Genomic DNA, 144,179 nt, shown 5'->3' with positions numbered 1-144,179 from the left:
TAATGAAAGGGCAAACTTATCAGGGGGTAGGTCAAGGTTTCTGACAATGCAGATTTGATTCAAAGGATCCTAGGCTGCAGAGAATTTTGTTTGAAGAAAAATACATTGTATGCCTGGCCAGCCCCATAAACTATGAGCTCTCGAATGTCTCCCAGAGATGACGGTGGCCATCTGAGCCCATAGATTTTCTCAGGTGAGAATGGCCAAGTCCCACAGAGTGGCATCTCTTTAAACTTTCAAAACATCTGGAGAGCCAGGTGCACACCTGTGATCCCAGCAGCTTGGAAGGCTTGAGGCAAGAGGACTGAAATTTCAAAGCCAGCCTCAGCCACTTAACCAGGCTCTAAGCAACTTAGCCAGACAGTTTTAAAATAAAAAAATAAAAAGGGCTGGGGATATGGCTCGGTGGTTAAGCACCCCTGGGTTCAATCCCTGGCACAAAAACATTAAATAAATAAAAATAGTATTTAGGTAGCAAAAAGCTTCACCGACCATGTGAAGAAGAGACCCAGGTATTTATATCTACTGCAGAGGAAGCTCCTATTTTTTCTATTCTGCCCTTGTAGCACTGACACTCTTCTGCATTTCCTTTTCATCTCCCTTGATCCACTCATTCCTGGATTTAGAGCAATGCCTGTGTAGAGCTGGAAGGGCCCGGGTTCCAGGCTCTGAAGCTGAGCAGCACCCGAAGAGAAAAGACAGAGGAGGGAGGACTAATAGAGCTCAAGCTCTGAACACCCCCATCTTCCTCCCTGTTTCCATGGGGACACCTGCATTCCCTGTCCCCTTTAGCACTTCCTCAATTTCTTTAAGGAGGCAGAGAAGAAGAAAAGAGCAAAGGGAAAAGGTAAGATCCAAGATCGTTTTCTATAATCCTTCCAAACTCAAGTGCTTAGTGAAATCTTAAAGGCAAACAAGCATTATTAGTGCTATTTTTATAAGAAAGTTTCTGATTTGGGGTCGAACATTGGTGATTGACAGGAACATCTTCAAATATAAGCACCTATATCCTACCACACAATTTCAACCATTTTCATACACTGTGATAATCTGATTTCTTCCATCCCCATTCTTGTAAAGTGAATTTATTTATCTATTTCTTTTTGCTGGAATATTTGGAAGCAAATTCAAAATATCACATCCCCTTTCCCATAATATTCAGTATGTGTTTACAGAAGGGCACATTCACTTTTTCCATAGTCACATTGCTATCATTATAATAAACAAAATCAAGAATAATTCCTTCATGTCATATAATATGTTTTGAGGCTCCACCTGATTTGTCTGAGTTCATTGGTCCAAAGGAGGGAGCCAGGACAGTTCTCTCTGATTCCTTAATTTCGGTCTCTCATCCCTGCACACCTTTCCCCCAGCTTTACCCACCTCCTGACACTGGAGACTCCAGGGTCTCTTTTCTGGGATGGCTCCCACCTTCTCACTTCCTTAAGAGCAGAGCAACTCAGAGGAGTGGTGTGTGTGTGTGTGTGTGTGTGTGTGTGTGTGTGTGTGTGTGTATAGAAATACAGCGGTTTGTGTTTAATATATTTGTGTTATTCCACATTGTCTAATAAACCTGCTGCTCCCTAGGGTTATTTCCATGGAATCAAGATGAAATAACAGTTCAAATAACGGGAAGCAAAATACCTTCTCTAGTGACAGGTGTAATATTTTATCCTCAGATTTATGAACTTCCTATTTCTTTTAAACATTAGCAAAAGGACAAACTTAATTTGGGCAACAACTCAGTCACTCCCCGGCTAGCTCAAGAGTCACCTTTTCTGGAAGTATCTGCTCAGTCAGATCAGGACGAGACCCTCCTCTCTGGCGGGCACCTGGCCTTGAGGTAGGCAGGATCGGAGGCAAGGAGGACTGAGTGGGCCCTTGCTGGCCTCTGCCCAGATGATCATCACACACCTTTGTTCCCTGCCTACTGCTGCTCTGCTGTGGCTGCTGGCTCTTGGATTCCTGATTCCTTCCTCTTTTCTGCCATGACCCTGTTGTGAATGCTCTTAGATGCTCCCGCTCCCTGCTCGGGTTCAGGAAGGTTAGCACAGCCTGAGGAAGTGCTCTGGAGCATGGGGGACCAGCCACGTGGTGGTGGAATGAGCTGGTCCCACTCCCTCTGTGTGGACTTGCTCTGCCACCATCAGTACCCCCACTCCTAGCCTCTGCACGTGCAGCTTCTCCAAGGGCTGTGGAATCTACCCAGGGTGCACTCTGGAAAAGAGACACCAATGTCACACCTGGAACCACCCATGATGTGTCAAGGACTTACTATTCCACCTTCCCCTGCCTGGTTGGTCTTTAGGAGGGGTTCAAGGAGAGAGGGTTTGCAGATGTGTCCACCCAGGCTTTGCTCTCCTCTCTGTTCAGAGCTTCCTCTCAGGTCTTACCTTGGCTTCCCTCAGAAGAGGGGATCTCAGGGAAACACCTGGAGGGGACAAGAACACAAAGCAGGGAAAGACAAACGGTCACTAACAGGTGTCCTGTCACACAGCCGCCACTTGTATGTCTGGGGCTTCATTTTTCTGGATGAACTCTGACGGGATAACAGGCCTCATATCTATGTCACCTGGGAGATGAGGTTGTGTTAGGGACTGTAAACAAGTCAGGATGGCGCCTGGCATTTTGCCAGGGGGAGTGGTTTATGAGGTGGCGCCAGCGAGCCATTAAGTGTGGAGATTCCTGATTGGTTGACTGCTGTATCTAGTTTATGTTAATTAAGATAAGCTATGTGGAATGTATAAATACCCCTCCTGTCCTTCAATAAACGGCTCCCACTCCTGCTGTATCAATGTACACGAGTTGTTCGTCACCCCCCGGTTATTTTGCCCAGCCAGCCGGACTGCGGCAAGGTTGCTGGGCTATTCATACCCACGCTCCCATCTGTCATTAGTGGAGGGCTGGCCCTGGGGGTGTCAATCCTCTGCTATGGATTGGATCTATCTGGAGTGTACCCCAAAGGCCTGTGTGAAGGCTTTGTCATCAGCCTCTGGTGCTATTAAGAGGCCAAGAGGGAGGAGGTGAGCTCATCGTGGGCGCATGCCCTTGAAGGGGATATTGGAACACTGGTCCCCTCTCTCTTTTGCCTCCTGTCCACCAGGAGGAGAGCAGGCCTCTTTCACCACCTGCTCCCGCCATGATGTTCTGGGCCACCCAAAGCACAGGGCCAAGGGACCATGGAGTGGAATCTCTGAAACCCTTAGGTTAATCTCAGGTACGTTGTCACAGCAACGGAAGCTGACAACAGCCTCAGCGCTCCAGCGTGCCAACGAGATTGACTGCAGGAGAAAGTGCTTAAGGGAAGAAAGGCAGGTGCTGGCAGAAGGAGGTCACAAGGTGGGCTGGGGGCAGGAAGGGCAAGGCACTGGCGATGCTGGCCCTCTCCAGGACTCAGAATGGCTCCTCCCTCTCCTTCCTGGGGCACATAGCTGCTCCTACGTCATTATACACCTATGACAAGAGTTTCCTCAGGGGCCCCACGTAGGCTTGGAGATACAAGTACCCTCTGTCCCTTGGCAGCTCCGTGGTGCCTGAGGCAGGTCAGCCAAGGGCCGGTCACCTCACGTGTGGGCAGCCCTGCAGAGGCTGCACAGGGAGCTTCCGGGTTCACAGAACAGCGACACCAAAGACGTCCACTTCCTAACCTCAGGACCCTATGACATTATACACCTGCAAGAGGGACTTTGCCAACGTGATTGATTTACAGATGACAAGAAGGGGCAGGCATCTGGGTTATCTCCGTGGACCCAATGTAACCACAAGTGTCCCTCTAAGAGGGAGAAAGGAGAGTTGGAGTCAGAGTGGGAGGAGGAGATGCCACAGGGGAGGGACCAGGAGCTAAGAAATGCCACTAGGCTCTAGAGGCTGGAAGAGGCCAGGGATGGGCCCTTCTCTAGAGCTTCCATGGGAACGCAGCCTTTGATTTTGGCTGAACTTACCCTGTGGCCCTGCGCAACCAGTTTGGACTTTCAAGGGTGTTCTACATGAGCACCCTTAGCAGGAAGTGGGAGTAAAAGGGTGAAACAACTGCAAAATCCTGCTGTGGGGACCTCTGACTCGGAGCACGGAAATCCCACTTACCATCCAAAACACACTGTGAAACAAGCTTGTGACGCTCCGACCTAACCCCATCTTACTTAGACCTGGTGCTATTGGGCTTTGGTATGGAGACACTGCTAGCCCCTGGTGACTGCCACCTGACACAAAACCAACCATGGAACCCATCCATCTGCCAACGGGCATAAGCTCTGGGCACTAGGAGCGTCATAGATTTGAATAAGTAAAAAATTAGTTTGCATAATGAAAATTAGGATTACAAGTCTCTGGAGCTTTTCTTCTGGCAGTACTTCTAATAATTACTGAAAGTTTTAAAGAACAACTTCTAATAATCACTGGGGAGCACAGAGAACATGCTTTTTTCTTTTTCTTGCCCAAACTGTAGTCTAAGCAGAGAACTGAAGTATGACAAAGTATTGAAACATCAAGAATCCAGTGAAGTGGCTCACACCTGTAATCCCAGCAGCTCAGGAGCGGAGACAGGAGAATCGCAAGTTCAAAACCAGCCTCTAAGCAACTCAGTGAGACTCTGTCTTTAAATAAAATACAAAATAGGGCTGGGGATGTGGCTCAGTGGTTGAGTCCCCTGAGTTCATTCCCCAGTACCAAAAAACAAACAAACAAAAAACTCCAATGAAACAAGAAAACATGGGAAAAATAGAATGTATTTATTGAATAAATAGTAAAATTGACCTAATTATTCTTTCTTTGTTGATGACTCCCTGAAACAAAATTAAAACACTCAATAGGAAAAGAAATGTTTTTAACACTTACAATGGAATTTTTGAAGAGAAAGGAAAATATCCTCCCCCCCCTTTTTTTTTTAAAAAAAGAGGTTTTTCATAAACATGAATGTTAAAAGAACGAAAGTTCTTTCTTGGATGATAAATAAATAAAAACTGTCAAAGGCAATTTAATGTAAAGTCATCCAGCCAACTGTATTTAGCAAATGACATTTTTGGAAAGGAAGGGCTTGCACACAGTCTATTCTGACAATCAATCTTAGAGAATTAATCCAAAGATGAGAAACTCTGGAAGAGGAAGATTTTTATTGCTGCATGATGAAGGAAGCAAAATAAAGAAAGACTGCTTCAGAAAATTCTGGTGGGGTCATAGTATGCAATGCTAACCTGCCATTAACCCCTTTACTTATTCAACAGTACTTACCGTATTGGGTGTCTACCACATGCTAGGTCCTGTGCTCGGCATGAGAGAGATGGCAGGGGACAAAACACAGACACCCACACCTTTCACAGACTTATACACGTCCCTGGAGGGGTGGACAACAAAGGACCACCCCACCTGCTTATATATGGATGTGTGACAGTCCAGGAACCCAGAGGGTTCCACACTGACAGCCTTCTTGACATTCTCAGTTCTCAAGGCCCTCCCATTCAACTATGCAGTTATGAAATACAATACAGCAGGGTAAGAGGGACAGGAGGTGCAGAGGGGCTGCAGATTAAGATGGGGAGGTCGGGGAGAGCCTCACTGATGTGACCCTGGAGCAAGGATGTAAGGAGGTCCTAGTATTATTAAGATTATTAAGACTATTAGGATTCTAGGGCTGGGGTTGTGGCTCAGTGGCAGAGCGCTTGCCTAGAATGTAGGAGGCACTGGGTTTGATCCTCAGCACCACATAAAAATCAATCAATAAATAAAGGTATTGTGTCCATGTAGAACTAAAAAAAAATCTAAGATTCTAGAAAATGCATACTATATAAATACACTGGAGTTTTGGGGATTGAGGTCAAAAGCCATGGGAACATCCCTAGAAGTTGCTCTTCCTCTCCCATTCACCACATTAGTGCATCCTGAGGGCTTCACCTGCAAACGACTCACCCAATCTCACTTGGTTCAAAGTATCTTCGTTCTCTGATTTGTCAACAGACCTACCTGCCCAGGTTATCTGCCTCTGATCTTGTCCCTTCTCAGCTATCACACAGCAGCTGCCATGGGTCTCTTGAAACCTAAATCAGATTCTGTATCTTTCTGCTCAGAATCTTTCATGATCTTCCCTCACCCATCATCCTCTGTGGCTTTATATCCTGTTCCCTCTCCTAGCTTACTCTGCTCCTGCTATTGGTCTCTTGGCCATCTCTATAACACAGTGACTCTCACCTCAGGACCTTTGTGCATGCTGTTCCTTGGGATACTGTTCCAACAGGCAGCCAGTGAGGATTCTGCCCCTCACTTCCTTAAGGTCTTTGCTCAACTGCCACTTTACTCAAATGGGTTTTGCTGGACAAAGAATAAATAGCAAATCCCCTCCTCCACACACCATAACTCCCCTCCTCCCGTCCTGCTGTATTTTTCTGCAGACCACTTTTGACTTCCTATCATGTTACATATTCATTCATTTGTTCATCTCACACAGGCATCAGAATATAAGTTCCATGAGGGCAAGCATTCTGATCTTTTGTTCACTGTTTTGTATCTTCCCCAAAGCACTGTCTGACAAGTAGTAGACACCATAGACAGTAATTTGAGTGAATAAACCTAATTAGAGTGAAGCCAGGTATGTGTATTATTATTATAACTATGTAAAAACATATGCCTCTGAGAATGAATCCAAAGATTATAATAGCTACGCTGAAGGGCAAGGATAGAGGGGATTTTAAAATTCTCTTTTCCAAATTTTCTTTAAGGTAGTTGCACAATATGCCTACTTTTAAAAAATTACTATTATTTGCTTATTACAATGAGTAAGTATGATGCCCTAGTGCACTGAATACTCAATACAACGTTCTCATGGAAGAGTTTTCAAATCGGCTTCCTGGGTTTTATTTGCAATGATGATACAAATGCAAATGAGCAGATAAGACTCTATCTGAATTTCTCAAGAAATTAGTAGCTTTATTATTGCAAATCCCCATAAATCAGCCACATTTTGAAAAATAAACTTATTATGAAGACCTCACATGGTACCCTACAGTGGTTTGGAATAAGTGTCCACCAGAGTTCTACTTATTAACAGTGTGGTTGGTCACAGCCTATGGTGCCACAGGGAGGTGATGGGACCTTTAGAAGGTGGGCTAGTGGAAGGCAGTTCAGTCATTGGGGATGTGCCGTTTGGAGGGGATATTGGAACTCCAGCCCTTCCTCTTCCACTTTTTTGGTTGCTGGCTGCCATTAGGCAAACATTTAGCCATGATGCGCTGCCTCAACATAGGCCCCTGAAGCAGCTAGGCCAACTGACAATGACTGGAACCTCCAAAACCGTGAGCCCAAATAAACGTTTCTCCTTTATAAGTTGATTATCTCAGGTACTTTGTTACAATACAGCAAAGCTGACATATATACAAGGAAAAATTCAACATTTTGCTTTAGAAAATTTTAGATTTATAGAAAACTTGCAAAGAGTCTCGGTGTTCTCATATAGGCCATATTCAGTTTCTTCTGTTATTCACATCTGATATTGATATGCAACCTTTTCCATAACTAATGAACCAATGTTGATACATTATTACTCACTAAAACTCATGCCTTATTCAGGTTCCCTAAGTTTGTTCCTAATGCCCTTTATGTGTTCTGGATCCTCTTTAGGATAACACAGCACGTTTAGTGTCCTATCTTCTTGGATTCCTCTTGGCTTCTATCGACTTCTATTAAATTCTTGGTTCCTGGAGGCCAGGTTTCATCACCAGTACCAATGTCTTCTGAAACAGGACCTCAAGTAAATGTTCAATTGAATTGACCTGGTTTCTATTTTAAAATGTCAGCTGTTTGATTGAATGATTGACTACTGAGTGGCATTATCTGCCTCTATACATCTATCCCTCCAATATTACCAATAAGATTTCATTTTGTCCTGATGTTTTATGCAGAGTTTTATTTATTACAACTGTCAGATCTATAATGCATGGCTGACTTCAGGTCAGCCTCTGCCTGGTCTTTTTGATTGAGATGCTACCTGTCTTTGAATAGCAGAAGAGTTGGTTGAGAACCACTGTCACTATTAGCTGCACCACCTTGGACTGGTTACAGAAATCCTCTGAGCCTCTCTCATGGGGCATTTGTGAGGGTTACTGAGACCAGGTGTAGGAATCCCTGACATGTACAATAATAAGCATTAACAGGGGCTGGGGACTATTCTTTGTGTTGTGTGCACAACATATTCAACCTTTACAATAGACTTATGCAGTTACTACTCTTATCCTTATTTTATAATTTAGAAAACTGAACGCAGAGAAAATAAATAGCACATCTAATACTACACATAGAGTGAGAAGCAAGCCTAGGATCTAGACCCAGGACTATCAAACCACACATTATAGGACTGCTTGATCCCACTACCTTCTGTGCAAGAGAGCTTTTCCTCAACCTCAAACATTCTTCAGATGTTTGACAGAGGGAATGTAAACAAAAGATTGCCCAAAAAGGCAGCCTCCCATTTACTAAGTTCCTCAAAAATTAAACAATTCAGCACATAATGTGTAGTATGTTCAAGGCAAGAGCAGGGAGGGTTCTTGCAAAGTTAATTCAAATACTGAGTTCCTTGTTTCTGACTCAAAAAATCCCTTCAACACATCTTTCTTCACAGGGAAATTCTAGCTCCTACATGAATAACCAAGTTTCATTACTTACTCCTGTAGGTTATATGATGAACACTAGACTTTATGGTTCATTGGGACAGAAGTCTGTGGCCTATATCACACAAATTAACACCTCTTCAGAAATGTGATACCTTCCTGTTGCACTAGAGAAATCCCCCATATGACACCTTTGAGTTCTAAAAACTGAGCAAATAGCCCCAGGATATAAAATAATTGGGGTAGACTATGGTGGCCCACACCTGTAATCCCAGGGACCCAGGAGGCTGAGGCAGGAGGATTGAAATTTGGAGGACAGCCTCAGCTACCTAGTGAGGACCTAAGCAACTTAGCAAGACTCTGTTTCAAAATAAAAAATAAAATAAAATAAAAAGGGCTGAGGATGTAGCTCAGATGTCCCAAAAAATAAAATATTTAGAGATGCTGGGTGCCCCTAGAAAGCTATCCAAACACAAAGAGTAAATTCTAGCATTGCTAACCAAATTCTGGCAATTGTTCATGACGCTATCAACAAAATGTATTATTCAAAAAAAAACCTTTACTGGCCCTTTTAAGAAGAGTGCAGTACATTACCCTGAACTACAGAAGTGCCCATGGGTAGGAATAATTATTTTGGTAATGCTATTTGCTGGCACTAGATAGGAGTTGGAAGATGTTTCTGGTTTTGATTTTATACCTGACTTTGATATAAGCTCCATGGTCCTCCACCGGGGATGATTTTGTCCCCAGGGAATATTCTGGACTCTTAAAACTGAGAAGCAGGTAGAGGCCAGAGATGATGCTAAATATTGACCATTCACAGAGCAGTGCCCACAATTAAAAAAAAAAAAAGTTACCTACTGCAGAATGTCAAAAGTGCAGAAGGGGAGAAACCCTGGCCTATGGTGGAATGTGTCACTGAGTGAAGCTGAAAAATGTTAAATGTTTTGCTCAAATGCTTGCTATATCTAAGCATACAGGACTTGGAGGTTGTACATGTCCTAAGACCTGGGCCAGCAGGAAGAACAATACAAATCAACACTTGTCCCCCTATTTCTGTGCTTCTCGGTGTTTCGCTTTTACATTTTGTCATATCAGCATTACGTTTCTTCTCAGCACAGAGCCAAGGCTCACAGCAAAGGACCCAGCTTAATACCATGCATAGAACACACTATTCCAGGCTTATCACAATCATACAGCTAAAAGAGGAAGAGGACCACAGGAAGTGATTCGATATAGTTAGTGCTGGGTCACTGCAATATTTCTAGGCCAGGGAAGGGTCTTCTCCTGATGCCCCATCAACCTGCCTGTTCTGATCACATCCACCATGGCAAAATGAAATACCCAAACAACACCAAATGAGAAGCACCCCCAAATCATAATTATGAAATCTGAATCTTGGAAAGTCAGTGGTTTTTAACAAGCTTCACCTAAGGTCTCTTGAACTTAAGAAAACTATGATAGTTCCTTTTCATAGTATAAAAAAAGTTCTTTTTAAATATCACGGAAGCTTTATAGGTATTCAGGACTCTCTCTAAAATTCTTATGTGTACATTGGTAGTTTACTGGTTCCTTTCAGTCCTTCCTTTACCTTTGGCTTCCTTTCCATCCATTGATCCTTTCCAGAAACATTCCCTGGGGCATCTTGCCGTCTTTTGCAGAGAATCTGGACGGAAAGTGGGAACATCCCCTTCTCCTGGGAATCCTGAACCTTACAAAGCCATCTTCTTTCCCTTCCTTGTTGTTTGAGTGGGTAGGTGGGTGGGTGACCTTTCCTCCTCACAGAGTGAGGCCCATCCTGGGGAAACAGGAAAACAGAATTTCCAGTTAGGAATATCTGGGCATCACCCTCAAGACTATCCCTAAGCCCACCACTCCCAGTGTCCTCCCTAGTGCTCTCCAAAGAAGCTGTACTTCCTGCTCACCTACTCATCTGGGCTTCTATTAGTTTTAATAAAATCAAGAGTTGTCCCATGTTATTCTTCAAGTTTGGGGCTCTCTGCATTTATATACAAAAGTTGAAGTGGACCAGTGGGAAAAGATGACTGACGTCAGTGGCTAGGTTAAATCTGGACTTTTGACATTTTGTGAACTTCTTTGACAACTTTCTGTCCACTCTACCTCTGCGGAGGCCTGGGCACCAACGAAATAGCCCCTGGGTCTTCTGTGGTCAGTGTCAGGAAAACACCAAGACCCTGCTCCTGTTCTGTTTTCGTGTCTCCTCAAATCTCGGGAAGCGGTATTTAAGAGGGTGGGGGCAAGTACTGTTCCCCTCCAAAATTTCCTCCTAACAACGAAAGGAAAACGCCACCACTCGTTTCCACCCTGAAGGCGCTCTGCAGGGCTTCATGGTTTCTGCTAATAAAAGCACAAAACGTAAATGGCTTGGTGATTATTGGCTTTCGCCCTTGGACGGAGAAATGAGATCACCAAGGGAAGGCAACGCCGCTGCCAGGCTGCTGAGCCTGTCGCTTCCCCTCCCTGCGCGGGCCCCGCATTACATCACCGGTGAGCTCTTGCTGGTGGGGGAGAGGAGGCTCCGCTAGGGACCCAGCCCCAGACAGGAGGATAAGCAGAATAAAAAAGAAGGGTGGGAGTAGGCGCGTGTTGAGGAAGAGGGAAAAGGAAAAACAGGTCCGGGTTTCCCACCATCAACCTGGGGGGAGGGGGGTGGTTGGCACCTACAAAAACGCAACATCCATAAACAGCTACACCCCCAAATGCATTCCCGGGCCGCCTCCCAGCCGCCCTCTACTCCCATTTCCAAGTCCAACAAAAACCGGTATCCAAAGCCAGAAGAGCTGCCTTGAGGGGGCCGGAGGGGACCGCAGAGAGGCGCCGGGGGACAGGGAGGGACCCGGGCGCTCGCGTGGGGGCGGAGCGGGGCGGGGTGGGGTGGACTGGAGAGGCAGGCGGTTGCCGTTGCGCCCCCGCCCGGCCCAGCCAGCGGTGCCTCCCCCGCCAGGCGACAGCAGTCAGAGGGGGGTAGGCAGAAGCGCCTCCTCCCCGCCTGGAGCCCAGGCGGCAACGCAGGGGGAGGAAGGCGACTCACCTTGCCCCCAATGAGGGGCGGATCATGCCATGGCAGCGCCAGCAAACGACAGCGGCGGCAGCGAACAGAGCCCCAGCAGCAGCCCCGGGAGCCGGGCCGGAGCAGGGGGCGCGGCGGCTGGAGGCCGGGACCGCGGGGATAGGAGACCCCGGAACGCCACCGCTACGGCCCCAGGCCTTGCACCTCTCGAAGACTACGAGTGCAAAATCTGCTACAACTACTTCGATGCGGACCGGCGCGCGCCTAAGCTGCTGGCGTGCCTGCACACCTTCTGCCAGGAGTGCCTAAGCCAGCTACAGCTCCGCGCCGCCGCCGCCGCCGCCGCCGCCGCCAGCGCTGCGCCTGAGCGCGCGCAGCGCCCCCCGCCCTGGCACGATCCTCCCGGCGCCATCGCGTGCCCGGTGTGCCGCCACCGCACGCCGCTGCCCGACAGCCGCGTGCAAGCCTTGCCCAATAACACCAAGCTCGCCGAGGCCTTCCCGCTAGCTCTGCGCGCTGCTCACGACCCGCTACCCCAGGACCGCCTCCCGCCGCTGCCAACACGCCGCGCAGAACCTGCGGCACCCCAGCCGCCTGCCCCGGCCCCGCAGCCAACGCCACCTGCGGAGGACACCGCCCCCGGACCTCGAGCCCGCCCGGGTCTGCGCGCCCCGGGCGCCTACGACAGCTGCCAGAACTGCAAGCGCGCTGCGCTCACCGCCGGCTGCGTGTGCGTGGTTTTTTCTTTTCTCTCCATGGTGGTGCTGCTCTTCACTGGCCTCATCTTCGTCAACCACTACGGTGGCGGTGGTGGCGGGGGACCCCCCGGAAGCGGAGCGCCCCCTGGCGATGCCCCGGCCACTGGGTCGCCTTCACCCTCGCCTGTGGGGCCCATCTGTCTGTCTGTGGCCAGCATCTTGGCGCTCTTCTCAGTCGTTGTCACCTGGGTTATCTGCTGGCTCAAGTATCGGCCCGAGGGTGCGGCCGCCAGCTCGGCTGGAAGCGGCGGCGGCGGCCCGAGGACGCGGGCAGCGGCGGCACCCGGCGGCGCACGGAGGAGCGACACGTAGCTGGGCAGCACACTGGTCTCTATGCCTGCACCGCCTGCCTCGCGCAGCCAAAGAGGAGTGGGCCTTTGACTCAGTATACTCGAGCTTCTCCCTCTCCCGGTGACCCTAGGACGCTCCAGTCGCACCGTCCCCCACCCTCAGCCGCCTGGCCACCAAGGTTTTCTGCCTCAATGACTTTCTACGCCCCACCTCCTTTGCGTAGGGTCTGAGAGGAAAACTCAAGGGGCGAGGATGCTGGTGAACCGGCTGGTGGGGCGTTCCTTTTTCCCTTTCGTGCACCACCCCATCATTCCAGAGTGCGCGGCCGTCCCTTCCCAAAATCTGAGGATTTACAATCTGGAGGAAAGAGGAGAGGTCTCCAGTCAGCCCTCCCGAAAGCTGATTTTCTGGAGGCTGGAACTTGAGAGTTTCTTGAAGGGTGCAGGTGAGCGCACGTACTAGTCCATAGCGGTTGTGAATGGCCTTGAATTGCCCAAAGGAAGAAAGAGAGAAGTTAAAGTGAGAGAAAGGTTTTCTTGTTTCCCGGCGGTCCTCGAAAGGGAGAGATCCTGAGCGCTGAGAGTGACTTACACTCCCCGGGGGCACAGCTAGGGCGTGAACGTGGTGGCTACTGGACTTAGCAGCTGTGGGCATCTGTGCGTTATTGGGCAGGTGCGTAGCACTCGTGCGCGTTCAGAGCAGTCGTCGGACTCCACGGAGATGGGACTACGGCTTGCTAAAGGCAATGATCCTGCTACCCACCTCCCGGGGTCTGGAGCAGAGCCCAGAAGTCCAATCTTCTGAAAGCTTGCGGTTGTCTTACGGTGTTACTGCCAGGAAGTCATTTCATCTTCTGTAACTGGACTCAGGGAGTTTAAAAAGCCTGATCTCCCTTCTCTCAAAACTGACTGACTGTTGCCCCCACCTGGAAGATATTGAAAGCTATTCACGAAGAATATAAACTACAGGCTTCCCCTTTCCCTTCTTTTTTCTTAATTTCATTTAAAAAATAATTTATTTTTGAATAGATAAATCTGGAAATTTTTGTACATTAAGATTTCCAGAAAAGTTGTTATAAGTGATGACATTTCTCTCATACCTCTGATTCAAATACATTTTGAAATTAAGAGCAGAAAATAAAAGCTTGTTGGTAATTGATTCAAGTTTTTATACTGTGAAACAACATTAAGTGACTTCCAACTGTCTGATAAAATATAAAATAGTGCCCAAAGACGAAGTTAACTGATAGTCTTTCTTTGACTACCAAGACATACATATATATAAGTACATACAAACATACATACATTATACATTTATCAGAAAAGATATTATTTTGAATTTAGCTGTTTGCTGTTGTTGGAATCAGTGAAATATTCACACCTGGCCACATGAGATGACAAAGAATACATATTTGATTTTGTAACTAAGAAGATGAATTATGAGTGTATGTTGCAGGTGGGTTAGATCCCTTTTTAAGGGTTTAAAAGGTTTCAAATGTATTTTATATGAAAACATTCCCTGTTCCACATTTCGGAATTTGGAATAAGAAAGTTTTCATGTTTAAAAGTCACAGAAGAGACTGAGAGTGCTGTTATCACTCGTGTATTTATGCAAGCTGCTTGCATGATATCTTGATACTATGCTATTAACTGTACTTGAATGGATCATTTGTATCTATCATATGAGTGAAGTAATTTATTGGCCATCAATAAGTGGTCTGGCTGCATTTTAGGAACTACAATATGGTGTGTTATATGTCTACATTGTCTTAATAAAAACAAGAAGTATTTATAGTATTTGTGACACTTATTTCATGGTGAAATTGCTTCAATTTTTGGTGTGGCCTTTTTCTTAAATACTTGTCCCTATCTAAATCCCACTTTCACTTTTTAAATGGGGCTAAGAGAGAAATACTAAGATGATCATTTTGCAGAACTATCTCTGGGGCTTAATAAGAGTCCTTGAAGGCCCAGTAAAATCTGTTGGGGGGGGGGCACATGTCTGTGATCCTAGCAGTTTGGGAGGCTGAAGCAGGAGGATCAAGCCAGCCTCTGCAAAAATTAGGCACTAAGCAATTCCATGAGACCCTGTCTCTAAATAAATACAAAATAGGGCTGGGGATGTGACTCAGTGCTCCTGAGTTCAATCCCCAGTACTCCCCCCCCCCCAAAAAAAAGGTCCATTGTAGGATTCAGAAGGGAGAAGTGCCCTGCCCGCCTACAATTATAATATTTACTAAAACTAAATTCTGTTGTCATCCTTTGTACTTGTTTTCGGTTGAAATGTTTTCAGATTCCAAATACTAAGGGTCAAATTTCAGAGATTAGTTTTAATTTATACCCACATTTTTTTTTTACCTTTTATTCATCCTTTGTTTTCTTCCATTAAGATTCTGTTTTCAGTCACTTTAGTTGCACAAATGCAGGAATGCATCTACACAAAATACATCATGTATGCACATATCTTGGATATGAATGTTATGTAGTGCATATTATACATATATATATATATACATACATATGCATAGTAGTAACAGAACGTGGCTTTGTTAATGTAACCATGCATCCATAAACATATGTTTGTTATTTCACTCTCTTAAGCTAGCAACCCAGAAGTCTGTCTAAAGTTACTTGGGGACCAGCTTGCTTCTTCTAGAGTTTATTTATGTCCTACAGAAGTACATCAATGATGCAACTTAAATTATTCCTCGTAAATAAGAACTACATCTTTGAATTGCCTTGGTCACCATAAAAGCCACATTTTGCTTCTTTCGTGGGCTGCCCATGTGGATTTCTTGTAATGAGAAATTTGAATTAGAATACTTTGAAATCAAATCAATACATTTAGTAGCTCAGTTCAGTACTTAAAGATATTTTTTTCCTTGGCTAACTTTACTGTATTGCTAATGTCTGACTTTGTTACCAAAAATTGAGTGACAAGATGGTTGATGAAAATATTTGCCTGGTTTTCAGTCGTTGTCTAGCATTCAGGTGTCCCTCCTCACTTCCTATTTGGCAGGTTCGATTTACTCATTCTTACTTCATGTGGCAATGTGGGCACACCAGCATCTTGGATTTTGAAAATTATTGAAATAATGAGTGAGTTGTCTGGATGGCTCCTGGTGATAATGGGGTGCCTGCACATCTGCTCAGGACTCAGGTCCCCAGGTCCTCATGGTTCTGGTTGTGCCTGCATTCTGGGGCAGCAGGTTAGAGTTATCCTGATGTTTCCATAGAATCTAAATTTCAAGTGAAAGAAATTCATCATGCAGACAATGGATTAGAAACTTGGCCTCTGAATACAATGTGATTCTACCTTCAGAAAGCACTTTAGGCTTGGGGGGTCAAAAAAAAGTGTCTGCAGTCAGGAGATGTGTCTGATATTGGATCTCCCCTTATTTGGAAAGACATTGAGAGGTCAATCAACCTGTTTGAACCTCAAGTTCTTCGTCTATAAATGAGGATGAGAAAAATTATCAACCTTCTCTACCTTAAGAGGTTGGTTGAGGATTTGTACCCTTAAGAGAGGAGATGGCTAAAAATGCTTTGGAAACTAACACCCTGTATTCATCTCCTTTTCATTCTGGTCTCCAAGGATGCAATATCACCTCAGAGGAGTCTGCCCTGACCACTCTATTCCCTGGGATTATTGGTTCCCGTTTTACTTCCTTCCTAACCCTTGTAACTCTCTGCAATGATGTTATTTATTTGTTGCTTTTTTTTTTTTTTCCAGCCTCCTAAAACAGAACAGGAAACTTGTCTCTTTGTTCCTCTACTCTATCCATTAAGCCTTAATGAGTTCTCAGCACATAATAAGAGGGCTATTATAGTCTGCTGAAGGAAAACTCTGGAATGAATGTTGGGCTCCTCAGACTCACTCTGCCACTCAGTAACTAATGAGTCCCTGAAGGTCTTAGGTCAAAAATTGCTTTCCCTATTTCATAATGATTTTGGAAAGTTGAAAATTTATACTTATGTAAAGCACTTTGAATTTTGAAAAAAATCAGCACTGCAAAAAGTAGAAGAACTCTTATTGCATTGCATTCAGGGACAGGAACCACTAGAGAGACTAAGAGACATTTGGCTTCTGTTTCCAATCATTTCTGCATTGTGACATTTAGGGTACATTTATGTACTGTCCCTCCAAAGTGAGCAGCCTTTACATAGTTGGGAAAAGCATACATTGCTGTTGAATTTTCCATAACATTGAGAGAAAGTTCTATTAAATTTATTATCATTTATGGCTCCCTGTTTTATTAAGTCTTCAACCTTTGTCATATTAAAGATTCTTCATATGCGTGTTAATTTTATTGATCTAAAATGAATGTTCCTATTCCTCTGTGATCCAACTGGTACTCTCTCTAATAATTTAATTCCCATTAGCTCATATCTAAATTTTACCTTTATTTTTTAGATGCTGATGAACCTTTATTTTATTCATTTATTTATATGGGTGCTGAGAATTGAACCCACTGCCCCACATATGCTAAGCAAGTGCTCTACCACTGAGCTACAACTCCAGCCCTATGTTTCTTCTTTTATACAAAAAATGATTAAATTTATGCCTTAGAAAATGAACTGCATCCTTGCTAAGTATACATTTGCATTTGTTCATTTGAACTCATATTTTTATTGTATGTTAAATTGTGAGTGTTTCAGAGGAATAGCTAATATTTACTAAAGTAACTATTTTTGTGTGGGGTCGGAGATATCTGGGATTGAACTCAAGGGCACTCTACCACTGAGCCACACCCCCAGCCCTATTTTGTATTTTATTTGAAGGCAGGTTCTTAATGAGTTGCTTAGCACCTCACCTTTGCTGAGACTGGATTTGAACTTGTGATCCTCCTGCCTCAGCCTCCCCAGCTGCTGGGATTACAGGCGTGTGCCACTGAGACCTGCTAAAGGAATTATTTCTAAGATCAGTGTTAGAAATGACTGCAGCCAGATCTCAGATTGAAGTCATGTGGATGAATTTATTATGAGAGATTTTATTCACCAGGTGTGTTGACAGGTGCCTGTAATCCCAGCTACTCAGGAGGCACAAGAGAAGGGAGGATCACAAGTTTAAGCCCAGCCTAGGCAATTTAGTGAGAACCTGTCTCAAAAAAGAAAAAAATAAATAAAAAGTGAGAAGGGCCAGGAAATGTATCTTCTTTGTAGAATGTCCTTGGGTTCAACCCCAAGTACCATCAAAAAACAAAAACAAACAAACAAAAACAGAAGAGGGAGATTTTATATTAGATCTCTTTTGACCATATGTGTGTGTGTGTGTATGTGTGCAAAAACAGAAGAGGGAGATTTTATATTAGATCTCTTTTGACCATATGTGTGTGTGTGTGTGTGTGTGTGTGTGTGTGTGTATATATATATATATATATATTTGCCTTTGTTTTCTTCCATCAGTATTGATTCTGAAGAAGTGTTCACTTACGCAGACCCAAAATATGCCAAAGAGAAGCAAATTTGTTTCTTTGATAAATTCAAGATTATTTCTCATTATAAAATATGTTTGGGGAAGTGTTCAAAGTTCCATCTCCAAGCATATTCCTAGGAGCTGGGGAAGAATGTGCATACTTCCTTCAGAAAAACAGTTGTCTTTGCATGTAAAATTGGATTATCTCTGGTTTAGCAGTGCCCTTCTCCATGGGATTGAATGGGGGGTGTTGAAGTGAGAAGAAAGAGGGTAAAAAAGTCTCCTTCGTTCCTAATATTACAAAACACACCACAACATAAACAGAAAAGAAAGCGTTTAATCACTGCAAAAATTAAAACACTTTTATTTCAACAGTTACAATTTCGGGAACCATGGATTTATTGTCTTCTCAGCTATCTCTTCCAGCAGCAACAATGAGTATTTCTCATCATATGTAAATAACAGATTTATGTTTCTGTTGTGTATGCATTTAGAAATGTTTTGCAGTCAAATTTGAAAGGTAGAGTTCCATTTGACCCATAGTTTGGGGGAAGGATTAACTCCCAGTGAGAATTAGATAGTTTTTGCCTGGGGAAAATCCTTTGGGGGGGGGGTGCAACTCTGCAAGACAAATGATTTGTCTCCAGAAGCCCATTATTTATTTATTTTATTAAATTCACATACAGCCAATTTATTTCCTGATGTGAGTTTTAGCAAAGGTTCTCAAACCATGTCACAGATTAGAGTTATCTGAAGGGCTGTAAAATAATAATAATAATCATCATCATCATCATCATCAACGATAAGAAAGCACGGTCCCGCCCACAGAGACTACTTTGGTCCAGGCAGGGGAGAAGGAGGTGCATCAATATTTTTTAAAAGGCACCGCAGGTGATTCTTCCGAGCAGCTAAATTTGAGAGTCATTATATTTCACAACCTTTTTATTGAATCGCGACCGTCTCCCTAATCTCACTTTAATGAACTAAATGCCGCCAAGTTGAGTTTTCTTAGAAATTCATTTGGAGAGCATGGGGCCTTACTCGGATTTCGGAAGTGGCCATAATTTGGATAACCGAAGGAGGGCTATTTAATCGTTGCTTTAATCTCTCTCTCTTACACACACACACACACACACACACACACATACACACACTCACGCGCGCGCACAGTTCTGTCGCCTTTGCAGTCCCAGGCAAGTCAGGTGTTTGTTTGCATCCCCATTCCGTGTGCTGTGGTTTTTCTAACGTGGGCTCAATGAAGGCTTGTGCCATATTCCATCAGTAGCCTTATGATCCTACTATGTGCTGGGCACTCTCACTTTAGGCTTTTCTGTGAGCCCCGGCAAAACAGCTGAGTTTCTTCCAAAACCGGTGACAGTCATCTAAATGCTCAGACAAGCCAGGAGCACAAGTTGCAGCACTTGGGAGGGAGGCCGAGGATGATCACTTGAGCCCTAGAGTTGGGGACCAGCCTGGGCGACAGAGCAAACCCTCGTCACAAAAACAAAACAAAACAAAAGAGAAAGAAAAAAGATAAAAGAAAAAGAAAGTAAATAAGCAATAAATAAATATAGTGAAAAGGTGGAAACTTGGGGATAGATTTTGTGAAAACAAATGAACAAAACATCACCAGTGACAGCTATGGCGTCATCGCCAGTGACAAGCCAAAGGGGGCATCTCCGTTCTGCTGCTTAGGAGCAGGTGGGTCTGCGGGAGCAGTTTCAGTTCCTGGAGCGCAGATTCAGTGTCTTAAAATACGCACAGGGCTGTTCAATTCCTTTTAAAAGATCCCTCCGAGTAGCCGTTTGGCGTGCAAATTAATTCCATGCTCTTGAATCAGGTGTAAATAGATTTGTGCTGAAACAGAACCGCCCTGGGTCGGTATGAAGCAGGGGATTACCTCGATTTCTGTGCCTTTGCGCGCCGACGCTAGCAGCGGCACCTAGCTGAGCCGAACGACTCTCAGGGGACAGATGGGGCACAAGGGGCAGCAATTGCGCTCTGGCCTGCACTGCGACGACGGTCGAGGGCAGCCACCGCACCTGGGACTCTAGGGCTCTCTGGGGTCCAGAGGGTGGAATTCTGGGGCTGAAGCCGTCGCTCTCAACCCGGGGGCCTTCTGGGCTAGACCGAACCCAAGACCGCGTAGGGGAAGAAAGGCTGATCCCCACTGGGCTGGACCGGCGCCCCTTTGGTTTGTTGCCACCGCAGCCCTTCGCCCCACTTCCCAGGCCAGTTACCCGTGGGCAGGTGAGGACCTGGGGAGGAGTCAAAGGCACAGAAGCCCCTCAAAGAGGAACCGGCTGTCTCCTCGGCATCTTGTCAACCCAACCCCTCAGCATCTCCCCTTTATCTAGTTTGTTTGGTCTTGGCACGGAGCTGGTCTTCAGTCGCACCTCTCTGGATTTGGTGACGTTCCTCTATTTCAGGGTCTGCAGCGTGTGTCATTTATGACCAGAGGAGTACTCAACCCCTGGATTCCCACGGGCCATTCCCAAAGCTCACAGTAAAGGTGTACGTTCAGGTTTATGCTTAAAAATAGTAGAAATGGGAGCCGGGCTCAGTGGCACACGCCTGTTATCCCAGCGGCTCCGGAGGTTGAGACTGGAGGATCATGAGTTCAAAGCCAGCCTCAGCAAAAGCGAGGCGCTAAGCAACTCAGTGAGACCCTGTCTCTAATAAAATACAAAATAGAGCCGCGGATGTGGTTCAATGGTCAAGTGCCCCTATTTATTCCCCGGTACCCCCCCCCTCCACACACACACAAAAAGATGGGGTTGAGGTGTAGCTCAGTGGTAAAGTGGTAAAGTGCTTGCCTAGCACCTGCAGGGCCCGGGTTTGATTCCCAGCACCGAGGGAGAAAATAACAGAAATACTCAAAATAGATTAAGAAGAAAAAAGACTGCAGAGGAACCGCTGGGGTGTCTGCTCTGTCTTTGTTGTCACTTTTGTGCCTTAGCCTCCAGGGGCTGGTGGGACCCTGCACCGCGTGGGGAGTCCAGTGTTTCTCCGACAGGGTTTCTAAGCACCTCCTCAGGATCCGAGGGCTCATCAGCCGGAAGAACAGGTTTGTGGGGCTTGAAAACACCCTAGGAGTCTGACTTTCCGCCGGTAAGTTCCTCTCAATTTCCCCGAAAGGGCCCCTCCTGCATCCGCACCCCCAGGTCCCCAAGACTGGCAGGTCCGGGTCTGCAGAGGCATGCAATCCTTAACCCACGACACCGTTCCAAACTGAGAGGTGGCAGACAGGAAGAAGAAAGGTTTTTCGCGGGGCTTGGAGCCATCAAGGACCTCAGGAAAACCCGAAGATTCAAGTTTCAAATATTGAGCTGGCTGTAGCAGGAAGACAAGACTTGATCTAGAAAGCCAACGTCCAGTCTCCTGCTTACCACGCACCCGGCCTGAGCCAGAGCGGTCAGAAGGTGCCAAACTGTCTGAGGTTCTTCTGGGCATGGAAAAATAGAACAATAAATTCTCCCCGGGACAAAAAAAAAAAAAAAAAAAAAAAAAAAAAGAAGAAGAAAGAAAGAAAGAAAAAGATTGTTGTACAATAAACAAAAACTTTAGATACTTTATCACTGGATGATAAAGGGAACCAAATTATTTTCAGAGAATAAATCGACACTTCTGCGGGACATTAAAGGTAACTTTGGTTGAAATTTATTTTCAACCGGAACAAAGTAAATAATGAAAGGTGAAAGTCCCTCATCCCCACCCCAGGAGTGAACTCAGGGACATTTATTTTACCACGGAGTTATATCCTCAATCTTTTAAATAATAATAATAATAATAATAATAATAATAATAATTGTTGTTGTTATTAAGTTGCTCACTAAATCATTGAGGCTGGCATCAAACTTTTGATCCTCCTGCCTCAGGCTTATGAGTCACTGGGATTACAGGCATGCCCCACCTTCCCCAGGGAAAGATGAAGTTTTTAGGTAGCTTCTACATTTCATTTCTTCTGGATCTGATCAAAGTGGTAGAAAATTAGGGCTTTCTGATTAGCAAGATTGGCAAAACAACATTGTTCAAATCTTAGTACCAGTTTTCCTATCTGTGTAACTTTGGGCAAGTTCATTAACACCTGTGTCTTCTCTTCTCCTCCTCCCTCCTCCTCCTCCTCCTCCTCCTCCTCCTCCTTCACCTCCTTCTTGCCCCAGGGGCACTTTACCACTGAGCTAATCCAGAGCCCCTTTTTATTTTGAGACAGGGTCTTGCTAAATTACTGAGGGTCTCACTAAATTGCTGAGATTGGCCTAGAACTTGAGATCCTCCTGCCTCAGCCTCCCAAGTCATTGGGATTACAAGCATGTGCCACCTGAATGGCCTTGTCTTCATTTTTAACTAGTTGTTTTGAGCAGTAGCTGAATCTTTACAACTTAGCACAATGCCAGTAGGAACTAAGCTCTCAAATATATCTGTTGCTATTACAATTCACGGTTGATTCTTAAGTATTGTTGTCACCGCATACCAATTATTATTCTTATTGGTATGAGAAACACATGCAGCTGGACCATGGCTAAAGCTCTTTGAGCTCTGTGTCACTGGAGAAGTCTCATGGAGTGTGCAGTCAGATTCCTGAGATAAAGATAGGAGCAGATGACAGGTTAGATGTCTTAACAGTGATATTGGGAGGAAGGTAGTGACATCTTCCTGAGCTCCACCCTGGCACTTCCATAACCTCTGTTTTGAAGGAGTTATTCACATATACCTTTTCTTTCATGACTCTGTACATCTGCACTATTTGAGCTGGTGAATTCTGACCTTTATTTCACTTAATTTTAAAAGTAAGCCAATTTTAAAATCATGAGAACGAAGTAAATCAAATTATTCACAAGTCAATAAAGTAAGGGTGCCCAGCACATAGTAGGCTCATAACTATTATATTTGCTTTCCTAGAGTCTTTTCCTTCACCTCAGCCTCCTGTAGCCTGCCACACCCAGATATCCAACTCATGTATTCTAGAGGAAGGGAATGGGGATTGAGATAACTTTTTCCAGAAGTACAAACCCACCTTGATTCTGTGAGGAACATCACTCAGGATTTATTTCATCTTACAATGGCTTCTCTCCACTCTCTCCCTCTCTGCCTCACACCTCACCCTCACATCCTCCCTCCCCTATTTCAGTTTAGAGTACTTCTTTTTTTCCTCTCTCTAAACCATCCATTCTGAGGATACTTTTCTGTTTTTTTCTCTGATTTCCTTTCCCATTCTGCTCCTGAAAGTCCCAGGATCTGGGGTTTCCCCTCTCCATGGGGACCCTAACTGCTTGTTTGGCTACCCAGGCCCTACCCATATTTGCCTGGACCTCAGGCTACTATCTACACTGTAGGTGTTCCCTTCCCTAAATTATTATGCAAACACTTGGTTTCTTCTGTTCCCTTCCCCTTGCCATTTCTTTTCACCAAGTCCCTTTCTATACTTCTTTCTCTGCAAGAAGCTATGTCTGCAGACCCTGCCCAGACCTCCATTGCTAAAATAGCAATGCTCCCAATTCCTACTTCAGACTTCCACACTCAACCATTCAGCACTCCTTCTTGCTTCTGTTTGATTCAGTCGCAGGCTTACAACCTATTTCCCTGCAGATTGTATGTTTTGCGTTTGAGTTAAGCATGCATGTGTGTATATGTAAGATTGTGAATGTGTGTATGATTCTTCTGGAACCATATGTATATGTCAGCTGTGCCAGGGAAGAAGGTCTATTTTGCTCACCGGTGTAACTTCAGCCCTTGAAAGAGCATACAGAAGGTAGTGGAAACATAATAAGTATTTGTGGAATGAATGGAAGGCCATGTGTATCCGCACTGGGATAACTCTGGGAAGAAAGCCTGAAGTCAGGCTTTGCTGACCATTAGTCGGGGAAGGATGGAGAGAGTACAACAACCAGGTGATTCGCTAGTATCACCATTGCCTCAGGTCCAAAAGGTTACCTGTGAGCAAATGACCCTGAGCCCTTAATGAGAACTTTCTCAGGAGGTAAAGGAATGCATGACAGACGGGAGAATACCAGCGATGGGTTGTGCCCTACTCCAGCACAGGGAGGGAGTGGAAAAGAGGGCGGGGCTTCAGGCGCTGCTCAAACTAGGAGGGTGGTGTCCTTGCCAGCCACTGCCGCTGCACCGCTCGGCTTCGCCAGTGTGGATCAAAGCTACAGCACGAGTTTCTCCTTAGGCCAGCGGATCCCTCCAAGGCTGTGCACTCTGGCCGGAAGCCCCGAGCAGCGCATTCAAGAGAGGCTCAGAGTATGAGGCCTCCATGGGGTAGCTCCGAAAGGCCCTGGCCCAAGATCCAATGATGCCAGGGCGGTCAGGCCAGTCCTTCAGGGCCAAGATCCGTTGAAGGACGGACTTCCGAAGCCGGACTTGATCCAGCGTTTATAATTGGTTTGAAAAGCCAGCATAGTCCACTAGGAACGGACTTAGCGATTTTCGATCTTAGTTCACAGTCCAAGAGGGTTTGATCAGTCCCACCTCATCTGCTGTAGCTTCGGATGTCATTGCGGGCTCGGGTCCTTAATTGCCTCATTCCTTTAAATCCAGAATTTTTTTTAAGGATCTGGGAATTTCATACCAATGGTTCAGGAGCACTGCATGGGGAAGGCAGGACCTGCTAGAACGGAGTTGAAAGTGTGGGGGCTAAATTTCAGGCCAAGAGATGGCCCTTGTCAGGAGTGGTCTCACTGGACCACTCCAGGGAGGGTCCCTGCCTTCCGCGGATAAGTTACATCGGGCTGTCCCCAAGAAACCCTGATTTAGGACCTCTCTTCATCTCCAGCCAGCTTTCTCCCTCCTGGAGTTTTCTATGGTCCTTCTGCCAAACATTGGAGAACATCTCCACCTGGCCCCGCCTAGCATCTCCAACACAAGCACCTGTGCAGTGCCTTTTCCTCTTGCACCCTTGGAGGTCAGAGGGGTTAGGAGTCTGAACAGCTTCTAAGGTCTTCCCTACTCGACTTCTCAGGGCAGTTTTTCTAAGTTTCCTGATGCAATTGCACAGGGTTTTCTGCCTCCTCCTGCCACCTCGCCCTTGGAGATAAACAGTCTCCCAGGATCGTTGTGCAGACTAAATCTGGATTTCGAAGAATCTTTTTTTTTTTTTTTTGGTCCGGCTAGGCTCCGCTTTGGAGCTTCCAAAGTTAGAAAAGCACTGAAAAACTGTAAGCGCCAAACCCCGCCCAGAAGCGGGGAAGGGCGGAGGAAGGGTGAGGTGTCCGCTTGAGTCTGTGTGCGCCTTTCGGGCGTATTTACCCGAAAGCGTACCCAAATAAGGGGCGTTCAAGCGGGGAAGATTTTGGGGAGCCAGTTCCTGGCTGTGGGAGCAGTCGGGCCAGCGCATTGCGGGCTAAGGTTTCCTGGAAATGTCTCCCCGCCGGGTGGGTCTCGCGAGCCCGGTGTCTTCTGGCCGCCACTGCGAGAAGAACCCAGAAAGGTGAACGTAATGGTGGAAACGCTGGCATCTCGGTTCCTGGGAAAGGATTAGGCGCCCCCGGTACTTTCGCTTTGGGAGTGATTGATGTGAGAGGCACGCTGAGGGCTGCGTAATTAATAAAGATTACACTCGTTTTGTCCAAATGTCCCTCTTAATTAATGGAGAAGCAGGCACGAAGGGTGATTTATTTGCATTTGGAAAATTCCCTAGCGCTGCCTCCTCGCTGGAGGCAGCTACTGGGACTCAAGAATGATTGGCAACCACCAGCCTGAAGCGTTCTTGTTCGAATCAAGTGTACTCCTTCCTTGCCTGGTCATGGTCTATGAGGCTGCACGCCTTAGGTTCACCCCGCCCCCAATCTCCTCCATTCTCTCCTGCTTAAGTTAGGCCTCCAGTTTCTTAAAAAGCGCAGCCTTGGCTTGGCCGGTACTCTTCAGACCCGCAAGGTCCCTGCTGCGCCTTCCATCCCCATCCGGAATGCATTTTCAGGAACCCGGATCACCTACTCCTAGGCTGCAGGAGGCCTTCTGGGTGCTCTCTGGGAACTGGCATCGAGATGGCACCGAGATGGAAAGAAACGTTAGCTCGGTGTCCTTAAGGCCAAAGGCATACATGGGAGGTTGGGAACCTATTCCCTGCTAGCTAATATATCTATGTATCTAAATATCTGAGTGTATATAATTTTGTGGAAATTCCACCCTGTATGGCTGGGGGAATAGCTCAGTGGTAGAGTGCTTGCTTAGCATGAATGAGGCCCACAAATAATCATAAAATAGCACTTGCTCCTTCCTGACTGTCCCACCCGTGTCAACCCAGCAGAAAAGTGCCGCCTCTCCCTTGAGCGGGGCAGCAATAAAGTATACTCACTTTAACAACTGTAGATTTCCCCCACTCGAACTGGGGGGGGAGAGAGAAGCAAGTGCTTCCAACAGGATGGTGGGGGAGAGGAGGTGGGGGTAACCGAGTGGCCCCCAGGAGGACCAGAGAGCCAGGAAGTAGCTTCAAAGGTTTCTGTAACGACTCTTCGGCCTTTATTTATGTCCCTATTAATACAGTATCCATCATGAAGATACCGATCTTTATCCTTTAAACTGATATGCTGAGAATCAATTAGCCATGCAGATTAAGTTTCTTACATATCCAAATGTTAATCTTTCAGACTCAGGACTGGTGATATATATTTTTGCAGCCAGATAGTATTAGATTTCGTTTCGAAAAGAAAAGAAGAAGAAAGGCTTTCTGAAGCTCTTTCCTCTTGGGACTACTTGTCTTAACTTTTGGCCCCGGTTGGGTGCTGAACATGTAGGGGATGGGATAACCCTCATGGAGGTTTTTGAGGACGAAGAACAAAACCGCGATGGTGACCTGTGTGCGTGGGACCGGGGAGAGCTTTCTGCGAGACGGCTCTAGGAGGGCCGTGAGTTAGTCCGAGATCTGCACTCTTGATCTGTGCTCTTGTACTCCACTGTGTCTCGCTGAATCCTTTCGGTCGGTTTCCTTGTCCAAGAGGGTCAGTTTTCATTTTTGCAGAGTTTCCCCTCACGGTTCTCCCACTTCCAATCTTCTGAATAAAAATTGTTCTCCGGTGCACCCAAAACCTACGACTGGTTTAAAATTTTGAGTGCGGAAAGATTAACTTTAATTAAAGCAAGAAGTGCATGTTATTTCTTGGGTGATGGGAGACGGAGAAAAAGTTTTCAATGAAGGGAACAGTGCAAGTCATTTATAGAGAGTCAAAGGCTGAGGAATCCCGGTTCGGTCCCCCCTCCCTTCCTTCCTTCTTCTCCCTTCCTAGTGCTCCCCTTTCCTCCCTTTTCTCTCCCCCTCCATCCCTTGATCTGGAGAGAATGTGTCCCTAAGTGAGTGAGCCCTTCCGGCGATTTATGGGCGCTACGCTCTCTAAGGACACCCTGGCGCGAGCTGGGGTCTCCGGGAAGCAGGTGTACCCAGCGTATTCTAGTATCTTGCTGGCGTCCCTGCCCGGGCTCCACGGGGTCTCTGACCAGATCACGCCCAGCTTGGCCCCTGGGTTTTCTCCTCCACCTGTTGCGTTTAGTTCGCTCAGTTGGCTGCGCAGTCTCCAGCTCCAGACGAGCGTTTAAAAGCAGAGGTTCGCGGTTGCTGAGCATACTCGCAGCGGGAAGCCTTGGGCTCCGGTGACCCGAATGTGGCTGGAGTCCAGGCTCAGCGGGGAGACCGTGGGTTTGAACACTCGTCTTCCAGGTTTCTCTTTTCTAGTTCCTTAGCGCCACCCGCCATCCCTTCCTCTGAAATTCATCTCGAGGATGAGAAGCGGTGGCAGCTCACTGATGGATCAGGCCCTGGGAACGTGGAGAATGGGAAAGTCCGACCTGATTCAAGCGAAATGCTTGTTAACCCCCACCTCCGCTCTACCACTTCTCTCCCCTCCACCACTCCGCCAAACCTTGGGGCGAGGCATCAGTTCCGACTCTTTGAGTCCGTGCGATCTAGGGCAGGAGCTTCTGGAGGGGTCATTTGCCCACCTGTTTGCCCCAGACAAGCTCTCAGAAACCCAGGAGACCCTCCTGATTCCCTTATTCGCGTCTGCCAGCTCTGCTTCCGCCTCTGTCTCAGACCCTCCAGGCCTCTACATAGGTTAGACTTTTCCCTTACCAAAGACCCAGGATGCCTCCAGTATCAGCCAGTTCCGGGTCTAAGAAAGGCCCCTTGAACCCTCTCTGCCCGCCCAAATGCACCAGGTCCCTTAGCTTGTGTGCCCGCACTCACACTCACACTGCTCCCCCCCACCCCGAATATGCACCAGAGTAATTACCGAACTTCCTCTCTGAGCATCAAAATCTCCTCCCAAGCATACACTTAGCAAGGTGTGCAGAGAAGACTATTTTATCTATTTTTAAACCTATTGACTTATTTATTTCAAGATGCGTTTCCCCTGGAGAACGGGGCTCTGTCTTTCTTGTTGGCATAAAAAGGTTTACAGACCTAAGTGAACTTCTTAGGAAACCAGTTGCTGTGAGATTCATTCTCTGCCTCCTTCACTGCCTTTCAATGTAATTTTTAACACACACACTCCCTTTTCCTTTCCTCTTTTCCTTCCTCTTTCCTTCCTTCTCACAAACCATATGTTCCTTATTGAGAATCTGCTCACGAGTTCCCTGCGGCTCCCTCCACTGCAGGGGCACTGCCGGGGCAAACCCACTGCAGCCGGCCCACACCACGTTTCAATGAGGCGTCCAGATCTCCATCCAGTTTCTAAATCCGAACTCCTCCCGACGAATTTTCTGGTGGGGAGAACAGCGGCGCCAATGCTTTTGACAAATAACTGCGGGGGTCCTAATGACGGTCTCTGTGGCTGCAGCGGCAACGGGTTTAAAACGCACCATTTCCCCATCGGTACCAGAGCATCTGGCCTGGAAGTTCGTGATGAGGAACCTGGAGTTTTAATTTCTTCCCGTGAGCACGAGACAGTCCTTCTGTGGCATAGAGGGTTTCACTGCCTTTGCATCCTGAGAGTCAAGCCTGGGGCAGAGCGTAAGGCCAGGCGCTTCCCCAGCCCACCGAGCCAGACTCCCAGAGCAAGGCCTCCGACCTTGTAAAAAAGGCCTGCCGCTACACCCCCCCCCCCACCCCCGCCGCCCCGATGCACGGACATTATTTTTCTAGTTCATAATTTCCTCTTAAGACCTTTGTTTGTCTGGAAATGAGGTCATCCTTCAGAGGACTTGAGAAGCCTGTGGGTCATGAAACTTCTATCCTGGGATCCCCAAATGCAGAGGCTGCTCACAGAATGGTGTTGAGCAGCCCAGATCCAAGGGGCAAAGAGCGCCATATGAATGCAGATCGATGCATCCAAACCCGCAGGAGATAGCACTTTGAAGAGGATGGTATGTACGCTCTATGAGGCCTGCACAGCCAGACTGCTGCCAATTGCACTGGGCATTCCTCAGAAGAGTTCCTTTGCAGAGGGGCACAGGAGGCAACAACAAGTGATTTTCCTTGTTGTTGAATTATTCTATTATTGTTCTGCAGGCTCCAGTTTCATTTTGCACATATAGGAGAGAGAATGGCACAATCAGTCACAAAGCTGTCTCAGGTTTTCCTCTGATTCATTGTAGGTAATTTTTCTGCCTGCAGAAATGATGCTGCTTCCCTAACCCCAGTTCAGAGCTTCAGAACACTGGCTTTTACCTTCCAAGCCCCACCCCTGGGTCACTCTTTTGCCAATTATTGCGTGTGCCAGAATGGGCACCAGAACTTTGTGGCCCAATGGAACCAGATAGGGGTAGTGGCCTGAGTGGATGTTCCTTTTCAGCTGCAGGGAGGTGAGGCCAGGTGGTTTTGACTTCCTGAAAAACTTTGGAAAGAAGGGGAGGCCTAGGCCTCTGAGGTAGAGAGAGTGGCTGAAGTATGGAACTCAGTTCAACCTTTGAAACTTCTAGGGAACCAGGAATCACCAGGCCCTCCCACAAACCTGTTGGGAAGAGATTGTAGTGTCCTGGGGTATGGGCTTAATTTGGTCTGGCAGCTGGACCCAGCAGCAGAGGTGACCTAGCCAACATTGCTGTCCTGGACTTCTTGGGAGGGAGTTCTACACCACTTGCCCTGGAAAATTTGGCCTCTGAGGTCTTTGGAAGTGGTGCAGTTGTCCCCAGCTTAAGGGTACTCCCCAGCCCCCATCTCCCAGGTCCTCAGGGTAGAGAAGGAACAAGGTGATCCTTTGGCTGCTTATTAACTTCAGAGGGCCAGGCTGAGGAAAATCTGGAAAGAAGAAGAAAAGATTCAAACCTCCACTCAGGAGCTTTAGGCCTGAAACCCTCAACATCCTTGGGGCCTCCATTTGTACATTTTGACAGCAAGTGACTGCTAGTTTTTGAATGCACTACTGGACTGAGATTCCTGGGCACTTGAAAGCCCATTTAAATAGCAGCACCTCCTGTTCAAGTGTCCAGGGGAGTTGGAAAGTCAGGGTAGTTCAGGTAAGGATTCATCAGTTTCACACACGGAGAACACTCTGTAGGAGAGTGCAGGGTCAACATCCTGAGGGCTTGGAGACCAAGCTTGGGTTCAAAAACAAATGAGTCTCAGCCCCAGAGGTTTAAAAACTGCTCACCTTGGGTGTTTGGGTTGCTGTACTGAGCCCTGTATTTGCCCTCTTTAAATATATTTCAGGTACCCCACTTCCCCAACAAATACCGCTGATCCCAGAAATTGCTCTTGTGGCTCCTCTCAACCTTTGGAAGAAGAAAACATGAGGAAAAAAAAAATCCAGTCCTCAGGTGCTATCCATGAGAAGTAGTTTAAGAAATAAAGGGCACAGACTTTGGTGGCTCCCAGTCCTCAAAAAGGAAATGAGAAAGTTTTCCTCCTGACATTGAATTGTTTTATGCAAAACCAGGTTAAACAGGGCTCCACTCCAAGCTGCTTCTCTGCTTTATACTATGAATGCTCATGGCCCTCCCCAAGGGTGAGTGGACTGGAGGGGTTGTCCAGATATTTTCTGGAGCCTCCAAAGGACTGAATTTGATGCTCCCCGGGTCAAGCAAGCCTTTTGACATCAAGCCTAAGAGAAAGCTTGTCTGTTTTCCCTGCTGGGAGTGGGTGTTTAAAGGGCCAACTCGTGGACTGCTGAGCAGTTAAACTATTCCCCTCCAATCTTGCCTTCCGAGTTTGCCTTAATTAGGGGGTGGACAAGGAGGGTTGGGGGGACCAGCACATGTCAAAACTGTCAAAGGAGGTGGGGGAGGGGGGCAGAGAAGGAGAGAGGGGTGGAGAACTGCAGGGCAGGAAAAATTCAAAAATTGTAAAAGGAAAAGGGGGAACTTGAAGCCCAGAAGTCATTGTTTCCTTTTTTTCAAAGGGAAAAAACCTGCCCGATTCTCATCCTTTTGATTGATTAAGGCCCTGAATACCTCACAGCCCCAGAGTGACAGTCCCTGAATAGACTTGAGCGAATAAAGCGCGGGCCAGAGCGCGGGGCTGGCACTCGGGGGTGTAAAGGAGGCGAGTTCGCTGGCACTTACCAAGTTATAAATAAAAGGCTATGCACAATGGTACCTTCTCTAAGGACAGACAGTCTTTACAACACTCCTGGCGTCATATCCTGCTGGGGACACTTCAGCTCCTAGCCAAGACTTCACTCCTTTTATTTTTCCAGCAGTTTAGTCTGAATACCATAATAAATTCCTGAGAACAAACGCTGCAGTCCAGCAAAACTTTAACATATAGACGTATCTCTTCATCAGGGAGCTCTACGTGGAAATTTAGAGCCCCAGCTTCCCAGAAGGGTTTTTAAATCAAGAAAAGAAGATGATCGAACCTCCTCCGCCCCCAGCCTTCAACTAACAGTCTTAGGGCCCAGCAGTGTCTGCCCACCCTTTGAGCTACCCCACCTATCCCTCACCCCCTAGACTGAGAAGACAAAAGAACATTACTGGTACACCCCTAAGTCTTCTTGAGAGGAACTCCAAGGGGGGTGACCCCATAAGAGGCCCTGGCTAAGGGGTACTGGCAGACCAGAGGAAGGAAAGTTGAACATATCTCGGGTTCCCATAAATTTTTGGTGGAATTGCGCCCCCTCCAGTGGCAGTAAGCCCAGGGACAGACCCACAGGTGGAAAAAGGCGACTTCAAGAGGGACACCGTGAGAGGAATAGACTCAGAGAAGAAAAGGCACACACGCAGAGACACACACAGAGATAGAGATAGAGAGGCAGAAAAATAACTAAGGAGAGAGAGACCAGAGAGATGCACAAGAGTAACAAAGACAGAGAAAGAGACGCCTGTCCGTTTTCGGAGGCTCTCATCACCCTGGGGCTGTCTGTCCCAGTTTCCAGCGGTTCACCCTTCTCTCTCGGGAAGGCGCGCCGCGCAGGTCCCTCTCGGGGCAGGCGGAGGCCTCCGCACAGTCAGGGATGGGAAGAGAAAGTGGCCGCTGTCGCCCAATCAGCGCGTGTCTCCGCCACCCGGGACGGTCTCCCCGTTGGCCAATCGCAGCTCAGGGCTCCTGACCAAGCTTTGGGTGAAAGAACTAATAAATGCTCCCTAGCCCGGATCCCTGCACTCAGTGTCACGACGGGAGGAGACTCTGGCCGCGCTTGCGTTCCCCCCCTCCCTCGCTCGTCGTGGCGCTCTGAGCCCCCTTTCCAGCGCCCCCAGCTGCGGGGCCGTTCGCCCAGACTCGAACCAAACTTTTCCGCCCTGGGTTTGGGATCCTGGATTCTAGGGCCTGCCCGCCCCTTTCCAGGGTTCCACCTCGAGCTCTGGACTTGGAGCTAGCAGCCCCCCTCCCCGCGTCTCTCTCTCCCTCCTGTCTTTTTGGGGAGGAGCTCTTCACGCTCCGGAGAGTTCCCGAGGGTCGCCGCGCTAGCGTCTCTGTTTTGCCTTCACCTGGATATAATTTCCTAGAGAAGCTGCCCCCAGGATGACCACGCTGGCCGGTGCTGTGCCCAGGATGATGCGGCCCGGCCCGGGGCAGAACTACCCACGCAGCGGGTTCCCGCTAGAAGGTAAGGAAGGGCCTCAACGCCGCTGGGGTCCTGGCGCCTAGGGCGACTGCCCCACTCCATCCCAGTCTCCATAGACTTCTTTGGCGAATCCAAGGATCCCAAACCCCCAACACCTCTTACCCCAAATAGCAATAGTTGGGGGCGAAGGCCCATTCGATTTGATTTTCTGTCCGCAAAAGAAGTGTGGTGCTCTCTGCAAATCATTTACGGAGCTGCGCGGCCAGGCCTGCACCCGGCGGGTCCGCTTTCTCGGGTTGTTTTGGAGATGCCGCGTAGTCCAGAATGGAGTGAACCGGCTTTGGAGTACCGGAAGTAACTTCTCCACATTCTGTCCACCCAAACCCGTCTCCAAAGTGTTCTGACTGCGCCCACATTTAGGGAACTCTTCTTAGTTTGGAAAGAAATTTCTGGTCGGGCAAATTGTGGTAGCTAACAGCGGCGGCTCGAACGATCTTATTTATACGAAAATAAGAATTTTTAGTATTAATCAGTTAAAGGTCCATTCAACTCAAGAAGCATCTCAAGTCTCTCTTAACTTTTTTGGGAATCGCCTTTTGTTCTGGCTGAAGATTCTGGGAATTCCAGGGAGGTAGGAAGCTTTGCAGACCTGAGCCCTTTCAAGCAATCTGCGGCGCCCTCCCTTCATCCTCCATCTAGAGCACAACCCAATACCCTGAGCATGTACCTGGGCTAGGTTGTCCACCTGCAGACCCACGGTCTTTGAGTCCCCGTCCGAGATGTAACAGGTGACACGCTGCGCTGCCACCTGTGCCTCCTTTAGAGACCCTCTCTGACCCTTGGCTGCTGTACTCTAAGACAGAAACTCCGAGGGCTGTCAGCTCGCTCAAGACCCTTAGGGCCGCTCCAGTCGGGCAGGATTTGGCGGTGGTTATTTTTAGAGGAAGACAGTCTTCCATATGTTCCAGAGTCTTTCCCCCCAGTCGCCAGCTCTCCTAGGTTAGTTATTTTGCCCTGGTTACTGTCTTCACACAAAGGATGTATGTCCCCATGGTGCTTGATAACTTGGAACGAAAGTAACTGAAAGAGTGTCTGGCAGTGGGATTTCAGTGTTGGGGCTGTCACGTGCAGATGGGCCAGAAAAGTGCAAAATTAGGTGGATTGATCGTTCCTGCTGCTTTCTCTTCTACCTAAGTAACTTTGTCCTCGCCTCTCTTTTTTTCCTCCTTCTCCCAGTATCCACTCCCCTCGGCCAGGGCCGAGTCAACCAGCTCGGCGGCGTTTTTATCAACGGCAGGCCGCTGCCCAACCACATCCGCCACAAGATCGTGGAGATGGCCCACCACGGCATTCGGCCCTGCGTCATCTCTCGCCAACTGCGCGTGTCCCACGGCTGCGTCTCTAAGATTCTGTGCAGGTATCAAGAAACAGGCTCCATCCGTCCAGGTGCCATCGGAGGCAGCAAGCCCAAGGTGAGCAGGCGGGCCTAGCCATGCCGCCTCACGGCCTGCGGTCAATCGGGTGGGTAAGAGCAGGCTACCATCTGGGGCTTTCTAAAGAATTATTTTCCAAGTCCATGAAGGTGTGTGTGTGTGTGTGTGTGTGTGTGTGTGTGTGTGTGTGTGTGTCACAAGGGGGATTCTGGTGTTGCTCGAGCCCCATGTTCCTTTCCTTATGGGAAAGCTCCAGTGGTTTTGCAATATTTGTTCTTATATGTCCAGGAACCATGAAATTCTCAAAAAACTACTTTAATAAACACCGAAAGCATGCAAGCTGTATGCCCCTACCTGTTGCCTATTTCTTTCCCAAGTGTCTTTCCAGTCCCCAACCCGCAATTCTGTCTTTTACAAAAGGAATCTACTGAGTCCCAATAGTTTCTATCCAACTTTCTCTCTCCCCCAGTGCAAATTGTTTTCGAAGAGTCAAAAGTCAGGGAGGTTAATTTTCTTTGAAATGAGTTCGATGTTAAAAAATGTTTATCCTCAAATTATTTTGTTTCTCTTTTAAAAAACAGTCCTACTGGCTAGGACTAAGTGGGAGGAGATTACCCAAGGTCTGCCTTTTCTTCTGATTGTAGAGGGAAGCCAATATAATTTTCAAGTTGCCAAGGGGCAATATCAAGAGGGTTATGGCACACTGAAGACTTTCAAAATTCTCACCTTCCCTCTCTCTCCCAACCTATTCTCAACCTAGGAATCTTTAGCTTTTAATTGGGGGAGGGGCCTCTCTATACATATGTGTTTTCCATTCTAATTTTTTTAAATCTAGATACTTAATCTTTTGCCTCTCATTCTGCTCTTTAGCTAAACTCTTGTGCCCCTCTGGAGTGTCACAAGTTGCCGATCTAATTTGATTTTTCAGCTCCTCTTTCAAACATTCCCCTTTTAGTTTCGTTTTCTGGTTGATTCGGTGTAAGGAGTTGCCATTATTTCCAGGGATCAGAAAGTACAGCCCCCAGCCCCAAGGTGTTATAATTCTTAATTTAACCCGGTTGTCTGAGGAGCTTATCTAGGCAGGTGGAGTGTCCCCAGGCTGCTCAGGAGTGGGACGATTTCCTGTCTGCCTCTTTCGAAGGTGAACTGCCTCAGAGAGTTGGGGTTCTTTGGCCAACCAGGGGCACCTTCCCAGAGGATGCAAGAAGGAGCATCCGGACAGGCCGGAGGCGGTGGGGCTGCCGAGAGTCTGGCCCAAAGTACCGGGTACCAACGCCGGCCCGCCTGTTCTCTTAAAGCAGGTGACAACGCCTGACGTGGAGAAGAAAATTGAGGAATACAAAAGAGAGAACCCGGGCATGTTCAGCTGGGAAATCCGGGACAAATTACTCAAGGACGCGGTCTGTGATCGAAACACCGTGCCCTCAGGTACTAGGCCCATTAATGTCTCCCCAAGGCGCGACCGTCAGTCGCTATTATCCGGGCGGGTCATCCAAGCCACACATAATCGCCCCAATGATCGATCCGGGTTACTGAGAGGCGGCCTCTCCCAAGGCCCTGAGATATTTACGAACCTGACGATCTTGGCGTTTTATGGAGCGCGGGGTGCGCTGCTCATCCCAGGGGTGGAGGGAAGAGAGGCCGCCGCTGAGGTCTCCCCAAGGAGGATTTCTGTGGAGGAGGCAGGGCAGGAAACGTGAGGCGGAGGCCAAGCGTTTATTAATATTGATGTTCCCTTTTAAAGAGAAACAAATGTTTTGGTAACCCCAACCGAAGGGAGATGGGGCCGCGCCAGCAGAAGACTTTGCCTTTTGCGCAAAAGGAGGGGAGGCATCGGCAACTGCCCGGATTTTCGCCGAGAGTCCCAGGGACCATCCGGCGCCCCCGGCAGCCCTGGGGAGGCGGAGGGAGAAGGGCCAGCGCAGGGCCAGCGCGAGGGCGCGCGGGAGAGTTTGTTTTTAATTAAAAGGAAACTCCCTTTTTCCCTCCACGAGAACGATACATTTCAGAGCATGGATTTGTTTACCAGACTGGAATCTGGAAAAAATAAATGAGAGAGAGTGAATTTTCTTTGATTTTTACAATAGGAAACGATTCTGCAGTGGAAATGTAAATCCCTTACAGCCTCAAAAAAGTTGATTAGCAGGGGACGGTCCTCTGTGGTTCTTCACTTAAAGCAAACCGCAGGGCCCAATACCTTCAGGTGCGGAGGAGGCGGGTGGTAGGCTGGGCTGGTGGAAGACACGTCTGAGGTTGGAGACCTAGAGCCGGAGTCAAGAAGGGGAACGCTTCCTACTGGGCAAAGAGAGTCGGAGATGGCTTTTCTCAGCCCCAAATTGGAGGCGCACACTTTCCAGGCTTGGTCTTACTGTATCCAGAGGCCCTTAAAAGGCGTTTTGAGTGGGAGAGGGAGAGGATTGCAAAAGATAGGGGTGCCAAGAGAGGAAGGAGACATTATCCAAGCTTATGGGGTAGCTGTTCTAGAATTGCAGCTTGAGGTTTGGGGGCTCCCCTCACAACCCCGCGCCTCTTAATTGTGGGTGCTCTCTCTTCCTCTTCTTTCCCCCAGTGAGTTCCATCAGCCGCATCCTGAGGAGTAAATTTGGGAAAGGAGAAGAGGAGGAGGCCGACCTGGAGAGGAAGGAGGCTGAAGAAAGCGAGAAAAAGGCTAAGCACAGCATCGACGGCATCTTGAGCGAGCGAGGTAAGCGGCGGCGCGGTGGACCTTAGCTGGCCTCGGTTCTCTGACATTGAGCTGCTGAAGGCCGCCCAGCTCCGGCTCTTGTCGAAGTCCCTCTTCGTTCTCAGCCATTCAATCAAAGACCGGAGAGACACCCTCCGCTGAAACAAAAACGTATCTATTTAAGTTTTAATTTTATTTAAATTTTAAACGTTTCTAAATCCTTCTTTACCACTTTCAACCCTTAGGAGTCTAGAACTATGAATTGCGCTCTCAATGGTGATGGGGTCTATGGAGTCCGAGATTGGGAATCTCTGAGGGATTGTGGGGTTGGGGGAGGGTATAGGCTACTCCACCCTTTAGAGTTTCAAGTAACTTTTTGAAGTAGCTTTTGTGCCCTCAGGAAAAGCCCGGATCTAAGTTTCTGTATTAGAGAGACAGAGCAGGCTCCAGAGAGAGCATGCTCTTGGGCACTGGGCACCCAAAGTTGCCCCCATATGCTGCCCTATGAATGTGCGTGTGTGTCTACTTTGGCTGTTTTTCGTTTGTTTTAAATTGGTTTTGAAGCATGATGGGGTTTAACTTGATGTGTCTGGGTTTCAATCAAAGGGGGCTTGAGTCCTTAGTCCTTAGTGTTGCACCCTCTGTCCCTCAGGGGTGCGGACCACCCACTCCATGTTGGTTGTAGCCTGTCAGCACCTAGAGAAAATCTCCCCCTAGGGGAGCAAGAAGGCAGCCTGCTTCCCCTTTACCTGCTTGAGCTTTAAAATTACTCACAGAAAGGAAGGAAAGAAGCAAGAATGCAAGCAAACCTTGGGAGGTGAACTAGGAAAGATCGCTGCAGCAGGAGTGGGACCCTGAGTCTTCCTTTGCAGATCCTGGCATCTCTTCAAACTCACAAATGGTCCAGAGTCGCCAGGTGTCCTGCCTACTCCTAGAGTTCCCTGGTCTGGGTCTCAGACTTTATTGGGCTGGAGTTGAGTTTTGTAATTGCTCTGGAGTGGCACAAAGCTCTATAGCAGGCTTGAAGGAGTCACCCACTTTGATTATCTGGGTCCATGCTTTCACCAGGGTGGTGTCCAGGTTGGAACTGTGGGTCAGGAGGCTGGTCATTTCTTTTACCTTCATTGTCCACCCCTGGGTGCACTGGCTGTTCTTCCAGAGCAGCTGCTTTACAAAGCAATGTGAAATCCACACTCAAGGAAGCACTTGGATATTACAAACCCAAGTGTCTGATTTAAGGGATAAACAGAGGCATAGATATTCTGAGGCACACTGCAATCAAGAAAAGGTACCCCAAACTACAGGAGGTTAAGCAGGGAAAAAACAGATTGCTGCCCCCCCTCCCTTTACAGCTGGGGCCTCACATGAACTCAGTCTAAGTTCTTCGTTTTTGGAGGAGTGTTTTTTTGCCCAGGTCGATTAGAAGACACACACCTCTTTATCCCAGTCATATGTTCAGCATAGAGGCGCTGGGGTGGGAAGAAAGTGAGGAGTGGAGGAGTCAGTTAACTCCAAACCAAACATTCTCTTGAGGCAGTGGAGAGGAGAGCCCTGAGTTGTTGGAGCCCAGAGAGCTGGGCCCATGGCTTTGCTACTTGTTGCTAGAGGCAGCAGCCAGGCAGATCAGCCGCTCCCTCACAGCACAGGCAACTCAGGCCCAGGAGACAAAACGTCCCAAATGAGCTGGTCAAACATTTGTACAACTTTTCCAGCTTTTACAATGAAGGCCTTCTCTACACAATCTACACTTGGAGATGAACTTGGGAGACAAAGCCCGGAGAGTCCATTGAAACTCACACTTTAGCTTGGCCCAGACAAAGCTCCAACTCGGAGCAGCTTGATGTGAACAAAGGAAGGCAACCTTTTTATAATTCAAGGAGAAAAGAAGAGAAAACAGCTCCACAAAGGGCCCAGAATAGACATTATGGGCTTGCAATGAGGGATGAATTATTCAATGAGCCCCAATAGCTGCTGCGCCAGGAAGTTTTATGGACTCTCCAGCGTGGAAAAAGTGGCCATTTCACCTACAAAATGTTTCTAGTCTTTTGGGCTGTCTAGCTGGGCCGGCTGCCATTCAAGGGCAATTGCTACCATTTTTAAAATCAGAGTATTTTCCCCATTGAGGGCTGTGCGGATGAAAACACACACACACACACACACACACACACACACACACACACACACACAGTCAGGCTGAAACCTAAATTTAATTTGGGGTTGTCAAGGAAGATGCAAAGTCAGTCTCCTCAGAGCCTCCAGCTCCCTTTCCGGATGAGCCCTGGAGGGCAAGAGGGGCCCAGAGAAGGGAGAATTAGATGTAGTTTGAAGTCTAAAAACCTCAAAAATTCCCCTCTGTTGTTTGGGCATCCAAAGTCTCAGGCTGCCCCTCTTGTAAAATAGAATGAATGTCAAGAAAAGGCTTCTAGCGCCTTGCGGGAGGGGGCAGGGAAAAGCGGCGGAGGAGGGACTTTGGGGTGTCCTGACCACTGCGGTGTGCTCTCGCCGGATGTTCCAGCCCGGGGTAGGCCTGGTGGGTGCTGCCAGGACTGATTTTTCGTGGGACATCTTTAACCCGGGGTCTGCTCGGCAGACACTAAGACACGGGGAAAGAGGTACCCTGAAAGAGGTCAGGACTACCGCTTTCTTCTTTCCAGGGTCTTGCCCTTTCTCCTAGATGGTCCCCTTTGCCTTCCCAACTTTCCCTTTTCTCTCGCCCTGTCCTAAAGCAGCGCAGAGTGCGGACCTGAGGCGCTCTGGCCGGGGCGGCCTGGCGCGCACTGGGAGCTGGGTCCATCCTTCCAGCTTCTTCGCCCGAGGGAACGAAGAGGGTTGGGTGGCTCGGGAACACCCAACTCCCCCGCCCGCGCCCCTGGCCGACACTGAGATGGGAGCAGGCGCAACCGGGGGAGCCAAGCTCCGGCCCAGGCCTCGGGGGCTGTGAGCACGGCCTGCGCTGCGGCCACTCAATGGGCGCCTCTGTCCTCCCCCGGCGCGGCGGAGCGGGCCCGCGGGCGCCGCCACAATGGGCTGTGCCCCCACTCCTGCGCCCTGCGCCAAAGCGCCGCGCCGCGCCGCCCCCTCCCCTTCGCTCCGGCCGGCTCGAAGCTTAGCTCGCCGGGCTGCAGCCGACTCAATTGCCTCCTTTATGTCCTTCTCACTTTCATCTAGACACAGCCCGCCTCCCCCTTCTTCTCCTCTTTTTTTCCCTCCCTTGCCTGAGGCTCACATTAGTGAAATTTCTGCAACCTCCCCCCATTTTTTTTCTTATTTTAAAGAAAGCCCTTAACACAAAAGCGGTGACTAATCAATAGAAACTGCTCCTTCATTATCTCCTTCTCCTCCTCTTCCTCCTCTCCTCCTCCTCCCCTCCTCCCCTCCTCCTCCTCTTCCTCCTCCACCTCCTCCTCCTCCTTCTCCAGCAGGGTGACGCTTTTCCTGTTTGTGAGTTTTGGGCAACATTTTTGCTTTGTGCCGTAATGGAATTAGAGGACAGATGAGGACTGTAAATGGACACGCGACTGCAAGACTCTCGCTTAAATATTTAGATGCAACGTTACAATTACTGACTTGTTGTAGCGGCTTTGAAGTGGCAGTTCGGGAGTGCAAGGGGAAAGAGGCCAGATTGCCAAATTGATGTTTTGATTGGGACTGGAGATACACTTTCCTAGGACTCCCCCCTCCCTTTTAAGAATCACAAGCGAGCATGGGAGGTTTGTAACAATTTCAAAGATTAAGCTCAGAGGCTTCGAGTGTAGGTTGATTGAGGTCTTCTATTCCTTTCGTACTTTCGTATCTCCCCCCTCCAATTGATGTTGGTAAAAAAGAGAGTTTTTTTTTTTTAAGTTAAATTTGAGAAAGTAAAAGTGACAAAAGCTTTGCTGGAGCCCCTGTTTTGTTTGTAAGCTTGTGATCTTAACGGATTAAAATTAACGAAGACAAACGACTTCCGATTTTTAAAAAGATATAAACCAATTAAAACCGCAGAAAGTGTTCTAAATTCGTCTGAATACTTCACTTCCCGTGGATGCCCAAAAAGAGCACTTTTATCAGGGAGGGAGTGCTGTAATCCAGAGAAAAGCAGGGCCACTACTTTGCCCCAGTTAGCAAGGAACAGCATTTTGGCGTAAGGCTGGGACGCAAGGCGGAGGACTAACTTTCCCACAGATTAAAATAATGAGGCGTGGGATCACAGGTTTGTGGGATCCGAACCTTTATTAAAGGGGACAGTCCACCCTCTCCAAGTCCATTTGTCAGGATCAGGAATTTGACCTCAATACCCTTTCTAATCATTAAGGTACAATTTATATTTGCTGAATACCTTACAAAACTCAACCAGAAAATCCTGCCCACTTAAAAATGTACTGGAGATTTAAGAACTTGCATTAAATTAGAACACCACGCGGTGTCCTTTTTGTCAATCTAGGGGCAAGGTTTTCCCTGCTGGAACAGTGTGAGAGGAGACAGCAGAGTTCGGCTGGTAGCCTTTTCTTTTTGGTGCCTCCTTTGACTTGGTTGACCGCGGTACGCTTACTTTCTAGCCTTATTGAAAACATGCCGATTTTCTAATTAATGCTTGAAATCGTATGTTTATTTTGGGGTTTGATGTGATTGTTGATAGCACCGGAACGGGAGGAATGGGCTTCCAGTGTGTAATAATTACTGAAGGGTCATTTAGGAGTCCCCAGGGCTGAGCAATAAAACCCACCCGGGCGGCGAGGCGGAACCAGTAAGTGCGCGCTTCAGGCGAGTGGAATACACCGATCAATCACGTGGATAGAGCGTGGCCACTAAATCTGGATGGTTTCAACCTCCACAAACACGTATATTTTGAGGACAAAGCAAAAATCTTTCCTTACCCTCAGATTCAGTGTTTAAATTTCGCTTATGCAAATGGCCAATAAAAGTCCAAACAGCAGCAGCACCCGGTGTGAGAGCGAGTTCCGCCTGGACCCGTTAAGTTCGGCGAGATTCTAGGACACATAATTTATTTATGCGGGTAAATAAAGATTAAGGAATCATTAAGAATGTACATATATAACTAACGAGACACTAAAAGGCAATTAAGCAGTCAGTTTAATGTCTTATCTCACTGGCTGCTCTGGGGTTGTTTTACAACTAGGAATTAAAATCTGAAAAGGAAGTTTTCAGCAGCTCTGGCCAAATATTGATTAAGTAGCTGTTTGTTGATACCATTGTTACGCATTAAAAGGCTGGGAGCGAGGCCCCTCAGTGGCCATCTTCTATTGTGAGGGATTCTTAACCACAGAGATCAAAGCAGGATCATTTCAATTTATCTGTCTTGGAAAATCCTCCTTTTCCTCTGAAACCTCTAAGGAGGAATTGACCAAATTCTCTTTAAGAAATAGGAACTGAAACCAGTTACAAGTCGTTGGCTTGTAGGGAAGACTCATGGGGTGTTTTTAATTATCCTATGGTGATTTCTTGTTTAGAACTGAGGCTAAGATGGTGATTTTTTTTTTTTTTTTTTTTTTGGTTAAATCGATTCTTAGTTTGAGGTGGAAGGCATCGGAGTTTCTATCTGCCTGTTGCTAAATTTCTATATAAGGACGTTTCTCTAAAGTTGTCTTCCAAGCTGGACAGACATGGAGAAAAGATGTCAGATTTTTATTGTAAAACTAGGTGGAGAAATGATTAAACACGCAGGAACCTAGAAGTTATATTGGCTACATCTTTCTACATGTGTTTCTGTAATTTTTGTGTTTATAGTTGGTTAGATGATTCTCTGGTATATTTTAAACTCCCTATAATGTAGGACTAGATATGTGTTTGTTTGTGTGTATAGTATGTGCATCATTGGAGTTTATTTATATACTGGTCACTAAGAATTATGCTGGCACTAAATTATATCCAGTTGCACAAAGTCAAGATTTATTTGCCCCATGAATTGCACTTTCTAAAGTCATCAGAATCTGAGGTGCACTGTAGTCTCCCAGTTCACGTTCAACTGTTGAGAGCCAGGAGTAATGCTGCCCTGAATCATTTTGTGACATTCCTGGCTGTTGATTTTTAGCTGAACTATTAGACTTTTGTTTGTTTATTTAAGAACTCAGTAGATTTGCATTGCTTTTTCCTTTATTATGAGGGTAAAATTCTTGCAAGGACTCTTGAAAATGTCATCTCTGTGCTTAATTTGTAAATTCCAACAAATCACTCTAAGGATGGAAAATTTATGCCAGATTCAAACTTTGGATATTCAACTGTGCATCATGAATCTGTCTGTGTACGGTTCTTTTTTTTTAATGCCCTTCTCTGTGCATCTCAGTTCTAAATAAATTGTAGTTTTTTTTAAATTAGTGTTTACTCTTGTTTACTCTTGAACAAGATGAATCTTGATACGAAAACCAGAATATTAGTAAATATTCTGATGTGTTTTCTATTATAACCCCCCAATTAATTAATAATCATCTATGTTTAGATGATATATAATGTTTAGTACTGATCATTGCAGTGTAGAACAACAGCCTGAGGTAGATTAAGCTAGAGGAGTGAAAAACCAGCTCAGATCTGATATGGTTCCCCTGTCCTGGGTGCAGATACAGAATTAGAGAGTCCTTTTTTTTTTTTTTTTTTTTTACATGCACATGCATACTTTATATAATATGGGGTTAAAATGACTTTTCTCCCTTGAGTGTTAGCCTATGCGTTCCTCTACTGCCAGGGAGACAGCAGTTGGGCCTGATCTTAGCACCCAGACAAAATTGCTGACCCAAGAACTGGCTGCCTCCAGTGGGGGAGCAGTGATCTTGAAGGGTGCTGAGAAAGTGAAAAGGAACTTCAGACCTTGCCATTCCCCTAGAAGATGAACACCAGAGTGGGGACAGAGTCACCTTATGGCTGTCCCCTGCCTTGTGGGAAAAGATATTTTTGCCTTATTCACACCAGCAGAGTAGAAGACGCACAATTCATCTGTTAGTTCTGCTACCCTCGCGTGTCAGGTCAAGCACTGAGTTCCAGTAATGGGAGTTTCAACTGGAATCAGAGCATCTCTCTTCTAAGAAATCTTCTTTCAAATTATCTGTGCTGGGATTGCATTTTGAACTAAGGAGAGTATATATAATTTCTAGTTCTTGGTCGGGACATGCATAGTTATCAAAATTCCTGTTAGCATTGTAAAACATCTGTTTAAGTGAGAAGAGTTACAAAGTTTACCACTGTCCAAGAGGTAATTGTTGAGGACAATTGAGTAGGTTTTTACGAAGTATTACTTACCCACAATGCCTCATTTTCTTTCTTTCTTTCTTTCTTTTTTCTTGCTAAAAACTAACAAAAGACCAACAGATAATTTCTTCTATGGAAACGGATACTTCTGTTTTAAAAATATATTGTATTTTAATAAAGAGTATCAGTGTAAGTTTTAGAATTTGCTTTGGTGCCCTTTCCTCCTAAAAAGGAAAATCTTAAGAAAACGTTTTTACCTTGAACTTTACATATAACATTTTAAATTTTGCTGCAGGATTTTACATAAAGTGAAATAGAATAAAACACCTCTTTTGGTGTAAGGTGACTTGATCAAAGTTGTCTGAATTTTATGTCCTCTTCTTTTGGTGGCAATTGAGAAATGACCTCCCCTAGTAAGACAGATTAGAATATATGACAGTATCAAAATAGTTATGTGTTTGTAAATCCTTAAACTTATTCAGTACTTTTTTGACTGGGCTTTCTTATGTATTCTTAACTGACTAGTGTTACTGCCTTCCTTTTATTCTTTCTCTTTTTGGTACTGAGGACTGAATCCAGACCCTTGCACATGCTAGGCAAGCGAGTCTATCACTGGGCTCCCTCCCCAGCTCTATAACAGTATATTAATGTCAACTCTTGATTCTAAGAGCTAATTCCCCAATCTTCCTGGACCTAATTCAACAGATTCCATTTAAAAGTAGCTTCTCGGGCTGGGGTTGTGAGGTAGAGGGCTCGCCTAGCTTGTGTGGGGCACTGGGTTCGATCCTCAGCACCATATAAGGTAAAATAAAGACATTGTGTTTACCTATAACTAAAAAATAAATATTAAAAAAGTAGCTGATCAAAGTGCCTTGCAAAAAAGGAAGGGAGACTCGTCTTGGCTGACCGAGACAAGATGGAGGGAAAAGAACTACGATTAAGTTTCAGCATTTAACAACCTATAGGATCATATTGAGAATTCAAATAGTATAGTTTTATGTAGAATTAAATGCACTTAAAATATTTTTATAATCAGTTATATGAATCTCTGGAAACAACTACAGTAAGTGGATTTGGTCTTATGTCATTAGATGGGCACTATAGGTTAAGTTAAGGTAGTATAGTTAAGGAAAGAAAGTTAATTTCTGTGCAATTTGTATTGCAACTTGAAATTGGTTTAGTTTACTGTGTACTTGCATAATTAACACTGATATGATCACATACATATTTACATTTTTAACAAAATATATGTTTGTGTTTTGTGATTTTTATAGACATGCAGATACCTTTTAAAGTACAGCTACCATAGCCCTCTCTTCCTCCTTTTTCCTAGTGTAGACATGGGGTCTGTTTTCCAAATATATTTTTGTTTTTATATTTGTTCACTTTTATGCTATTCATTTATTTTTGGGCTGTGGATGGAACCCAGGGCCTTGTACATGCTTGGTATGTATTTCTACACCATGAGCTATAAACCATAGCCTCATTGTTTTTTAAGTACAATGTTAAAATATATTATCATGATTAAGAAAATTATGTCCAAAGGGTAGGTGCATGTGTGGGTATGTGTCTCAGTTATGATTGTCGAGCTTAACTTGAACTAAAGAAAATTAATTGGCCTGATTTATTCTATTATAATAAAAGCAATAGGTTTCATTTTCTGAATCCACACATTTGACTGTTTTCCTGATTGAAGGTCACTAGAGCAATGAGTTTCACCTGTTCTGATTTAAACACATTCCAAAGTACATCTTTTCTTGCCTTGTAAGTGCATGGTACCTAAGGCAAAAGTGACTTGTTCTTGCATCACAGCATTGCTCTGAAATTGAGACCAAGCACCTTTCAGGTGTGACCTCTTGAACTTCAGTTTTGACATCTGTAAGATGGGTACATCATATCAACTTCCCAGAGTTCTGTCATAATAACATGAGAAAACGCGTTGCATGTTACGTGCAAATTACACCTACCCTAGCAAAACTCAAAGTCTTGGGTGTGGTGGGGGATTCTCTGAACTCCCTGAAAGTGAGGAGCCTATAAACTAACAGATGGGCTCTGCCCAAGGGCAGATAAGAGCTTAATTCAGGGCTTAGCAGCAACAATGAGGACCAAGAGTGCTTGTGCATGCGCAGGCGCACGCGCGCGCGCGCACACACACACACACACACACACACAACCACAAAGTCCACTTTTACCATACCAAAAAAATTAAGTTTATAAACTACTGTGCAATGTAAAAGACTTTATTGACTTTAATGAGTATGAAAAACAATAAAATTCTAAAATCTTTCACAGAGATGGAAAGGGATATTTCATAATTATTTTTCCTCCTGGCCTATCAAGATTGCTTTTCTCTTTTAGACAAACTTGGCTTTTGCAAAACTTCTTCAAGTTAAACTTTTCTTTGGGTTTCATGCTCCCCGCCACCCCCCGAATCAAAGTTTTGACAAGTTGCTTTTTTGAAAATGGATCTCACAATTTTCTTCCTGAAACTCCTTCATTTTGTGACATCTTCCTTGTCCTCCCCCCCTGGCCTGCAATTTCTCATTACATCTATACCCTCTTGAGCCTGCTTCGTGGTTCTTAAATGCCTTCAGAGTTCTGCACGTGAGATTGCGTGCATTCTCCATTCTTTGTGCATGATTCTTCTTAATTCCCTTTCCTTTAAAACTGCAGCTCAGAAATTTTAAGGAAACTTTCCAAAATAGCATTCTTTAAACCAGTGGGCAAATTTCAATGACTTTTCGATTTAGATTCCCTCCATTCGGTCCCCCCCCCCCCGCCCCTGAAAGTTGGGAGCGCTTGTGTTATTGGGGCACAACGTGAGAAGAAAATAGCCTGCTGGGTAGGCTCTTGGGGCTGGAGTGCTCCTGCCCCCATCTTTCTCCTTCAGGAGCAGCCTGACAGTACAGCCACTGGCTGCAAGAAGGTTGTTTTCTTATCCCCACATGCACTGGGCTGACCGGTCTCCGAAATAGGTCAGGCTGGGGCACAGCCAGTTTATGCAGCTGTTGCGGCTTAGGCGTCACAGCAGGCAGCCAGGGCTCCTTGGCCTGCCGGCCCCCAGTGAACTGATAAAAATTCACTGCCAAGCATGGAACCTTCCTCTGGACAGTCCAGGCCCCCTGAAGGCTTTGAGATGCAAGGGGACTCCTGGATTATGTGAGCCAAACCTCAGCCTCCAAAGGGAAGTGTTCTTTTATTCTAAGGATTGTATTCTTTCATCGACCCTAACACTCAAGTGCAATATATTCTTTGTCAGGATTTATTTTTTTTCAAATCCTTTATTTTTGAGCGAATAGAATATTCACTTTATACAAAGTTCATAAGATATAAATGAATATGCAATGATAAGTTTCTTTCCACTTTTGTCCAGGAGCTTGTCTTTCTGGAGACTGTCTGCGTAATCTTGCAATTATATCTCTCTTTCCCTTTCTCCTCTCATTAAAAACAAAACAAAAATCCCCCCAAACAGAACAACAACAAAACAAAACAAATCCCCAAATCTCTTGAGCTGAGGGTGTGGCTCAGTGGCAAAGCACTTGCCTAACTGTTCAGGGCTTTGCTTTCTTTGCCCGGCACCCACTCCCTACAAATAAATAATAATAATAATAATAATAATAATAATAATAATAATAATAATTTCTTTCCTCCTTTTGCAGAAAAGATAAAGTAGATAAAATATTTTGCATATGATTGCATTTTTTTGATACTGGGGAAAGAATCCACAGACACCTGACCTCTAAGCTACATCCCCAATCCTTTTTATATTTTTTGTTTTGAGACAGCATCTTGCTAAGTTGCTGAGGCTGGCCTTGAACTCCTTGCATCCTCCTGCCTCTGCTTCCCAAGGCACTGGGATTATAGGCATGTGCCGGCACCCAGGTTTTTACTGCTTTTTATTTTTTATTTTTGGTGCTGGGGATCGAACCTAGGGCCTTGTGCATGCAAGGCAAGCACTCTACCAACAGAGCTATATCCCCTTTACTGCTTTTTTGAAACTTTAAATTACATCTCAGCAATTATACATTGTTCCTCCTCAGCCTTGCCTGTAGGTTGCATGGTATTCTATTGTTTGGGCAAACCATGATTTATTTCATAATGTTTATATTGTTTCCAATCTAACAGCACCATTTGGCACATTTGTGAGTTTATTTATAAAATAAGGGATGCCATTTGTAATATTGATAGTGTTGGTTGGATTTGGAGTCTTCATTGAGAACAAATGGTGGGGTAATTTAAAAGCTCAGAGCAAGAGCGTGTTTACCGACGGGTACTTGTGCTACAAAAACAGGATTTTTCTTTACGTACTATACTTAAGTAGGAGTTTTGATATCATTATTCAGACTTGTTTCACCAACAATGTCTGCCTTTTGGAAACTCCACCAATATTATAGTTTCTCCAAATGGTACATTTCCTACATCTAAGGAAAGATTTTTTCTTCTACTTATTGGTTCCTCTTTTATTCTTTTTTTGTTTACTGTTTATTTACTTTCAGCCTCATCAAGATTAGTGTATGCTATGCTTACTTAGTTTTTTGTAAATGTCAAAATTATGGAGAGTTTTCTAACAGTACAGAGGCAACTTATTCTGATTATTTAGTTAAAAAAGAAAAATTGTCATCCAGGGTCACCAAATTAAGTTTGAACTAGTAAGTAATAGAACATGGTTTTAAATTTCTGAATTTTTAGAAATGCTGAGCTGATGCTCTAGTGTTTTTTTGGGCTTGGTAATGGCTGATTTTTTAATGTTATAAATTTTTAGAGAAGACATATTCATTTTAGGGAGAATGTATCCATTCCCTTCTATGCACAAAAGACTTTTTATGTCTTCACATACCTTGCTTCCCTCAACTCATTTTGGCCTATTTTTCCCTTAAATCTGATGCTTGGGAATTCAGTTGTTGATCCCGCTTAGTACCTGGCTTACCTAAGCTGAGAGTCAGAGTCTGAAATGGGCCAGAAAGAACTGCTCTCCAACCATCTGAGAAAAACAAGACTCTCCAAACCTCCTGAGAAAATGGGAGATGTGGACGCCAATAAATATTACAAAAGAAATGTATCAAGTCATCCCTACTTGGGACTGGGCTGTTCAGAAATAGGAAAAAAAGTTAGGGGCTCAGGATTTCTTTTTGAACATCAAAATTTTAACTTTTTTTTTTTTTTAATGACAGAAAAACAAAAACAACTCTTCTTGCAGCAGATCCAGAACACCCAGCACACAGCCTGCCAGGGGAGGCAGGAGAGTGTTTCCCTAATGCTAGAAGTTTTGTGTGTGCTTAGCTGTGTGCCCTGGATTCCCTCCCTGCTTACCCCTCTGACTTGCTTATGGAAATCTAAAGGAGTCAGTTAGGGGATGTAAACAGGCCTGGCGTTAAGTGCATCTGCAAAGAGCTGAGAAGAATCAAAAGCAGCTTTTCTCTCTCTCCCCCAGCTCTGTGCGTAATTTGGATTGAATCAGCCCCATAATTTGTGGCATCTGATTACTACCTGTAAATGTATACAGCTCTGCACATAGGGAGAAAGGTCTAAGGAGGGTTAATCCTGACGAAGAAAATTTTGATTTGTTTGCCATGTTGCTGTGAGGTTCTCAACAGAAATTTAGGCCATGCAAAATAAGTCGCTTCCGGTTTGTGAGCACAACACATCGACACATCCTCACGTTGCTGTTATCCAGACAGGTACAGGGCAATGGCAAGCACAGCCATTCTCCAGGGAACTGGATAATGTCAGTGAACAGGTGTTTTGTTGGCAGAGATACCCCTTGGCTTCTGATTTGTAAACTTATTCTTCTTTAAAATTTCATCCAGGAGAAATGCTCTAATTTTCCATTCCATGATTCCCAAGTAGATGGGACCTCGGAGTCAGGAATCATTGGCTATGGAAAGTTTTGGGCCTTCTCACATCCTCTTGGACTGTTTCTAAAGGGGGCTGGGAATCCGTTTCAGGAAGTGCAGCAAATAAATGGAGGTCTCCTCCGGTGCCTCTGGGGGACTAGTGATCTGTCAGGGCAAAATGGGACTTGGGAACCTGTCCAGAGTGGAAACGTTCCAGGTGGTAGATTTGCTTGGATTTTAAGCAGACAGGGCACATCTGTGGCAAGTGGATGCACAACACATATTTATCAGAGGGCAGTAAGTAGAAAGGCAACTTCTATAGTTACTTCCTGGAAGCCAGTGTCAGCTTGTGGTCACTAGACCTGCCAAGCTCTGAATTCTTGCTGAGTTTTTGTCTGGTAGAAGGCAAATGGCAGACTTAGGTCAGAAACTGCAAAGAGTCAGACTTCCGTGTGCAGGGGCTAGAGGGATGCCTGGGTATTGGGCAAGTCTCTCCAGACAGAGAATGAGCTCAAGGTCTAGGCCAGGATGGAAAAACAAGACCTGATTTATCTGGGATTCAGTTTCTGGACTCTTCTCAATGAACTTTTCAGAACTTGGCATCTCTGTGTCTTCTCCTCAATTCTGGACAGTGTCAGCAGATCTTGTGTGTTCTTGAATAAATGGCCAGTTGATAATTGGGTTGTAAAAGTCTCATAAGTGGTCAGTAGGGTGTAAGGGAATACAGCTCTTGTGAAGGTCAGGGAAGGGACTCATTATCGGCACATCCTTGTTCCACGTTGTCTGTCCCTTTTAAGAAAATTGAAACTGAGCCATTGCACAATTCTTCTATTTCTAATGGGGTGCCAGCATATACCTTAGTCAGATAAGGAGTAATTTCTTTATTTTAAAATACAAATGACATACAGAACTGAATTTGGTCTGAATCTTTGTTGGCTAGCTTTCGTCATTTTATTGAATTACTGTAATTTAATGTTACTAGTTTTAACATTTTTTTCCCCCTGAAATGAATCCTTTCTATTTCTTTTTAAAATGAAAACCCAAATTAAATTCATTAGAAAAGACAATGACTATCTTTCACATTGAAATTACTGGTACTTAGAAAATCCTTTTGGAAAAACTTTTTAGAAGAGGGGAAAAAAAAACCAAAAACGGTCACTCCTACTATTCTTTACAAGAAATGATGTTACCAAAGCAAGTTTAGCGTTTTTCACAGGCATGTTTAAAAGCACCCCTGCCCTCTAACTCTCCTCTCTAGGCATGTGGGCTGACCTTAGGTGGCAAGAGCAAAGCCAGTCTTGGGGTCCGGCTCCTCTCCTCCTCGCTACTGTGGCTTGACCATCTGCCTTGACCTCCCACCCCCGGGGTGCACCCTCACTCCGCACACCACAGGGACTTCCACTCAGCTCCACCTTGTTCACATGGAAACTCAACCAGTTCCACTCCCCAGAGGTGTTGGCACTTCCCAAAGGGGTCCTGGGACCTGACAGCTTTAGCATGGTGGAAAAGATCCCTGAGGATGGGATTTGGGTATGCACAGAGGAAAGCTTAAGGTGGGGGCAAGGAACAGGTTTCTGAAACCCCTCACGTCACATTGCAGCAGATTCTGTCTTCATTGTAAAGAGACCGGATTAATTCTGCTGTCAGGGCCCTCCTTGCTGCTGGACAAGACCTTCAGGGTCATGATTTCCCACTGAGCTCTCTGGGAAGAGGCAGGACCAGGCTGGGCCAAGAACATCCTCCATCACAGGTGAATTCTCCCCACCCCACTTCTTTGGGTTCGGGAAAGGCCTTGGCTTGTATCCTTTGGGCTCCTTGGTGAAGAGCAGGGCCAGAGAAGAACATGAAGGTCTTTCTGGCTCAGAGCCATAGACCAGAGGGCCCTGTGGGTCTCAACTTGTCTCAGAGCTCAGAGCTTCCCTAAGGGACCTCTAGAGCGCTGATCTAAGCTCTCACGCGTTCAGTGGCTCCAGGACAATTGTCAGAGGTCTTAATGAATGAAGCTGTCTTCCTCCAGAGGACTCTGGCCCCAGGAGCATCCATCGTAGATTCATTTGCTAGGAGGGCTTCTGGTGAGGGAAGACCAGGGGCTCCAATCCCCAAAGCCTCCTGGACTCTAGATTTTGGGGCCTTTGAGAACCTCATAAACATAGTGCTATGGAGAATGTAAGACCTGAACTCTCAGTGGCATGACTGGAATTGACTCCACCGCAGGTGGGGTTTGAGCACTATTTATTGGGGATTCCTAGGGGACCCCAAAGTTGGTACCTGGACGCAGTGGGTGCTTTATGACTATTAGGTTTATGACAGAGAATGCAAGAGTCTAGAAAGAGCCCACCACCTCTCTGGGAAGAGGTCGTTGTCACAAGCGGATTCACTGCAGAACTGGTGAACCTGTGGAATCACCCTGTGTGGTCTCTGGGCTCTGGGAGGGGCCCTGGCAATGTCTCTTATTTCATTAGATTTTTTGTAAATGTTGCCGAATGAAGATAAGCTGATACTCATTTCTCAAGAGGGACCCCCTACATTGTAAACCCTGCAGATCCCACAAAACCACATCTATCATCCTTGTTCAGCAGAGGTGGAGAGAGATGGAGCGTTTCTGTGGGTGGATTGGGATTCTGGCACAGCCTGGGCGAGAGCAAAATGGAAACAACTCCAATACTCAGTTATTCTCCATGTGTGTCTTGGATTTTAGAGTTTCCAGGGCGGCTCCTCCCTTTCTCTACTTTATCTTTTTTTACCGGGGGAGCCCAAGTCTGGGTCTGACAACTCACCTTTGTGGTCCTCAGTACTGTGAGTCATCCCTGACCCTTGCAGGGAGTCCCTGGCAGTGATCCTGGACTGACTCCTCCCAAGAAGATGAACACTCAAATCACTGCAGGAGGGCAGGTGGGAAAAACCCTTACTTTGGGGCAGGGGGCTTGATTTCCTCAGCTGTCAAGTTGGAATTAGGCGATTTTCAGCTTGTTTCTTGTAGGTCTCTGAAAATATGTCTGTGACCAGGTTACTTTTCCTCTCTGGACCTCATTTTCCCCTCCTCTGAAAAACAGAGGCATTGGGCAAGGTGAAGGCTGCATCTCACAGCTCTGGCAGGTGGTGGTGGCTGTGGCCGTGGCCTGTTGGCAGGCAGCCTCCAGGAGACAGTGGGACCTCCAGGCAGCCAGGCAATGGGCACAAGGCTGGAGAGGGCCTTTGGCCACTCAGTGTTTTTGGTGAGTGACTCCTGCTTTGCCTTGTCATTGGGGTGGGGGCAGATGATTTTGTCCTGGCAGGAGGAGGATGGGGCAGAGTTCTGCCGGGCATTGCTGTGTGGCGGTACAGGTATCTGCACGGCTCTGTCCCATCCACACAGGGAGTGCATGTTTTCTGGCTCTTCTTGTTAAGCCGTGGCTTCTGGAAGAGGCTGGGAGGGTCTGGGGTATTGTTTAGAGAACTTCCCCCCAACTTGCTTGCACCGGATTCTTTGTATGAGGGAAAAAACAAGTGCCTTTTGCAGAATGGGAACATTCCTCTTTGCAATCCTCGGCACCTCCGAGATTTCTTCCTATGCCCAGAGAAACCAAGCCAATGCCAGCGACTCTCTAGGCTGGAAGAGAGAAAGAGAATCAGATCGCGTGGTGCAGTCATGTCAGCTGATTCTAAGTCATCTCTTAATGAACTTCTGCCCTCCTGTCTCAACACATAGTAGTTGTCAGAAACTGAATCCAGCAAAGAAATTTTTTTTTAATTTTTCATTTGTTTGCCTCTAAGTTAAAAGACTTGCAGAAACACAAATTATTTAAAAAAAAAAAGCAAAAAAAATCTTGAGTTAATTAAAAATTTCTGCACAAAATAGAATTTTGGAAAAAACTTGTGCAGATTAGACGAGATCATTTTAAATCTGAAAACATATTTTGTTTTGAGGACTTTGCTATAAAACATTTTAGAACTTGGAAGCAAGTGAGAAGTATTTTTTGTCACTGAAAACAATTTGAGGCAAATGTCATAGCCTAACAAGAGGACATTTTATTAACCTCCCTCCACTCATTTACTATTGTATGCTTGTGGAAAAAAATTATTTCAAGAGTTGACATCTACAACATGTTGACTTTCAAAGTATATATTCTAAAAACAGAATGATTCATTCAAATATTTCCATCCTTGGTTGCAATGACTGGATGATAAAGTTAACAATATAAAATGAATTCTGAAAACGTTTTTTGTTTGAGGAATTTCTAGAGCACATACTATATCCAAATTAACACTTGCCTGTATTTTTTTTTTACTTTATTAAAATACTGAATTTACTTTACATGTTTGTTTCTGTCTTCCCAATGTGGCATATTTGTACAATGCACATTTTTTTTTAATATATCTGAAACTTATATCTCAAACTTTGTTGTAGTTTTATCTTAAGTAGGTTCATGGAAACACATGTAAGCAAATATTACTATAAAATATTTACTAATCATTTAAAATAAAGGCTGAAAACTATAAAATGAGAACATTAGAAAGAGAAACTAGACCTCTTAGACCTCTTATACACTCAGAACAATAAGCACTACTGTTTACCATATGAAAGAGTTTATTTCTATTTTTCTTAGTGATTATCCTGTACTTGGATCAAATACATTGCAATTTGAACTTTGAATTGCAAATTAAAATTTTTATTTGATAAGAGAGAGAGGCAGTACTTGACCTCTAGATTGAAGAAGAAATCTGATCTTAGCCACTTTTAGCCAACATTAGATTTTTTTGTTGTTGTTGAGTAACTCCATACAAATCAAAACAATCCAAATTATCAAGTCCCCTTTCCGTATCCATAGGCAAACCTCTGACTTATACTGCACATGAATTGGGTTGCAACAGGTTGTAAGAAGTTAAATTTGTGAGAGTTATGGCATAAATTTGTTTAGTATAGTTTGAATAGCAAGATAACCGTGTAACTTTTAAAACAGCAGGCATTTATAATGCTTGGCCAAGTTTAGGGTGGCAAGCAGTTTTCAATCCGAGTATTTGATTTCCTTGACTTATTTTTTCCCCCATGTTTTCTTAGGGAAGTGCTAGTTGAGATTTGAAGAAGAGTTGTTATTCTGTTTAACTATATAAAAACATTAAAACATTTTAGGGAATGCAAAAATACATATGCTTCAGGTTAAAATATTGAGACAACTTGGATATTTTAATAACATTTCCACTCTAAAGTAGTGAAAGCAGACTTTAAAAAAAAAAAAAAGAACTTCCCTTATGCAGGAGGTTAGTTTGCTGATTAAAGTAATTTGAACACTTTGGAAGAACACTAACTCCACAGTGGTGAGACATTTACTGTTTTCCACTGTGCTATGAAAAGAGGTGTTCCATTTATAGGCAGAGTGCTATTCTGATTATTTTTTGCAAATTTTCAAAGAGATTTTAAAGTTAATGTGAACATAAATACAATACTCACTAAAGTAGTTGAAATCCACAAATTCTTGAAGTGAAACAGTAAAACGATGTTCTAAGAAGATGAATATACATTTCACCAAAATTACTTAGATTGATAATGCTTCAAGACTTTGTTATAGAATTCATTTTGGATGTTTGAGATTAAAACTTTCCCTTTAGGATTTGGAGAAAATGACACTGTTGCTCTCTGAGAGGAGAGGCATCAGCAGAGCAGGGCCCTGTGTTGTGGAGGGTACTTACTCCTAAACTTTCTTCAAAATCTGAGCATTCTGTGTATTTTATTTCACAGTCTTTTGTGAATGAGATTTTTCACATTAGGATTAAAAAGCAATTTCTCAAGGAACCAAATAAATACCAAGCACCAGATTCACTTGTAGGACAGATTGCAATTTGTATCTACTTTTTGTTCGAGTGGTAGGGGTTTCGTAATGAATATGAGTCGGGAGTGAATTTTAAAAATTAAAGTTGAATATAATAAGTTATAGTGTAGTTGAATTTTTATTTGATTATAGTACCCAGATCTGTCAAATTACCTAAAGAGAACAATGAGAAAAAAAAAGAAAATAATCCAGAGATGCTACAACTATAAAACAACCGTCCTGATAAGCCATGTGCATATGTAAATACAGACTGAATATTAATTTTACCAGACCTCGTTGACTTAAGGGCTAGGATGTATCAGGAGCTGATTTTTGGCATTCCTTCATTTTTTTTCCATTCTTTTGTTCACTTGACACACAGCTTTTATACCCTGGCTTTGCGGGAACCCCTGGCACCATCTCTGAACAATCTGTTCAGAGAGGAGAGGGTTCCTCCAACCAGCAGCCAGAGTTTTAATTAAATACTGTCCATCCTGCCTACCTCAAGCAGCTGAAGAAATAGCTGTTGGCGGAAAGGTACCAATGAACTTATGTTTTCTGGTGTTAATAGGGCAAGGAACCTTCTTGGTGGATTAAAAAAAAAAAAAAACCCACACAGCAAAATCATGTGGTTATTATTATTTTTGAAGTTAAGATGAATCACAATGCTACAGCCCTGTCCTGAGCCGCTAGACTCCATATCATGTTGTAAAGGACATGTAGGTTGAAGAAATTATTTTGTTTATTAATTCTGGTTACATGTCCTGCTAGGCTGGCTTGAAGAGAAAGGAAAGAAAGGTGTAACTTTAAGCGCGCACTGATTTGTTCTTATTACATAACAAAAGTCTATTTCTTTATCATGTTATCATTCAGTTAATAAAAATTAGCAACAATAACAGCATCAACTTTAAAACCCCTCAAAGTCCAGGGGATTTTCTTTCACAATGAACATGAATACTGTTCAGAAATACAAACAGTCAAAGGATAACTTTAGGTCTGAAAGAGAAACCTGGCGAGGGTAATTGAATAAGCCTGGGTCCCCTGACTGTGTCATGGTGAGGGCACTCAACATGTCATAATTAGGTTTATTGAGGGCCATTCCAACAATCTGCTTCTATTCTTCCTGCCTTATTGTCCACAGCTAGGCAAATAGCCAAGGGACAAAAGGAATCAAGTGCTGACAAAACATGAAAGAGGAAAAAGATTTAGCTGCTTTTATCAAAGAAACTGAGAAGGACTTTGTGTAAATAAAATAAGTGACTGGCCATCCTGCATTTGGGCAATGCCGTTTTCATTAGAATTAATTCTTGACATATTGGAAGAGTTCCAAGGGAAGGATTTCTACTTCTGACAAGTTTAATTTGTAAATTAAAAACAGTTGGTTAAACATGAGCCTCCATCAACAAAACTTAACCAAAGCCATACACGGGGAAGACCTAAGCAGGTGAAAGAGAGAATTACTTTGAAAACAAAGTCTTCCCCCAAATTATGCAAATTCTTATTACTTCATAACAAATGTTACCCCTGGAAGCTTACAGCAGTGTGTCTGCTCCTAGAGGTTTGTTTAGACCGCATTTTCTTCCCCTTTAAGCCTCTTTAGTTGACATAACACTCACTCCAGGCTTGGGCAGCCCGTTGGTGCTTGCAGGAAGTGACAGAAGATTAGAGTAGCTACGCTTAGATTTTCAAGAAGTGAGTCTGATCCAACTCCTGCAAACTTCAGGATAACTCGCTCCACCATTTTTTTTTTTTTTTTTTTATGAAAGGCCAGAGCTTCTTCTATTCCTGGTGGTGATGAACCCTGGGGCTCACTATGCAGATCCTGGGTCAGTGTTGCCTGGTAGGACAGAGGCCTGTGACAAGCAGAAAGTGAAAACCTTCAGCAGAGAGGTGTGGTTGGCGTCTGGGCCAGGCTTGCCTCAGAAATCTCTTAATAAAACAGCGACTTGGGAAGGTGAAACTTGTTTCTTGTTTCAGTCTTGCAGGTTGCAGGTTAAGCCTTAGAGAGAGGTGGTTCACATGGAGCTGAATTTCAGAAGTACCTTTCCAAGCTGTGAAGTGTTGAATGATTTGTCCTTGGGGAGTTATCCCTTTTACTTGGATATCAAATGCCCGAAGGTTTATTGAGAGTTATATAGAAAATAAGACAGGTATGACTTGGGTGGCTTTGGTGACTATGCTATGTAGATTTAAAAACCTTAAAATCCATTTCTTCATCTGACATCAGGGCCTATTGTCTTGAAATTAAAATGAAACCAAGAAAAAAAATTTTTTTTCTCAACTACAGAATCATAATTACACCAGAAAGTGGGTATGAAAAACACTTTAAAAAATGTGAGGCCCTAGACAAATGCAAGATGTCATCATAATCAGCAGCAGCGGCCTTATCATCAGCCTCTCCATGGCTGCTATATTTGGGATGCAGTCTATCAATGACTGTTTCTATGAGCATAGCATCCCGGGAAGCATTGAAATATGTGATCCAAACACTTTTATTGTGTCTCATTAAGCTGGATTTGCAGTGTCTTGAAGTTTATTCCACTTGTGGATTTGGGTAAAGAAACCACAGAACTTAGGACTGCCAAATTTAGTTCTGCATCAGATATAACTGGCTTTATGAAAGTTTTTGGGGTTGAGACTTTGGTCTTGTCCTAGTTCACCCTCTGACTAGGAGTGCAACCAGGGAAAGGTCACTATCCATTTTCAGCTGGATTTCCCCTTGCGTGGAGATGGCAGCATTTGCTCCGTTGCCACAAGTGGATTATTGTGACCACAGACACATTAGAAGCTCTGAGCCAATATAAAGTGTTGTTTACTTGTAATCTGCTGATTACTTTTGTGCTCATTGAAACAAGGTTTGGCCACTGATGAATCTGCCTTCTTGCTTTCTCAGAGTGCAGTGTAACAAGGACTGAGGGAATCTTCCTGTGATCAGTTCGAAATATCCTGAATTAACTCTGTCTCCAGGACATATGGGAATCTCACTGCTGGGGTGACATTGCTTTATTGCAAAGCAGCACACTGGGGCATAGCTAGTGGAAAACGGGTATGAGAGAAACTGCTTTTAGGGGTCTGGGTTTGGGCAAAATAAGTCTTTTGATTTCCACATTGTTCTGATGCCTGTTGGCTCATGTCACAAGATTGGAAGGCCCAGCAGGGCAGGAAGGAGTTTCTCTGGAAGGAATTGGAGATTTATGCAGATTGGCCGACGCTGACATTTATTTGCTGCCCTTTCCTCACTCTATTTTGGCAACTCTGAGCCAGATGGACAAGCTCATGGAAAATAAGGCCAGTGAGGAAAAGATGCCTTTGATTTCCCCAGAGATAAGGGATACCACTCTTTCTCTCTCTTTTAACACAGCATTGGCAATTTTACGTGCCCAAATTTAAAGCTGGCACTTCACTTTTGGATACTGGTTGAAACATCTGAACAAGGACCTTCCTTGTACATCATGGAAGGAACATAAGCTCTGTTTTCCAAGGAATCCAGGGGAGGAACAAAGGTCCAGGCGATGGTCTGAATGTTATGTCCACCAGAGGCCAGCCATGCAGTTTGTAGCTGGTCACCCGGGATGCTAGTCAGAACTGTAGCTAAGAGGATAATTCACCAGGACTGAATTCCTTCCTTAATCACCAACGTCTCTCACAGGAGAAGGAGGGACAGGGGAAGGCTGGATTACTATTTCACTCTGTAATCACTGATGATTTGAACTGTATTTTACCTTACGTTGACCTCTGGTGCCATGGGTTTGCACATGCGTGCTGTGGTTGCAGCTCCTGTGTTATGAGGGAGGGGATGATGAAGACAGTGACCTTAAATGATGATTTCTGTGGGAGAAATGGAAAATATGACCCAAGGTAGAAGGGTAGGTAGGTAGATAGAAGGCAGAAGACAAGACAGATGAAGTTTAGACTTATGCTAAATTCTCTGCATTAAAGGATCAAATGTCAATAATGTAAGAACAAATATTCTTATCAAAAGTCACTAATTCTTGAGAATTGGGACTTTTTTTTTTTTTGAAAAGTTACATTCCCCCCCCCCCCTACACTTTGAAGTCATAACATTTTCCCTCTGTGTTACCCATGGCCCAGAATTTCAGAATATACGTTCTCTCAGGCTCAATGTTGAACTCTGTCCTTGGAATTTCAATGTTGAAATATGGGATTAAAAATGGTGAATGGATTTGCTAATTAAGTGCAGCTTTTTTCTTTCTTCTTTCTGAATGGAAGTGGGAGAGGAGGATGTGCAGCTCACGAATTTGGCCTTATTATTTATTTTCTGTTGTCCCTGTTTGTAGACTCTCTCTCTCTTTTTTTTTTTATTTGTTTACTCTTGTTTGTTTGCACTGATCACTACTTAAGGAAAAGTCCTCTCAGGCCAGCCTCCTCTTCACCAAGCCTTTAGCCACGGTGACCACTCAGGCATAAAAACGTGCTTATCTGCAAATGAATGGCAGCTCTTTGCTTCATTAAAGCCCCTTTCTCTTTTGGCACTCGCATTGTGACCCTTTGATATTAATTCAAAGGGCAATTAAAGAATGCGGCCCATCTTTGAAGTAAGGCATTCAGGGCAAGGGTAGGGACGAACCTGGGCCTCTGATGGACTGCTCGCATTCAACAGGCCTTTTCAAGGCAGTTTGAAGTGAGTCAAAGAAAATGGGCAGGAGAAGGTCAAAGAGAAAAAAGGGGCTAAAGAAACAGTCTGTATTTGTTCGGAGTATTAGCCAAGCAAACTGCAAATAGCAACAAAATGAAACAGTTAATAGAGCAGCCAGACACAGCCATGTCAATCACTTAACTTGAACAGCATTAGGCTACCAAGGCTCCTTCACCGTGTTACCTAATTATCTTGGGAAAGGCAGTAACTGGAAGTAATGGTATTGTATTTCTTTCTGCTTACTGCCCAGAAAAGGTGATAAATACTCACTGCTCCGTAATTATGCAACATATATACATAAAGGAGTAGGAGGGGGTGGGAGGGCACTGGGGAGCGCAGAGGCTGCATTGAAGTTGAGTTCCTAGTCGAAGGTCTGAATATGGCACAAATATGGCATTTGCAAACATCAGCGTGCTGGAGAATCGCTTAACTCGTTTCATCTGGAGCTGCCTGAACTATGTGCATGGTCTGTCCTAGAACAACCCTTAAAGACAAACACGTTCACCCATCCAGGGAAGTTCCTTTTTGGGGAAAAAAAATCTGAGCCCTCAAGAACTGTCTCCACTTACTACGAAAGACTTGGCGAGCACCCCCTCGACTCCCCCCCCCTCCCCCAGTGGAAAAGAGAAGACTCAGAGTGTAGTCGGAAATTCAGCTCTTAGCTTTCCCCATTGTGCCTGGCTTATTGAAACGCCCTTGGGGAGAGGCGGCTGGAAAGTCTCCTGGTGACAGAGCAGCCAGTGCATATGTGACCCTGGGGGCGGGGGTGGGAAGTAGGGCAGGGGCCTGATTGGAGAGCCCACCGGTTTCTATTAGTGTGGTTAGGATGTCATTATAGGAAACAAAAGAACAGCATCAGCGAAGCCCTTCTTGGAAAGTGTGAGCAAACTGATTTTGGGAACTGATTTCCAGATTCCGCCAGGGGCGTGTGGGTAAGACAGGGGGCAAAAACCCCAAACAAATATCCTGCAGATAGGTCGAATGTGTCTCTGCCAGGCAAAGTGGGGCTGGCTTTTAAAGAGGCCCTGGCGGACTCTGTTCGGATTACTTGCAACAAGGCTGTTACAGATTTTTGTTTGATGCTGTGTTTGTGCATAATGGGTTTTGTTTGGAGGAACGGTTATAGATCTGAAGGATCTGTTATGCAGCTTTTGGACATACTGTTCCAGAATGTAGCTATTAATATAAAAGTTACTGCCTCTATAAAATGACCATTACTGAACCGTTTTAACACACTAATCTTACACTAGTGCTTGAAATTTTCTTTTTCTTAAAAAATAATTTTGATTTTAGGGTCACTAAAATGAATTGGCTATAAAACCATGAAAACAAATTATATGACTTTTGTAACATATTAGCAATTTCAGCTTTTTCTTTTCTTTCTTTCTTTCTTTTTTTTTTTTTAGTAGAGCCAACCAATAATTATTTTTCTCTTATCCATTTTGGTGCTAAGACAACAATGGTTAGGAGGTTAGGAAATGCTACTGTCACAGAAACAGTTAATAGAGCTGTAGGTGCTTAACTCAACAGGAATCCACAATGTGACACTGCACATTTCCTTAGGTGTCTTGGGAGAAAAGTACTGCAAAGTACCCCCAATAATAGTAAGAACTCAATTAAACAATAAATTGTAAAATGAGGCAGTTCAGGTAATTGAAATTGTATAAGCTGGGACATTCTCAGGAAGAGTAACCATGGAAATTTCCATTTTTAGAAAGAGGACAGTTTTTTATGGTAATTTTTAAAAAATGGTTTTATTTTAGTTTTCAACATATCTAGCTCTCTTGGGTGGCCCTGCTACCATCTTTTTGCCATGCTGAGGACCCAGCTCAGGTCTTGTGTGTGCCAGGCAAGTGCTCTGCCTTTAAGCCATACTCCCAGAACCCTCTTTTAAAATATAATTGAAAGACCTAATATTTGGAAAGATTAGGACGTGTCCATCATCTTAGAGGATATATACATCATCTTGAAGTATATATTTTAAAAGTATTTTTTAGTTGCTAATGGACCTTTATTATTATCTACTTATATGCGGTGCTGAGAATCGAACCCAGTGCCTCACACATACTAGGCACGTGCTCTACCACTGAGCCCCAACTCCAGCCACGAAGACTGAAATATTGAAGTACTTTGTGGGCCACAGTTGACTAAGCAGGAAGGAAGAGCTGGAGCATTTTTCTTTTAATCAGGTGTCTTCTGCTTCTCCCTCCTGGGCAATCTGCAAATGTCTACCAATTTTTCCCCTTCTAGTCTTCTTTCATACTTATTTTCCCATATAAGCCAAAATGATTTTTGCAAGGAGTGAAGGTTGGGAAATGGGAGTAAGCAAGAACCCTTGGGTTCCTTTCTGTCTCCCATTTTGCCCTTGGTCACCTTCCTGAGCTAAAGTCATATGCAGTCTCTAGTCTAGGTGAATTTTGTCATTTTGCTCTGCCTCAGCTCTGGTGAGTCTGATGGACGAGGCACAGCAGAGTTGCAATTGTTACACTTTGGTTCTTGTTACATATAGGTTCAAGACCAATGGCTTTCATGGGTTTTGAACACAACAAACCAATTCTGTCATTTTGTATGTGGCACCCTGGAAGTACATAAGAAATTCATAGTATCTGCGTGATCTTTGGGGGTCTCATAATTTTATTGGTTCCCTCAAATCATAGAGGGAGATGTAATTTATTCTTGATTTGACAGGCAGTTCTTTGAAGGCCAGGCAGATAAGCACAAAGCAACAATAATCACCTACTTCTTATTTGTAGCTAAGGAAGCAGAAGTTTAGAGAGGTGGACTAACACAGTTAGCGCAGGGCAGAATGGGGCTGGGAACGTGGGCTTGCCCACTGCAGGACTTATGATCCTTGCCACTTATGCTCCTTGCCACCACTTCATGGAAGACCAGTGGCATTAAGAAAGCACTGAGGAGATGGCCATTTCTGAGAATATGCCAAGTTCCTCTGCAGCTTGTAGGTGTATAAAATGGGGCCAGTAATAGCATTTGCTTTATAAAACCATGATAAAGATTATATGAGAACCAGGGGCAGTGGTACATGCTGGGTAATCCCAGCAATTTAGGAGGCTGAGGCATAACTTAGTGAGACCTGTCTCAAATAAAATAAAAAAGAAAAAGGATTGGGGATATAGTTTAGTAGGAGAGTGCCCCTGATAGCATATTATATGAGGTAATTCACAGGGATGTCAAGTGCCTCTCAACAGGTATGAGATATTGTCCTTTTCAATCTAATTTGCAAGGTGTGGCCCAAAGGTAGATTCTTCAGAAAGTTAATAAAACTTAACATTGGGGTCTTATAAGCATGAACCCCCAAGAGTGCTGGTAATTTTTCTAGCTTTGTTCAAGGTGGGGAGGGGAGGCCAGGGTGCAATCATGATGTGTTTCTGGTTGACCATTCTGGTAAACTATCTCAAGAGATACGCACAAAATGGAGTTCCAGTTATTTACTGTGTTTTTTTCCCCATTCTAAGCAAATATTCATTGTTCATACTTGATTTGTATTTGTAAGTCTATATTCTTTTTAAGGAGTTCCCCACATTTTACAAGCTCCAAGCGACACAATGCCCAGATCCTCTGATGGCTGTTCCTGCCACTCTGGCTGGCCCTGCCCTTAAGCCTTTGTAGGTGACAGCCAGGCAGGTTCTGGCAGAAGGTAGGAGACCAGTTACTTTACTGATTGGTTGGATCACAGTCTGATTCACTCACAGACAGGGACTGTGAATTCCAGCTGTTTTGTTGGATTTGGCGCATATGTGTGCAAGAATTAAAACTACTATACTATTTTGGAATTGTTAGAGGTCTTGCTTGCTAAACGTTTTAACTCAGTATCCTGAAAGACAGAAAAAAATCTTGCTGTGAGTATTAAAGATTCTCAGGAGGCTAACTTTTAGAAATACTGAGAAGCCAGGTCTGGTGACACGTGCCTGCAATCCCAGAGGCTCAGGAGGATGAGGTAGGAGGATTGCAAATTGCCAGCCTGGGCAACATAGTATCTCAGTGGTAGAGTGTTTGTCTAGCACAGAGGAGCCCTGGATTCCATCCTCAGTACCACAAAATATTTAAAAAATATAATAAAGAAAGAAAGAAAGAACTACAGAGAAAGCATAGAACCTGGGGAATAAGAGTGTATTTTAAAGCAAGACAAACAACCTATATATTTTAAGAGACAGTAGGCCTGTTTCAGACTGTTTATGAGAAAGGCACAACCAAATCCACACAGAGCAGCCACACTTCCTGAATGCCTGCTGGAGGCCAGTTACAGAGAGAGAAATGGTTAATAAGATACGTCCTGTCTTTCCAGGAGCCTGCAGCCTAGAGGGGAAGATGGTCTCATGAGCAGGTCATGCGACCTCACGTGTTGGTGTGCTCTTAAAATGCAGGGCATCATGGGAATGCAGGGTGGTCGTGTGGCACCCGGGATCAGGGAACACTTCCTTGGAGGAAAAGATCCCAGTGCAGAGTGTGCCAGGATAAGTAGGTGTTAACCCGTCCAGGAAGGACTGCACAGGAAAGGTATTACAGGTTGAGGGAACAGCCCCACCAGAGGTGTGGAGGGTCAGACCTTGGTGCAAGTGAGAACAGCAAGACGCTGAGGACAAGGGTCCTGTCACCAGAATACCTCAGTCTACAAGCAAAACAGGCCCCTCTGTTTTGACCCTATTTTGTGATAGACTCTAAAACACAGCCATGTTTTCAAAAGACTAAGTAAGTAATGACTTTCAACATTTATGATTAAATGAATGCTGTTTGAAAATAAAATGAAATTCATAAACTTTTGAAACAACTGGGACAAGACCTTCTCCCACGACAGGGAGACTCCAGCTACTGCAAAAGCATTTTGGAGGGACAATGAAATGGATCTGATGCACAGAAATGAAAGTTCCCTGGGATTTTACAACTTAACTCTCACCCTTCCTTTGTGCTCTGTTCAAAGTGGTCATCTGAGCACGAAGTTACAAACTGTTATTAATTATTTCTAATTTTATTTTTGTGGCTGTAAATTTCTTTTGAAATTCTCATAGTAAATTAACTTTTAAAAATATTATTTTGTATTGATGTGAAATCCCCATAAATAAAGATAACCATTAAAATGACCAGCTCAGTGGTGTTTGATACATGCACCATGTAGTTCAACCAACAGCGCTATCTAGGTCTAAAACATTTTCATCACCCCCCCCCCACAAAAAAAAAAAAAAAACCCAACTGCATCTCAATTCCCATCCATGCCTGGGCCAAAGTCCACCTGGCTTCTGTGTCTGTGGATTTAACTATTCTGATGATCTCACAGGAAGGGAGTTGAACCATGTGGCATCTTTCCCATCTGACTTCCTTCTCTTGACATTGTGTTTCAGAGGTTCACCCCCAGGCTGTGGCACGGATCAGTCCTTCCTTACATTTTACAGTTTCATTTCTTGGGAGATACTTGGGATGTTTCTACTTTGGGCTGTCATGAAGAGTGTGCTATGAACATTAGCGTGAACATGTACTTAAAAAAATATTAGTGGACATTAATTCCTGAACCATCATCACGATCAAGCCAGAGAACAGTTACATCACCCCAAAATGGTCTCTCTGAAATTTCACCCTCCTCTACCCTTAGCACCCAGAAATTGCTGACCCTTTCTCCATCAGTGTAGTTTTGTTCTTTTAAGAATCTCATATAAATGCAATTGAATAGTATGTAACTTTTTGAGACTGGCTTCTTTTGCTCCTTATAAGCACTTTGAGGTTTACCCAAGTCATTGCATGTCTTATTCTTTCATTTCTTTTTAGTCATTGAGTAGTATTCTATTGAATGGATGTGCCAAGGTTTCTTTACTTATTCACCATTGAGGGACATTTAGATTATTTCCAATTTGGGATCATTAGAAGTAGAATTGCCTTAAATGCTTGAGTAAAGGTTTTGTGTGAATACAAGTTTTTATTTGTCTAAATACCTAGGAGTGGGATTTCTGAGTCACTTGCTGTTATAACAAATCTCCAGACACCTTACCAGTTGTATGCTATTTGTGTTGTACCAGCAATGCATGAAAGTTCCAAGTGTTTTGTGTCAGTGCCAACCCTTGTATTTGTCAATATTTTTATTTTAGCTATTCTGTGAGTAGTGATATTTAATCATGGTTGTAATTCACATTTCCCTAATGACTAGTGATCTTAAATTTCTTTTCACGTGCTTCTTTACCATCCATATACCTTTTTTAGTGAAGCTTCAGTTCAACTCTTTTTCAGATTATTTACATTGTTCAATCCTGAGAATTCTTTTATTCCTGACACAAGTCCTTGATCAGATATGTAATGTGCTAGTATTTTCTCTTACTCTCTACCCAGTCTCTCCATTTTTTAAACAGTGCTTTTGTAGGATAGAAGCTCTATTATGATGAAGTCTAATTTGTCAATTTTTAAATTTATGTGCTTGTTTTTTACATATCTGAGAACCTTTTGCCTCCTGTGGCCCTGAAGATTTTTTCCTATGAAACATAGATTTTAGGTCTATGACCCATTTCCAGTTAATTTTTGCATGCATTCTTAATTTTAGGACAAAGTTTATTTGTTTTTCAAATGGATGTCCAATTGTTCCAACACCATTTATAGAAAACACTCTCCCTTCTCCACAGGAGAAATTGCATTTGCACCTTTGTAACATTTTTATGTGAGTCTGTTTCTGAGCTCTGCATTCTGTTTTATGGACGTGTGTCTCTGTTCCTTTGCTTATACACAAGATCTTGGTCACTGCAGCTTGCAGTAATTCTTAAAATCTGAAAATTTGGTTCTTTTTTCTTCTTCTTTTTCAAAACATTTTTAGCTGTTCTAAATCCTTTGCTTTTCTGTATACCTTATAGAATTCCTTTGCTTATATCTTCAAAAAGTCCTTCTAAGAGCAAGTTATTTTTTTAAGTGTTTTTGTTTGGTTTTAGTCCATTTTGGAAATCTGAGAGTGATGGTAAAATGAATCTATTTCTATTACATACAAAATTAATAAAATTATCTACCAAATTGGGAATGTCATTCTATCGCAGATATTTCCTCTCTGTAAGTGCTCTGTTTTAGTGAAATGGTTGGCTGTAAGTCAGAGAGGTTTAGCAATATCGCGGAATCTGCGCCAGAGAAAAGCTTTAGATTACCAGCACGTTGAAGCTGCTTGACTGATTTGTCAGGCAGCCCTCAAAGTCCTTCTCAGAGAACAAGGAAGGCACACACGAAATGCTAAATGTACGCTCATAGAGAACAGGGCCACACGCTCATGGCTTTTATATAATTTATTTAATTTATGTAGTTTTAAGCAGTTGGGTCCTCTCAAGAGCTTTTGCAAATGTGCAGTATCATAGGGTTTCCAGGCCAATGTTTTTGCCCATGGATTAAAAACTAGCATGGAAGGGGGCTGGGGTTGTGGCTCAGTGGCAGAGCGCTCGCCTAGCATGCGTGAGGCACTGGGTTCAATCCTCAGCACCACCTAAAAATCAAATAGAGATATTGTGTCCACTTATAACTAAAAAGTGATATTAAAAAAAAAAAAAACTAGCATGGATCTCAGGAAGCGAAATAGAAGGTAAGACATTTGCTTTCTTTCCCTTCTTGAGTGAAGAAAGAAATCTACCCTTGTTCTGCCCAGAAGAGGACAATCAGAGGGTTGTTACAGTGATCTTGGTGTCTTTTCCTTCTAGTCTTAATTTCTTTTTTTAAAAAATTTATTTATTAGATATTGATGGGCCTTTCTTTTATTCATTTATTTATATGTGGTGCTGAGAATCGAACCCAGTGCCTCACCCATGCTAGGGTTGTGGCCCTACCACTGAGCCACAACCCTAGCGCCTTCTAGTCTTAATTTCATTGCAGAGTTCCAGAGGGCTTTGGGTGCCAAGTCCTGATGTTTTATAAAAATTGACCTGTATGCTAGGTATTTAGTAATTTTTTCCTATCCAGTGAATTTTCTAAGTTTTGAATAGGGTTCAAATTCAACATTGACAAAGTCAATGCAAGGACTGTGAAAATGAGCTTAGAGTAGAGTCAAGGATTCCACAGTGAGTCTCAAATGTGGCAGCCATTCCCTGCGAGACTCTTGGCTTTTTGAGGGAGGCTGTCTTAGCCAGCTGCTGTTGACACCCTGGCAGCTCACCCTGTGCCCAGCTCTCCAGGATACATTTTGTTGATATAATTTTGTAAGTTTTGGGTTAGATAAAGTTTGCATTCCAGGTTATTCCTTCAAAACTGTGTATTGAAATGAGTATCTAAGGTTGAAGTTTGTTAGTAATAAATTTAGGAATTCTGCATGGAGACTGCACTGTCTTGAAGGACGTGGTGCTAAATGTTTCTGGCTAAAACTTGAGCCCACTTTAATTATTTATACAAAGTCTAGTTGGCTTAGGTGAATTTTCAGTGGTTCCAAGGAAGACATTATTTTAAAATTTTATTGCCAGAAATAAGTTTTTCATTCCTCAACCATGACCTTACAGTGTTAAAATATAAACACGTGTAAATTAAAGGTAGTTGTTTGATTTCTCAAAAAACACATAGGAGGCTAGTTCAAAAGCGACCCAGTCCATCAGTGATAATTATCACGCTTTCCTTTTCTGTAGCTTTTTCACGTGTAGTTTTCATTTGCCACTTGGATCTGGTGATGGACTGCAGAAGGACATTGCCTCCTCATCTTTAGGATGAAGAAAGTGGCGACTGGGCGTTAAGTGACTGGCCCAGGGTTATGGAACTAGCAGGCGGCAGAATCAAGATGTCAATCTCATCCTCTGGAGGCCAGTTTGAAATAGCATTTTACTTTTGGGCAAAGCAAATCCTGCCTTATATGTGCAAGAAAAGAGAAAGGAAGATTTCAAAGTACTGAGCTTCTGATTTTAAGGCAAAGGTTATTTGATATTTACTTTCTTTTTTTCTATTAAAGTGAAAGGACAAAGGATAAAAATGCTAACTTCTGTAGTTTTTACCTCTCGTTTTGAAATGCCCCCCAAATATGGGGACTCGCATTTTTCCTTTTTCTAAACACAATCAATGTTATTTCCCAATGTAATTTCTCTGTTTGGACTAGTAGTTATAAACCCTTTCTATTTTGATGTTCTTAATAGATGTTGATTGGTAAAATGCTATACCTACTCTTTATATTTGATATATCACATATTACCTGCAAAGTGCTTATTTGCTTTGTTCAACCTTCTGGTCCTACCTTTTGATCTAGATATAAAACAGACAGAAGCAACGTGATTCCTGCTGCTCATGTAATATGATTCCAGGAATTAGGAATTCCCATCTCAGAATGTATCAGGAAGTGGGGAACGGGGCTTATTCAAACAATGATGTTCTGTTGAATAGGTTGTGTTGGTTGCTTCTGTGTGTGTGTGTGTGTGTGTGTGTGCGCACATGCTTGTGCATGTGAGTGTGTTCATTTCTAAGCAGTAAGATCAGATTTTTTCCTCTCAAAAGAAACTACTTTTGGAAGGTAGGCCTCAGCTGCTGTAGATGAGCTTAAAATACAAAGTATGTTCAGTTTAGAAAACTTGATATTTTAAAATTAATTTTTTTTAAAAAAATCAGAAGCTATGAAGATATAAGTCCTCAGGAAGAAATATCCTTATTCTAGTTCTCTCGTGGGGTCACTATAATGGCTCACTTCACAGTGTAGCTCGGGTTTGAGGTCTCTATGGTGTAGTCAGTGCCAGGTTTGACCCTAGAAAATAAGTCTAAAGGAAAAAAATAAATTTTTTTTAAAGAACTGAATTTCAGATTCATGTCTTAGATATGGTGGGCATCCAATAATACTCGGACTAGCCTGAGTGTGGTGGTGCACACCGGTATAATCCCAGCTGTTTGGGGGGGGGGCTGAGGTAGGAGGATTGCAAGTTCGAGGCCAGGCTCAGCAACATAAGGAGACCTCAAAATAAAAATAGAAAAAGGCTGAGAAATCAAGTCCAGAGGTTAAAGGTTAGCACTGAGAAAATTAAACAAATGAACAAACAGACAAAACTCAGATGAAAGAAATTCTCCATCTGCCCCAAATATTGTCTAATTGCAAACAATATGCAAAGCTGAGAAATCAAGCCCAGAGGTTAAAGGTTCTTGCTAGCCAACCCAGGAGGGAGGGAGAGGTACACTGATGCATGTCAGTCTCCAGATTCAGGGTCAGGCTGTTGATCTTGAGAGGAACAAAGCACCTTCAGAGAAAGTGTGACTACCGAACAGCAGGTCAAAGTTTATCTCTAGGGCAGTGTAGCGGAGTGTGTGGCGTCATCATTCCAGTTCTGAATTTAAGCTTTGTATTTAAATACATTTACAGCTAGCTATTCTGATTTTTTGAAACTAATCACCCTATTAGTTTTATTAAATATTGTTTAATAATTGGAATCGGAAATTCTTACCATAATCTTATGTGGGGTGATCATGATGGTAATGGTGATGATAATAATGATAAATACCACAGGTGTTATATAATTCAATCTTCATCATAAACTGTGAGGTAAGTAATATTCCCACTTTGCAGATGAAATAACTGAGGCTTTGAAACACAACTACCTCCTCTAAGATCAGAGTTAGAAGCAGACAGACACTCTTCTTTCCACCACTAGAGTATGTCCCCCAAAATCTGTACAGTGTATTAGGAATTAATCTTCATTTGATTTGGTTTGTAATATAGAAGTGTTTGTACATATTCTGTAAAATCACCTTAGTTTTCACGTTCAGATATTCGTTTGAATAGCCCTCTTCCTTCAAGCTGTGCTTTCCCCAGCAGGGTTTATCATACAGCCAGTGACAAAGCTCCTCTGTCCCCTGGCCTGGGTCTTCCCACAGAGGTGGTGTGGGAAAGCTGGGAGGGGGGACAAGAACAGTGGGGCAGTGGTAGCCTCAGGCTCGGTCCCCCACCGCTGGCTTCTGACTCCTGGTGTTCTCAGACCCAGAGGGCTCTGCAGTCCTCAGGATTCCCCCTACCCCTTCCTCTTCTCCTTTTGATAATCAAGTGGGAGGACCTGGGGGCACTTAACCTGTGCACATCCTTATTGGAATTAGAAAAGCTGAATCCAGAAGGATAGTTAATTAAGATGACTTTTTCTGCACAAAATGCAAGATTTTTGAAACATCGGGCAACAGGCAATTTCGCAGAGGAAGTTACTAAGAAGAGGGGTTTCCATAGTTAGCATGAAGAAACCTTGAATAATTATTTTTAAACATTTGCAAGCTACAGAGTTTTAATTTTTAAAGAAGCTGTTGAGGAGAAAAATAACTGTTCTAGAACTGTGCTGTGTTTAAAATGTAAAACATTTATTTAATGCACTTATTAATTGACCCTTTATATTTGGCTCTGTGAGCTAAGAAAAAGTACACCTAGAGTCGCCTCAGCATGCAAACTGCTCTGTAAGTTTCAATGGTCTGTTTTGTCTCCACCCTTTTCTGCTGTTTTTTTCCCTTACCATAGTAGACCCGGTGGCATGGCATGGCGTGCCTGTGTGACCATTCTGTGAATAGTGTCCAGATTTACTGGCCTGCTGATTGCATGTACTATCTCCATTTAGCCTTACTAAACAAAACTATCTCATGCCTGTGGGGGCTATTTCAAAGATGCAGTTTGAGCCAAATTTAGTGTCATGTCGAGTGGCCATGTGTGTACTTTTAGAGGTAGAGTAGGTCTCGGGACAGGCTGTCAAATTTCAAAATGGAAAACTACTTGTCAGACTCAACGAGTGCTTTCTGAGAAGAAATCAGGTCACCAAGGTGTGCGGTTGAAGCGCAGCATTCAAAATACCCTAGTAGTGTTTAATTGGTAATTTTTTAGGAAAAGAAAGCAAAAAAGATGGTTAGTTTAAAAATCGCTGTCATATATAGCATGTAAATTTGTATTCATGAGAAAATGAGACTTCCAGGCTACTAGTAAAGCAAAGTTAATTCCTTGCAGTGGAGAAATCAAAGAGCAGTTTCCGAGTCTCTTGGGCTGAAGGACTTGGAGGAGGTTAGGGGGTCTTTGTGCCTGAGGGATTGTCTCAGTGGGAGTGGAGAGGGAGAGGGAAGGATCAGGAAGTGCCTGGCTCAGTGTGAGCCTGAGGGATCAAGGAAGGACCGGCAGGGGTCTCCAAGAGGGAGGAGGTCCTGCTCAGCATCAAGGAATCAGCCAGGGGATAGGGGAGCCTTCCGCGGGGCTGGCTGGAGGGAAGAATGGTTTACTGTGAGCACAGCAAGTCCTTCGTGCAAACTCTGAAAACGCTTAAGAGGATCTGCTTGCCAGCCCCTTTGCCTCCTTGGAATGTGATTGATTCTGGCACATTCCAAATACCAGAGGAAGAGTCCATGAGCTCTGAGGTTTCCAAGACAGGGTCTGGTTCAAGCGCATTCTCAAGGTAGGCAGAACAGCTGTGTGTAGAGTGTGACTGGGCATGCCACTGCTCTTGTATTATAGATGTTTGCTTAAATGCATGCAAGCGCCCACTGCTACACCACAGAGCTAGAAAACTACAGATCCGGATGCAAGAGAGATCTATAGGTGACGGGACCCCAGTCATCTATAGATCTCTCTTGGTTGTTATTTTGTTGATGCTGGGCATTGACTTAGCCAGCTCTCTACCACTGAGCTATACTCTCCACCCCAGATCCAGAATTTGACTCCCCAATCTAGATAGGCCAGTGGTCCCCTAACTTCAGGGTACCTAAGAGTCTTACAGAAAGAACCTGAGTGGGTATGTGGAATGCCCAGAATATTGACATGGCAGATGCTAGATAAGAGTTAGAATTATTATACTTCACTTCTGAGCTCCTTATTTAAAAAGAATATTTCTGAAACTGACTTGAAGTGACTTTGATTTCACAGATCTGGCTTGTGGCCCAGAAATCATCATTTTAAACAAATACCTAGAGGATCTGATGTAGACCGGTAGACTATTTGTACAGTATCACCTAAAGGAGACTCCTCAGCTAGGTGCCTCAGTACCTCTTTCCTCACCTCCTGAGGCCTGGATCTTATTTAGACAGGTCCCACATTTTCTACCACACACCTCCATAGTGGGACAACTTTGCCCAACCCCAGTATCATGAGCAGATCCTGCGTCTGGTGCTTTGAATCGGACATCTGCAAATGAGTCTGGCTATGACAGTTTCCATTAATGTTGCAACTTGCCCAGCTGACTGTATGCCTTGAGCCTAGCGTGCTGGATAGTTAACTTCCAATACCTGAGAATTTATGAGAAATACCAGGTTGGTATTAATTGGGATTTTTTTGAATGTGCTTATACTATAGGGTGTTACCTCAAACAGTACATGATCATTAAAATAAGGGCTCAATAATTCTAATGGATCTTTTAGAAGCCCCAGTCAGAAGCCCTCTCTTGCATCCAAAGAAATTGTGACATCAGTGGAGACATTAATTTAAGGATAGTTCTGAAGAAGGGTCCAAGTGCCCATGGGAATCCTGGTCATCTAAGAAACCCTGAATCCCAGACCCTCGTGCAGCCTTTCAGTCTAAAGCATTGGGCAGTACTCACTGTACAAGGAAGCATGTTAGAACAGACAAGCATGTTTCATTACAACAAAAACAACCTAAATGTACAGTGAGAAAAGACCAACAGCATGTAAGATGAAGAAAGACATCAACCCCCTTCCCCCGGGCAAAGAGCATATCCACTGAACATGAAATGGGATTAGAAATCCAAGCATTATCTGTTTAACCATCTAACATGTCTGACTGAAAACTTAAAGTAAAACTCTCCATTAAAAAAAATTTTTTTTGCAATTGGCATTTCCTGGAGATTGGATGTCAGACATTTAAAAAAAAAGCTGATATTTACTAGACTGTGAGCTCTGTTCTGCTCAGTGTTATAGGTGTAACTTTGCAGAGAACTGGACATCAAGTGGACACTAAATAAGCATTTGGTGAATGAATACACATGAATTCAGGAAAATGTTTTGGGATGAGTCATTAAAAACTCAACCTCTTCCCTCCCATCCCCTCCTGGGAGTGAAAATGTGGGCCGGAGCTTATGTTGATGTAGATTGCTACCTCCTGTTAGCTGGACTTTGGTTACATTGTTGAAGTCTTGTTTGTTGCTGTTTCTAGATTTATCCTTGTGCACAGAGTCTTGCTTAGTGTGACATTTAGGATCCTAATCACACTTTAAAATGTCTTAAGCTTTGACAAAGTTAGCTTACTAGTATCAATACAGAATATACATTTTATTCTTCAATTCTATAATTTGCTTTTATTTTACATGTGACAGTACTCTACATTTTCCAAAGTCTATTCATACCTGTGAATTGATTTCCCACAACCACCTGTGGATTGTTATTACTCCTTTATAGTCAGGGAATGTGAGAGCCATATAGTTTAGGCAGCTTGCCCAACTGACTGGGTTGAGAATGGAATCTTAGGAATAGAATAACAGTTTTTTCTTGTTTGCTTCCTCTTGCTCTCTTACTTACTGAGGAGGCAAACTTCTGCTGTGGTGGTGGCCTTTTGGTTAGAAATGATGGAAGTAGCCTTTGGGACATCAGGGCACAGGACTGGGGCATGGGGGGACATCTCTGGTCTAGCATTTCTGGAGTTGTAATCAGTGCTATATTTCAGGGGTCCTCAGGTTTGTAACCCTGAGCTGCAAGATGATCAAGAGTCTGGAGTCAAAGCAGGAGTCAGCCCTAAGCTAAAGTAAGGATGGCACCAAGACTCCAGAGCTGCTGGAAAACTTGTTCAGTTGAAAGAGTTACCTGGTCTCTCTCTTCCTCGTGAACTGAGCAGTAACTTCTCAATTCTTAGGTATAATTAATTCTTAAATTAAGTTTTGCACCTGCCTAGTAAAGTTGAATAACATGACAGAGACCTGAGCTCTCATGAGGAAAACACCCCTCACTACTCTGGCTTCGTTGGTGCCTGGCATTGGAGCATCACTGCAGCAGGGCACCCCTCCAGGTTTGAGGCTTGCATTATGCTATAGACAATGGGAGCCTGGAGTCTGTATTTTGCCTGCTCTTGGATGATGCTAGTTGCACAAGTCAACTTTTTGTCATTGTAGCAAATACCTAAGGAAAACAACTTAAAGGAGGAAAGCCTTATTTTGGCTTATGGTTTCAGTCCATGGTTGGCTGGCCTGAGGTGGGGCAGAACATCATGGTGGGAGGGCATTGCGGAGGAAAGCTTCTCAGCCCATGGCAGCCAGGAAGGAGGGGCTGGGAAGTGGTCAGGGACAAGGGACAAGAAACATCCTTCTAGACCTAGTTCCTCCAATCACATCCCACAACCTACAGTTTTCACCACTTCCCAGTGGTCCAGTCAGCCATGAATGAATTAATCCACCCATGAGGTCAGAGACCTTATGATCCAGTCACTCCCTCAAAGTCCCATCTTGGAACGTGGATGCACTGGGGACCAAGCCTTCAACGCATGAGACTTTGGGGGACATTTCAGTTTGAAACCACAATGGTAGTGGTGATGGGCTTTGGTGGTGACAGGGGATGTAGGGATGAAGTTTGGCACAGAATTCCTAGACATTTGCATGAGAGAGATTGAGCGCCAGTTTCCACTTCCACTCACACTAGCTGTATAACCTCTGAGTCTCATTTTTTTTTTTTTATCTGTAAAATGGGGGATAATAATAAGGTTGATCTGAAGATTAGATAAAGGAAAGTAAAGATGTGTGGGCCTGCTTCCGGGGCATAGTTAGCACCATAAAATACTAACATAAGACTAGGTAAACATTTTCCATCCAGGTCCATACAGTGAATACTTTTGACTTTGTGGGTATCTGGTCTCTGTCACAGCTACTTAGCTAGGCTGTGTTAGCATGTAGCCTCAGAAAATACCCACATAAATGGGCGTGGCTACATTCCCAAAGATTTCTTTGTGAACACTAAGATTTCTTGTCATTTTCCTGGGTCAATGTTAGTCTTCGTTTCCCACCATTAAAAATGTAAAAAATAATTTTCTTACTTCACGGGGCATATAAAAACAGGTAGTGGGGCATGGTTAGCTGAACACAGTATAAACCTTCGCATGTTCAATTTGGAGGTATTATTTCATCTCATCTGTGTTCATGGTGATTCTTTATATTAGAGTTTTCTTGGCAACCTCTGGCTGCATAGTAGAGCCGTCTCAGAAAACTACTGTGAAATTATGATGGGGTGTTGACAGTCTTCCTCCTTCATCAGAGATTGGTCATATACTGTGGGCACTTCTAGAGGACAGAGGACACATTGGGGTAGGTGGTTCTTCATGAAGTACCAGTGTGCCTTTTCTTTCTTTCTTTCTGTCTTGTTTTGGTACCAGGGATTCAACCAAAGGGCACTCAACCACTGAACCACATACTCAACCCTTTTTATTTTTAATTTTGAAAATTATTAAATTAAATAAAATCAAATTAAATTTTGAAAATTATTAAATCAGAAATTATTAAATCTTAGGGCCTTGCTAGTTCCCTGGTCTTGAATTTGCAATCCTCCTACCTCAGCCTCTGGAGCTGCTGGGATTATAGGCATGTGCCACCGTGCCTGGCCCAGTGTGCATTTTTAATGTTGTTTTTAATTCAGGATTTTTGTCATTTTTGCCTCTAAATTTTCATGTTTAACTGGGTGTGGTGGTGCATGCCTATAATCCCAGCAACTTGAGAGGCTAAGGTAGGAGGATTCCAAGTTCAAAGCCAGTCTTAGCTAATTAGCGAGGCCCTTAACAATTTAGCAAGACTCTATCTCAAGATAAAAAATATAAAAGGGGTGGAGATGTAGCTCACTGAAAGAACACTCCTGGGTTCACTTCCCAGTACCAAAATAAAATAAAATGAAATAAAAATTCACTTTTAATAAGTGCTTCTTTAATGCTTTAGGAATGTTTAAAAACTGCTGAGATAAGTGAAAATGAATGTTCTGCCAATTTAAAGATGTGAAGAAATATTTAGAGAAACTTAGTTCTTAATGAGTCATTGGGGCAAAACTGTGTGAGGTCCTGCACAATAATCAGAATTTAAGGAAGCTCTGATGAGAATAAAACCACACTTTTAGATGCAAGTCAGAAAGAAATATAAGGTAATATTTCAGTGAAATTCTAAAGCCCTTGTGACTGAAACAACCAACCAATTTAACCAAAATCTCATTTTGTCTCTGAACTTTCTAACTGCCCCATTTCTCCCACCTCTAGGGCACACGTCTATCTATTTATTTTGCAGTCCTGGGGATGGCACCAGGGCCTCATGCCTGCCTCTACAAGGCTCTACCACAGAGCCGCAGGCCCAACCCTCATTCATTTTCCATTTTAGCAGGGAGATGATAGTATCATCTTTTAGGTACAAAAATATTTCACAGTTGACTAATGCGTTGAACTCACTTAAGGTTGTTTTGAAATTCTTATTCAAGAAATATGTCCCCCAAGCTTTTTTTTTTTTTTTTGGGCGGGGGTATTTACCAATAATGGAACTACTTATATTATTTAAAAAAGAATACACATTCATTATAGAAAAAAATATTTAAAATAAGAGCTCACAGTTCATTTTAGCTCCTTCCTTCCTTTCCTATATATATTTTTTTTGGGGGGGGGTATTAGGAATTGAACCCAGGGTTGCTTTACCACTTAGATATATCCTTTTTTATTTTGAGACAGGGTCTTGCTAAGTTGCTAAGGCTGGCCTTGAACTTGGGATTCTCTTGCCTCAGACTCCCTTGTACCTTGGGGACTTCAGGTGTGCCCCACCATGCCTAACTCAGCTGAATTTCTTTTGAGGCCTGTGAGTGCAGGGCAAGTGTCCAGGGAGGATTTGGACTCTTGTGAGTCATTTGGAAGGGTACCATGATATTCATGAGATATTTCTACTTATGATATGTTCAGGTTCCCAAGACATTTCTCTAACTTTAGATCACAAAGCACAATGGCTTTCTGGATTTATCCTGCACTTTCTGAATAATGATCATGATCACACTTTTTCATTTACTCGTAGGCTGAGGTAGTGGCTGCTCCACGGGTTGATCTCAGTTGTCTGTGAAACTGGGGAAGAAACCTTCTCCAGTTGGAGACTCTGGGTAGTTCATACTCATCAGTATTTGTTGACTTGCGTGTCCCTGCTGTTTGGTGGTGGGTAGAGTCGCTGTCATTACTGGTGTTTAGGGACAGTATACACTGTGTTCATGGCAGTGAGAGCTGATGTAGAAGGAGAGGGTCTGTCATTGGGCTCTGTCTTCACCAGGGGTTCATGAGCCCAGTGGGTTTATTATAAAGGGACTCCAGGGACTTCCCAGGTAAGGGTTCTTCCTAACTGCTGCAAAGAAGGGCTCTCACAGTGTCACATGGTCATATGATTTGGTAAATTATGTCAAAGGAAGCTGGTTTTGTATATTTAAAGAGAACTCCCAAAATTGTAAAAGTTTCAGGTCCCCACAAAAAAATGGATCTGCTTCTGTTTTTGGACTGGGACTCACTCAATCTCTGTTGAAAGAAGCGAAGAAAAATGTCTTTGCTGACAGATATGTAGGATTCTGGAAGTTGAAGCACAGACCTTCCCCCAGGCCTGCAACTGAAGACCAAAGCAAGAAAAGGGAAGATCGACTCAAGAAGAGAGGCTGGGCTGAGAGGGCAGGGATGCCGTTGGTGGCTCCCTGCAGTCAAAACAAGAAGTCTGAGAAAAAGCGGCAAGGGTCTTTGGTCGATCAGAGGAGGACCTCATTCCCTCATGTTTCCATTTTCTGTAGAATGTGAAAGGCTAAATATAATGCCTCTTTGATTTAATTCTAGCTAAATGAAGTTTGTTGAACTGGTGCTCCAGTAACTACTATAATTATACAACCATCTGCTTGTGTGATGGTGATGGTGAAAATATAAGTTTTGTGAGCATTACAGTTTAGGAAATAACCTTTGCACATCTTTTCTCAAGGGCAACTACTGAAAGGAAGGCCCGGGGGCCTCTTGGATTAATGGAGTCCTATGAAAGACTGAAGTAGGATGGTCCACATGCACCTCATTTTGCTGTCCTGATGTTGTGATAATGCTCTTTGACACCTTCAGTCAGTTGGTCCTTTTTGGTGAAGTCTCCAGCGTCAGAATCACTGTGGAACTCTGACATGCAAAGCCATTCCTCTTAGAATGGCCTCAAAGTTTCCACGTGCAAAGCTACTGGACAGGCACACAAAGACCCTACCTCCCCCCACACCTGCTTTTAGGAAGGCAGTGCTGGTGTTCCATCTGTCTTTTTGAACTTACTAGTTTCTGGGCTGACCTGAGTGTTTGACGTGTTGAAATGAGAAAAACAAAAAAGTACACTGTTTACTTATAGAAAGTCAAGGAAGTGGTCTATCAGAGGTATAAGCGTGGACACAACAAAAGTTAATCTGTAAGTTTTAGTCTTCCAATTAGGAAGGAAGGTTACTATGTGTATGGAAAGTCCAAAATGCTCTTGTGATGCAGAGAAGGGAGGGGTTGGGAGGGTGAGGGAAGACTTTGTGGAAGGTGGGCAGAAAGACAGAAAAGCAGATGGTAAGCCAGGTGGAAGCCAACATACACCAGTCCACTAGGTCCTTTTATAGGCACGCAGGGGAAGTTTTGTGGGAAGTTTTTCCAGTCCAATGAAAATTTTAAATTGTACCAGGTTTTGTTTACGTGTTCAATTTTTTTTACATTAACTACTGGTTCTCTATATTTTAAAGATGATTTACTCAGGAAAATATTAATTTTTATAAGCACTGATCAGTATTTGAATACTTATGTTATTTGAGTGAAAAAAATTGTGGATGAGTAATTGGGGATAAGTAATGGATGATCCAGGAATCATTCCTAGGCATATTTAGAGTGAGGATTGGTGGTTTTCCTTGTAGCTTTGACATCTGATTGACTTGCTGAGATTTTGGGCAGGTTCTTTTAAACATTCCAAGAATCAACTTCATTTAACAAAACAAAGGTAAGATATCTAACGTTCAGAGACATACAGAAGTATAACAAGGGATAGGACTTTGAAAACCAGAAACAAAACAAGTTTTATATAATTGTTAAATATAAATAAAATTATTTTTAGGTATTTAAAAAAATCTTCCTCCTCTGGGCCCAGTCTCCAGTCCAAGATGCTGTACTTCATTAATATTTGTACCCAGTGGTACTTCTGGTAGGAGAAGAACTTACTTACCATAGCTGATTGGAAGATAAAAGTCAGTTCACCCACAGATCCAAAGAAAATAATGAGTTAATTATGCAATAAACTGGAAAGAGCTAGAATTCAGAATTTGAAGATCTAAGTCTGAGCTTTAACTCTGCCACTAATAAACCTGGTAGGGATGGAGGGATGATCTGATCCATCTCAGAGTCAACTTCCTAAATTTATCGATGATTTCCAGTTTTCAAAGTTCTAGCTAAAGCAGCACATTTATACAAAATATGAACATCTCTAGAAAGTCGTGGAAGAGGATTTTAAATCATGGTGTACTCCTGATTTCCCCCCCCCGAAGTTTCCTGACATTGTTAACTACCTAGGTAGACCTTCCGGTGCTTCAGTAGGTTTTCTTCTCTAGCCATACTTTCTCTGAGCAGGCTCACACATTCTTCCTTCTCTGATTTCTTCCATTAGGAAGAGGAAGGCATCCAAAGAACACCCTCCCACTTAATTGCAGCCTGAGTAGAAATAAGGATGGGGATTTGGGAGGAATGGTCATTAAGGACAGCCCCCTCTGATGCCCTAGGCCTTTGATAAGTTTTCTTAAAACTGTGGCCTATTTGTGGTGAGAGTAGAGAGAGAGAGACATGTTAAGAGTGGATTCAGGGGTTCTTGAATGAATTATGTAGCTGCATTATGTGGATGCAATGGGAACATAATGGGCATTTTCTCAGCCCTAATAGAGAGAGATGGGTAAATATTCTTACTTGCACATTCACATGCAACTGCAGGTGTATAGGAGCACATTGGATGGAACACAGCTAAACAATCTCAGAGTACAAGTTAAATTCTCAAATGTAAATGATCTGATCAATCAATATTTTGTTATTACTAAAACAAGGAAATATTTATTCAAATATTTGATTTTTAAAATGTAAAGCCAGTCAAGAAATTTTAAAAAATTATATATATATTATTATATTATGTGGAACAAAAAATGGAAAGACATGCAGTAAAGGAGTATGATCTGACTCTATGTATTGATCTATTATTCATCCATATATCCATCTTTTTATCTACACAACCATCCACCTATATACTCTGTCTAGTTTAAAATCAGTATTGTTTTGGATTCTAGAACTATCATTGTTTCTTATTTTTAGATATTATTCAATTTTAATATTATAATACAATGTGCTTTTATAATGTGAAAATAAAATTTCACAATGAAATAAGCAAAATAATGTATTATTTTGTCAAAGAAACTCTTAGGAATGGGAGATAAAGCATAGGTATAACTTGAGTTTTAATTGAACTGGCAACAGTTTTTTTTGAATGTCAGCATCTGTCCTGAAAAATTGATGATTTCCAGTTAAAAATCACTGAATGGTATGGATGGGAGGGAGGGGTGGAACTATGTTTGGCCTTTACCCAGATAGTCTTTAATTTACTCAAAACTGCAAGGATCCAGGACACATTTCAGGTCCTTACCTCCCCATCTAGTTTCCCATCCAGACTTGCTAGCTTAGAAACTTGTTGCTGGAAACTTCTGGGGAAAACATGGTTGGAGCCAACCAATGGACTCTTAAACAACTTATTATCTTATTCCTCTTCTTTGTTGGAAAGAAAAATGGATCCTTCTCTTCTCCTTTCTTTCCCTTCTTTCTCCTCTTTTGTTTTTCTCTCCTCCCCTTTTTTATTCTCTCCTATTTAGTACTTTCTTACTAATTTCCCTCCAGTATGCGAGATTGTTTCTGGAAAGGCAGTGTGGAGCTGAAGGGCATTTGTCTGATAATTTGTGTTCAAGGTTGCTTCTTAAGAAAATCTTGGTACGTTTTCCTGGAGTTAGATTCCTGGGTTATTTATTCATAATGGCTGGGGATATGCATCAAAATGATCAGATAGTGAATTGCTCTAAACAGTACTTTATTTTTGCCTCTGTAAATGCCTGTCAATGTAAGATAAGAATTTACCTCCAAGCAGTCAAAGTGCCTCCCTAGGAAAACCAAAATCAATGTTGGCATTAAGGAGAGGCCACATAAATGGTATTTATTTTAGGCGGGTCGCTTGATTCTTGGTCAGCTCAGTCTTTTTGTTTAGACTTTGGGAGCACAGAGTCTATTCAGTTCATAACTACCATAATCGTTGATCCCACAGCCTGGGTGTGTGTCCTAGGTTCTGGTGGGTTTGAGTAACCTCGGCTTCCGTGTTGGATTCTTAAGGCAATTGGCTATGTGGCAAGAGCTGAGTTGTCTTTGGAGTGGGCACATGGACTGGCTGACTGTGGGCAGGGCTTTCAGAAGAGGAAGCGGATGAGAGATTGGATGAATCTCTTATTTCACAAATTTAAGAATGTCTACAATGCCGTCAAAGTTTTGGTGGCCATTTTTTTTTTTCTCACAGAATATAGAGACCATTTTTCTCATACATAGGGCTGGGAAACAAGAAGGTACCTGGGGATTAGCTGAGGCTATGTCATGGGAAGGAACTGTGCATGTTTTACAAATTGTTCTTTCTTTAAGATCAGCTTTTGAAGCAGATATCTTAAGCCCTATTTTGCTGATGAGAAAACTAGTTCAGAGGGCCATGAAGCGTGCTCAAATCAGACAGGAAGAAGCCAAGTGGGTACTGAAGTAGTTGGCCTGCCTCCTAGGCTGTCCAACTTCCACCGTGGTACCAAACTTTTTGTCCAAACCTTCTCTATCCCCTCTTTTGTTGCTTAGACACCAAGAGAAAACAAAATTTCAAAAAGCAGCAGTCCCTACTTGAGGGACACACATCAGCTATTCAGTAATTTGGCTGGTTTGCCTATTCTTCCCTGGGGTCCTCCAGTGGGATGTCACACGGATCTGAAAGTGCACCTTCCAGATTGGAACCTTATACTTCCACAGGATGAAGGAGGGAATCACTCTTCTGATTCATTATCCCCTTCCTCCGAGCCCCGGGAAGCCCTTCTCACCCAGTAGGTATCCCATGCACCATTTCTGATGATGTTGCTACTAATTCCTTTGCCAGCAAAGATTAAGCTGAGCCTTCTCTGTTGCCTCCAGGAAAACTGTTTCCTCTTTCATTTATGTTCAGTTATTAGCTCTTTCTATCTTCCAACAAGCAAAAATTGACCCAGATAAGATTTGGATTTTCAAAACAAGTGTCCTGTGTTGCCCCCCTCCCCCACCCACCACTTCCCCTTATAGAACCCAGTAGAAAATGGAAAGCAAAGAAACAATCTTGAAACGCCATATGGGAAGAGTCAGTTAAAGCATCGCGCGTTATTTTGATCTCTGTATTAAAGATCATAAGCTGATCGAATCAATGGTTCTGTTATTTAGCAAATACCATCCTTCAGCCTAGAGAGGCTCTCCATCTCTGTTGCCCCAGGGCACGGCTATGTTATCTCTTACACATTCTGACACTTTCCTGCGCCTGGGTAGAGAGAGGATCATGACCGAGGGTGTTTCACTTTTTGAATTTGAGTTCCATATATTATTCACGATTGCATCCTTGGTACCAAGGACAACATCAGCTACATCTTAGGCACCCGGTAGACATTAGGCAGTCTTCTTTCTTTCTTCTTTTCTTTTTTTTTTTTCCTCTTTTCTAGCTTAATTCTGTTGAATGATGTATGATTCAGCATAACCCGATTTGCACTCTGGGAGCTTTGGTTATAAAATAAGGGATGGGCCTCTTCCAGTGATCCTGTAGTTTCATAGATGGCATTTGGCTTGGCATTTTAGTTCTGCTGGTCATTAGCCTTCTTACCTCCTTATATAGGTTTCTGGCACACAAAGCGCAGTATTTGACATTCTTCTTAAATCTGCCCTTCTTCTAGTCTTCAAACATCTCGTGCCATCCTAATCCTGGCAAAGCTTAGTTGTGGATAAGGCTGTTTGGGTTTCATGTGTCTTTGGGTAGTTTGGCCTTAATAAGTGCTGGCAAAGGCTTTGTTTTGTTTTCTACCCCCTGAAAAGCTCTGTGTAACCTACTACCTCTTCCATATATGGAGCCTTAGTATATTTGTTGACTTTAGAACAACTTGGGCACACCACAGCCAAGACATTTGCTAATGGAAAATACAGATGAAGATAGGACCCTCCTTTGTGTTCGTCAGTTATGCCATGTGCCTTACTGAGCGCATTGTCTCTTGTTTAAAGCTCCGTAACTATCGCAGAGGTTTAGGTTTCATAGCAAGAGTTCTTTTCTTAGTAACAGTACGTAGCATAATTTTCACATACCCCAACCACCACTGAAAATATTACTCACCTTTCATGCTCATGTTTTCCCAACTGATTTACAGGATTGACTGTGATATTTGAGTCCTGGCTCTGTAGACCAGGAAGGAAAAAAAAAAAAAACAGTGAAGATATTGGCTACAATTTTTCTTCCAACTCACAACAGTCCTCCTCCTCAAATGACAGAGCTAACAAGCGCTTGCATTGGCCTGCGTTCTCATGAATCAACCAGGTCGGATCACTCTCCATCTCATCTTTTTCATCTGTAGGTTGGGGATGACAATCCCCCTTCCAAATAGGGTTTTGGTAGAGATGAAGAGCATGTGCACAGGTCTTAGAGGGGCTGGGTGGCGAAAGCTGTCAGTGGTCAGTAAGCAGCAGCTTTGCTTATTTTGTTGTTACCATTGTTAAGTTGATTTTGCCCAACTTGGTGAAGAAACCGTCACTGGAAGAGTGTTGAGAGATCTCTGTTCTGCCTCTGATGAATCAGTTCACGTTGATATGACTTCGGGAATAAATCTTTGTACATGGTAAGGAATAAACCACACGTAGACCAAAAAATATGGTTTCAATTCAACTGCAGTAACAAAAACACAAGCTAAATCCCCTTATAAAACTAGTCTTTGCAACATTAGCTTTTTTTTTTCTTTTCCTATGAAAGAAATATTTTTCCTAGAGGAAAAGAGGTGAGAATGTTTGGGAAAATGAAGTGGCTAGAAATGATTATTTTAACCTGCTTGTTTTAAGGTCTATGGTTGATGAAATTAATGGTAATCAGCCCAGAATGAGAACATTTCTAATATTTTTGCAGTTCTGAATAAAGATGCAAATGGAAGCAAGTTACATAATTATTTTGTGGAACTTGGTGTTATATTCCTTTTCAGAGAGTTTATTTTTTTCATTCATCTTGGAAGGGCCTATTTATTCGTGAGAGATTGAAAATTCCCATTGTTCTTTCAAATGGATTGTGTTATTCTGTTCTTCCCCCCAACTCAATTCTGTTGAATATCTATGAGTTGTCACATTTTTAGTAAGTAATAACTGTGTCAAGCTGTGCTGACAAAATGTCCCAACATAACTGTTAATAAGCATTGTCATTTTAAGCATGAAACAGTTTAGCTAATGATTTATCTCTTATAATGCAGCACTTGGGCAGCTGTATGATTCGTCTCTTTAGCAAGTCAAGTAATTTCTTTAACAAAATGTTAAGCACAGATGGGCCATAAGCTGTCAGTTAACTATTATTGTGCCTACATCTGCTGGCTTTCAATGCACTGTTTTATGTATCCAGTCAGTCACTTAGCTGCAGCTCCGTGAAAGGCTGAACCTACTCTGATTGGCAAATAAAATGTTCATTTGTCTCTTCTTCCTATTGTTTTGTTTTGGTAACACATGTCAGCGGCTCAATTACCCAGTTCATTAACAGCTCCCAAAGGACACGATGGCCAGCCCGTGATAAGAGGGCAATTGTGGCACATATGGTCCATAATGGCCTCTCTCTTGGCAATTGTAAATAAAAGCCACTTGGCCCTTTGCCTTTCACAGGAGAACTACTGTTTTCCTGTTCCCCTTCAGTGTGCAGATTACCTCTCCTTGCTCCATGCAATCCAAACCCGGGAAACCAGAACGTCACTTGCTGCTTCAAGAGACACAGAACCAGCCGTGCCTCTTAATTTTAATTACGACTGACTTTTAAGTTCTGGAAGGGGAAAGTTCTTATCACAGGAGACTATTCTTAGAAAGCAGTTAGCCAATTAATTAGTTAACTAACCAGTTTTCCTAATTGAATAAGCAACACATTTTCCTGGTCCTGGAGTCTCTATTTCTCTTTGAAATGCTCTGGTGGCAGTTGTCATGGAATTGGAAAAAGCCATTTAAAAAAATTATAGTTGGGAGTCTTTTCATCGGGTGGGTTGGGGAAGGGTGATCTCATCCATGCGGGATGAGAGAGATTCATGTCCTAAAAGAAGGAATTCTTGTTCAATCTCCCTCCCTCTCTCTCTCTGTCTCTCTCTCTCTCTCTCTCTCTCACACACACACACACACACTCACACACACACACACAAACACCCTGAAGACAAAGAGTTTAAGAAGCCACTGGGCTAATTTGGGTCAGTGTCAGGGTTCCTAAACCAGGAAGATATTTCTCCATGGCTTCAAGCCCTTAAAAGGAAATGTTTAAATAGGTATAGCCTGGTACGTATTTCATGGCTCCTTTAAGCAAAACGTAGCTTGTATCAAGGGGTAGGAAAGGGTGCAAGCAGGTTTTTATTTACATATTCCACTGAACACAGCTATTCCAAATATTCAGCAGCATGCATGAATGAATGAATGGAGAAATCAGTCTTTCTTTCCAGATGGTTATCACAGAGGAAGGCTTTTAAATAACTAGTGGCTGATGGGAAGAAAAAAAAAAAACTTCCTCTAGAGGAAATTGTCTCAAGGTGATGCAGAGAGAAAGTCAAAGTTATCCCCACCTTAGGATGGGGGGGTCTTTGAAGGCACGTGGCTCAGCACCTCTGAGGCAGCTTGGCCATTATGCCGGTTTCTGTTTGTCAGCCCTCACCTTAAATAAACACCCAACAGTCCATGTTGTGCATTTAAAGTGACTCCAGGGCGACCGAGCACCCCTGCAGCCCTCCTGGACCACTCTCCGCAGCCATTCTCATAACCAATCTGTACTCTCCTCCCAGGGCAGCCGGCACTCGGGGAGTTGTTGAGTGTCAGGGTTTATTTGTGTTATTTTGATTAGCCCCAACCTGGCAGGAGCTTATTTTCCTTCTAATGACCTCGTGCTGTGAGACTGCAGCTTCCGAGGGAAGGGCTTGGGTCAGAGGGGAGGGGAATAGCGTTCCATTTCTCCAGCCAAAAAACAGGGGCTGCTGGCCAGGGACAGGAGTAGGTGCGTGGCTGGAGGCTCTTAGATTTGGTGTTCTCCAAATAACCTTTTCTTGAGAAAGCCGGGATAGCCTTGCCAAAGTGTGTCATCTCTTTTTCTTTCCTTCTTTTTTTTTTTTTTTTTTTCTCACTTGCTCTAGACTCTTTTTGCTGGCACAAAATTGGGGCAGAAATTTTAGAGGGGATTCAAACAATATCTTTCTATTCCCGAAATAAAGGATCCGTAAGGTGAGAAGCCATCTCTCCTGGTTTTCCAGCTAACAAAATCACAAGTACTTGAATTCTAGGTCTGGGTTAGGAATTCTGAGATCAATTTATTGATAGAAGCTCTAGCCATACCTTTGTGGTTAAGTCTTGGTTTGTTCTTCTCAGAGGTGTATCTCTTTACTTTTCTTGACATATGTACAATTTTACAACGTTGCCATACTTCCTTAGTTTGTGAATTAATGTGTAAGGGAAGTTTGCAGGTGCTGATCTCTGGACTGGCGTGGATTAACCCCTACTGTGCATCCATTTTAACCGCCCCCCCCTTCTCTGGAAAAAAAAAAAAGAAACACCCAACCTCCCCTTTCTCCTCCACTCTGGCTTTCTTTGTGTCTCCTGCACCCTGCCAGGCAGGTGTCAGAACCCTGAATGAGGGTAAATGCCCCGTTGATGGATTCCACAGATGGAGCGTGGAAATCGGTAGAATAGGCTGCAGCCACAGGCCATTTCTTGGGATCCAACAAAAGCCTCCAAATAAGTCAACAAAAATCCCAAAGATCACAAAGGGAAAATGTCATTTGTCATTTACTCTGGGTCTGCGAGGGAATATCAGTCTTGCTTCAGTCTTGCTTCGTTCCTGACTTTCACCCGAGTAAACACAAGACAGGTCATTCACATCTTTCTCAGTGTAAAAGGGCGACTTCGGATCAGAACGCAGTTAGCTGCCTATTGTACCCTTCAGTGTTGATGGTGAAACTCGCAAGCACAGGAGACAGTTCTGCAGTTAGCCAAGTGGGAGCATCAAACTTTGAATGGACCTGCTAAGGACCTTCTAGAATGTCCTTCTGAGATACCTGCAAGTGGTGAGACAGGGTCCCAGAGGACTTCTGGAGCTCTCTGGAAGATCTCTCATTTTTATCGTGTTCCTTCGTCAATGACACACCACTTGGAGTGAAAACGCCGACAGGTCTAGCTCAGAAAGACGAGAGCAGAAGAAAAAAGACTGTCGGATTTGGTATGAGGCCATCTTAGAGAAAATGAAGGATGACTAGGAAGTTTGGCCTCCAGAGATCCCCCACCTCCTCCCGGGTCTGTAAATCGCATTGTGTTATATCCAGGGCAAACGCAGAGTTTAAATGGTTGTCATGTTTTGATTCTTTAATTATTCAAATGAAAGGTCTTGCTGAGAAGAAAGACAATGTGCCAGATTCATGCTTGTGAATTATTCTGTTTCTCCATTTTTTTGCCTGTCTCCCATCTCTGAATTATATTTGTCTGGAAACCAATAATTACAGAATTCCATGTGACTAAATCCCTATAAAATTGAGGCAAGATTTCATGTGTAATAGTGTTAACTAGGATGAAATATTTCCCGAGGCTACAGAAGATGTTGCAAGGGGCCAAGGGACAAAGACATACTCTCTAATTCTGTAATTCCTCCTTTAATTAAGCTCCATGGTAGTGCTCTGGCCTCCTCCTCCTCTTCCCAGTTAGACTTGTTTCTGAAGGAAGAGTTTGTCATCCTGTGGGTGAGTCGGTTGTCTGCTGGATTCTCTCTCTCTCTCTGTCTTATTGACAGTGTCCAGTTTCCCAGGTTTAATTTCAGGAGTCGATGTAAAAACATTGGGATAGCTGAAAAGCTGGCTCCTAAAATCTGAAATTAGGTTTAGGTAGAAAGAGAGGTGATGGACTTTTCTTGTAGAATACAGAAACACTCAGGCACCCAGTGAGAAGCGATGCTTTCTAGGGATCACTCTGTGGTTTTTGCTGTATAACTTATATTTCAGGTTATTTATTCCTGCACTTTTGTTTAAGAAGAATTTTACAGCTCTGGATAGACTTTCACCAAGTGAAAAAGTGAAAAAAAAATCCCCCAAAAGAAGACTTTAATAAAGATGTAAAATAAGCCATCAGTTTAACTGCTTGTGTTTTAATGTCACATTCTGGACGGACCCTGAGTGCTAGGATCAGTGAATGGTTTACAGTGGTCTTACCAGGGACTGAAAATGGTCAGACTGGGTGGATTTCTTCCATCAATTCAATATCTTAGAAAAATCAATTTATTTCTTGGTGCTTTATTATTATTTAAAAGACTAGACCTTGAACTTAGATGGAATTCAATAAAAATTTCATTGAATTAAGTTGAATTCCATGGGAAAATTTGTTGATTTGTCATATAATATTAATCCAACTGTACTATTTTCTGTAGATTTCATTTGATTCTGGGAAGTTTTTGAAAATTTGGGAGAAATGGTGGTATTAGTTTAATGATTGATGCTAGAATTCCTATTTTGGTTCATTTCTACTGTCCTCCCAAAGGGCAGTGTGTGTGTGTGTGTGTGTGTGTGTGTGTGTGTGTATACATGTATGAAAAGAGAGAGCATATCTTCTGATGTCACACAGGCCTGGCTTCCTTAACTGTGTGATCTGAATAACCCTCAGAACCTCAGTTTCTTTTTCTGTGGTGTGGGTAAGTATTCACTTCCTAGGGATGAATTGTAGCTATGTGGGGAAGGGAGAGAACTCTTTATCCTTCCCAAAAGGTTTGCTGTGACACTGAATCAATCTCTAAGTTGAGGAATGGATTTTGCAGGGGTTTTGGATAATAAGTCCAAACTTTCAAAATTAGTTACCAGTAGGATTGAGATAAAATCTGTCAATTGCATTGCAATATAAAGCAATATAATTCCATTTAGAAGCCTGTGCATTATGCATTGATGTGCATTTTCTTAAGGGAGCAAATTTCAAATTTTAGAATAGTGAATAATAAAGCAAATTTTGTTTGCCAAGGCATCCGTGGGATATATGATTGAGCAACTTAAATGCAATTGAATATTTTCTTTTAATATTAAAGTAGTACAGTAGTAATAGCCCAAAGAGGTTAAGTAGATTCTAGTTGCAATCCTAGCAGTTTATCAGCCTATATAAGAAAACTGTCTTGCTAACATTGCCTCTAGTTTCAGTGTCATAACAGTTGGTATTCTGTACATAAAGAAAAAAAAAGATATAATTTCTTTCTATTAAGTTGCTTAAAGGAAGGCTTGATTTTACTTTCATGTAATGTTTAAGACTTTGTATCTAACTTATTCTAGTAGCTTGAATAAACCGAATATGTGAAATAGATGAACTCCAATAAAATGGTTTTTGTGTGCTATTAAAGTAGGACTTAAATTTTAAATTTGATCTGGAAAAAAACCTGAATGATTTAATTCAGACAAATTCAGGTGAATTAAGTTCTATACAAATAATAAATTTTATTTCTATTGAGTGATATAAGAAACAGTAGTATTTTCATCTTTAAAAAGAGTTAGTTTTTCCTAGCTGGTAAATTGACCTGGGATTGCTGACTTTACATATTTTAAAGCCCACATCCTTTTGGGGTTTACAGATGGGGAAAGTTAGAATTAAGTTGTAAGATTGTGGCTTCATATTGCCAAAAATGATCTGTTGGTTCAAATAATTTTCTAGTAGAAAAATCAGGCAAATAATTTCCTCAGTGTTCTTTGAAATGATGCTGCATGGAGGTTTTTCTGGTTAGATGCACATTTTCCATTGCTTTTAGATGAGCAATCTAGCAATAAACACAGTTATTTGCTAGCTTGTTAGAAAATTCTATTTGTAGTGGAAAGGGTTGTCCTATTGAACTCAAAGATTCTGAGTCTTTTAAAGTCATCTTGTGGTATTTCTTCCTCTTAAACACACACACACACACACACAGTCCTTTTTGAAAAAAAAATAGTAATTATTCCCCAGAAAAATGCAGGATACAAATACTCACAAAACTTTGCAGATAATTTTTGAGAGTCCATAGATCCCTGAAGCTCATCTCCATAGTTGTTGGGAGACCAACTCAGAGGAACAGAATTCCTCTTTTTGAAGATGTAAAATAGTGGGAGAGGAATAAGCGTTTAAGCAAAACTGAAATTTGACCATGCACCTTTTTCATCAGAACATGTACTTGTTGAGCACCTACTGTGTTCCAAGGGTTCCCGCAGTGAGCAAGGCATAAAGGGGCCTTGAGCTCACAGAGCTTATTTTCTGGGGGATGATGATTGTTAGGGTGCCACACAGTGTCTTGACCCTCAGGATTAATTCTTGCTGGTGCTTGTAAATTTAACCAGTCTTTTTCTTCAGAAACCAGAGATGATTTTGATTAATTGACCTGACAGTGCATGGCACATCATATTTACTTGGGAGAATTTAATAACCCCAGAGACTCCCAAAGGAAACATGACAATTTCCACATACTATTATCCTAATGGGATCATAGTAGGAGAATGTGCAAGCAAAGATTGAGAGTTCTCACAGGCAGAGGAAGCTTTCGGTCATTTTTTTTTATGTTGTTAAAGTTTTTTTTTTTCTTTTCTTTTTAATCTGAATTTACTTTGGAAAGAAAAGTCAGAACAACAGACACTGGAAGCTTGAAGCTAAACATTTATTGTCTTCCTAGGGAAATGAGTAAAATAGATCTAATCTAGAATATTCAATAGAGATGGTTCTCCAGGTGTTCTCTAGCACCAAATAGAATCAATATCCATCACTTGGGAATGTGTTAGAAATATAAATTCAAGGAGCCCAGCCCAGACACACTGAATCCGAAACCTTGGAAGGAAGCCAGTAACCTATGTTTTACTAAACCCTTCTGGATGATGGTTATGGTGATTTTGATGCTCTAAAAGTTTGAGAACTATAATTCTACAGTTATATCCAAATTATTGCTTATTTCATTGATACTTATCACATATATATGATGTAAATCATATTGAGAGCTTTGAAGTTTATAATGCAACACATGGCAAATTTTTAGCATGTTCATTTTCTTTTAAAATATTCTCTCATTTAAAGGAAGTCTGATTTTAAGTTAATGCCGAAAATAAGATTTATATCAAATGAGATAATTTTGTACTAAATTAGAAAACATATTTGAAAAACCAAGTATGCGAACACAGGCTAGATACATTATATATTATAGTTCTCTTTTGCTTTCATACATGAGTTTTTGCTTTCAGGTATATTTTTTTTTAATTTGTCATATATATTACTAATTCACTCTTCTACTTCATTTCACAGTGTTTAAATGTGCTTTGAATGTAGAAATATTGATATATTAGAAACTTAGAATCATATCTCTGAGTTCATTTTGGATATGCACATTTTTGAATATCTTATAATTTATACTGAAATAGAATGAAATTTTATATGTCTGTAGGGCCGAGTTAAGTCTGAATTTAAGAAATCAGAAGTATAGGGCATATTGCATTTTCTCATTGCTGCTAGTACCACCCTTGCTGCCCAGCTCCTATCAGCCTGAGGGTGCAAATGAGTTACCTTAACATTAACATAAATAATCTACAATTTTCTGGCTTGTTGTCCCCATTTGCTGACAGCATAACGCAGCCCCTTCTCTGGAGGACGCCCCTGTTCTTTGGGGAGTTTTCAGAGTGTATTCAGATGGCTCAGGAGCAAGGCTGCGGTGGTACCTACGCTGGTCTCAGGGTGTTTTCCTGATTGCTCCGATGTCTGGGGAAGGCTGGTCCCCTGTCCAGATGCCCTGTCTGATGTGTCCTCAAACCTTAGAACCTTCTATATGTAGGTCAACAGGTGCTCTATTGTGGTCACAACTTCCTTTGCTGGGGAAGCCCTAATTCTGAGCCCCTATCAGAAACAGGAAGACTGCTGCTCCACCCCTTCCCATCAGACCTGGGCCTGGAAATGGCACTTCTCATGCCCCCAGGACTCAGAGCTTGTTCTTAATGGGAGAAGACACCTCTTGTATTGTTAACGTGAATTCCATGCCATTCCTCAGTTCCCACTTCTTTTTCCTAGGCACCTACACACTAAAATTGGAAGGTCCCTTCCCCTGGGGGATCCAGATGAATAAAACCTTGTAGGAGGGGCCACAGCAGGCATTGGTCCTATGTGGTCATCCAGGGCCCCACCCTGAGAAGGGTCTTTCTGTGCTTGGTTTCTTAAATGAAGCAGCTGTCCTGGGCAGCCGCCCACCCACTCAGCAGAGATCCAGACTCTGCACTTCACCTTAGGGACAGTTTGCTCAACAACGTCTCTTTCCCTTTTAGAGTAGTTGCTTAGATTTACATTAATAAAACAAAAATTCCCCTTAGAGCATTTTCCAATATCTGGCAATGAGATACTAAATTCCAACAGAACGTTTTTTTATAGGACCAGTAGAGTCTATAAATATACAGGAATCCTGCAATAGTGGACTATTATTGGCTTCTTAGACATCAAGTCAATTTTGGATGTTTTTCTTTGAAAAAAATCATATTTGTTTACAGATTTTCCAGTGTAAAAGGTTGGATAAAATTTATCAGAAACCAAATTAAATGTGACTCATTCATTAGACACGAATGGAGGACCCATTAAGTACTAAGTGCAAGGCTATAAAAGTGGACGAAGGTCCACTTCTGTTTTCTGAGAGCTCAGAATGACAGATGCCCAGAGCAATGACTTCTGTACAGGGAGCAGGGTGATAGGGTAAGGGAAGAGATTAAACATTGTTTACTAACGTAGCACTGTCTGGAGTGGCGTGGAGTTTGTGGAAGGCCTTGGGAGTGTACTTTAGGATTCCCATCACTGTGGCTTGGTCAGACTTGCTGTTTTGATTCATATTTCATCATGTTCCCCCCCCCCACCCCCCTGTGCTTTTAGCCTCAGCACCTCAATCAGACGAAGGCTCTGACATTGACTCTGAACCAGATTTGCCACTGAAGAGGAAACAGCGCAGGAGCCGGACCACCTTCACGGCAGAGCAGCTGGAAGAGCTGGAGCGTGCTTTTGAGAGAACCCACTACCCTGACATTTACACCAGGGAGGAACTGGCCCAGAGGGCGAAGCTCACTGAGGCCCGAGTGCAGGTACTGGCATCCACACTTCCCCGGCCGACTCAATGCAGATAGGAAACCCACGAGGGTCTTCTCTTCTGAAACATGCTTCAAACCAAGAAAACAAATGCATTAGGAAAGGCACTAAGTGGGGATGTGTGTCTTTGGATTTTGGTTATCACTAAGGAAATATGCTGGTAATATTTAGGATGCACAGAAGTTCATCTTATTCATGGTTGTTCCTCATTTCTGGAATCCTTACTGTGTATCAGGTACTTTAGGGATTTGGAGGTTAGTCCTGAGATAATAGCAAACAATTTTTTTATAACTTAATTTAATTTATTTATTTACATGTGGTGTTGAGGATTGAACCCAGAACCTCATATACCGCTGAGCCACAACCCCAGCCCCAATAGCAAACAATTTTTGAGTGTATGTTCTGTTTCAGGCACTATTGAATTAAGTCATCAATCATTACTAGGTTGATACTATCATTACCCCTACTTTATGAATAAGGAAATGGAAACTTGGACTATTTAAGTAACTACCTGTGGTCGCACAGCTGCATAACTAGTGTACAGAGATGTGGATAACATGCACTGCATATCTGGCCTTTCCATTAGGAAAATGTACAAAGGTGCATAAGGTAAAGTCCTTTCCTTTAAAGACCATAGTTTGGAAGCACTTCAAGTACTTACACAATTTTAATACTATATTGAATTATCTTTTGAACTCTTGGAAGTACTCGGAGCCTTCTGGAAATGGCTACTTAGATGTAACATGTTTCTACTGAATGTAGAATATTTATATCATCAGTGGGGAGCTTCGCCCTCAAGTTAGTTTGGTAGACTCTAAAAGACAGTAACCTGGAACTCCTTGCTGCCCCAGAAGTTGAGTTATTGTACCCAGAAGTTACTCCCAGCCATCGGATTTTCAGAGTCTAAGTCCTGGTGACACCATAGAGATAAATCAGTCAAGGGACAGGTCCCTGGATTGGGGCAGTGCTTCACATTCACAGTGCATTACCTCTCTGATGACAGCTCTTTACAGAAGTAGCCTCTTCCAGCTTGCACAGTCTAGGTAGAGGGATTGTTTTAGGTGGAGAAAAGGAAAGGACGAGACCCTAGGGTACATAGAGAGGTCAAGGATAGACAGCTGTGGGACAGAGGGTGGAGAGAGGATGTTAGTAACAGAGAGTCACATGCACAAAGGCATAGAGATTGGAAGTGCTTGGGCGCCACCTAAGATGACCTTGCATTTTCACACAGTCATTGGGAGACAGCAGTGAACAGTCCAGTTTGCTTAGAGCTTACACAGCTGCAGCGCAGGGGGAGAAGCAAGCTGTGGACTTCCTGTGGAGGCTAGAGAGTCAGCCTTGGCAGCTCACAATGGTGCTACAGGCAGTGGGGGCTGTGGCGTGAAGTCAGTAACCATAATGGGTTGGTGAGGAAGGGATGGTGGCGACAGGTACTCAGAGGTGGAATGCAGGCAGTTGGTGGTGGAAGACAGGTGAGTAGGAGGTGAAGGAAGAGTCACCAGGGGTCATTGGGCTGATGATTTAAAGTTGGAACTGTCGAATTCCTCTGCCCACCTCAGTGGGATCCAGAGTAAAGTCATTATGGTGTGTGGTTAACATAGGTCATTTTTGTCCTGGGCAATGGGGAGAAACACACGGTATCCCAGTGACCTGGGTGAAGCAATTTAATAGTTCTGTCATGCTGTGATATTATGATACCATATAATGCTGTTATAAAAATAAATACGTGAGACCTATTTTGCTTTGATTGTAGCTCTGTGATTACCTGGTTTAAATGTGAAGGGACACATTAAGCGTGGACACTGAGTGTCTATTTCAGGATTTAGCTCCTATGCTCCATGGTTGGCCAAGCCCACATCCTGGGTCTGTGGTTCTAAAGACAGGTTGAAGATCAGTTCTGAACTCATGGAATCAAAAAACAAACTTTTTTTTTTTTTTTTTTTTTTAATTTAAAGAGATGAGACAAGGCAGGTGATGGGAACCAAAGGGGTGTTCACTATTGCACTACCTTATTTCTGCCTTTGTCAAAAATAAGGTTGGGGACAGACAAAATTTCAAACCCCAGTAGCTTGCATGGTACCCAGCATTCTCATGGGGTTCAATGAATGTCAAAGGATAATAGTAATGGCCCATTAACTTCCAGAGGACATGGGATCAAACCAATAAAGAGTGGTTCATATTTTTCTGTACAGTGACCTCCTTTCCAAAGCAGGGTCCTCATTAACGTAACAGCTGTCTTAATGTGGCTTTAACCCGGTGACTCCTTACATTCCTTATGGCTTTGTTAGTTCCCTGGAGACACATCATGTCTTACACCAGGCTATGATCTACAGCCTAACAAATTCCCTAGAACACCCAGCATATGGACCCTTTACTTAACCCAGCAGGAAAAAGAAGGGAGTAGTTAATCACTGATTAAAATGCCAAAAGAAAATCTTGTAGTTTTTAGAAGGATCTGGGAAAGCAGTAGCTAAGTCAGCTCACTTTGAGTGATAGCCAGAAAGTGTGAGTTAGTTTAATTTGGGGCACCTGGGAAAACCGAGCCCCAAACACCCCAAACCGCAAACCATGTCTACATTCTGTCCTCCGCCCCTTCCCTTCACCCAAAGGAAAAATATTTCTAGACTCTTCTGGATAGAGATGAGACTAAAGCTGTAAAAACATAGGTTTTTGTCAGTGTTTTATAAAAATTCGTTTGGACAGTAGCTATGTTGTGTTTTTCATGGCCAAATCTGAGTACATGATCTGAGAACTAGTGTACAGCAAAGACTATTTGCCTAATAATAACAACATTAGAAGTTAAAAAAAAAAAAGACTGCTGAATTCACTGGGGTAGCAGTTCATATGCAAATGATGACAAGCATTACATATTTAGGGGGCAAAATTATTTGCAAATATTTATGATGTGCAAAAGTTTTAGCAACTATTCCATCTAAGAATTCCACGGAGAAGGCACTTTTCTCCTCTATCACCATGATATTGGAAGATAGGAAGGGATGCTACTTGTGGAAATACCATTTAACAGGCAGTCAGACGATGTGGGTTTTGGTCCCTGCTTACCAAAAGTGTTTTGTTGAGCAAGTCACTTAATCTTGCTGGGCTTTAATTTTTTCCTTTTTTTTTTTTTTAAATAACTTATATGGAGTAAGTTAGATCAAATGATCTTAGCCAGAATATTCATGGCTGAACTTTTGAAGAGCTTGAGATTTGTACACAGGTTGTGTGTGTGTGTGTGTGTGTGTGTGTGTATACATGTGTGTACACAAGTATTAATTAGGGAAGCTGGATTTCATCTTATTTTCAATTACCATCTCTCTTACATCACAAATTAAAAACTACTAGTATGACTAGGATATATGATCTCTCTGGACCCTTTTGCATCAATAATTGGGGATTCTCAGGGAAACTTAATGGTGATTTAAAACCACCTAACATTATCTGTATAGTCTAGAAGTTAAGATAGATATAGAAATACTCTGAACTCCATAATGAAGCAAAACTATGGCCACCCCACAGCTCTCCATGGGAGATTGTTTCTGCTGTATGAGATGCAGTTGAACGTGCTTTTGCAATTGTCCATGGTTCTCTGAGATGCTCGGGAATGTGACATTCCTGGCCAAGGCAGGATAGTACAGTGATCAGAGGAGGGGAGAGAAAGGTGATGGGAAGGAATGAGAGAGAGTCCAGAGAAAACAGCAGTTCCCCCACGTTTTCCACTGTGCTTGGCATTGCAGTATTAGATGTCACCAAGATTAGTGCTTAAGAAATCATTTTATGATCTCCTTGTGAATTCTCTTTCTAAGGATGAAGTGTTACATTCTCCATTTTTTTTTCAATTTACATTTGAAATAACACATCTGGAGTCATGTCGGTTAGATTGCCTTTGAAGACAACACCAAAAAAATGTGAAACAGTATTTTACTGATGGGCAAAATTAGGCTCACACCATGGGACAATTAGCACTAGTCAACGAAATTTGAAAGCCAGTTGGACCTAAGCTTCCCTTCAAGTCAAACTGGCTTTTGAGTGTTTAAGGTGTTCTTCGGGCACTTTCCCAGTTACTTATTGGCATGTAAGGCTTTGGCTGTGGGCCACAGAATGAGGAAACAAAGCAAGTCTTTAAATCCTGGTTTTCTCAGACATAAGTATCAGTGTGAGACTTTTAATGAAGAGGTAATATTTTATATTTTATTTTTTACATATATTTTACTTGTTGATAGACCTTTATTTTATTTACTTATTTATATGTGGTGCTGAGAATCAAACCCAGTGCCTCACATGTGCTAGGCAAGCAGTCTACCACTGAGCTACAACTCCAGACTCTATAATTTGGTTTTATTTTTGGCAGTGCTAAGAATAGAACCCAGGGCCTCATGCATGCTAGGTGAACACTCCACTGCTGAGCTATCTCCATAGCCAGCGGCTGACATTTATTGAATACATAATATCTCCTATATATTCTTTGAAGTGCTTTGATTCCATCTTTTTAAATTGTTACAACCATATTGCAAGGTAGTTTTTAAAAAAATATTTTCTCTTTAGCAAATCAAAAATCAGAGGCCCACCATTGATAAGCAAATTGTTCAAAGTCACAGAAGTAGTAAGTCAGGAGCTGGAACTCTTGCTTTTGCTGTTCTGCATTGAAACCTTTTGTGTCATTACTGTGGGGAGTACTCAATTTTCCCCAATTTCTATTGTTTTTTTTTTTTTTATTGGTCGATTGTTGAGGATCTGAACAAGTTGGCTACTTTGCTCATAAAGAGAAAAATTTACAAATATCTTATTCCTCTTTTGCAATTTATAATCTTTTTTTTCCTGGTTATTATGATGTTTTAGGGAATCTTTCAACGAATTTAAATTTTGCCTTGAAAAGTTTTTTGATATCTGAGTATTCCTGAAGTTCATGTGAAGATCATTTTCCAAAAAGAACAGGTATAGTTTTATCACTGGACTCAGTACAGAGATGCATAGGGAGAGAAAAGCCCAGGGGCTCTAGTTTATCAAATGAAGTGCAAACTTGCTTTGAGGGTGTTTAGATGCATTGTGATATTACAGTGCAATGATAGGCAATTAACTGTGCCTAAGAATAGGTTACCAACCAATGCAGGAACCTGCCTTCACTTCCTTACATGCCAAGAGTGACCTGGGAAGCCAGGCCATGTGCTTTGCAGAGAGGAACACTGAATTGAATTACATGTCATAGAACCACATTATCAGGTATGTAGCTGACTTTGTAAAATTGGTGGAAAACTCATATTCTCTCTTAGAGGATCAATCAAAGGCCAGTTTGTTTATCTTGTTATTCTTTTCAAAACCAGAAAAAATTATAGTAATTGCAACTGAATAATGAATACTCTCCATTTATTTTAGATGAATTTATTTAGTATTTTACACTCACAAATGTCATTTACGCATGTCATCGATGATCTCTTAGGAATTAGTGATTCTCTATTGAGTTATCTAAGACTTCTGAGTACCAAGAGATTTTTTTTTTTTCAGTTAAGTATAGGAAGATAATAGCGTCCCAGGATCTCTGTGCTTTGTCCATTTGGGTATTTAAAATGAAGAGTATTTCAAGGGCATCATTTTCTACTAAAAAGAGAAGATATGACTCTTCTGAGTTTCAAAGCATGAAGAGGGCAAAGACTACTTCTTAGCATTCAATTTCAGTATATTTTCCTTCAATTTTTTTTGCAGGCTTGGCTAGTTCTAGAAAATGAAGAAGGTTGGCATTGGTAAGATGATAAAAAATTTATTTAAATGGTCAGAGACAGGAAGGCCAGTCCTCACTATGCCCTGGTTCTCTCAAAAATAGCCCTCTGAGCCTAAATTTAAAGAACATTTAAATTCTTGCTTTTGGGAAACTCTTGCTGAAGGCTTATTTTTCAGTAAAATAAGATTTGTTTCTCAGCAATTTATCATCACCCTTTTGTAGACATAAAATATTATATTGCAAATATGAATTTTTAAATAAAAATCTTTACCTCCCACCCCTAAACTAGCTCCTGGTGGGTTTACTGAAAATCTTTTAAATTTATTTGTGTTATTAAAAAAAAAGAAAGAAAACAAATCTCAAATCCTTATACTCCTAGAATCTATCTTTTGAAGGAATTTGTAGAAAGTTCTGATATTTTTTCTTTATGATTCCAGCAATGACCTTCTTTGCTTTTAAAAATTGAGTTTTGGTCTGGCTAGAACAGTAGGTGAGATGGGTGGGGAGATCAGGCACTGCTGCCCTGTGGTAAATCTAACCTGGTTTACTTATCTAAAGGTCACAGAAGGAAGTTGGCACAGAGAGCATGGCAGCAGGCTCTGATAAGAATCCGTGTGTAGGTTTCTGAGGTCTCCATGGAGGGTCTCACCACTGGCATTGAGGATGGTAGATATATGCAGGAGCAAGTTCACTCTGTACTTTGGGGAGTTTATTTTTCCTCCCAGTCTGGCACGTAAAGCCAGAGACATGCATCGTTGGTCTAGCAAGGTGTGTGGGGCCACCTTGGCTGAGTGGAAGTGCCTCTTTTACCTTGAGGGTTTATAATATGAAGCTATGACCATAATAGGGGGTAGAGTAGGGTATACTCAAGCATGAATGTGACTCTAAAACAGTTTGTCCCAAGCTCTTCTTTGAAAGTGGATTTCTTTTCTTAACTAATTAATTTTAATTAGGTATATATGACAGCAGATGCATTTTGATTCATTGTACACAATTGCAGGACAACTTTTCATTTCTCTGGTTGTACACGATGTATCGTCACCCCATGTATGCAGTCATACCTGTACCTAGGATAATGATGTCATCTCATTTCATCATCTTTTCTGCCCCCATTCCATACCCCTCCCTCCCTTTTGCCCAAAGTTCCTCCATTATTCCCCTGCCCCGAACCCCCGTTATGGATCAGCATCCACTTATCAGAGAGAAAATTCAGCCTTTGATTTTTTGGGAAAATGGTTTTCTTACCACGATGCCTCTGGGAGTCTGGATGACAGGCACTCAGACTTGCAAAGAGAAAACAACAAAGCCAGACCCCAAAGGGCTTGCTGTTTGTAGTTCTGTTACCCCAGGTGGCAATTTATTAAGTTAAGTAAAAGCTCTGATTCAATTATGTATCAACATGGGAAATATTGATTTACCTTCTCTTCCTGTCAGAAAAATAAAGAGTATTAAATGTTAATATTTTGTGGAAGTTCAATCCACCTTTCTTACCAGTGTTGTAACCATGGCTAGAGAAGAAAAATCTTGTTTTCAGACATATTGGGTGAGTAATGGAAGTTTGAGCAAGTGCTAAATTGAGTCTTTTGCTCCAGAAGGAAGAAAAATCGTTTCCTATTCTATTTTGTAAATCATAGGACTTTAAATAATTCCAATTAAGTTGTAAAATTGTTAGCATTGTCCTAGAAGGAAATCATATTTCACTTTTTTCTTAGTCTGGTCAAGTCTTTCTACTCTGAATTGTGACCTCCATCTGGAAAGATTCCTTATGGAAATCATATCCAAACTGTAAAATGAGCTGCAATGTTGCCTCCATTCTAAAGATGTCCTGATCTTCTGTACCTTGAAACAGGGAGCTTTAGTGAGCACTTATTTTGGTCTCCTTGACTTCTCTGAGAGCTCCATGAAGACAAGGCTCAAAACCCTCAAGTGCAAGGGTCCTGCCTCACCCACTCTTATCCCTCCAACCTCAAATAAAATGCTTTGTTCATGTTAAGTTTTAATGAACTTTTTTTTTTTTTTCTTTTTGGCAGTACTGAGGTTGAACCCAAGGGTACTCTACCACTGAGCCACACTGCAAGCCTTTTTTATTTTTTGAGACAGGGTCTTGTTAAGTTGTCCAGGCTGGTCTTGAACTTGTGATCCTTCTGCCTCAGACTCCTGAGTAGCTGGGATTACAGGTGTGCACGACCACACCTAGCTTCAATGAACTTTTGATTAAAAAAGAAAAAAAAGAAGTTCTTTAATTGATAGAAACCTTCTCTTGTGGTAATCATTATGTGTGTACCTTGGAAAAATTACCCCAAGTTCTATGTTTACATTCTGCAAATAAAAATCTTGGATAAGGTCATGTAGCTCATGGAAGGCCTTATATTGCAACAGTTTGGATGTACAGTTATATTTCTTGTTGCCATTTTTGTTCTTTCTCTCCACTGATACACACACACAATACTTGGACTTTGAATCCCTGGAAGTATTTTATTATATTATATCAGCACAGTGACCAGCACAGAGTATCATAGGTGCTTTAAAACTATTGAAAGAAATGATAAATAAACTATTTAAGATGAAAAATATTTTAATTTTTGAAAACACTTAGGACTTTATTTCTATTGAGATCAGTGTAAGATTTTAAACTTTGAAAGGGATGGTCAAATGGCTCCATTTGCTTATCCTCTGGCTCAATTGATCTGATTATCTCGGAGATATGTCCATAATGACTGTGGAAATACAGAGAAAGACTGATAGGAGCATAAAACACAAGGCTTGGTGTATGGCAAGGTCAAATGTAAGGTTGTCCTGTGTGGGTCCCAGAGCTCATGAATAATACTTGCCAGAAAACCTGTGGTAAGAAGGTGGATGGGTGCTGATGGTCACAGTGGAAAGCTGGTATAGTTGCAACCCCTGCTCAGCAGTCTTCACCCTTACTTATTACAAAGATCATGGGGGCTTCTACAAGACCATGGAAGGTCCTCTATGCCCTCTGCTGACCCCTGGCCTTTCATTCTGCTTTCACCATTGACAATACTCCCAAACAACACCAAAGATGGAAGACTCTTGCATCTCTATGCCCTGTCAGTAAGGGGCCTTTAATCTGTTTTAGCATGAAAAATTCATTAAGAATGTACTATTATTTCATCAGTGAAATCCTCAAATTTTAAATTAAATCCATAGGTCTGGTTTAGCAATCGCCGTGCAAGATGGAGGAAGCAAGCTGGAGCCAATCAGCTGATGGCTTTCAACCATCTCATTCCGGGGGGATTCCCTCCCACTGCCATGCCGACCCTGCCAACATACCAGCTGTCGGAGACCTCGTACCAGCCCACAGCTATTCCACAAGGTACACAGAAAGGAAGTCACTGAGATTAGATGTAACTCCTAATCGCTCTGTCTGGTGGATGTTTTATTATACAGCAAATTCTTTCCCTAAGTTGACCTCGGTGCTGTTTGTATGTCAATTATGTGACATCAGGTTGCCTTAAAGGTTCCTGCCACATTTCAGAACCATAGTTTGTCCTAGGACATATCTGAATCTCTTTAGAGAAACTGTGTTGTAATGAAATACTATTTCAGTGTTTTAAAAGGAATAAACATGGGATTTGCTTTTTTCTTGGTTAGAATGTTACTTCTCCAATTTGTAATTACCTGAAGCCCTCCAATGGTTACTAACTGAAGTGGTAATATAGGGAAGGGAAGGGAAGCTTTGATTAATTTACTATGTGTTAGCAAATAGGTAGAAGTGAACTGGGTAATGTTGAATTGTAAGACTAAATCAATTTTGGATTAAGAATAAATATATAGCATGCCAGGTACTTGAAACTGTGCTATGATACTGATATTGAGGTAGTAGTACCTAAATATTATAGTACCTAATATAGTACCTAAATGTATCAAAAAGTACATTTTGATGGGAAATTTGAGGTTGCAGTCATGATATTGGTGAATTCTCACATTGATTAATAGTTTTCACTGAGAAAAGAGGCTTGTAGGTGTTATTAATGTGATTTCTGCATTCATATTCATATTCCAGGTGACTATATACCAGTCATACACTTGCAGATAGGCCCAAAGATAGGTGTGACTATTTGTTGAGTGATTCTGCACCTGCATGTTAGGAAATGCATTTGAAATTCACATTCCATCTGAGCCATAGTTGCTATTACTGGCTTGCTGACTTGTGAACTTTTGCACTGAACCTGTTTCGCTGGCCTTTAGAGGCGCTTTAGCACTGACAGCCTTCTTCATTTCAGCCGTGTCGGATCCCAGCAGCACGGTTCACAGACCTCAGCCGCTTCCTCCGAGCACCGTACACCAAAGCACTCTTCCTTCGAACCCGGACAGCAGCTCTGCTTACTGCCTCCCCAGCACCAGGCACGGATTTTCCAGCTATTCAGACAGCTTTGTGCCTCCGTCGGGGCCCTCCAACCCCATGAACCCCGCCATTGGCAATGGCCTTTCACCTCAGGTCAGTCCCATGGTTCTAGACAGACGATTTGCTGTATACCAGAACCAAATAGTCAATTCCCCGAGGCGGTAGAATAATGAATTACCAAATTTAAACCATAATGTATTCTTTATACAAGCCACATGATTTCAGTTTTCTAGTTTCCTTTCTCTCTACCCTTCCTCCTGCTGCATCAAAAGTTGTAACTTAGACTTAAAATCCAAGCAACTCTTAAGGTAATCGCAGAGGCTTTGTGTTTATACTGAGTTGTTAAGTCATTTGTCATGTGTCTTCTCTGTCCCAGCTCTGCTTTGGTTAAGAACCTCGCAAACAGGTTGGGTCTTTTTTGTTGTTGTTGTTTGGTTGGTTTTTGCCTCAAATGGTATTTGGTCAGCTGACAGAGTTTTGAGCAAACCTAACTCATGAGAAAACACCAAATCTCTGACAAAACAATCGGAGAGCCAGCAGACAAGTTGGGTGGAGAGAGACCCAGCTGATGCCTATGGATCCTTGGAATGAATGAGTTATAAATGCACAAATTAGGAGAATTGCTGCTCTTTGGGAATATATAAATATTTGAATGTTGTAATTGTTTTTCTAATTTGCATTGGACTATGAGCTTTTCTTGGGAGATCACATTAATAAATTGCCTTGATAGTTGCATGTCAGAGGGATGGTTAAATTTCCTACATGTGGCATCTGTCTGAGGTTGACATTATTAGCAGTTGTTTAAATACAGATCACTTGATTTTATTAGAGAACAGTTGGCCCAGGTGGCAAGGATAGCTGCCCACTAAATTTGGAGAAATGTCACAAAGGGGTTGCAATCTATAATTGCAATCGAGAATCTCTTCAGGGCTGAGAGTGAGAGTTTTAACAGCTTTATCTTTGCTCGACCTCTTTTTTTTTCCTCCTGGTGGTTAGAAAAACAGAGAGAAGCTCAGAATGACACAAATGAAAAGTGAAAAGACAATTATACTCAATTACACACTAATCACGGACTATCACCGCCGCCTAAGCACCGAGAGGGCATTCTAATAGGCAGAAAATGAGATTTTAATGGCACAAAGGGTGGCCAAAATAACGACTCATATATCTTTGCCTTCTTCGTTTTCTTCAACTCGTGGCGTGTGTGTCTTAGAGTGGAGCTCTTGGGCTCTGCACAACGGTGATAACTCTGAGCAGCTGAAAAGTTCAAAGCCGTTGGAGTTGAAAAGAATGGATAGCAAAGGCAATGAAATAAACATTTCCGCCTAAAGGCAAAAGTTCATAAATCCTTTTTTGTAACACTAAATGTAATTAAGTTTCATAGATTCCTATAGCACATCCTGGGATTAAAAAAAGAAGTATGGGGGCTTTAAACCTCAACTGCAAAATAACAACATGAAAACAACCAGAGTGCTTCCTACAGCACTCGAATGCATTTTATGTCTGAGGACTGGCATTTGTGAATGTGATTTTGCATGACAATCATGGGTTTATATTAATAGTCGTCTTTAAAGTGCCCACATGCATCACACAGAAGATTCTTTCACCGGTTAGAAGTAACACAGGAAGCAGTTATGTCTGCGATTTTTAACGTTAGTCTTTTAGGGCCATAGAAAAGCTTCTTATGAACATGATTTTGTTGAAAGTTTTCATAGATGTGAACTCTGACTCTAGCCACTTCTGTAAGGTGAGATGCAGGATTCCACTGACATTTCTTAGAACTCATTTTAGTTGATCATAAGGAAAAGAACAAGAATCTGTATTCTTGTTGGAAACAACTAGTTTCTTGTATTATATTATCTTGGATGCAATGATAAGTGTATTATATAGGTATTACGTAAGTGGTATTACTAGAACCTGAACTTCCAGCTGCTAATCCTTGACTTTAAGAAGACTGACAGAGTTCAGAGTTGGTGGTAGAGTGGAATCATTTGATGAAGCAATGGAAAATTCTACAGGTAACTTTTCCTTATTAAATCTTATATGTTACCTTAATCACTTATTACCTTGCAAATATCCAGGACATTTTGTGTTTCTACCACATATTTCTGCCTAAGAGCCTGTGTTGTCTTAGTTCTGGTAGCATTGCTAATGAGTAAAGAAAGAGATGAATAAGATGAAGTTTCTTCTTATTTCTTCAGGCAAAGTTGGAGAACAAGATAAGGAATGATTCTCTATCTCAACAAACATATTTGTAAATTAGTGATGTAGAAAAAAATGGGATTGGAACTCAGATTTCTGTAACTGTTGGAGTTTATCACTTCTCACAAATGCCTTTATGTATACTAGAGGTGCCTGTAAATATACTATTTCTTAAAAACAGTATAAAGAAAAATTGGAAGATATATATATATAGTTTATCATTTGCTTATTATAGAGAAGCATTGATTAACATGTTGGATCAGAAGATGCCAACAAAGAATTCATGTTGCAATTGTGTTTTCTCCTTTTTCTTTTCACCTCCTCTTTTTACCTGCTCCACTTCTGTCTGGTCATCAGTTATGCAAATGGTTCAACTAAGGCCCCCAAAGATCTGGCAGCCATAAGACTAATAGGGAGGGAATTGGGACTAGATTCCAGGATTCTTGGTCTAAGATCTTATCCACCATAGCACACACTCAAGTGAAGAGGAAAGGCTTTATGGAAAAACAGAGGCAGAGGGTTTTAGTCATTTTTAAAAATAATTTAGTAAACTTTAGGTTCATGTTACTTTATACTATTTTTTTGCTAAATCTTATTTCCATTAATCTCTTAACTGCTTCTAGTAATAAAAGAATTGCATGTATTGCATAAAGATGGAAACAAAATTTAAATATCCTTGGAGCAGGAAAAAAATTCTCCCAGAGAGGACACTGTTAATATTTTTGCTTATCACTTTCTAGCTTTCTGGGGTCCTTTCGGGGTGGTAGTGTATGTAATATGTCTCGCCTTTCCAGGTTTGGTACCTTCATTGTAGATCTCTTCTCTGGAAGCTCCTTGACATGTTAAAAATATTTCTGCATTTTACTTGCTGTGTTCTCTGGCATCATTGAAATTGATGTATTGTTGACCATTTGGAAATCATGAGCTGCGCTGTGTATGGATCATCATCATAGACTGGACTTTCTAGTTTTTTTTTCTGTGATGGAATTAATAGACAGCATAAAGATAGGCAGACCATTTCTCTGTATGTGTGCATGGATAATAAGTGATTTTCGTTTGGTGCCTCTCACGATGTATGTCTCCAGCAAAGAGTCTATTAAAGCTCAGAAACACTCATTTGCCAAATGGTGCTCCGTAGACATCTCCAGGCCTCTCCTCAGGGAAGGTCTCTGCTTCATGGGGGGCAAGTGGGAAACCAGGATCCAGAGTGTTCACACCTGTACAGATAGTCAGATAGTGTAGCAAGGCATTGTCCTGTACCGTGGCTGACTAAATCTCAGAATACCAAAATCAAAACAAGAAACAATGGGAAACTTTGGTCATACCCTTCCTTGAGTTGCTGAAAGTAGTACCAGGGCAACTTAATTGCTGGCAATTTTTCTTTGTTATCAAGCAATCAGCAACTATCAGGGGAGCATCCCCATTTTACTTGTGGGAAAATTGAGGCCCAGACAACACAATCATCTAAATAACAGAATGAGTTCCTGGCAGGGTTAAGCACCAAACCTATCTCCTATTTGTTACTAATTCTTCTGTGAACACAAATTACATTAAAAATTTTTTTAAAAAAGTTCCTCAAATTACATATTTTTCATTTCTGGTCTCTACCAAAGGATGCATAATGTTCTGAGAAGCTTTCTGTGGGCTCTGATACTGACATTTGAGCTGATTCTCCTGCAAACATGGTGGGAGGGCTTCACAAACGGAGGACTGGGCTTCCAGTCCCTCCAAAGCTGGATCCAAGAGGGGCTACCTGAGGAGAGATCTTCAGTGATGGTGAGGTGGGTGATTGGCTATAAAACCCCCATATTTTCTACTTTCTCAGAATAGCTGTCTGAACTACATGTTCTTTTGTTGTAGGGACAACACAGAATATGGGGAAATGGAAACCTATTTCTCCTTCATCCCCAGACAGTGTGTTTCCAGCACCTTTCAGCATGTGCAGGAGGGACAGGGAATGGTCTTGGAATATGGAGTGCCAGGAAACGCTACCATATGCTTAAGACATGAGACTAATTAACATTTGGCTCCTATTCTTCTAATTAACTTTCCTAGGCAAGAAATATGACCCACACTGCTCTCCTACCCCCAAACACACATAGCCAAACCCCCAAAACAAGACCAATGAAATTAACAAACTTTTATCATTTCACGCCCCGCCTCCACCCTCCTTCAACAAACTCCTCAGTTCCTTAGTGACAGCTTCTAGGGATTTCTTGAGTGAAAAATAGTATCAGTGGATTCCATGCTCCTGGGCAGCCTTTCTATTGTTCTGTAGTATACAAAATTGGGGCCACTTGAATTTAGGGTTCATCAACCATTGCAAATGATTCTTCAAATGTTTTGGGTTTGGTAAAACCTGAAACACATTTCTGCCAAGCACTTTTCCTCCTTAATTTTTCAAACTGTGTATTTTAGGGAAAATTTGATCCATATGGTTTTGATTCATTTACTCTTATATCGTTGACATTTTTTTTTTCCTACGGAGCCATTTGATACCCAAGAAGCTTTCTGAGCCCTTCCTACACTCATTTAAAGCCTTTTCCTTCTTAAAAAGAGGAAGTCCTGTTTGCAACCTCAGAGGCCATAAATTTTGAGTACCTCTCAATTCAGCAATACTTAAAAATACATTTGGTATAAATCTGGATTATTATGAACACATTTTATGTTTAGAGCATATGGGCAGATTTTAGTTTCTAGTTTATGAGTGAAACCAATGAAAATATAAAAAATAGGCTTAAATTACAAAAAAAGGTTTTGTTTTAGAGAACGTTTAACTGTTATTCTTTTTAACTGTTATTAATAAATCCCCATGGTAAGAGCTATGCTCAGAGGCCTCATTTGAATTTTGTCCAGGTCTTGGGTAAGATGTAATTGAATAACCAGTACACCTGTCCTATTTCATGGATAATCTAGAGGAAAGAAAAAAGTCTCATAAAGATTTGAATACCAGGCTTGAAAATGTTTGAATGTTTGCTTGCCGCTCAGCACCTCAGGAACAAAGAGTAGGCCTGCAGATCTCATCAAGTTTATTGACCATTCGTCTAAGTCTGGTTGAATCCTCACGACCGTGGGGGATTGAGATGCTCTCCCTGGAATAGACCCAGAAAGAGCAGAGAGATCTTTACTAACGAGATTGTGGTTAATGGCAGAAGACGCCAGGATCAACTTCTGTTCTAATTCACATCTTACAAAAGAAAACCTTTAACTCAACCACCCATCCAGTTGCCTTTAAAGAATAATATTAAAATTGAGATTATTAGTGTGTAATGTATGTAAATTGCATATTTGGTGTCAGCTACGCTTATTAGGCCACTTCTCCATTTCATGCATATATGTATTAGACTATCCTGGTTCCATTTCAAATTAGATTTCAGTTGCTCAGCACAGTTTCTTTTGACAAACATTTGTTAATCCTGAAACTTATTAGGGAGAAGCAGTTAAGTGTTAATATGTGTACACAAAACTCGAGACTGCTTTTGATTTTCCTTGTCGTTTTTTGGACCACAGTGTTAACGAATGATCTCAAATTCTTTAGCTGCAAGGCAAGATGATGGTTGTTTGTCCATCTAAGATGTAAGGAAGGGATGCATTCATTAAAAATGGACTATTAAAAATGGTCGCCATGGGTACTTTTCTGTTTCTATGTTTCCATGAAGGTCCTTTTCACCACCCATGCAAAAGCCTTGTCTTCTCTTGTGCTGATGATTCAGGTAAAAGCAGTAGGGTTTACCCTGGTGTTGCGGCCAGCTCCTGTTTCAAGAGAGAAATTTTTCTGACATCTTTGGGCACACATCCAGGAGCTATTTGCTGCTGGTCTTGTGGGTCAGCCATTTGTTTTGTCCATTTGACAAATCCCATGCCCTTTGCCCACCTTTTATCATTGCGAAGAACCAGACGAGCAGGTGGCTGGCCACCAACCCATTTCCCAAAGGAGGCCCTTCCTTCCCTTTACACTTTCCAGAAATTCATCTGTGGAAGAAAGAGGAGTGATTTTGATTAAAGAGATTTGTTGGGTGTCAAACAAAGCTGGGTCAGACATTCCGGACCAAAGCAGCAGCTTCTCAAAAGCTCCAGGGTCATTTTGTTTCTTTCTTAGAGCAGCTCGCGAGCTCATTACCAGGGCTTGAGGAATCTTACGCGTTCACAAAGGTTCAAGGATGTTTACAAACATAAATGAGGCTGTTCCAGCTACATCCGAAGAACCCTGGGCCCTTTGCATGTGTCCAGTCTGCCATGCTGTGCTCTTGAAACAGAGAAAACCCTTCTTGAAAAGCCTTGATTTTCCATTTGTAGAATCCACAGACTGGGATGGACCTAGTGCCTTTGGTTTGTTCTGAAGGTTGTGGTTGCTACCCTTAAGGAATATGAGGAGAGCCCCGCTTTATAAAAGTAGGCTTTGGCTGTGGCCTCCTGAGTTAGTTAGAGCTGGAGGATTCTGAGAGTAGCAGTGACTTGGACCAAATCTCCTTTTTGCAGACAGGGAGAAAGCAGCAACCAATCACTGCATCTCACATCATGCCACTGAAGAGAGCCACAAGAAAATTTTTTCCTGCTGCATTAACTGTTTTTTGTGTGTCTGTGAAGTTGATTTAAATAGAAATGGTGTCAACTTAACTCTTCTGTACATTGGGCCAATCAACTGCAATGACCCCATGGTGTTTAGGCTCATTTAAATCCCTCCAGCCATTGAGGAGAAAAAAAAATTGGAGTGTGATTGCTTAGTTTATATCTAAGCTACTAGAATAAAAAGTTTTTTTTTTTTTTTGTAGTCAGTAATATACAGAAAAGTTGTGGTAGATTCTAGGGCAAGGCCAATGGTCTGAATCAACCCTTTATATTTGGTTGGAATGCAATGTAAAGCTTTTAATTTATTACTGCATTTGCAAAATGGCAATATCTACAGAAATCTGAATACTTGCATATTTATTCAATTAGGGGCTGAATGTGTGCTTTGTACTGTGGACACAGGAGACTTGATTCAGTCATTAGTTGTGTACTATTTTTTGTTGTATTTTTTTCCCCTCTAAAGAATCTGTCTCTGCAAAACAGTCTGGGTTTCATCAGAGGTGTATATTTTTCAAAGTATAATACTTAAAAATTACTCTTGACGTTTAGCTTGAGGTCAGTAAACAAGAGTTTCTTGGATTAGTGATTCCATTGTCCCTGCTGATGATCAATGGAAAGATGGCAAACTGGGAGGCCTTTGAGATAGTGCTGTTTTAAAACTATGCAACTATGCTTTTGTTTTTAATTGGCACAGTATTTAGGGGTACAGTGTGACATTACAATACACGCAATGATCCAATCAGGGTAACTGGAGTATCTATCATCTCATGTTACATGATTTCTTTTGTTGTGAACATTCAAAATTTCTCTACCTGCTAGTTTGAAATATTTAACTAAGTCAGCCATAGTTGTCCTACTGTGCTGTGGAACATTACAAGTTATTCCTCCTATCCAGCCCTGTGTCTGTCTCCATTAACTATCCTCTCTCTATTCCTCCCTCCCAACACCCTCCCCAAGCCTCTGCTAATCCCTATTTTATTCTCTACTTCTTTGAGATCAACTTTTGAGCTCCCACATACAAGTGAGAGGTATGTTCTTTGTCTTTCTGTGCCTGACTTATTTTGCTTAATATTAGAGCCAGTGCCTTTTGTAGGATCCCAGGGTGGTATTTCTACATAGAAGTGGTTATTTCTTAGCTGTGGGATGGCTATGAAGCTAACTCTCAGGCTGAGCTAATGAAGGAGGCAAGTATTATTTAAAGAAATGACTGTTTTTTTTTTCTTACAAAATCCTAATGTCTCATTTGGGGCAGCTTACACTTAAAAAATTCAGTTAAATGATCGCATCTGTTCTGAGATTCATAAATGCCCCCTCTGGAACTGATCCTCTGTGTGACTCCTTGGGAAAAATTCCAGCGCAGGGTCTACTTGTCCTTCCCTAGCTCTTGCATGCAAAATTTCTTATTCTATTCTCTATGATGCCACATTACTGTCTTTACATCTTGTTAAGACATACCATACGTGGTACTGTATTATTATGCCTCCATTCCCAGTCCCTTTGACACTTAGCTTCAAGAGGAATAAAACTGTATTGTAATTATCTTTGAGCACCCAGAAGCCAAACTGAACCTCATAATAAAGTTTTTTTCCCCCCAAAATTGGCTTTTTGGTACAGTGGTTTGGGGAAAAAGTATTCTGAATGCACAATTAGAAGTCACAATCATATGCCTTTGGGTCCTGGTGCCTACTAAAGGCTCTGACAAGTCCTGAAGTATGGAAAACTGTTTAATTTTGTTTAACTCAGCATTCTCCAACTTGAACATGCAGCCCCTTTGTTGAATTCCACACTCTCAAGGTTTTCCTTAGATACGGCAGTTTAAACTATTTAGGTAAGGCAAATAAGGGAGAAAAGAAAGAGAATTTTCATCGGATTCGATGGCATCTGCCTGTAATCCCAGTGACTCAGGAGGCTGAGGCAGGAGGATTGCTCATTGGAGTCCAGCCTTGGCAACTTACTGAGAACCTGTCTCAAAATAAAAGAAAATAAAAAGACCTAGAAATGCAGCTCAGTGGTAAGATGCCCCTGGTTCAATCTCAGCATGATAGTGGGGAGGGGAGGGAGAGAGAAAGAAATTCTTATTTAGTGATGACTTGGCTGCGGCATGGGTGCAAGTCAAGGATCTGAAGAGAGGCTCAAGGTCAAAAGCACTGGATTCCAAGCTACCCACTAGCTCAGCTGAGTTGTTCAAGCTATCTCATCTTCTGTTTCACTTTCTTGCTAAACCTGGAAAATCTTGAAAAGAATTGTCCCATACAACTATATTGAGGAACACAAGTCCCAGCCATTTTAAGTGATTTTTGTTAAAGTAAGGATTGTATTATTGTTTATTTAAAATTATCAGGCAAACCTCTGACCAAGAAAAAAAAACCCCACAAAACCCCCAAAACAAAGCCCTTTTGCTTGTCTCCAACAAACAAAGCAAATGTGGAAACAGTGACATAGAAGGAAAGGCAGACTCTTGGTGACTAGAGGTGTTTGCAAGAATTCCACTGAGGCAGCTTAAAGACTCCAACTGATGTTCATTCAGAGGCAGTCATTTTAGTGCTAGGATAAGATAGTCCCCATAAATACAATGCTCTAAAACTGGTTATATTTGAATCACTATGATAATAATTATATGAGAATCCACTACAGTAAAAACAAGAGCTAAGGGTGAGGAGGGAGCTGGCTGGCCTACTGTTTCTAATTCTTGGTTTTATTGCAATTTAATATTGACATAAAGACATTAAAACATGCCACCCATCTTCTATAATACAAAATTCTGGATTAGAACAGGAAGAATGATACCTAGCCTCACAGACAAGAGAATCTGGAGCCCAGAGGTGCTTCCCTCTCACCAGAGAAGGACAAAGGTGGCGGAAACAACGGGTGCGATAGAAAGGTTCTGGAAATGAAGGGACGGCGTGATTTGGGGAGCACTCTCTCTCCCTTTTTTTCCTTTTTTGTGATGATGGGGATTGGACTCAGGGCCTTGTGTGTGTGAGGCAAGCACTCAAGCAGCAGAGCTATCTCCCCAGCCCTTGGGGAGCATTCTTTTATCTTGTTCCTATCTACAGGAACAGACTTCAATTTCTGCAGATCAAAGACCTACAGAACTGACTTTGCTGAGGGCCCCTATATTTCCCAACTAGGTAGAGTTGCATGTGCAAATTTAGGATTAGGAATACCAATAGGTTTTCATGTGGCAAAAGACAACAAGCAGCATTCTTGGTGCAATTGGATGTGGGGCGGAATTAAGGTAGATGGGATTTACACCCAGTTGCACAGTTGCTTCTGGTTCCCGGCAGACTGTGCTCTCAGATGTGCTCTCACATTTGGAGAGCTGCTACAGGTTTCAGGCATCTTCAATGAATGCTCATTGCACTTTCTCCAAAAGCCTGTGAAAGAGACCCCAGTGCATTTCCCATAAGACCATGTTTATTCTTAGACTTTTGCAAGACTGTCATCTACCTTCCCTGGTTAGAAATACATATATATTTTTTCCTGACATCTACTGATTGGTAGTAACCTTAAACCAGCATTATTTGGTCTTTTCAATGGTTTTTTATTTTTATTTTTTTTTCTATTTCTTAAGGATGCACCTTCCTTCCCATGAAGAGAAGGGTTGCAGGGCATTTTTTTGGGTAGCCTTCTGGTGTTTGGTAGATGGACTCTTGTGACATTGACTTTGGGCCACCATGGAAATATTTGCCCACTTTATACATGGTCTGGATGAAAGAAAAAATTTCCTTGTTGAGTTGGGAAACTATTTTCCTCCTTCAGTAGGTCAGAATGTATGCCTTCCATGCTGTTGGATTGTTGAGTGGAGAGGAATGTTTTAGGGGAAAAGGAATATAGTGTGGCCCAACATTCTCAGCTTGAGGAGGGCAGAGCTGAAGCCCTTCTTGCTAAAAGGCCACATGCATCTCTGGTTTGTGATGTTGCTTGTGAGTCTCAGCCAGAGCTGCACAGTTAACATTCAACAAGGTTCGCATCAAAGGATGATCATCAAGGTGAATCAGTTCTGCATTTCCTTAAGTGTAGGTTTAATTTATGGATAATTAGAAATTTTAAAATAGCAGCTCATTCAAGTATTGTGGGATGCCCAAGCATAGGACATGTTCCTTTCTGTATTTAGAATCCTAAGTCCCAAAGGGTCAATTCATATTGAGCAAATATGTCCTGAAGCAGTCATGAAATGAAACCAAGATATATGTTTGATTTTCCACAGTCATGTTCTCAGATGGGTTTTTGAAACAGTGATGGGTTTGAGGGTATACCCTTTAGAGGGCTACTGTGTTTGGGAGCAATTTCCTGAAAGGAGGAGAGTTAACAGCAGGTAATGTCATTCCTCCCCGAAAGAGTTTGAGACTCTGCTTAAGTGATGAATGGGGGTATCTGACCCACATCTGTTTTACATTAGCATGGAACATTGCCCTGACGTCCTTAGGAACATTTGTCAAGATTCCCTGGACAGAGCTTCTGTAAATTACATGCTGCAAATGTGTCAGGGTCAGATAAGAGGATATCATTAACTCCCCCAAGTTTACTCAGGGCTCCGTCAGTCCATCTTAATGTGCTCTGGGCCAACGATTTTTCCTTGAGCCATTTTCTTATACTTTTTCATTCATAGGAGAAAAAAAAATGTATGGTGTACCCCCAAAATTGCACATGTTCTTTTCTCATAAATCATATTAATTGTAGACATGGTCTCAAAGCACATTAAATGCAGGCATGCGTAAATGAATTAAAACATATGAGAATTTTATTATGACCATGATGGATCTAACATAGTCAAATACCCATTGTATTAACTGGGCATACTTCTTCATTTAGGTGGAATGAGCTTTTTCTTAGGGGGCTTTGTTGCGCTGATAATAGGTAGATGTGTTCATCACTTGTTAGAAGTGAACTTAGTATGTATATATATATATGTGTGTGTGTATGTATATATACACACACACATACATACGGTCAAACATCTCTTGCAAGGAATTTCTCTGCTAATTATTTGTCTAAATTTGTATTTCAGTCATCAGACCCTGAAGAATATTGCTGGGCTGGGGATGTAGCTCAGTGGTGGGGAGCACCTGCCTGATATGCGTAAGGCCCCAGGTTTGATCCTCAGTACCACAAAAACAAATACCCCAACCAAACAAAAACCCAGAAAAATAAAAGGAAATAAAAAACTAATATTGCTAAAAAATTAACTTTTTAGCTCTATTATAGATACGCTAAGAAATTGGTAAGATAAAAGTTATTTCCGTAATAGTCCAGAGAGATGAACACACATATATTCTGAGACAATTCTTACTGTACTCTTGACAAATGCAGCTGGGAAATGTATTCTGCATATGAACCACACTTGTCTGGTACTCACGCCCTTTCATCACGCATTAAACAAGCTACTTGCAAAATGTGGACTAAGGATTTAAATGGAAAACAACCACCACCACCACCACCAAGGAATGACTTGGTTGGGTGCTTTGCCTGCACTGCCGTTCTCCTTGGTTAGGTAAAGGTCAGTCCTGCCCGTTCTCTAACTCTCAGGATGGGTGAGAAGGTCACCATACAGACCTTAAGAGAAAGTTCTGCCTTCAGGCAACTTCCCTCTTACAGCTTTCAAACAGACAGGACCAAAAATCTAATTATTTTGATGCTAATCAACTGCAGGATAATTCCTAAGGCATTTGAACCTGAAGACATTTTTAGGAAAGTCTCAGCTGTTTAAATGGAGGCTTTTCAGTCCCCAAAACATAGTCAATGAAATTTAACCATCCAGTGACACCCCTATTGGCAAAAAGCACTTGTTAAACATTTGATTTTTTTGTTTGTTTGGTTGTGGGAATAAATTATATCTAAAGAAAAAAAATACATAGTAGACTTTTGAGGGAAGGGTGGAGGGCTAGAAAGCCCCTATATATCATGCAAAGCGGGTGTTTTAAAAAGAAACTGTGCTATTAAATGTTAAACCAGAAGAACATCTGCTCATTTAAGAACAAGAAAGAAAATAAAGACAGGGACCAGGAGCAAAGGGGAAAGAAGTGTCCAGAAGCACACCCTAATTTGCTAAGTCATGTTAGATTTCGGATAAACTCGGAGCACTTTCAACGGACGGCAAAACCGTAACACTTGTGCCAAGACAAATATTTTCCAGACACATCATTTTCAATGTAAATCTTAATTTGGCCCATAGTTTTTTTTATCTTTTCTATTTAATCTTACAATAGGAAAATTAATTCAAGAGAAATACGGCATGAAGCAATTGTAAAGAGTTAGTTTTTCCTGAACCATATAATCTTCCAATCAAGATATAAACAACCTATTTGGAATTCTGAAACTTGAGAATGAGTTTAAAGAGATCTTCAGAAAATGTCTCTAATAATGGTAACGACAGAGGAAACTGGCAGAAGAATTGTGAGCCGGAGAGTCCAAGGCTCTGAATTTGTTTTTCACATTCATCCTTGCAACAATTAGCTGTGTCTGGGGTAACAGTTTCAAAAACTACCTAATAGATTTTTTTTTTTTCCATATGCTTTGATTAAGAGCTGTACACAACTAAAAGTAAAAACAGCCAAAGAGTCCCCTGGTCCTTTTCTGGTGGGACACCAGAGACCTTTATTTAAAGGAAGGCTCTTTGTGTTTGCTGCATTCGTAGATCTCCTTGGCATCTCATAAGGATGTGGTCAGCCTTCAAGAGGCAGAACAGAGTATCCTTGAATTTATTTCATTTCCTTTGAAATTGTTTATGAAAACCAGGCAATTGTGCTTTCCTCCTACCCCCAAGTTTTTACAAAAACAAACAAACAGAAAAAATGCCAGCCCTGTAGGAGAAATATCTTGCTGAGGATTTGAGAGGGGATAAAGTTCACTTCACAACAAATGAAGATTTTATTTTAGGCTTTGAATAACCAGTTGCTGCAGGAAAAGCATGTATGAAAGAAATCCTGACAATATTCCTAGAAAGAAAATATGTCGGGGGTGACACTCTATAACCGTATCAGAGAGTTCGAAGAAATTAATTTACCGACTTCTTTGTGTGCAAAAAGAAATTTCCATAGCTTCCCTTGAAGCACATGAAATATGAAATAGCTTTTAAAGAAACATACATAAAAGTGTAAGGGGACCCTTCCACAGAGATTTGAGGTTTTAAATTATGTTAGGGGAAAGTAATGCATTTTTTTATTGATATATTCACTCTCTGTCCCTCAGACTTTTAACTTTTAAATGACAGATTATGAAAATGGTATATTTCTCAAGTTTTTAAAAAATTTTTTTGGTGCAAAATATTGAAGTAGTTCACATGATAGTTATTTATTAATTTCAATTTCAGACCAAATAGGGGAGGGATTAATGTCCCATTCCCTATCCTTATACAAATTTTAAGATAGTGATTGTATCAATATGTGAAAATCATAGTATAGGTAGGCATTTGTGGGAGATGTCTTGTCTCTGGGACCAAAGATGTCTGGTCCCCAGTCCTCATTCTCCCCGGCATTGGCCACTGTTGATACTGGGCGATGGGGCCAAGGGCTCTTGCTGAAGTGGGAGCCCTTGATGGGTTTTAAAGTCACTCTGCCTGGGGACTTTTGAGGAACTAACAAATATGGCCTTGAAGATAGTACTGTATCTCCACCATCCCCCAAAAGACCTATACCAAGGTCTCAAAGTTAAATTCTGCCATAAAAAGTTTTCAAAAACAGCAACTACAAAAAAGTTGCTAAATGAACATCCCTATAAGCTGATATTTTAGCCTTTAGGAAGAACTTGTTTGTTCTTTTTTAGGATGCTTCTTGTTCTTGTTTTCTCCCCATAGACGAAGTTATTGCTGCATTCAAAATTATGCAAATGAGAAGTATGTGGCAGGGGATTAAAAGAAATTTATCACAAAAATGTACATATATAGCTCATGGGAGAGTGCGCATGTTCTGAATAAAATCCTGCTCTGAGCTGTTCAGCTATAACACTACTTAGAATATTCCATTTCTTCCTTAAAGTGACATACCATGAACTGAGTTTCAAATAAGTATCTTCAGGTAGGATACTATTAATTTAAAATACATTTCTCTTTTATCTATTGCCACCAGTATTTTTCTTCTATAGACTGATGAATTCATAAGACTGCTTTTTTAAAATTTAATACAGCTTACTTACAGCAAAATATTTTCCCTTTATCATTATCTCCTTTCATTAAAAAAGACACATTTTCTGTATTCTTATTTTTTTCTGATTCTTGCTCATCAGATCAGCATACAAATATGTGCTCCTTGATTTGAAAGAAGTGTGTTTGGCACTGAACAACCTTGGTTTTAAAGACTTTAAAAATAGAGGTACCTACTCTGAGCCAAGATAATATATTTAGTATATTAATGTAGCAAGTGAAATTTATGAATTTTTCATCTGCACAATGTATAATTATCTGTATTGTTATTGAGATGAACTGGCATTAGGTTCTTCTTTTAATGACAAATAATTTAAAAAGTGGGTTTCTTATAGCTGCTAACTAAAAGATTTTCAGGCATTGAAGGAATTGGCTTAGTGTTTACACATACCCAGCATCATATAAAACTCCACTTATGGGAGTTTGTGAATTTTCCAAGTTTACACTGTAAAATTATCTGTAGAAGCTCAAGAAAGATAATGTGAGTGGAGGCAGAGGTGGTAGGTGGCGGTAGTGGTGGCGGTAGTGGTGGTGGTGGTGGTGGAGGAGGAGGAGGAGGAGGAGGAGGAAGGGGAGGAACTACAACCCACGTAGGTGGGAGAACATCCTGAAGTCATTCTTCCTGAAGCTGTGCATCCTATTGATACTTTATTGTGTGCCCTTCACTTTCCTGCAATCTCATAAAACTGTGCTTTGCTGCCAATCTCTATTTTTGAGAATATAACTACTTTTCAGACATTTCAAAAGAGCTTTTTCACCGCATATCTCAAGAAAATGTAAATCCCTGGAATATCTTTCAAAATTGGACACACTGTTGCTTTACCACACCCTCCCACCTTCCCACCTGTGTGTACATGCAATAATGCTAAGGAAATGGAGGTCAGCCTGCTAGAGGAGAAAGAGGATAACCTGCAGAAGTTGATGAATGTCCCCCCTCCCCTGGTCTCTTGGGGCTCATTGAAGATTGGTGGGTTAAAAGCTTTTGTTCAGGAAGAATTTGTTTGGCTGTAAGATTATGCAAACCTTTCCCAAAGGAAGCCACGGAATCCCAGATTTTGAATTGAGTTAGGATGCGTTTGGGATGCAAGACCCACAGCCCTGCCCCACTTGGAGCTCTTGCCCCCAGGGTTCTGCTGCCTGAATTAGCACCAGCGCCTGCAGTCAGAGCTTGGCTTTCCTTTCTGCAGGAGGGTTATGGACATGTCGTGCAGTTGTGGACCCCAGTGGTTAAATATTTTGCCATCACTGTGTTTTCTGGGGGCTCTTCACTCAGCAGATTTATTTTGCTGTTGCTTTTATGGGAAAAAAAATCACTTCCTCTTTTGTGTGGCCATTTTCCAGCTGCAAAATTAATTATCCACTTACTTCCACAACAGGAGGTGTTGCAAGGGTCAGTGAGTTTGAGTTTGGGAACACTTCATTCAGCTGACCTGAAAGGTGTTCTAACTTTAAAGAACATGTTTGCTTTTCTGGCTTGTCTTTTAACACGTCTTATATGGGCATCCTTGGTTAGAGAAGAAAGGAGTGTTTAGGTAACAAGGAGGACGTTTTGCTTGGAGAATCTTTTACCACTGGTTCACATAGCGCTGGGTGGGTCCTGAGTGTTGTGCTGGGTTGGGTGTTGAGAGGCAGCAGGCTGCACCTCTCAGAGGTCTCAGAGTGGCAGCCCAGCAACCAAGACCCTGTGGGAGGGACGAGGAATGCTCAGGAATGCTCGAGGAAGCCTCAGGGAAGCAAAGCATAGTCAAGACAAGGGGAGGATCCTTCTTGAGACAGTGTGGAAAGACACAAGTCTCAAAACACCCCTACACGAAACCCTGATTTAGATTCATGTAACTTTTTTTTTTCTTTTGCACTACTAAGGATTGAACCCAGGGCCCCGTGCAAGCTAGGCAAGTAGCCTGCCACAGAACTGTGCCCCCCAGCCCTAACTTTTTAAACTTTCATTTTTGAGGTGCTGGGGATCCAATCCAGAGCCTAACACACGCCTGGCAAGTGCTCTAAAACTGAGTGACACCCCTAACCCTCCACTTAAAAAAAATGAGCAAATGCCTATTTTAAATGATATAGGAAACCTCCAGATGGGATACATAGTCAGACATTTTTCTATAGGAACAGACATAATTTCTCCCTGTCTCTGTCCCTTCTTTTCTTTCCTTTGAAATTCCAGTCTGATTTTATCACGGGGACATAGTGTAATCTCCCCTGTCTCTCTTCCTCCTCTCCTTCCTCCTTGTCCCTTTCCCTCCCTTCTCCCTCCCCGCCCCCTTTCTCTCTGAAACTGCAATCAGATGTTATCATTGGGTATGATGTAATATCGCTGCCACTTTGAATTGAGGTCCCAGTCTTAGGAATAGCTCTTTATCAGATTTCCAAAGAAAGAAAAATAGGACGTGCGTGCGAGTGATTCTTTCAGCTCTGGGCTACTGTCTGGTGCTCCCTCCGTGCTGATGTCTTCTAACTTGACTGTCTCTTTTAGGTAATGGGACTCCTGACCAACCATGGCGGGGTACCTCATCAGCCTCAGACCGATTATGCGCTCTCCCCTCTCACTGGGGGCCTGGAACCTACCACCACGGTGTCGGCCAGCTGCAGTCAGAGACTAGACCATATGAAGAGCTTGGACAGTCTGCCAACATCTCAGTCCTATTGTCCACCCACCTATAGCACCACGGGCTACAGTATGGACCCTGTCACGGGCTACCAATATGGGCAGTACGGACAAAGTAAGCCTTGGACTTTCTAGGGGGTGATCACTCCTGGAAGGGAGATAAATTCACCTTTTGCTTAAGAAGGGGGAGTGTCAGGCATCATGAAGCCTTGCGTCCCGGTACCAATTTTGTGGCAAGACCAGCTGATTGTTCCAGTAAGGGCTCCCTTACATAATTATTTTCTTAACTGAGGCCCACAACATCTTGTGGTTATTAATTGCTGAGACATAAAACCTGATTGCCAGTAGGTAAAACATGAGGGTTGGCCCACATGAAATAACCCCTGGCATTACAAACACATGTTCTTAATGAGGTCAGCCCAAGGATCACATAGGGTATAATCCCAGGGACACAGAGTTATGTCAAACTTGTCTCAGGAATAAAAATATTAGTCTCGATCCTTTGATACCACGGTATTAAGTATGACATTGTCAGCCTGTAGCTGATACTGCCCCTTACTGTGAATTGTCCCAGCGTGACCTAAAAAGCTGCGTGTTTCCTCACAGGTGCCTTTCATTATCTCAAGCCAGATATTGCATAAACGAACTGTCCACTTGGAGCTAAAACTGGCCCTGCTTCTGGTCTCCACAGCCTAGACGTGAAGAGTCTTCTCAGAAAAAAAATAAATAAATAAAATTCATCCTTTGGGGGAGGTGGAGGCAAAGAGCAGCAATTGATTTTCTTTCTGCAAAAGTTGGTTTCAGCTTCTTTTGAACAGGATGGATGACCGCAGCGGAGAAGATAAGGACCTGGAGCTACAAAAGACTCAAGGGACATTTCAAAACAATGGCTCAACCTGACTACAAATCCAAATATCCCAACTCTTTATTGCTGATCATCAAGGAGCTCAAACATTCCATTCTGTGTGTGTCTGTGTGTTTATCTGAGACTCCTGGACTGTTTTGAGCAAGCAGAATGTTCTAGAGTCTATTCGGAGGAAACTCTCTAACACATTTTGATGTCCAAGGCTGACGCTTCGGTGACTTTAAAACTGCTCACTTATCGAAGCAGGAAAGGAGGAATCCCTGACTTGTACACACTGGAAATTAATCTAAAAATAAAGGCCACCATATTTTTAGGAAGCTAGACTAGATGTAAAGGACCTCCCCAATAATAAATTATTTGTTATCCTATCCTTGTTTAGAATCTAGTTGTCAATAAATGTCCCGGACACGTTTTGCCAACAGGATGTGAGATGACAGGAAGAAAAGCTTGTTTTTCTTTTCCGGTGTGGGGAGAGGTGTATGACATTTTTCCAATTCACCTTCATTTGGAAGCCAACCCGGGCAGGGGGAGGGCCCGGCCAAGTGACTTGCGTCACATACCTGCTTTTCCGTGTGCAATACTGTGTACCTCACAGACACTTTGGCCACGGCCAGAGTGATAGAAATGAAACCAGAACTATATTTTTGCAGGGGCTTTTATTTTTGCAGCCCGGAATTCATTGTGGTAGAATGCAGTGATGTTTGCCATTTGCTGAACAACCCACACCCGGCTTGCTCCTTTTGATTAGAGACCGTGTCAGAGAATAGTGCTTTTTAAAATGATGACGTTTACATTCTTCTCTTTTCTATGAAAGGCAGGGCAAGAGCAGAAATGTCCACGTGGCTCTCATGTACTTTTAAATTATACAATGATATCCAATATTAAAAGATTATAGGAACCGAGGTTTACATACGTTTATGTGGTGACATTTTAGAATGTCAATAAAAATTTTTTTTCTTTTCTTTGAAATGTTAAGAGGAACAAGAAAGGTGGAAGGCAGTGTTATTTATTTCTTTCTATTCTTGGAATCATGAGTGAGGTAGGCACAAAATACATTCCTTTTAGAGCGAAGAACGGTGACTGTAGTGCATTTAGTGAGACGACACTAGGCGTAGAACTGAGGTTCGTTCCTGCATTGGACAAGGGCGATGGAATGAGAGAACTAGGATCTTTGTGTTGCAGCCTCAGCCAACAACAAAGTGTTGTAAAAATGTCTTTCATGTAAAAAGTGCAGTAAATATTTACTATTTATAATGAATAAACAGTTATGAAAACTTACCCAATCCTGCTTTTTTTGGGGAGGGGGGTTGAGGATGGTGAATTTAGTATAATAAAAACCTTGGCCAACAGAGCAGACTGTACCTTGTTGAAGTCCCTTGTTGATGGGAAGGAACCTATCAGGGCAAAGGACAGATAAGGACGTGCCACCCACAGTTGTGTTCTCTTGGAGGTGCTTGGGTTGGAATCTGTATTTCCAAGGCTGTGGAATGCGGGCAAACCTTCCACCTGTGGCCTCTCCTCTCCCCCTGGCTCTATTCAGAACTGTCAATGTCACTTGGAAGAGTGTTTTCCCCAGTATGCTGGGCTCCATCTTCATCCCCAAGTGTCCTGTCCACTGACATTTTTATTTGAAGTGCTTGTTAATTATTTATTTTATTTTGGCAGCTCCTTTCAATCTTCATATGAAAATCAGTGCCCATTTTGTTCACTTTTCTTTCTTTTCATCCTTCTCCCCTGGTGTCTGCCTCTCTCCTTCTCTCTTCCGTCCCACACTTATTTAATGGAGTCTGAATGTGCCATGCATGGTGTTGGACACTGGTGTTACGGCAGGGCCTGTGACCTAGTGGATGAGGCACAGGACCAAATGCACTGTTTCGCCAAGTGTGAGGCCTGTCATAGGGAAAACAGTCATAATACCTTGGAGCTCTTAACTTAGTCCTCCATTATGTCAGGGGATCCACTAGCATGCCTCCTTTACATATGAGGAAACTGAGGCATAGGGAGCGTATGTGAAATCACCCAGTAACAGTCTGGTTTCAGAACCTAGGTGCTTAAACTCACATTCTTCTGCTTCCTTCAGTCTAGACTGATGTGGAGGACTGTATGGTTAGAAGACCTGGCCAGTTTGGTAAATGCTAGTCATGCATGGTTATTTAAATTTGAAGAAATTAAAAATAAATAAAATTTAAAAAGTCCTTCAGCTGCACTAGCTACATTTTAAGTACACAATAACTTTATATGGCCAGAAGCTGCTGTATTGGGCCACTTTGCTGTAGAACATTCTGGAACATCATTGCAGAGACTTCTATAGGTCAACTGACCTAAAGTAAGTGAGTTTATCTTTTAAAAATCCCAAGGACTTAAAGTGCAGCAGGTAAAATTTTTCAAATTTTAAAATGCTTTACCTCATTTTGACCCATATACTTACTCTTTTGATCAACCTATTGCTCTTTTGCTGACAATGATGTATTCTAAAAGTAATATAAGGAGAGAAAAGAAAGTTAATTGTCATTGAACACTTACTTTTGGTATGTTGTTCAATCCTCATGAAATCCTGCAGGTGGGTGTTATTGGCCTCAATTTACAGATGAATGGACTAAGGCCCAGTACTGCCAAGCCTTTGGGCCTTGGCTACATGTGGCACAATAGCAGAAGCAGGCTGAGACTTCTACCAGCCTCGAGGCAGAAGCTGTTTTAGTGTATCAATGCGGCTTGTCATACCCACTTCATTATGGCAACCTGTGCTTTTGCCATAGTCAAGTTGAAAAAACCTATTTAAAAAAATGTTAATTCACGCCCAATATTACCGAATAAATACTACCAGGATTTGAATTTTACAACAGAAGCTGGTCTTAGATGATTACTTTTCTTTCCATCTCCTGATCTTAGAACTTGATATGTATGACACGCATCTTTTCTTGTACCCCTCCTCTTATTTCTGCATCTCTCTGAAAGCTGTTGCTCTGCTGGTGTTTTTCCTGTTAAAAGTCTCCATAGATTGTTCTTCCCTGACTTTTTTTTTTTAGACAACTAATCAATCTCCAGGGGAATGAGAACTTGAACCTGAACCCCACAGTGAGTTGGATTCTATAATCTCATTCCACAGGACAATCTGCCACTTAAGGCTTTGAACCCTTGGCCTTCATCCAAGCTTAAACCTACCTATGAGGTTCCCTTGTCCATCTAGTTATTGGAGTCCATTTGAAAACCCACATTGAAAACTGAAAATCAGAATTTGAACTCATTAATTTGAGGTTATAACAATTTTCCTAGGAATAGATATCAGATTTCACATCTGTGACGGAAGCTTTTACTTAGCCCAATGTGAAAGTGCATTTTTGCACACACTTGGCTACATGAAGATGGTTAGGGGCATCTTTATTAGTGTTGGCATTTAAAACCAGAGTAATGAACAAGATCACTGGCTCATGCTCATGAGTTTAGAGAGCCTTAAATGGAGGTGGGGATGGATTAATCCACACCTTTTGTGTGAAATTGGCATATAAGATCTATCCTCACACTACATGATTAAGAGTTAAAATTACCACATGGGACCAGCATCAAGGTGACTACAAGAGGGAAGTTTATCCTGAGGATAAAGAGGTTCGATTATTCTGAGTGAATGATTTTTGGTGCTTAATCATCTATAGATAAGGAGAGCTGGGGTCAAACATGAAGGAACACAGGTGGCAAGTGGCAGTATTTAAAAAAAAAAGATTCATAAGACCAGCCTTAGCTTCAGACTAGTGCAAGCTGGGCAGGGGTCTTCTCGCCAGATGCCTGCGGTACAAATTTCTTTTACCTTTGGAATAGATTTCCTGAGGACTGCTGAACATTGTGGCCCAACATCCCAGAACCATGTCTGACTCATACTGGACACCAAACCCATCTGTCAAATGAATGAATGAATGAATAAATAAATACTTTCCATACATCATCTTCTGAACCAGGGCACCTTTGGCTCAGGATCAAAAGCACACAGATTTCTTAAGGTTGGAATGGTGCAAAGACTTGGGGCTTGAGTGGGAATCACAGAGCCTAATGAATCCCTTAAAAGCTGTCTTTCTGATATTTCTGATGACTGCAGAGGGAACTAGGTGGGGATTTGTTGGATTCACCACTGGGAGGATTAGAACCAAAAAGCAAAATGCTTTTTTGTTTAGAAAAGTGGACCTCGGCTGTATTGTGATCTGTGTAATTATAAAAAAGAGGGACCAGTACTGGGGTCCATACTGACCATAAAACTTAGAATCCAGAGATGGATACAAAGAAGGTTGACAAAGCAAGAGCTTGGGAAGATGCCTATGGCTGCCTGGAAGCCTTGGTTGCACCTGACCAAGGAAGTTTTCTGGGCCTGGAAGCATTGGTCAGGGCTATTCTGATAGCACACCTGAAAGAGGAAAGTTGCTCTGGAATATGAAGACACCTTACCCTTATCTTCTCCCAAACCTCTCTATTGTCTTTTATTGTCTTTTCTATTGTAGGGGTTTAAACTCAGGGGCACTCAGTCACTGAGCCATATACCCAGCCCTATATTGTATTTTATTTAGAGACAGGGTCTCATTGAGTTGCTTAGTGCTTCGCTGAGTTGCTGAGGCTGGCTTTGAACTTGCAATCCTCCTGCCTCAGCCTCCCAAGGTGCTGAGAGGCTTGTGTGCCTGCCTGGCTCACTGTTGCCTTTTAAGGTGGACAGCAAGATGTGAGAAGACAGCAGTTCTGGTTATGGTGCCTGGGGATGAGCCTTGGAGTTAGGAGGGTGAGTGATGTTCACTTGCTGAGCAGTGTCTTTTCTTCCTGGAAAAAAAGGAGGCCTATGGAGGCCTATGAGATCTCTTTGTGCAGACACTGGTGGTGCTTGGTCTCTTCCTCAAGAGGCATGGTGACTCTGTGGTCCCTGGGGATTTGGGAAGTTCTAAGCATGGATCTGAGGACATGGGAGACTTTCCATCATTCTGCCTACAGCTCTTGAGCCTGGAAAATCTCTCTTCAAACGTGGGCTCTTCTCACTGTAAAGTGAGTGAGGGAGGCAGTGGTTTATTTCCAAATTAATTGATTAATGTCTTGGATACCGACTGAGTTTCCACGACAAGCTGGGCACTGGGTTTTCAATGATGAGTAAGACAAAGTTTTTGCTGCCAAAAGACCCCAGGGAAGAGAATGAACCAGATTATTAAACACTCAGTTGCAACACAAAGTAAAATGTAGCAAAAGTTAGTACAGGGACCCAAGGAGAAGGTACGGCTCCACCTTCATTGGAAAGCTTTTCAGAGAAAGTGTTCCTAGGGCTGAATCTTTAAGATAAATAGAAATATAGTGGGCAGATGCAGCCGGTGAGGAGCACTTTCAGATGACGCTAGCTCCAGTTTCATATCACGCCAGCTGTCATGTTGCCAGACAAAGGAAGCCAGGGAGGCCAGACGGGGATGGGGCCTCTCAGATTCTTTAGTAGAAAGAATCTGTGACCAGAACACTCTGGGAATCCCTGGTGGAGAGGATTGAGAGGATCTTAGGTGAGGCACAAGGGGACAAATCTGTCTTTCCAACTAAGAACCTCTTGGAAGAGCAGGGTGCTGTAGCACATGCCTGTAATCCTAGCATCTCCTCAGGAGGCTGAGGCAGGGGGATTCTGAGTTCAAAGCCAGCCTCAGAAAAGCAAAGCCCTAAGCAACCTAATGAGACCCTGTGTCAAATTAAGGAGATAAAAAAGGGCAGGTTATATGGCTCAGTGGTTATGTGCCCCAGGGTTCAATTCCCTGTACCAGGAAAAAAAAAAAAAAAAAAAAGAAACTCATGAAAGAAAGAACATGCATTTGTTCTGACCATTTTCCTAAGCAAATCTGTCAGTGCTTGGTAGGGGTGTAATGCCAACTCTTCGTGGGCCAGCTGCACTTTCTTGGGCTGAGGGTTTCTTGTTGAAGTTCTGAAAGCTGCTCTGGCTTGTCCCTGATCCTCCACCTTTTAATTCAATCTCAATGGGTAAAAATGGAAAAATTAGTCTTTCTTTTTTTCTTTTTTTAGCTCAAAGTTTAAATTCTTCCTTGGGGCCCTCTGAGCTGCTCCCCCTCTGCAAACACACTCCGGTGGACTCTTGGCTTTGTAGAGGGAAAGCAAATATCCTCCTCAAGGGAGGAGGGTCACCTGCACGTGGAGGTACATACAAGGGGTGAGAAGCCCAGCAGCAAGGTATATTGTAGGTGGAGGTTTTTTTTTTTTTTTTTTTCAGATTGCATTTACTTAGAGGAAATCATTAACTGCTTCATGGGCTTGGAAGAGGAGAGACCTGCTCGCAGGAAGTGAACTTTTCCGAGAAACACAGTGGCGGCCTGAGAGCCCCTGTAGAAGTATGTGGGTCTGTCCTTTCTGGCATTCATGGTCTGTATCAGTCCTGACTGATCAAGTCAATCAAAAATAGATGGCAAACTTGAATTGCGGAAGCACAAAGGACTATGTAGCAACATGGTGCGAGCAGAAGAGGTGGAGTAGGTGAGCTCCTTGGAGATTGGAAAGGGAGTGTTGCAGAACAGGAGCCTCTGATGGAGGGCTACAGACAGCCAGAGGCGACCTCACAGGAGGGAGCCAGGGGGCACACATCCTGGCTTCATTTTCCTCCCTTCTCCCATCTACTGGGATCCCTCATTGCCAAGTCCAGTTAGAAACCATGGCTCCAGAAGCTAAGTAAGCACTCCCCGCAGCAGCCCCTCCTTAGAGAGCAAAGGTGAGAAGGGTCTGGGAGGGGCACCCTTGTGCTTAGGTTTTCCTTTTTGAAGACTGCTTGGTCTGAATGTTTGTATCCCCCCATCCTGAAATTCTTCCACTTCCAACTTTGGTTGATTGTCAATTTGCTTGGCATATTTATTGAATGATATCAAACTGTTGGTTACCATTTATGTTTGGTTCTTATGCAGCACAGAAATTCTTTGTACCTCAATTATATGGGCTTGCTTGTTTTCAGTTGTAATTGATTTAAATACTAAATTTGATAGTTGTATGTTTTTGTCTTAAAGGCTTTTTGATAATGTAACATGGAGGGTGCCTCACAATTGCACTAAGAAAATACAGAGGGCATTTAGGGCTTCCATGAATTCAGCACATCTGTGCGAGGTCCCAGATGTTGGGGAGAGAAAAGGACAAAACAAATCGTAATTCCTACATCCCAGAACCTCTAACCTATGGATGGATTTATAATGTCATTTATAAGACTATTGGATAAAGCCAAATTTTATTCTACCCTTACACTAGAAATGAAGAAAGGATTTGGCAAGAAAATTATGATATAAATATGATTACACAGATAATTATGAGACTACTAAAAATCAGGTCTCTAAAATCTCACAAAGAATCATTTATGAAAAAGAATGTCTTTATTTAAAGGACTTACAGAAATTTAGACTTGGCAATATCTAATTAGTAGCTAAATTTATTATATATATTTGATAATTCTAAAACTTCATTTCTTAAAAATGTTCTGCCACAATGTTTATCCAATGTTAAAAATAAAGACAATAGTTCAACTTGAATAGGCTTAATAAGTATATTATTCGATCAGTGTGCTTTATGCTTTTTTTTCTTTCAGTCTATATGAATTTTCATGGTCATTCAATTCAATTCAATTAAACATTTTCTAAAAACAAACAAAAAAGTTTTTAGAAAGGAACAAAATCACTGCTTATGTCAGTTTCCACATCATGATTTCATTTCGCCATTTATCCACTGTATTTTTAATAATCTTGGTTGCTCTCACGGTTTAGTCTAAATTACAGAACTTTTTATATGTTTTATTTCTCTACCTCCTCCTCCTCCTTCTTCTTTTTAAAATTTTGCTCAGACCTATGTCATGCCCATAGAATACAAAAAAAGGAAATAGTGATAAGAAATACATTTCTTAAATTTATTCTTGCAAAATCCAAGCACATCTTCTTTTACAACTTTATTCTATTTAGTTTTAGTTACTTACCTTCCCTTATTTTCCCCTTTGTCCTTACTCTCAAATTTAATACTAGAAACTAATATTCTCAAGAAAAGGTCTTGAGAATTGATTGTAACACAGTGTTTCTTTCTGTATTTCTATATTGCTAGAATTTTCTTTAATTGCAAATATCAAAGAGTTTGAGGAGTCACATTATGTGTCTATGGTGGTTTGTATCATGTGTGAGAATTTCACACAACCTGTGTGTTGATCTTTCTGTTATCTTTATGGGGAAGCAAGCCCAAGAATCTGATTCTCAATTTATAAGAGTGTGCTGCAGAGAAGCCCAATGATTGTTTAGCTTTTCACAACATTCAGCTAGTAAGAGGGGAGGCAGGAATACAATTCAGGTTTTCTCCTTTTCATTTTAGTAAAATCTCCACCACACCACGCTTCATTAGAATATGTCCTCGGTGGGTTTTTAAATAAGTGCTTACTGTTGTAGTCAGAACTCCACTCAGATTATTTAAGCTCACAAGAGAAACTGGCTTTCTATGTTTCACAAGGCATTATGCATCTTTGTTTATTCCTCTAATATAATACAGAGCCAGGTCTTGGAATATTGCCTGCTGGCTGCAGTGGCCTGATCTTTATAGTGCTGCCAGCCCTAACTCACTGGTGTGAGAGTGGGTGGGGTGGTGGTGGAAAGAAGCAATGGCTGTAGGAGAGAGGGACATCTCAGCTGCAGCAGGATCTTGTTGAGTAACAAAACATCAGTTTTCCAATGGCAGAATGGTGGTGGATGCAGTCTGGTGAAGACTCTTGGAGAACTTAAACACCCACCCAGGATGGCAAGGCATTCCTTAGTTAGCACTGACCACTGTCTTGCAGGTTTGTGCACCAATTCCAGCTCCGTCAAGTAAATGGCTTTTTCTTGGAATAGCATTATCATTTGATTTGTAATTAAATGTCATTCTCAAGAGTCCACAATGAAATGCATGGAGGGGCCTTTCCTTTCCTTTCCTTTCCTTTCCTTTCCTGAGTCTCAGCAGAATTAGAAAAAACATGAGTAAGTAAATACTTACCCCACACCGGGAGTGGGGTAGGACGTGGAGGAGAAGCTTCTAAGCTGGGCCTGGGTAGCATGATTCAAAAAGGTCTGGAAGAGGGTAGCTCAGTTTGGGTCTGAAAAGTGGCATTGGGGGGGGGGTGGGGGAGAAAAGTCCAGGGATAGGAGCTTGGGTTGATTGGGTCATTGTATGTGAGTAGGTCACGGAAAGTGAGTAATACATTTTGGGAACTGTCTTTGGGTGAGACTGTGGAAAAGTGGGGAAAGATGTGTGGAGAAAAATGTGGCATTTATACACAATGGAGTATTACTCTGCAGTAAAAAATGACAAAATCATAGAATTTGGTGGGAAATGGATGGCATTAGAGCAGATTATGCTAAGCGAAGCTAGCCAAGCCCTAAAAAACAAATGCCAAATGTCTTCTTTGATATAAGGAGAGTAACTAAGAACAGACTAGGGAAGAAGAGCACGAGAAGAAGACCAACATTAAACAAGGATGAGAGGTGGGAGGGAAAGGGAGAGAGAAGGGAAATTGCATGGAAATGGAAGGAGACCCTCAGGGTTATACAAAATTACATACAAGAGGAAGTGAGGGGAAAGGGAAAAACAGTACAAGGGGGAGGAATGAATTACAGTAGTGGGGGTAGAGAGAGAAGAGGGGAGGGGAGGGGAGGGGAGGGGGGATAGTAGAGGATAGGAAAGGCAGCAGAATACAACAGACATGAGTTTATCAATATGTAAAGCAATGAAGTGTAACTGATGTGATTCTGCAAGCTGTATACGGGGTAAAATGGGAGTTCATAACCTGCTTGAATCAAAATGTGAAATATGATATATCAAGAACTATGCAATGTTTTGAACAACCAACATTAAAAAAAAGATGTGTGGAGAGGTAACCAGGCCATGTCTAGATTGCCTTCTGCCAGAACACGTTGACACATTTATCATTGACGCATTTGGATTTCATTGCAAAGGTGAAGGACGCCACTGAAGCACTCCAAGTCGTGTAGACTAAGTGATTAGGTAACCTACAATTACAATACTTATACTTTTATTGAGCTTTTACAAACATTGGCTTCCCCATCATTGTGAAGGAGACTTTAAGTATGACTGAGAAATCCTCACAGCCACTTGACAATCTAGTAAAGTTGGCGGACCCTCAGAGTTTCAGTAACTTTCCTGAAACCTCATGGCAAGCTTTGCTGGCCAGGGAGATGAACTCTTTCCAGCCCAGGCCCAAAACACACATCACACCCCCATGCCCCACCCCTGCATTTATTTCCCACCTCCTAATCTTTACCCTACTTTACAGAAACAACAAATACAATGTAAGATTCAAAGCTCCGAAATAGGGGTGTACTTGCTGACCTGCGGGACACACTTATCTTTAATGTGACGCTAAAAGCATGGTGCAGAGCAGAGTCAATGGATTAACTGCAGGCAGAGAATCGATTGAGATACTGCAGTAGTTAAAGGAAAGACCAGAAGAGATTGAAAATGAGCCCTGAGACGCTGAGCTTGATAAGATGCCAGGCACGGGAACATGCTTCCAAGACAACTCTCTTTCCCATTCCATTTTTATCTTCCAAATTCTTAAAAATGGCTGATGGCTCTGAAAATAATAATCTGAAGTCTGCAAGGTCTAGTGCTGGGGAGCAAATACTTTGAAAACCTAGATTTTAACTTCTGGATCAGCAGTTTATAAATTATTTTTTGCTACTGTACAATTTTGGGTGAATTATTTAATTTCTCTAAATTGACTTCCAGTTCTATACAGAGAAAAAAATGTATTTCTTTTATAGACTCTAGAGAAGATGAAATGAGATCTTGCATTAGTCTATCCTATGGTGAACAAACAATAAAATTTAGTTTTATATTATATTTAATCATATTAATAATTATTCATACATTATACAAATCTTTCTGAAATTTTAAGCTTGCACATTATTATATCTACATTACTAAAATAATAGAGAGATTTTTTATTTTATTTTTTAAGTTTATATTTGACAGCAGAATGCATTACAATTCTTATTACACATATAGAGCACAATTTTCATATCTCTGGTTGTATACACAGTATATTCACACCAGTTCATGTCTTTCTACCTGTACTTTGGGTAATAATGATCCTCACATTCCACCATCATTAATAACCCCATGCCCCTTCCCCTCCCCTCCAACCCCTCTTCCTTATCTAGAGTTCTTCTATTCCTCCCATGTTCCCTCTCCCTATCCCACTATGAATGAGCCTCCTTATATCAAACAAAACATTTGGCATTTGGTTTTTTGGGATTGGCTAACTTCACTAAGCATTATCTTCTCTTAACTCCATCCATTTACCTGAAAATGACATGATTGTATTCTCTTTTATTGCTATTCAGCAATATATTGCATTGTGTATATATGCCACATTTTTTCTTTTTATCCATTCATCTATTGAAGGGCATCTAGGTTGGTTCCACAGTTTAGCTATTGTGAATTGTGCTGCTATAAACATTGCTGTGGCTGTGTCCCTGTAGTATGCTGTTTTTAAGTCCTTTGGGTATAGACTGAGGAGAGGGATAGTTGGCTCAAATGGTGGCTCCATTCCCATTTTCCCAAGAAATCTCCATACTGCTTTCCATATTGACTGCACCAATTTGCAGTCCCACCAGCAGTGTATGAGTGTGCCTTTTTCTCCACATCCTTGCCAACATTATTATTATTATTATTATTATTATTATTTTAGTTGTAGATGGACACAATACCTTTATTTTGTTTTTATTTTTATGTGCTTCTGGGGATGGAACCCAGTGCCTCAGGCATTCGAGGCAAGCGCTCTGACACTGAGCCACAACCCGGGAGAAGTCACAAAATAGATCTTTCATGTGAATGTAATTTATTTTTATTGAGACATCATATTCATAGTTTTTTTTTTTTGGCCATATATGGTATAGTTTTTAAATGATTCCTTTTTACTACTGATTGTTCCAAAAATAATGAGACTGCCTACAGTGGGTCATGCCTGGCTCCCTGTAGGCCACAGCAAGGAGCTTGGTTAGACTCTGCATGCTAGCTGAAGGCTTTCAGGTAGGGTTGCTACATTATCTGTTTTCCATCCTCCATGGAGGATATGTTGGGGGGTAGGCAGGAGCACAAGTACCAGAAGAGCAAAGTGATCAGCCTGGACCATGTGAATGGAACTAGAAAGTGGACTGGCTTTAGGGTGGTCAGATTTGGATTCTGATTTGATCTCCAATGACTGATTGACTTATACCTTTAGTCGGTAGCTTCTCTGAGCTGTCACTTTCAAATCAAGTGGAAATTAAGTCATACTTAGCTCATAAAATGGTAATATTAATTGGGTTAATTTTATGTGTCTTAGAATAGTTCTGATACATACAGTGATGGTCAAAAGTATTACTTCTCTTTCGTTGCCCACTGGGTGTAGATAAAGGCATGATGCTGTGCTTCCTAATGAGGAACAGTGTGTGGCATAGACACCAATGTGATGGTGACAATAAGACAGAGGAACGACATGATCCTTGCCCTAAGAAGAGAGCAGAAATATCTGTTAGCATTTAGTTACTTCAAAATGTTAAAAATTCACTGAAAAAAATAATAAAAACTCGTTAAAGAAAAACTGGAAAATATAGAAAAGTAGAAAGATGTGAAAAATCCATCTGAAGAGTCATGACCCATACAGGATCACTGATAATATTTTGGGTTTCTTTGCATCTTTTTACTGGTGATAATAACATCTGACATTGCCTGCCTACTAGAAATACTGAAGGAAAAAGCGAGACCTTATTTGTGAAAAGTTTTATCATTTTTGGATTAAAGATGCTGCACAAATATAATACACCTTTATGCCATTGCCATTTTCAAAATGATCATAACAGTGATTCCATAAAAATTGCAAAAAATGGGGTCCTCTTTTGTATTGATCAGCCTGATAGAGTCCCAAATCTTTTGTCCTAATATTAGGGAAAAGAAGACATGTTGACTATGAGAACTTTGGTAGCTCAAGAATTATTATCCTTGTAGCTAATTGCATGTTATATCTTTTGAATAAATAGTTTCACTTAAGGAAGGTGTCCACCATGGCAACCAGAGAATATTGTGCCCTATTGCTGTTGCAATGAACTGGCATTGGTTTCTTCTTTTAAAGATAAACAGTTAAGGGGCTGGGGCTGTAGCTCAGTGGTAGAGCACTTGCCTCACATGTGTGAGGCGCTGGGTTTGATCCTCAGCACCACATAAAAATATATAAATAAAGGTATTGTGTCCATTTACAACTAAAAAAAAAATTAAAAAAAAATAGTTAAAAAGTGTTGGTATCTGAAAGATGTCCAGGCATCAGAGAAGGAGATGACTTAGAGTCTATATATGCCCAGCATCATATAAACTCCCATTGTCCAAGTGACTAATATCACACCACAGGAAATGGGCATCTGGGCGTGAATGTCTTCCAGTCTTTGGGAATACAGTGCATATCATGCAGTTACTCAGTCTGTGTTATGAAACATGAAAAGAGTCCAGGAAGGACACATCCCACTTGACCTTTGCAATGATTTAACAAAGTTAGCTTGACACAAAAATATGAAAGAGCAATTGCTGACAAAAGCAGAGTTTCTGCTTCCTCCTTTCAGACACTCATTTCTTTGGAAATGCTTCACAGGCTTTATTAACTCTTTAATGCTTTTGTAATCGGTGGTGTTTCTCCCTGAGGCCATATTACCAGCCCTGGAGTTGGGTTCCATTAGAATCGAGAGTCCACATCGCCTCCTTTTCCAACTCCTTTCAGCACTCATCTTGATATCTTTGTCTGCATAATTAGGCAAATATGTTTCCAATTGGTTTTACGTGTGTACACATTTCACCCCTTTTACCGATATCTTGATGGATGTTTTATGGGATACATTTTCAATTGGTGGCCTCCTCCACTTAGAGAGGTGCCAACTTTTGCTTCTGTATCCACTTATGCCTCTATCGGTTCCATCTGCAGGTGTAACTGAATATGGTCATTCACTTTCTGGAGGAAGCCTGGGCCTCCTGGGTTTTCTGTCTGAGGACTCTCTTACCCCACCATTTTATCTGCTGTTACTTATTTATTTTATGGTGTTATTCTGATTTAAAATGAAATATAGACCTACTTGTGAAAATTTGAAGACTACAAGAAAGCTTAAATAAACTTCCTTGTGGTTTTAGAGCTATCATTACCATTGCAATCATCGGCTGAATTGATTTCTTCCCAGAGGCCTCTCTGGCTACCCAAACCAGTCATCTGGTTTTTCCCAATAATGTCACGAGGCTGTATTTTTATGAGCTTGTCCATCAGTACTCGGTAATCTATCTTGTTTTTTTATTTCTTTGTGTTCATTGTGAGAGTTGGGTCTTCTCTGTCCTATTTAATGGTGCTTCTTCTGTACCTATCCCTGCCTGGGACATGTTTGGTGTTTAGTTAATATTTATTTAATGAATGAATAAAATAATTTATTGCTTTAAAGCAGTTTCCCTTCAGCATTAACAAATGTGTAAAAGTTCTAATATAATTGCTAACTTTGTGTTTTTCTTTATACCCAGCATTTCTTTTCTGTGTTCTATCAATCAGTCAGCATAGGTTGGACAATGCTGCCATGACAAACAACCCCAATTTTAATGACTTAGGACAACAAAGGATTATTTCTTATTCTTTTTACATGTCTGATGGGAGCTGCCAGGAGAACTTGCTCATCATAGTCAGCCAGGAACCCTGGCTGATGGAACTTTTAAAGTCTACACATGCTTTCAGTATGGCTGGGACAGGAGAATGTGCTGAGTTGGGCACTGGCTCTTAAAATTTCAATCCAGACATGACACATTTCACATCTGCTCACATTTTATTGACCAAAGCAAGTCACACAGGCTAACCTTACCAAGGACTGGGGAAATGAATTCTCACCATGTGCCTAGGGGGATTTGGAATTATTTGCATGATAGCACTCATGACTACCACATAGATTAACAGCACATTTCAAAAGCAATGTAAAGTAATTTTCTTTCTTATCCTAGATGACCAGTTTTTCTATACATGGGCACCTACTCTAACAGGCTTTGCTCTACATGTATGTATGTATGTATGTATGTATGTATCTCTCAAAATGCTCTCTTCTTATGTATACATATGTGGATATATCTATGCATCCGTTTTTGGCTACTCATAAGAGTATTCAATAAACATTATTCTATCTTGTTTTTGGCCTTTGGATGGTTTTACTGTTGTGTTTATGCATATTTAGGGGACTTTTCTGCCTTGTATCATACAGTTTTGCATTAATGTTTAGATCAATTAACCACTGCTTTTTTGAGAGAGAAGCAGGGTGCTTCCAGTCTCTTCCTTTGAAGAACAATGCCAACAGCACAGAACCCTTAGATGAAGCTCCTGTGATCTATTGAAACAAGAACCAGTTTGGTTTAGCTTCAGAATGATCCTGTTTGCAATAAAAATCCCACTGATTAGTTGAATAAGAAACTCATTAAACCTCACAAGTCTTGGTTTTCCTCAATAATAAAATGGAGATATTAATTCATCCCTCCCAGGGTTGTCACAGGAAATAAATGAGATTATTTTTCTGCAATCTAATGGATGTTCAATAAATATTTGTTGGGTGAGTGTTTCAAGTCACTGAACTTGAATATAAGTCATTGTCATATGAAACTTATTATCATAGGAAATAATTGTAAGCATTTAAATGTATGCAAACCATGGAGATTCTTTCATTTATTTTTCTATTCTAACTTATAAAATCTGAAATGTAAAGCAGACAAGGAAAATTAGGATCTATTGATTTTATGATCTTAAGTTAATGAAGCACACAAGTGTGACCAGAGGCTTGGACATAAGCACACAAAATGATATTATCCTGAGTACATGCAAAAATAACCACTGAAGGAGAGGTGGTGGCGAGGTCCATTGGTCCTTGTAGTTTCATGTGTCCTGTGTGGGTTATAAAGTGCTGCACAGAAAGAGATCAAGGCAGGAAAGGGTTATGACCTAGGGATTTTCTCTATCAATTTACTTTCCCTTCCTATGTCCTAACTGAAAGTGACCTACCAGAGAGTCCTGTGAAACTCAGGTAGCCAAAAGGCTAACATTGTCTGCCAATTCATGCATTCATCCAGTCTTTACTGACTGGCACGTACCTCCCAATTGGCTTCAGTTTTTTTTTTTTTTTTTTTGTTAAGTGTGTAGATTTTGCCAAGTGTGAATATGGTGCCCTTTGATGTTTTCTGTTCTATCTATTCTGTCCTGTCCTGTCCTATCCTATCCTATGCTCTGCTATCTATTTCATTAAGGAATTCTGGTCATGACCTCTGTATTAATTTTGTGACCCATTAAATAAGCCAAGATGCATCATTTGCAAAATCTCGCCCTCAAAGCTTTCCATTTGTTCTGTACTATACTAGATACCTCTGCAGGTGGAGATGTCAGGTGAATCTGTCTGTCTACCACAGTGACGCGCATTACTTCAGCTCCCTCTTCACTCACCAAAGCAAGCGGTAGGGCTGTTCTAAGTTCAAAAGGAGCCCCTCAGCTTCTCTAGATAGACATCGGAACGGCTGCTCAAACTTAATGGATCTCGAGGAGCGGAGCTGTTCCCTAAGAATCTCATCTCTTTCACTGCTCCTTGTCTCACGGATCCAGCTGATCTTGCCCCAAGCCTGGGAGTCAGTCATTCATGACTCATTTTCTATCACACCACACACGCACATCACCAGCATGTTCTAGTGGCTCTGTGTTAAAGTTTTATCTGAGATTCAATAACGTTCCTGTCATGCCACCCCTCCTTCTCTCTGGACCACAACTTCAACAACTATTTCTCATCCTTATACTAAAACTTGGTATTTGTGTTTGTTTATGTTGAAGTGCAGTAAAAAACAATTGGAAATACTATCTTGTATCATCCGGCCCCTGGGCATCTTCACAACCTCTATTGTTCCCATGTCTCCTTACCCAGCTCTAGCCACACTGATCTCTTTGCTGCTCTGAGCCTGTCATGCTCCCTCCATCTACCTCGGGGCCTTGCACTGTGTGTGCCTCTTTCCTGAAACATTCATCTCCAAATCTTCTGCAATTTCCTTTCCTTTCTAGAAAATCTTCCCTTTCTTCTTCTTTTTTTTTAATACTTTAGAAATCCCAAGGCTTGGTTCAAAAAATGAGATTCTAGAACAAAGATTAAAAAAAAAATTGGATAAGGGACACAACTTATGTATTGTCTCTATATGGCCCTTTATTTTATGTAAAAATTTGATTTTATATTACTTGTAACCAAACTCAAAAGAGGCATATAAATAAAAAGCTAAGAGTCTGAATATCTCCCTATGTTTTCTCCAAGTTGTAAGTATCCTTCCACTCACTTTTAGTGTTCATGTAAACACACACAAACTTATATTTACATATATGGTGAAGTTTTCTTTTTAGCATATTATTCTCTGCTTTTCTTTTACACATAAGATCATGTACATCCCTCTGCATAATATCACAGAGGGTGGATCTGTCAGAGTTCACTATGCCATTTCTTGATGGATGGATATAAAAAGATGGCTGTAAACTTTTTGTATATATATCCTTGTGTGTTGGTGCTTTTAATTTCATAGGCCATATCCCAGACATGGAATCACTGTGGTAAGCAACTCCCCTTCAGTTCCCTTCTACCCTTCTTCCTTTAGCATTTGGCCATGGTGGCTCTGACCCCCAACCATGTCACTAAAGAGCACACAAGATGGGACAGTAGGAGGTAAAGTAGCTATTGTGGCTCCTGCCCCAAGTTGTTTGTTTATAGTGACCGGCCTCAGAGGCACACAGCCTGCTAAATCCGTCTGCTCTTCTGGATTGTATTCTGTGATACTTTCCTTAAAAAGGAATCTGAATAAAACCAAAATCATCTGGGATTTAGGAAACAAAATAACATTATTTTTATTATTATTTTACCAAGAGAAGGAGGAAAATGAGATGCTGCTAAGCACTGCTCAGTTTTATGAAAGTACATGGCAAGGGTGTAGACCCCTGAGTGCTTGAAAAACCACATTCAAATCTATCACCAGAACACCTAAATGGTGTGGACCAATTTTTGTGTAATTCCATGAGATAGTTTAGGATTGAAACCTATAGTCTTAGAATGTTTCATTTAGTATTAGTGTAATCCATTCTCCTCTTTCAAAATTTACTGTTTCCCTGCTTTATCTGTTAGCACTTCTAAGTTATTTGATTTTATTATTTTTTTAAGCAATAAATACTTGACAATTAAAAAGATCTTTGGTTGAAAGCAAAACAAAACAAATTTAGCTTTAGATTAACTGGAATGAAGACAACATCAAGAAAGTCAAACCCCAAAGAAAATAGGTGGACCAGAAAAAACATGGAGAAACAGTTGCTATAAACCCATCTGGGAGAAAGTAAATAAAAACCACACATAGTTATTGATAAAGTGTATATCCCTCTTAAGATGTACAAAATTGATTTTACCAAGTTAATTTATCTATACAGCCATGAAATGGTTTCTATATTTTAAAGAAAATGTAATATCAAAATGGTAATAAGAAAAGCCAAAAGTTAAGAATATTCAAAGACCGTCATTAAATGATCATACTGTAGAGCTGGTTTTACCATATCAGAGATCTAAAAGGAGAACTCAGGGTACTGATCAAACAAATTCAAGAAATGAAAGAGAATTTCGAGACTTCATTATTGTTGACGATGTTCTCTTAGCCTGAGTTTTATTTCTTTTGAGAAAATGAAGAATTTGATTCTAGAAACCAGTGGGGTGTTGTACAAGGCCTTTAACTACAGTGCTATCGCTTCGATTCTGATCTTGCTCAAGTTCATCAGGGAAAATTAACCTTGGCAGCTTATTCAGTGACTAAATCTTGATATTTTTCTGGCTTAATTCATAACATAACTGTAAGCTATTGCCCTGTGTTTATATTTCCCATCCATTTCTCACATTTCCAAAGCATGCTGATATGTGATCCGGGCAGTTTAGCTACCATAATTGGCATTTTTCTTGGGCCAAAAGGAAACAAATTCCTTATCCACCATACTTTTTTAATTTCTGAAAAACAACAAGTAACATGGTTAATCCCCTTTTTGATCTTTTTTCCTTTTGAATTTTCCTTATATTCTTTCCCTCTTTTAATCTTTTACTCTCTTTTTAATCTTCTCCTTTGGCTCCACCCCTTTTATTGGACTTCTCATTATGTATTGCTTTAAAAGAATTGGTCCAGTCTATGGAAATGGGTCTTGAGAGTCTGTTCAAAGACCCACTATGCCCATTCAGAGGCCTCACTTCTCTAAAGAAGTTCATTGCAGCATTTGCAAAGATGTTCCAACTGGGTATCTTTCATAGTATTAATAGAACATAAAGGTTATCAACAAAGTGACAGTTAATTAAATTGCTTCTTGCAACAAGATTTTTTATCTTCTGCATATTTGAGTAAGATACAAGGTCATCTAAACTCAGACAAATTGGCAATGGATTTAACAAGCCACTTAGCTTTTTCAGCCAGAAGCATCACATACACATGCTTTTTAAAAATTTTTGTTAGCCAGCATGGTGATGGTAACGGAGACAGGATAGGTTGGTTTCAGATGCAGGCTCTGTGGGAGGGTTCATCTTGCCTTCTTCTCCTATGATTTTGACGTAGACTTTGCACAATAGCTAATAGTTCAGAAAGAAAGAAAAGTTAAGGAGGTTATAAATAAAAAACACACATCCAGTTCTTCATAACTTGAAAGACTGATTTTAAAACGAGTTGCCTATTTCTCCTATAAGTCACATTTTCAAAATACACTCATAAGATGTTTGGCGGCTGGTCTAATATTACACCTTTCTCTTTCATCTTTCTTTCTACTACAAAGCCTTAATGACAAACGCAGGCGGGTCAGTGATACTGATATACCTTGCTCTTAGCATGTGAATTAGTCATCAGACAATCAGTTCAGGGGTCAGGCTTAGAGAAACAGTGCAAAGTTAGCAAGATGCAGGTCAGCGGAGGTGAGCTCCACTTCAAAGGGGGCGTGCTTGGTCCCCAGGACCGGGATCACAGGCGGGAACAGCTGGGATTGTCGTTGGCTCAGAGATGGAGGGTTTGTGTGTGCCTGAGTGTGTTTGTAGCTGCGATAGGGTTTCACTACTTTGTAAAACAACAATTTACTTTAGAATGTCTTTGCTGGTAAAACACAATAGACATTAGAATCCACAGGAGACCGGGTGCCTAATATCAAGCAAGGGGACATGATTTGGAACAAACGGCCAAAAAAGAAAAAAAAAAAAAAAAAAAGAAAATCTGACATTTCCCCATGCTGTCAACTTGTCTGGGACAGTGGAGGATTTTTATCTTCTGAGAAATTGACAGAAGGATTTCTTTTTCTTGGAAGTGAAGTTAGAACATGGTCTTGCTTAGAAGCTGAAATGGAAATTTTAAGTCTCTTCTGAATATTTTAGAATATGCATCTTGTACTTTCTATCTTTCCAAGGGCACACGTACAAAATGAGATTTAAGATTTGGATTTTTGTTTGAAAATAAGGTACACAAAGCCAATCTGTTCTTTTAAACTTTGTTTTCGTTTGCCTAGGAAAACATATGAAGTCAAGCCCACATGTCACCTTAATAGTAAAGCTTGTTTTAATTGAAGTTGCAATAAACGTTTAAATTTGCATTCAGTCTGCAAGGAATTTTAGTTTCAGTTTTTCTGGAGCGGAGGCAAAGCCTTTTCTGTAGTCAAGCAGTTAGGATTTAGGGAGTAGGAAAGGCTGCCTTACAAAGAGGCATCTCAAAGTGAAGCTACCCTTTTTTTATTTTTGAGAAAAGCTACAGTATGAATCAAGAAAACAAGATTCTTGCATCTCTCAGTGCTTTTAAACTACTGGAAAGAAAACTGGAAAGCAAAGTAAAAAAAAGTCTGCTGAGGAGAAAAAATTCCAAAATCCAAACCA

General features: G+C 42.1%; 2 protein-coding genes across 4 annotated transcripts; both read left to right on the top strand.

Annotated features, from left to right (window-relative positions):
* Positions 1-11,672: 11,672 nt before the first annotated feature.
* Rnf228 (ring finger protein 228) lies at positions 11,673-12,692 on the top strand. Its single transcript, XM_077799542.1, has one exon. The coding sequence runs from the start codon at positions 11,673-11,675 to the stop codon at positions 12,690-12,692; it is 1,020 nt and encodes a 339-aa protein (XP_077655668.1).
* A 20,227-nt stretch (positions 12,693-32,919) lies between these two features.
* On the top strand, positions 32,920-123,019 carry Pax3 (paired box 3). 3 transcript variants are annotated; one of them, XM_026390378.2, is made up of 9 exons: positions 32,920-33,004; positions 34,199-34,434; positions 35,697-35,823; positions 36,965-37,099; positions 94,565-94,770; positions 103,659-103,824; positions 104,735-104,949; positions 122,247-122,493; positions 122,985-123,019. In XM_026390378.2, the coding sequence occupies exons 1-9, from the start codon at positions 32,920-32,922 to the stop codon at positions 123,017-123,019; spliced, it is 1,452 nt and encodes a 483-aa protein (XP_026246163.1). The 3 variants fall into 3 exon arrangements, with proteins under 3 accessions (XP_026246163.1, XP_077655666.1, XP_026246162.1); XM_077799540.1 differs by having other exon boundaries at positions 35,694-35,823; positions 94,571-94,770; XM_026390377.2 differs by having other exon boundaries at positions 35,694-35,823.
* The last annotated feature ends 21,160 nt before the right edge of the window (positions 123,020-144,179 follow it).

The sequence above is a fragment of the Urocitellus parryii genome, chromosome 1, assembly GCF_045843805.1.
Source record: "Urocitellus parryii isolate mUroPar1 chromosome 1, mUroPar1.hap1, whole genome shotgun sequence".
Taxonomy (NCBI): Eukaryota; Metazoa; Chordata; class Mammalia; order Rodentia; family Sciuridae; genus Urocitellus; species Urocitellus parryii.
Note: the sequence above shows the minus strand (reverse complement) of the source record. Positions and strands in the feature narration are given on the sequence as shown.

Excerpts from the sequence above, each read along its gene's own strand:
- Pax3 (XM_026390377.2), top strand. The coding sequence starts at position 32,920 with ATGACCACGCTGGCCGGTGCTGTGCCCAGGATGATGCGGCCCGGCCCG. Across the intron at positions 34,435-35,693 it reads TCGGAGGCAGCAAGCCCAAG|CAGGTGACAACGCCTGACGT; the intron begins GTGAGCAGGCGG and ends GTTCTCTTAAAG. Across the intron at positions 103,825-104,734 it reads GCCCACAGCTATTCCACAAG|CCGTGTCGGATCCCAGCAGC; the intron begins GTACACAGAAAG and ends TCTTCATTTCAG.
- Rnf228 (XM_077799542.1), top strand. The coding sequence starts at position 11,673 with ATGGCAGCGCCAGCAAACGACAGCGGCGGCAGCGAACAGAGCCCCAGC.